The sequence below is a fragment of the Ascaphus truei genome, chromosome 1 (genome assembly GCF_040206685.1).
Source record: "Ascaphus truei isolate aAscTru1 chromosome 1, aAscTru1.hap1, whole genome shotgun sequence".
In the NCBI taxonomy this organism is placed as follows: domain Eukaryota; kingdom Metazoa; phylum Chordata; class Amphibia; order Anura; family Ascaphidae; genus Ascaphus; species Ascaphus truei.
Window position 1 is genome coordinate 313,806,172 of NC_134483.1, and position 121,896 is coordinate 313,928,067.

Genomic DNA, 121,896 nt, shown 5'->3' on the forward strand with positions numbered 1-121,896 from the left:
CATTGGAAGAAGGAGAGTCCAGTCAGCACCAGCCAAGCTCTGACCCTAAACCTGCTCGGAAGAAACGTGTGGAGAAGCCACGTAATCCTCGCTTCAATGACCAGGAAAATACAGCTCTTGTCACTGGCATTCTGGAGCACTATGACAGTATATATGGACATTTACTAGGTAAGTGTACCTTTACATTTATTATTCAAATACATGTGATCCTAGGTCATCTGAGTTTTGTTCATATGCAAATATGGGTTCAGAATATCTCTCTATGTTAATTAGTCTGGAAACACAGCTTTTTATCATGCCTTACAAGGACAACTAAACACAGGCGGTCAATTTGCCATAACTGCATACAATATGAATGCAACCTTGCTTACATGTATAGGTTTAGTAGTGAATGCTCATGTGCTTCACATATTACACATAAAATAGCATGTTTGCTATCTCTTGGAACAGCTAGCAGTGTAGGAAACTGGTGCTTCTATTATTATTCATTTACCTCATATATTTTATATGTTTTTCAAGGGCGGACAAGTTCAGCAAGCAGAAAAGAAATGTGGGACACAATAGTCATTGGTGTCAATGCGTGTGGGAATCATGTGAGGGACAAGCGGAATTGTCACAAGAGATTTGATGATATTAGGTCCAAATTGAAAAAGAAAATACAACACCAACGCGTGCATGCTACTGGCACTGGAGGTGGCCCGACACCACAACGTCTCATATTAAGTCCATTGGAGGAGCTGCTTCGGGCAAAATTACTTCCCGTCGTCGTGGAAGGCTTACCTGGTGACCGTGATATAGGAATTTATCCCTCACAATTTCCACCAGGTGAGAAATATTACTGTACTAGGCGTGTCGTTGCTTACAGTTATTTTGCATATTTACACTGCTTTTTATACTGTCTTCACAATATAAGCATACCTGCATCTATATATGTATATGTCTGATTCTGTATATATATATATCTCAAAATAGACATATATGTTGTAGTCCTACTAAAAGCAGTAACTAATATAGCACGTGCCATTGTGTGCTCATTTACATGTGAATTCCCAAAATGCATTGCTGCAGTGGAAGCAATTGATGGTGGGCGAAGATGGGGAACAACAGGGTAGTACACATGTGTAACACATGTTAATCAGAAATTATTACTAGCTACAGGTACAGAACATAAATATGTAGAATATTATTGTGTATTTTATTTAATTTACTCCGACAAACATGACATTACTGCCTATTTTAAGCATGCATGAAATATATTGCATGCAACGGCCTACAAACATCACTTGCACTAACACATCTATAGTTGTTTATGAAAAGGTCCATTTTTGCTTTAAGTCATATACAGACAGCATAATGAGGCACACGTATCATATTTTATGTCATTGTTTTCATAACTTAAAAACTGCACACGACTATTTAGCTCATCTACCATTGTGTTAAAGCAGCTGCAATTAATATCTCATCACAGCATACACTTCAACAGAGGGGGTGGGGTTCAGCACACACACTAATTACAGCCTCATTTTAGGGTCAACTTAGTTCACACCATTTTCACCTGTTTCAAGTAATTGAAAGGTGTGGCTGATTAGGCTTTTTGGGGAAGGGAATACCGTTCTTACAACCTGACTAGCACAACTGAAGTTAATCACACTCATTTGAAAGCTTCACTTTAGCTACTAAATGCCCCAACAACTCATTACTTATCAAAGCGTACGTCACACATTAGTTCACTCATATCTATAGTTGAACTACTACTATCAACGACACATTATCACACACTGCATGTGTTGTCTTGTTGAGTCACAGCCACATTCAGGTGTGCCACATCTTATATTAATGTACCACACATATCCTCTACCAAAAACAACACTTTTTGCAATATGACCACCTTCATGATAACCATTGTGAATGGTCATCTCATGATAGTTATGTACATTATGATACTGATATCACTACACAACATATGATTTTTATGTTCAAATTTTATCTATTTATCCTCACGCATTACTGCAGAAACATAGTATGTTTTATGTTAGGGAACTCAAAAGTTCTAAGTACACAGGCATGTACATTGTTATTACAACTATTTATGTTCACTTTCACACACACATTTTGGGTTAAGGAAATGATGCTGTTACGTACTCATAAATACAGAACATACAATAACTGTTTGTTCAATATTTACACATGTAAATGTAAAACTTATGTTATTGTTATATATAGTTGCCCCTGAAGGACATGTGTCACCTGAGAGGGAACAAGTGTCTTCACCTGGGTCAGCCAGCTCAACACACCTAGAAGGTGAGTGTATCAGTTGGTGGCCATATAATATGTGCTCTTCTATATGTTATGTTGTCATGTTCATTAATTGTTTTGCACATGTTCTTTAAATACGATTACTTAGTGTATGTGAAAATGAAGTGTAAGGCAACATGTATTGTGTTAGTGATGTTAACTATCATGTAGGAGTTGTGAGTTTACAGCAAGTTTTCATTCACTCATATTTCATACTGAGTCCAAACATTATTCTTAAGTCAAGGTAGTTTTTAATGTGAGGTTATAAAACGTATGGAAACATGTTAGTTGTTTCTTTTGACACAGTAGAATTACATAGTAACACAGCAGAGATTAACATGCCATTTAATAATGTGTACATTTATTTGTAGAACATGATGAAGAGGATTATGATGATGATGATGACGATGATGATGATGCCGCCGCCGCCGCCATAGACACACAAATACAAGCAAGTGACCATGAAGAGGTTCCAATTGAAACTGTTTTACCGCCAAAACGTCCAGCAAATACCACATATGATGCAATTGTAGCTTCTGAGGGAAAAATTGTGGAAGCAGAAAATCGTCGCCATTCTGACCTGATGACAGTGCTGGAAAGGATGATTGCACTGCAGGAAGAAACAGTTTCACAATTGGCACATCTCCACAGAGTCTTCATTGAAGTGCCTAAACAGTTGCAAAAAATCAACACCTCATTCGAAGCATTAGTTGTTCAGCAAACACAAGCTAATTACTGGAGAATGACTAATGTACCACAATTCAACACCTCACAGGCAGGATCTGTTCATGCAGGTCAGTTTTCACCACATTCATCTGATATTCATTCACCAGGCCCAAATGTTACCGGTCAAGTAGCAGACATTGCTGTGCAGGTTCCTGATCACATCCTACCGCTGCCATCTGTACAAATTCAGCAGCAGACACCTACAAAGGAGGCGACAAAAACAAAACAAGACACACATGAAACAGACCAACCATCACTTGTGCAGTGTCTACCAACTTGCTCACATGTGTCAGTGGGCACAAGCGCTGTCCGTGAACAGTCACTACCCAAAAGCCCTGTAGGTGAGTCACTGCCCAAAAGCCCTGTAGGTGAATCGCTGCCCAAAAGCCCTGTAGGTGAATCGCTGCCCAAAAGCCCTGTAGGTGAATCACTGCCCAAAAGCCCTGTAGGTGAGTCACTGGCCACAAGCCCTGTAGGTGAACAGTCACTACCCAAAAGCCCTGTAGGTGAGTCACTGCCCAAAAGCCCTGTAGGTGAATCACTGCCCAAAAGCCCTGTAGGTGAGTCACTGGCCACAAGCCCTGCCCGTGAAGTGCCAGAGGCCACTCAAAGTGGCTCTGTTGTGCCTAAAGTTGGTGGCAAAAGAAAAAGGAAAATTCAAGAGACAACAAGCAGGCCTGTTACTCGCTCGCAAAAGGAACAAAAAAAATAAATGTTATAATTCACAAAATATGTCTTTGGCCTTGTTTTGTTGACTTCAGATTATCTAATTACTATTGTATGTATGCTGAAGACTGTGTTGTTTCCAAACTTTCAAGTATGTTCTTGTACACGTGAAGTTTTGGAAATGTTAACACTCCTAATTAATGAATAGTGTTATAAATATTTATGTTTTAATCGTCTGTTCAGTAATGGTCCACCAGGAGCCAGTTGCTAAGTTTAGAGAAGCTGCCATTGACTTTGCAGCAAAACATTGCATTTGGGTGTGTTAATTGATGTAATCATTGCATGTGCATATTATTTTCATGCAATTATAAAAGCACCTATTTAACTGCAAACATCTTTCTTGTACGTGTACAGCAGGATTTTGTGTTAAATATTACTTACCTTTGGTGGCCATTGTAATGTTGTCCTTTAATCATTTATGTGTTCTTGTTTCAAGAACATCTCTGAATTGATACTAATATATATGTAGTATGTATTGATATATGCACACACACACACACAGACACACACTGTGTGTGTGTGTGTGTGTGTGTGTATATATAGTACTATCTAAACTGGTATAGATGTATTTACAAAAAACATACACTTCATGCTTCCTTGTGAAAACACACTATTTTAATAATACAGGCCTAATGTTTGACAACTATACTAAGTGTGAGCCTCTAACATTATTGGGTGCAAACAAATGTTTATTACTTAATTCACTCATGTTTATCACCATTTAAATAGGTTTCATACAAGGCCTACTTACTGCCATCAATATGTTGTGTGTACTCCTGCAATATATATAAAAAAAAGATACATTATATATATACAGCTAAACCCCGTTATAACGCGCCTCGTTATACCGCGATTCGGTTATAACGCGGTTTTCCCGTGGCTCCCGTTTTTTTTTTTTTAAAAAAAAAAAAAATTTAAAAAAAAAATTTTTTTTACATTTTTTTTTTGCACACTGCACACACTGCACACACTCACTGCACACACACTGCTCATTGCTCACACTGCCACACTGCACACACACTGCACACTGCACACACACTGCTCATTGCTCACACTGACACACTGCACACACACTGCACACTGCACACACACTGCACACTGCACACACACTGCTCATTGCTCACACTGCACACACTGACACACTGCACACACACTGCACACACACTGCACACACACTGCACACACACTGCACACTGCACACACACACTGCACACACACTGCACATTGCTCACACTGACACACTGCACACACTGCACTGCACACTGCACACTGCACACACACTGCTCATTGCTCACACTGCACACACTGACACACTGCACACACACTGCACACACACTGCACACTGCTCATTGCTCACACTGCACACACTGACACACTGCACACACACTGCACACTGCACACACACTGCTCATTGCTCACACTGCACACACTAAACACACACTGCACACACACTGCACACACACTGCACACTGCACACACACACTGCACATTGCTCACACTGACACACTGCACACACTGCACTGCACACTGCACACTGCACACACACTGCACACTGCACACACACTGCTCATTGCTCACACTGCACACACTGACACACTGCACACTGCACACACACTGCTCATTGCTCACACTGCACACACTGACACACTGCACACACACTGCACACACACTGCTCATTGGACACACTGCACACACACTGCACACACACTGCACACTGCTCATTGCTCACACTGCACACACTGACACACTGCACACACACTGCACACTGCACACACACTGCTCATTGCTCACACTGCACACACTAAACACACACTGCACACACACTGCACACACACTGCACACTGCACACACACACTGCACATTGCTCACACTGACACACTGCACACACTGCACTGCACACTGCACACTGCACACACACTGCACACACACTGCACACTGCTCATTGCTCACACTGCACACACTGACACACTGCACACTGCACACACACTGCTCATTGCTCACACTGCACACACTGACACACTGCACACACACTGCACACACACTGCTCATTGGACACACTGCACACACACTGCACACTGCACACACACTGCTCATTGGACACACTGCACACACACTGCACACACACTGCACACACACTGCTCATTGCTGACACTGCACACACACTGCTCATTGCTGACACTGCACACACTGACACACTGCACACACACTGCACACTGCACACACACTTACAGACACTCACACACACTCACACACACTTACACACACTTAGACACTCACAGACACTCACACACACTCACACACACTCACACACACTTACAGACACTCACACACACTCACACACACTTACAGACACTCACACACACTCACACACACTTACAGACACTCACACACACTTACACACACTCACAGACACTCACACACACTCACACACACTTACAGACACTCACACACACTCACACACACTTACACACACTTAGACACTCACACACACTTACAGACACTTACAGACACTCACACACACTCACACACACTTACAGACACTCACACACACTCACACACACTCACAGACACTCACACACACTCACAGACACTCACAGACACTCACAGACACTCACACACACTTACACACACTTACACACACACTCAGACACTTACACACACTCACAGACACTTACACACACTCACACCCACATACACACACCCATATACACACACACACTTTCTCTCCCATATATACATACACACACACTCTCTCTCACTCTACACAGACGGGGGGTGGGGTCGGAGCAGAAGAAAGGCCGCGACCAGCACCACCACCCGCTCCCCCCCCTCCTCCCGTGCAGGCAGCGGGAGCACCGGGGACAGCGGTGGGGAGAAGAAACCCCCCGCTACCACCTCCATGCAGGCAGCGGGATCTGAGGTAAGCGGCGACCTGAGGGACATCCCCGCTCCCATCTCATGCCCCGCGGCCTGTCCCGCGGTGACAGGGGGAAGCGGGGACAGGAGGGACATCCCCGCTCCCATCTCCTGCCCCGCGGCCTGTCCCGCGGTGACAGGGGGAAGCGGGGACAGGAGGGACATCCCCGCTCCCATCTCCTGCCCCGCGGCCTGTCCCGCGGTGACAGGGGGAAGCGGGGACAGGAGGGACATCCCCGCTCCCATCTCCTGCCCCGTGGGCTGTCCCGCGGTGACAGGGGGAAGCAGGGAGCGGAGGGACATGCCCGCTCCCATCTCCTGTCCCGCGGGATGAATATGCGCTAAAGCGCGGCGGCCATTTTTTTTCTCGCGACCCCGTTAGTAACGCGGTGGTCTCGGGGTGGACCCCGAGACCCGCGTTATAACAGGGTTTAGCTGTATATATATATATATACATATACATATATACACACACACACACACACTATACATATAGTACAATATACACTTTATATATATATATATATATTTTTATGAGAGAGATATATTTATATATATATAGATACACACGTATTTAAACTCATGCAGACAGGTAGTTAACCAGAATTTCAAATACACACAGAAATGTATGTGGGAAAAAAACATTTCATTTTGCAGGTGTGTGTATTTACTGATATGGCTGTCTAAGCACTATTTTCACACAGTGCTCTTTGTTATTTTTCTAGAAAACTCAATGTTACTGAAATAAGTGTAGGAATGTTTTCACAAACGAGATAAAAAAATGATACATGTTTTTCCCACATTCGCCTATCACTAACCACAAAACTTAAACCAATTAAAAGGACACATCCAATTGGCGTTTGAAATAAGGAGTAAAAGTAGTTACTTTTGTTGACCTTGAAAACAAAACACAGGAATTTGTTAGCCATTGAGCAGAATCATTTTGATGAGCAAAGAAGACAGAACTGCACACATCTTTTGTGCTACTCTGACATGGCTGATGAATTCGTTAACAATATGAATCCCCTCTTAGGTTATAAGTACATGGTTTCAGAAGCAATTTTAAACAGTCGCGGACACAAAGCAAGCACACGCCAAATCTATGATTTGATTCGAGCTAAATATCCTTATTACCAAGACCGTAGGCATGCGCGGAATTTTAATTCCTCAATAAGATTCACTTTATCAACTAATGACTTTTTTGAACGTGTGCAGGATAAGCTAGAACACACCTATGGTTTCTGGAAGATTGCAAAGGAAAAGCATTTTACCCTGAAAGAGGGCACATATATTGTTGTGAAAGGCATATTTATTCCTAATGCCAATAGCAATGGATCCGCTACTACTGTTCCGTGTGAATCGATACCTGCTGCAATATCTGCACCCTCCATTCCTGAAACCCACATTGTACAACAACAAAAGTACTATGATTATGTACCAAGCCTTTCAGCTGAAAATGCATTGGAATGGGAACCAGAAGAAATGAACCTACCTCCCGACCAATTGTTTGAAGAAAGCAGTGGCGATTCCTATGAGCGCTTCATGGAGGAGATGTGTGTCATACTGGATTCAGCGGGTGGGTCAAGCGTGGATGAAAATGCCTTGCATTTCTGGAGCGACCAGTTGCAGCCAGACGAACAGTTAATTCTAGAAGAATGGTAAATATAACAACCGTTATGCGTTGACTGTGCGTTTAAATGTTTTTTTTTTTTTTTTTTTTTTAACCACCATTTTCCCTTTCAATGCGTGGATACAGCGTAACATTGCAGACTGCATAACATGTAGCGATCACAAAGAAATTGTTGCCGAATACAATATAGTATAACCTGAAAGAGTAGTACACATTGCTGACGGAATAAATATACGTACTTTCCTATCCCTTTAACCATATTAGCAACATTTTAACATAACTCTAACACATACCTGTTTTGTTATCATGCAACATTTAAAAGCGGGTCCACCACGTATGACGTGGGACCCTTGTCATGGCCCAAGGCGTCCTTAAAAAGGATTACGGATGTAAGTCCCGCCCCCAAGCGACGTGCGCGCCTCAAAGCCTATTGGCTGTCATGTTTTGTTATAGTAACGGTAACTGCAGTGTGTCATGTGTGCGGCTCAGTGTTTGTAGGCGTCAACTGGGCGTTAGCTGAATGTTAATTGAGTGGGAGGAGTGTTAGCGTGCGTTTCACGCTGGTTTAACATGACGTCACACGTATTGCATTTGCGCATTGTGTTATCGGCCGTCCTTTCTGTCCAAACACGTCTGTTTAAAAAGAATACAGATGTACTCGTTTAGAACGAATGTAGTTTCGTATTCATTGTATTTGAAATAAAGATTTTATGTTTAATGGTATTTTCAAGATGTATTGAACGCACAACGTACGCTTTGTTTTGCGCATGCGCTAACAGTTAGTGCAGCCAAGCGTGAAGTGCGTGCGCACACTAAGATGTGCGCGCACATTTTTCAGTATACAGGCAACGTTCACATCATATACATAGTTATGCCTGCTACAAATTTAAAGAAACATTACATACTGATGTACACTTGTACTTCTAACATATAAGTGAGTGACGTGTGTATGTACACAATCATATAGAGCTGTGTAATGCGTTGTCACGGATACATATATAGTAAGGTGCCATATTTGACCATCATGTGTTTGCTGTATTTCAGAGATGTCGGGGAAGATACAATCGGATCAATGTATGATTTCAGAAGAGTCTACCTTTATATGAGATGATTGTGAGGAAGAGCCACCGACTACTATACTACATATGGAACTAATTTTATATTGCTTGCAGCGCTTATTAACAAACAATTAAAAATGTGATACCCTTATGCCTATATTGCATAAGTACTTAATTAACATAATGATGTTGCAAAATAGTGCCTCATGAATTTTTATTGAGTGTTCTTTAATGACTACTATCATTTTATGGCATGGTGTGTTTTATATATAACAACCATTCCCACTCTGCTAACACATTTGTGAATTCTATTGTGTAATGGAACGTATGACTGTCGAAACTATGTAACAATAATAATAATAATAATAATTATAATATGAGCATGTTCATGTATAGCGCTGCTAGTTGTACACAGCGCTTTACAGACACATTTTTCAGGCTGAGGTCCCTGGCCCGTGGAACTTACAATTTATTTTTTGCCGCCTGAGGCACAGGGAGATAAAGTGACTTGCCCAAGGTCACAAGGAGCCGACACCGGGAATTGAACCAGACTCCCCTGCTTCAAAATCTCAGTGCCAGTGTGTGTCTTTACTCACTGAGCCACTCCTTCTCCCAATGTAAAGGACACTTACAACCAACTAGCCATTTCTTGTTAAAAATCTCTTGTTACATGGGTATGTTGATAAAATGGTTTGGGACTGTAGCAAATAATGTTATTGGCCAGATGTTGTGGTCCCCTACAATGCATGATGTTCTGATTATGACATCAACATCATGTAATGAAGTACGTTTCTGTGTATATTTCATTAACCTAACTAACTATAGTTTACTGTGTTTATTAAACGTTATAAAAATACATAGTATAGTCAATATGATGATATAAGCTACCATAATAAAGCTGGTGTTATCATTTGTCGGTGTTATACATGGATCCTACACGAATTGATACAGACACAAACAGTTGTCTTACAAAGTGTGTCTATGCTAATGTGCACGTGATTGACGTTACAATTGTGACAATACTTGATAATTATCATCATGATAATGATGAAGTGACGTGATTTATATTGCAAAAATATTACCAACATTGTCATATTGGTAAATTATAAATGCTAAATGACAGTAACATTAGTGACAAATTTGTCTTCTCTGTTAACAGTTTAACACTTGGTACATGTAGGACACATCCACACACGTGTGACTTATACATACACATGTCACAAATGTAAATTAATGTTGACTATTAATTCTTAGCATTAAAAAACACCTACATTGCTAAATATAAGATGTAGTACGCATTGTTGTGATTACAGGCATTCATGCATGGAGTGTTATGATCAGTCAATTTCATCCGTCATGAATGAGCTCCCGTAAGTAAACAAATAAGTACAGTTATCCCCTTGTCTCCAAACACCTCTATATTACATTAATGGAATTTATAAGGAAACATACATAAAATGTGATGAAATGTGAGTAATCATTTTCTAATACAATGCACATGAAAGCTCAAGAGTAGCTAAATGCATATACATGATACAGAAAGTACATGTATGTTACATTTGTGTTAAAAGCAATATGTTGGGTTTTTACTTCAAATAATTATAGGAAGATTGAGGTAGGCACATCTTATGAAAGATGTCAGCAAATATACATACCATGATCAGTCATACTGGAGATATACCTATAATGCAAAGGAACAATATATAAATTGCAAACATTGACATGCCATCTTCAGTACCGTAAACAACACAGCAAAGTGTGTATTTGGTGTTAAATGTGCAACACCATGTATATTTCATGACATTCAAAATGTAAATCAGGCTGGTGTACACATCATATGGATGTACATGTTACACTGCACCAATAACATTGTATGTAAGCATACTAGAAGCATGAATGAGTATGGGCATAATATGTGTATTGTGTTAGCATAAGGAACAACACAATGCTAAAATATTAGTGCTTTGTTACCCCAGTTGTATTCACATACACACAACTAAAGTACAATTGAAGAGGGATTATATAACCTGTGCAACAATAACATACCGGTGCCACATCCCTTTGTGCACACAGCAGAGAGAAGAAAGGTGTGCAACCCATATTCATCTGTGTCCTACCAGAAGGGTATATAAAAAAACATTATTGTTAAGATAACATAATGTAAGTATAAAAGTAGAACTTGGCACATATATGTTTTTACTTACAAGAAAAAAATGAATTGATGAGATTCTGGCGTGTCTGGCCACCACTGGCTGTTTGTTCATTTTCAGCAGCTACATGGGTGGGATGCTCGTCTACCACAGGCTCAGCTAGGTCTGACTGTACATTGTGCCTCAGTGCAACATTGTGCAAAATGCAACAGGCAAGGATAATATCAGACACTTTTTGAGGCTTGTATAGAAGAGCCCCACCAGTTCTGTCCAGACACCTAAATCTGGTCTTGAGTAGGCCAAATGTCCTCTCTATAACAGATCTTGTAGATATATGGGCTGCATTGTACCTGTCCTCTGCTTCAGTTTGAGGGTTTAGCACCGGAGTCAAGAGCCACGGCCTAATTCCGTATCCTGAGTCACCTATAATGAATGGAGCACACATAAGCTGACATTAGTGATCAAATTGTACAATGCCAACATACCTAAATAAAAATGTGTTTTGTGTTATAACATGTAAATGTGTACTCACCCAGCAGCCAACCATGTTCAAAATGTCCCTCTTCGAACGCATGGAAGACTGAAGAGTTCCTCAGGATGGAGGAATCGTGACTGGAACCAGGGAATTTGGGTACCACATGCATTATCCTCATCGTCGCATCACATACCACCTGTACATTGAGTGAATGGTAGTGCTTACGATTGCGGTACACATGCTCACTCTGACTAGGTGCAATCAAAGCAACATGTGTGCAATCGATTGCACCCAGCACACATGGTATCCCTGCTATATTATAAAAGCCAGTCCTGACTTCCAGCCACTCTGTCGCCTCTGTAGGAAAATGAATATAATTCCTAGCGCGTCTATTGAGTGCATAGAGAAACTGGGTCAAGGCCCGCGAGAATGTAGATTGCGAGACCCCGCCCACTATGCCCACAGTTGTCTGGTATGACGCGGAAGCAAGATAATGTAATGAGCACAGCATTTTAACAAGCCCAGGGACTGCACGACCTCTGGCTGTGAAAAAATCTAAATCTCCCCTTATCTCCTGATAAAGAGCTAAGATTGCTGCTGAACTCAAACGATAGTGACTTACAATCTCCTCCTCACTCATCCCATCTAACAGGGTTCTCTCCCTGTACAGACGCGGACGAGGCACAACTTGTCTCCTCTGTCTTCTCCTCTGATCTCCTGTCCCTCTACCTGTCCCTCGGCCTGTCCCTGTCGTATCCGCGTGACTGTCCCTGTCACTGTCCCTCGGTGTGTCCCTCCCTTGCCCTATATGATTCTCTTCATCATCAAGCATGTCATAGAAAAGAATGTTCCTCCGTCTCCTAAACAATCTCAACATTTTGAAATGAGTAGCTGTGAATGATCAGGTAATGGGCGTCCTTTAAATAGGTATGTGATGATGTCAGGTGACATAGTAAAATGCAAGGTGTTACATTAACATAATAAAGTACTTCTGTGGCAAGCTGTGTGCAGTTCTTGTTATAAGTATTTGTTGTGTGTATTCTGCAGGGAATGATGATATTTGCCAATGATGTGACGTGAAGCTTTGTAGAAACATTGCTTGCAAATAAATAGTTGCATGTGCAATGCATGTAAAACTTCTGAACGCAACAGTCAGTCATGTAATTAGACAAAAAGGCTGAGATTGACGTGGGAAAAGTTTTGTGTAACATGTGTAATTAGCCATGTTATTGTGACATGTTGACAACAATGAATAGTCGTGTGCATATGCATGCATTTCTGTAAGGAGGATAGTTGCTAGAGAATGAGTTTACAAGGTGTCCCAATGATGAATTACTGTACATGTGTGTATAAGTTAGGTTGAAGTGCTTGTAATGCAACGGTTACAATGTAAACATGCAATGTGATTGATCGTCCAATAAGTGACGTCATGAAAATAGGGAGGACCAAACGTAGATGTAAACATGAGAATTTAGATGTACATGTACGTTTAAAGATGCGTGAAACATTACAAGCATTGTGTAATGTAAAGGAACATGAATATACTGTGTATGTGTGACATGTGTGACATGTGTAACATCATGTAAATAATTGTCGCTCAGTTCAATAAAATGTGTGATATGATGTGAGGTTCTCCTTTAAGAGTTGAGTATAGTATTTTCCCTTGGCACATCATCACATGATGAGTAATGTGACCCGCAAATGCTGCAAACATGTAAAAGTATAATGTTATGCAAATAATACACGTCAGCTGTGACACAATGCAGGGAATGCCCCCACACTGTAATGCAAATGACGTTTGTATTGTGAGCAATGAAACGTAAACAGTACTATACTGTTATACGTCCCCGCTCCATTGACTCCATTGATGTACAGAAGTTTTTTTTTTCTAAGTGCCGTTGCGGCAGCCTTAGCGATCGTTCTCCCCTCCAAACTGCCAACTTTAGTTGGCGGGAGAAATTGGCCATAACATCTCAATTTCGTAGTGCCGATCAGGCCCGATAAGCTGTTTTTTTTTGTTGAATCCAGCCGATTTAAAAAAGTGGCGATCAGTGGCGAAAACAGGCTTATCGGCAGGCGAATGGCCATAACAAAATAATCGGCTCCGAAACCTGGCGAAATCAAGCACTTATCGGCGCTTACTGAATCTCAAACCCAATTTTGCCTATAAAATGGCGATAATTCCCTTATCAACGCTTACTGCATGAGGCCCTAAATTCTATATGCCTGAAATGATGCTCTGAAAGATGTTTTCTATTGTCTCTCAATAAATTGAGAAAAGAATAGGACTATGCACTATTTGAGATATATGTATATATATATATATATATATATTGGAAGGTGGGACATTTATTTGCACCCATCTAATGAAGCAAATCTTCAGTGCCCATAATCTGATAGTTTAGAGAATTTAACTTAATGAAACTTCAGTACAAGCTCATTACCCTAAACTCTATGCTAAAAGTCTATGACCTAGCAGTCAAGAGCATTGCTATCGAGGGTCACTCATTTGTGAGCGAGTCTAACTTATTTCAATGCAATTCATTTTATTGTTATTATCACTGTTCACATAGACTTCATTGTGGTCTCAATATTTTTGGACAACAGACTTTCACTCATAAAGGTAATGGTCAGCTATAATGCCACATTCCTTCTGCAAGATGGGGCACATACTGTAGAGCTTGTGATTCAACTTACGTAGAAAGCAGTCCTTCTACCCCAGCAGGTTCAAGCAGGTATTCATCTACAAACTTTCCAGATAAGACACTTGGTAACTCCAAGTGTTGGGTGCTGTTGTGCAAATTCAGAACAAAAAGGGTAACATCTCCAGCTGTGTATTTTGGACTATAAAGGGGGAGAAAAAAGTTTCACTATTCACTTTAACATTTTGGATTTCATATATTCTTGCAATTAATTGCTCATTAATAGTAAAGATTAAAACTTTCACCTTGCACTGTCACCTTTTGACTGAATGCAGAGAGCAGGTAATACTTTGTAGTGAAGGTATTGTAACATATATATACACACATTTATTTCATCATAATTCTATTTTTTACATTATGGGTTATCTTGCCAGTGTAAAAAAAAAATACATGCAATAAAATCCTGATTTTTAGAAATGAATGTAATAGGAATGAATGAATGATTAAGAAATGCATTTATAATCACATTTTAATTCATAACAAATGTTTTTTTTCTTACCACAGAAACTTTCAAAAGAGAGTATAACGTGGATCTGAATTCTTGATTTAAATAATTGAAACATATACAGAATTCTTAAACTGTTATTATTATTATTATTATTAATAATAAATTAAGAGCTTGGGCTTCTGAGCTGTTATAGTGTAGAACAACATCTGTATATATCTTTTGGAACCCGTGGCCCAGAATGTGAACACATTTGCTATACAAAAATGAGTGACCACACAATACAGCATACAAAAGGCCTCACAGGGAATGTATACAAAGACTATCATTTCAGGGCTAAGAGAACATAATATGAGATAGCTTACTTGTTAATATTTGTGCAATGGACATAAACCCTCAGCTTCTTTTCACCAGCATCCTTGGGACCTTTAAAACTGGCTTTTAGTACAATGGATCCGACCAGCTTCTTAAATAGCAGAGACAGCCAGTAATCCTGTTCAACAAAAAGTGCACCACTTTTTATACTTCACTTACCATACTGTATGTAAAAACTCATTTTATAACATACTTTATTGTAAGGCAGGGAAAGGTATCTAATCCAGAGGTCACTCAATAGAAGGAGAGTAGGCAGAGAATGTAGCCCCCCAAAAGGTGAGCACTCGCAGGTCTGTAATGAGTGTGTGTGGTGCTAAGGACGGGTGCTGTATTCAGCAATGAGTAATGTACTGATTAGAGTGGCAACAAAGAGTCCAAGACAGAGTAGTGTAAGTTAAATACCTAAGATTAAATATATTAATAGATTGCTAAGGATTAAATGAATAAAATATTAGGGACACAGAACAATACAAACACATAAGGAGAATGAGGCTCTGTGGTGCTGTAGAGGCATTACAGGCCCCCAATACCACCGTGGGGATACTGGGCTGATGAAATAGACAGATTTTGTCCATTATGTCACACTGACAGAGACCCCTACGGCATTGAATATCATGTTGTTTCCTGATATATATATTATCTACTCTGGGCTATTTATTAGCCTGCGGGTATTTCTAAATGTGTACTAATTCCACCAATAATAACATTAGAATAACAGCAGAAACACACAATCTATTTGCTAGTTAGCTGCTGCATTACCTCCTGTGGCAGACATACCTCCAGGTGGCGTCTTCAGCTATTTATTTTTACTTGTTGTCATTTCCATATATTTATTATACTTCTACCTACAACCTGCCGGAGAGCAATCGCTGGTTACTAGTTATGTTGTGAAAAGAAACAACTATACTGATGCATTATGGTCGATTCTACACCAAAGGTGCCTAAACGTTTTGCCTTGGGCCCCCCTGCCGACACTACCCACCTGCGAGCACCCCCCTTACCTGGTTCTGAAGAGTCAAATGACGCAGTGGGGTCATGTGATGTCACGTCACCCCACGGCGTTATCTGATGCCACGTTGACATGGCAGCGTGTCGCCGAAGCCGACTAAATCACTGTATTATAGAGGCCTCGCGCGACCTCTGTGCCGCCGCCGCCCACCACCCCCCCCCCCCCCCCCGGAAAATTTAGTGCGCCCCCTGGTCTACACAACAGGTAGCTACATACATATAGAGAGATCTTCCTATATTTGTATGGAACTGCCTCCGGCTTTTACAACACTAGTGATCTAAGAGCTATAGATCGGCTCTTATTGTTGTTGTTGTTCCAACTGCTGCAGAAGTCCCCCACATCTATATATCCAACCTCAATACAGTTGCATGTATCTAACTACATTGTAGCAACTAAGAAAATATACATATTGAGGCATACCAATACCCAATTCAGGTTACTATATGCCCTACTCTTATCCCTACCTCACCACTGGGGATTTTATACTTCACTGTAAATAATTATGCACTGTTTATTGTTAGATATTGTTAATAAAATGTTATTATTATTTTTGGTCATTAACAGAGTTTTTGCCGTAGTGACTTTCAGGTCTGTGAATAGTATAACACTATTACTCTATCAGGTTACTCATATCCTGTGACTATTTGGTCTGTTGGTGTTCCTTTGCATACACTGTGGATGTGTGGAACTATTAGGGATCTTTGTGTGATCCCCCCCCCCCCTTGGGATCATTTCTGCAGACGTATACATATGTAGCAAGACTTAACGTTTTCGATGTTGCTGCCGCTTTCGGTCATATACTGTACCATGGTGTTCGCAGCACCGAAGGAGGAACGCTGCGATCGATCCCATTCAGAAGCATGGACATTTGCTTGTTCGGCCACGGTGCTGGGGACAGCAAGTCTGACTACATCTGATACTGTTCGATGTGGTGTTATCACTGTTGACAATAGCATGAGCTGCAAATCTATATACTGTAGTCATTATTGAGCCTGTAAGTCGGCTTTGGTTACTCACAGGTAAAGGTTCAAAATCTGAATCCACGAGATTGTAAGCTCCTGCTCCAAAGAGCGCCTGCCTCATCACAACATCAATTCCAAATTTGGCCGACACTCCCAGTTTGTCTAACCACCTAATTCAAGAAAATAAAATGAGAGCGAGAAAGGAGAGGTGGAAACAATGAGATGATTGCAGTAGGAGTCGGTTGTAGATATTTAGATCTACTATATATGTTGTGCTCACTCTGGGATCTATTCATCTTTTTGCTGTCAATCAACGCCCACAGTGCGGCAACGAGAAAGATGCACCTCTGCCAGTTAAGGAGTTAATATACGTACATGTACAGCTCTGGGGTCTATGCATCAAGGCACATTTGGAATAAAACAGGGGCATTTTCATTTTGCTTGTATGTATCAAAGCATTTTACTCCAATGTTGCCCTATCTTCCATAGCTTGCGATTTACTGTAGGGAGTGTAGAGAGGAGGAGTTGGGGAGCAGTTACATGGTGCACATATTATAATATATAAGATGCATCACATTCTGCGTCATTCTTTTTCCCTTTCCTTTTCTCCCCCCCAAAATCCTCTGCATCTGAGGTGGTGTAAGTCTAATAGTCTGCATCCGATGTAAGAAACTATTCTTACATATGCTGCAGCCCTGCTCCAAAACATAGAGCAGTGCGTCAAAATAACATTTTCTCCAGATTTCAAACATATACTGTAATTTACATCCAAGTCAAGTTTAAATGTAGTGTATAGTGAGTGGACTGATGTCAACCAACTTGCAGATGCAGAGCCATGGATTTTCTTTATAGATATAGGTTTTGCTAAGAATGGGTGGAATGTACAAGATAGGGGTTGTGTGTAGGTGTGCTGCAGTACTTAGAAGAAGAAGCAGTATTTAGCAGACAACCTTTGCAAAAAGATTAGAAGATAGATATAACAAGCAACACATTCCTTTGCTTACTTTCTTTTCTCTGTTTTTGCTCCTGAAGTTTTTTTTTATTTTTATTTTTACAGCCCTGTCACCTCCAGTTTAGCAGATATTGTATTCAATATTTCTGTGTTTGTTTTTATTCCTATATACATTGTAATCTACATATACATTGTAATCTACAGGTTCATAATAACCATTGCTTATTAACTCACAAGCAAAAATGTTACATGTGGCCATTTTAAAGTCCCAAAAATGCTACTGCAGGAAAGACAGAGGAAACACCGACCCCATGCTCAGGTGACTTTAGGACAAATTACTTAAAGGATATTGCTACATTATGCAAGGGTTTCTCCTGTATTGTAGGTGCACAATGTGTTTACTTGTAAATAACACAGTTTAGGTACACTACTCACATGAAGCCATCAAGGTATGTATTTGACAATCCAGGAGACCCACCACCATAGGTTGAACTGGTTTCTCCCAACCATACCAACTTCCCAGGCACTGTTTCATCAACTATCTGCAGAAAACAGTAACGCACAAAGCAATCTCACATTTTACATCTAATTAGATTGTAAAAAAAGGAACTTGGTTACCATGAAATCCTTAAACGTTTGAAATACATGCACTTGTCTGATGGCATTGCATTTAAAAGGCATCAACCAAGCATCCAATTGTACTGGTTTGTCTGGTACAGTACAGTTTTTGGACATACAGTACCAGGCTACAGTACAAGCGGTGTACCTGCTTGTACGGGTTTGTCCGTGACAAAGGGTCAATCAGAATCTTTGGCAACACTGATAGGCTGTCCATGTAGTGACTGTACACGGACAGCCTATCTGCTGCCATTACCTTCCCTGCCTGAAGCCTGGGGTAAGTGTCTGCTTATTTATTTGTAAATGTTTTAGGGGTCTTATAGGGGTGTTGGGGGTCTTATAAGGAGTGTTGGGGGTTCTTAAAGGGGTGGTGTGTATATGAGTATATGGTGTGTGGGGATGTAATAGATGGGTGTATACCTATTTTAATCTGGGATATGTTGGAGCAGGGCTGGCTGGTAGTTTTGTGGGGCTCGGTGCAGTGGGATTTTGGTGGAGCCTCTTATCTTCTCCAGAGCGGCATCTCCTCCTGCTATGTCGCATTGTCATGGCGACACATCATCAAATGCCGGCTCCAGAGAGGAGGTAAGAGGCACAGAGGTGCCACTCTCTCCCCCAGTAATCAGTTTAAATGTAGTGGGCAAGAGCGCGGGGCCTGTGTAAGCGCGGGGCTCGTTGCAGTGGCACAGATGGCACTGCCGGTCCTGTGTTGGCGGGTATGCATCAGTCACCATGTCACTGCCATTACTAGACACAGCGATTCCGGCTGCTCGTTTTTTTTCCTTTTTACTCCATGAGAACCAGTACAGTAATTATCTCCAGAGCTGAAAATAGCCTGGCTCATCTCCGGCACCCGCTGTTACTGAGATACTTACTGGTGAAGTTACCGGTTTTAAAGCTCCCTCCAGGTGAAATAAAATGTCACCTAAACCTTTCGGATCCCGCCCACTTAAATCGCTTTAAACAAACAGAAAGTAACAGCATAATTTCACCAGTAAGTAACTTGAGAGCCCCAGAGCTAAAAATATCGCGGCTCCGCTCTGGAGGCCCAAGGCCCGGTTCCAATGCTGAATAAAAGAAAGGGAGTTCATTGGGGCCTCGCTGTTTTTCACTAGGTGAAGGGACTGCTTTTGTGAAACGGTGCACCAATCCCACTTCCCACTCTCAGCTGCCTATGACATGTAAATCACACACAACATATTACATAGTAACCTCTCTGAAATAGGATCTGTGCCTGAAACATTCTATGCACAGTACTGTATACACCATCCAGCCCTTTGTAAGAAGAAAATATTAACAGCCATCATTATTAAAGGTCTTCAGAAAAATAAACGCTTTCATTTTCGGAAGATTGACATACGGGCCATACCTGGAGCACTGTCTGTATCTCGGAGATAAGCGTGTCTAAGATATCTGAACTGAGAAAATCCTCCTCAGAAGCAAACCGACCATCAACGTAATAGCTGCATATTTAAAGAAGAATATAAAGATTAATATGATCAGTTCTGCTTACCAGTGATACTGTATATCTGTGGAAAAAAAATGTTTGTTTTAAAGTGACAACAATCATAAATTGCATAAACTACAGAGCGGGCTATAGCCTCCACGGGTCATCAAAATGATATTATGTTGTATGTTTTTTGCCTGATTATTTTGCAGTGTGGAATACTTTGTAGACACTGTGTTCTGGATCCAAGGATGAAATGAGCCAGTCAAAGTTTTCACTTTAAAAATCCAAGATTATATCCTAGGCTTCGGTCTGCTGCATTACACCTCGTACAGATTAAATCCAGGAATGGCAAGTCAAAGCTAAACATCCACAGCAAGTATCAACTGTTTCATTGCCAAAGCATCTTGCAATACACTTGCACACTGACATATACTGGAAATCCCTTCCGCACACAACGAGATAAAAAGTTCATTGTTTATTTGGGGAAAATGTATTTAATCATTATCTACCTAAAAAATAACATGCTGCATTATTTAATGTATTATAGAAAACAATGCTAAGCCTGGAATGCTAATGGTGGAAATGCAGCGGTGTGTCACCCATACAAAACCCTGCTCTGCTTGTGCTTTGTCATTAAATCACAAATAATATGTGCCCTCTTGGCACGGCTAAGTAATGTAAGGGGTTTAATGGCCTTTAAGGGTTAACCTGGTGGGATCACTCTGGTATTGCCTCTCCCAATCATGTGATGTAGGATGATTGTGCAGAAGGTATTGCCACTCCCTTGTATATCTTGTAACCAGTGATGTCATCATAGGGAGATAGAAGGGTGTATATATAGCTCCACCCCATGTTCTAGAAGCAGGTTCCTCTGAGTTCTGCAGAGGGCCTCATTTTGAGTCCTGTAAATATGTTTAAGTGTATCGCTATTTATATTAAGATTGTCCTGTCCCTATTTATTGTTCTCAGTCAAGAAACATGCCTTACTGTATATAGTTAGCACCTATAGTAATTTCCCAAGAGGGGTCACATGCAGTTAGAAGAGTAAGCATGTGCTTAGTAGGGGTTCTCGGAGTAGTAGCTCCGAAGCACAATATGATCGGCCCCATCAGAAGGTTCTTAGTAAACTCTGATCCAATATCCATGGAGGAGGTATGCAGTACACAAAAGTGAGGTACTGATCCCAGAGAACAGAAGGTATTCCCACCATGGGCCCACTTGAGTTGGGGCATTATTGACGCCATGCAGGAGAGTGCCAATCTAACCAATACTAAGGGAAACAAGCATAAGTACATCCCCAGGGTAGGAGTGGGAGCTACCAGAGGAAGAAGCACATAGTAACTTTATGATTTCCCACCAGTTAATGTCTAACGTGAAGTATGTCCTTGTATGATGAGCCTTATAAACTGATGTTGAATAAATCTCTTGTTTGTACTCTAAAAGTTCCTGGCGCCCATCCTTATTCTATCTGCATATCCACGCGCAGCCTGCACTGACCCAGCACCCTGAACAGGTATGAGAGACTGAGCATTGCCATGTACAGTATATAGCTCAACTCACTGTAAATTCCTTTAGAGCCGGGCAATGAGGGTTACAAATGTTATAAACACAAGTCTAGAATCTTGTTGGAGGATGAAGGCTTGTATGAAATGTCATGACACCATGTGCAACCATGCGGAATAAAACAGGCAGAAAAAGTCAGACCACGTGATAATCACACGGAATAAAAGTTTTCATATGTTGTTTTAAAACAGCTACATTTATCAGGTAAATGAAGGAATTGTTATTTGTTAAAGGGGAACATTGTCATAGATCTGTTATACTCACTGATGCCAAGTAACTGAATTGATTGTTTTTCCTCCTGCTCTTAAGAAACTGCAAGCAGAAAAAGACAAGTGAAGAGGTGCACATACCATTTGGCATCATACAGACTATTGTGGACTCATTAACTTCAAAGCAATTATACCACAATTGTCAATTTCACAATTAGTCAAATAGATGGGCCCTTATTTACTAAGCTATGCTATGCATAAGACACATTCGAGCCCAATTACGCAAAAGGGCCATAATGTGTCTTCCTGTTTGGGGAGGTGTCACCACTAGGCACCACTTTCTTTTGACATTAGTCAATGAGACTCCTTTGAAGTCTTATTATGCCATTGATGTTGAGAATGTGGGATTTGCTTCTAATATGCTACTGTAGCACTTACCCCTAATAACACTCACACCACATAATTAAGGCTTAACAGACCTGTATATATCAAGGGTATGTACGTTTACAGGAAGCTTGACATTTCATTTTAGTTTGCCTTGAATTATGTACATAGCAAGCTCATTTAAACCATAATATATTAGTGTCAAATAACATAATATGCAGAAACATTTTAAAATGAAATGTCAATGTCATTATTTTTGTGGTAGCAGCAACTGGCCATTTTAAATTACCTTGTATGTGTCCTAATTATTTGCCTCTTGTGCTGTATGTTTGTATTGGGAAAAATGTATGCTCTATTTTTTCTCAAATAGAGAGGTTTCTAAATAAGATAACACTGACCTAGTCTGTGTCATCTGATAAATCCAAAAGCAATTCCACCAAGACCAATATGATTTCACCTGTTGAGCATCTTTTGTGACTGTTTTGTTGGCTGGCCAATGTCAGGACCAAAAAGTCCAGAGTTTCTGTAGCTGCTGTAGTTGCTGAGAAGGTTATGTAAACTTACAAAGTCTTTGCCAAGCTGGGAGCCATCAATATAAATCCCAGATTTCTTCCTAAAGCTGTTGGGTTCTGAGTACAAAAATGACAGTGAAAGAAGACAAAACGTGTTAATACATTACAATCGAACAGAAAACAAAGCGATCTAAACCACCAAGGAGGGGGAGAGATAGTGTAGCCCCCAATTATATGCACACTGAACACCTATATGGATGTAGATGGTAAGAGAATATGAACCCCTAAGTGGGATGGAGCTAAAATGATGTGTAGGAGAGAATCAGTGGTATACCCCAGTTATTAAAGTGTAAGTGATTTGACGAGGAAAACGAATTGTAATGCATATTTGTGCATCAAGGAAAGGAAAATCAACTTGTGAGAAACAATGGCTGCTGGAAATACTAAAAGTAGGAATGCTACTTGAAATTCAGATTAAGAGCCATGGCTGATGGTGAAATGGATCTGAAAGTCCTCAGAAAGATTCTTCTTACTGTAGGTCAGTGAATTTGTGCCAAAATAGAAGGATGGGCATGGAGTACCATATGGCACTGGTAGATGCCACGGGTCAAACTTGGACTATCCTTGGGCACTTTCTCAGTGTACAAACTGGTGCAAAAAGAGAAGAAAGACCAAAAAAAAACATAGACTGCACACACAACTTTAAAGAGAAGGGGCAATGTTCACTAGGTTACACTGGGGGTGATCTGACAAAAGGACTGCTGCCCTTAAACTTTATTGTACTGTTCTCTTTTGTTATTAAGTAAAGTACCACTTTAGCAAGTATTGCTTTTGTTTTGAGTGGTCCATACAATTCTTTCCTCATGAATACTACAACTGGTGTCCTGGGCATTACATGTTACTCATTCATGAAATACTTCAATGAAACTGTCAGCGATTACATGAACTGGTTCTATATACTCACAGTATACATACATGTTGCTATGTTAACCACTTCAAATCATTACCACAGTTGTCTGTTCCCCAATGTTCCACTAGCACTACAGCAACAACCTTGCTAATTTCTCATAACATCAGACAATCACAGCAACAAACCCGGCACGTTACTTCACTTACCATTGCCTAATTCCCAGGACAGGTTATACTTCTTTGAGGAACAGTAATCAATAAGTAACTGAGCATTTGAACTGTTCCATTCATTTTGTTCCTTCCGCAGTAAAGCATTCAGTCCAAAAATGAGATGTAATTCTGAACAATTTGCAAACCTATACAGCATGTCCACGGTACTTTCTGCAAAATATATGTGGTTCATAAAGTACATTACATGTGCCAATCAAGTACAGTTTTAGTAGGTCTTAGCTTCTTTGCAGATTTAAAAGCCTTTCAAAACATTAGGATATATCTAGGTCAGGCCTGCACAACATGCGGCCCGCCTGGCCTCTCTGTGCGGCCCGCGATGACTCCGGCCGGGCGCCAGTTAATTAAATAAATAAATTTAAAAAAAGTTTAAAAAAATGGCAGCGATTCATCCCCCCTCCTCCCTCCCTCCCCGCCCCCGGGTTTTGCGGTGCGCGGGGGCAGCAGCAGCACGAGGAGGATGCGGCAGCCGTGAGTATTTTTTTTTTCAATTGCAGGATGCCGGGGGGCGGGTTGGAGGTCAGAGCATGCCCGGGGTGGGCTGGTGGGGGGGGGGCGGTTTTGGTGGGGGGGTGGGTGTGAAAAACGGGCTGGGGGGGGGGGGGGGTGGATGTGAAAAACGGGCTGGGGGGGGTGGGTGTGAAAAACGGGCTGGGGGGGTGAGTGTGAAAAACGGGCTGGTGGGGGGTGAGTGTGAAAAATGGGCTGGTGGGGGGGTGGGCGTGAAAAATGAGCTGGTGGAGGGGTGGGTGTGAAAAACGGGCTCGTGGGGTGGTGGGTGTTAAAAATGGGCTGGTGGGGGGTGAGTGTGAAAAACGGGCTGGTGGGGGGGGTGGGTGTGAAAAACGGGCTGGTGGGGGGTGGGTATGAAAAACGGGCTGGTGGAGGGGTGGGTGTGAAAAACGGGCTCGTGGGGTGGTGGGTGTTAAAAATGGGCTGGTGGGGGGTGAGTGTGAAAAACGGGCTGGTGGGGGGGGTGGGTGTGAAAAACGGGCTGGTGGGGGGTGGGTATGAAAAACGGGCTGGTGGGGCGGTGGGTGTGAAAAACGGGCTGGTGGGGGGTGGGTGTGAAAAACGGGCTGGTGGGGGGGTGGGTGTGAAAAATGGGCTGGTTTCTGCTGCTGACATGTGAGGGGGGAGTGAGTGATGTGAGTTGCAGGAGGGGGAAAGAGTGTCATATTGAGGGGAGGGGGAGAGCGTGTCATATTGAGGGGAGGGGGAGAGCGTGTCATATTGAGGGGAGGGGGAGAGCGTGTCATATTGAGGGGAGGGGGAGAGCGTGTCATATTGAGGGGAGGGGGAGAGCGTGTCATATTGAGGGGAGGGGGAGGGCGTGTCATATTGAGGGGAGAGAGAGTGTCATATTGTAAAGAATCCGCTCCGCAGTTTACTGGTTGCCTTACCTTGCAGACCTGTGCAGTCCTGGAGCACCTCTCCTGATGTTTGCTGCAGCCTGGATTCACTCACCAAAGCAATACACACTCCCTCTGGTATCTATTGCAGCTGTGCAGCCTATCACTGCAACCTTGTCACGGTTGTGCTCGCCACAAACTCGGGTCGGACCGCGTGGCTGAGGTAGGGTTGTAAAAGCACCGACCTTAAACCTCGCAGGCTGATCCGGATTGCGCAGTTCATAGTCGTACGTAGCAGGGTCTGGATTGGAGAAGACAGCATCGTCGTTGTACAAGCCAGGGTCAGGATAGGAGACGTCAGAATAAACATTGTCCAAGCAGGAGTTCGGCAACAGGGAGTCAGGAGAACCCCGCTTCGGCTTATGAGCGCGGGGGGGTCTCTGCGCGTGCGGCGACCATGGCCCATGGTACTGGTCTCAGGAGGTGGAAGATAGACCAGATTTACACACCGCCTAGCTGCACGGTTAAACCAGTGCTACAGCGCAAGAGTCCTGAGCGGGCTAGGGAATCCTCTGTAGCAGCGCAGGAACCAGGACACGGCCTCTCTGGATTAGGGAAAGAGTAGGCCCCAGGAACCAGGAAACTGTAGATACACAGGGAGAGCTCCGCTTCAGTGTAGGAATCCAGGAGACTGAAGGACGCAGGGGTGAAACCTCCGCTTCAGTGCAGGAATCCAGGAGGCTGAAGGACGCAGGGGTGAAACCTCCGCTTCAGTGCAGGAATCCAGGAGGCTGAAGGACGCAAGGGAAAGCTCCGCTTCAGCACAAGGGGAACAGGAAGCTGAAGGACGCAAGGGAAACCTCCGCTTCAGCACAGGAGTACAAGCAAGAGCTTGTGGCAGAACAGTTGGTGACATCCGGTAAGGACTATGCTCGGCAAGGAGCATAATGGGAAGGCAATACTTAAAGGCCAGCAGGCCAATCCCCAGCGGGGGTGTGAAGGTATTGCTCCAATGAATGAATGCAAGTCTAGGTTGCATAATAGGCTGCACAGCTGCAGTAGATACCAGAGGGAGTGTGTATAGCTTTGGTGAGTGAATCCAGGCTGCAGCAAACATCAGGAGAGCTGTTCCAGAACTGCACCGGTCTGCAAGGTAAGGTAACCAGTAACCCGCGGAGCGGATTCCTGACAAACCTAGACTTGCATTCACTCATTGGAGCAGTACCTTCACACCCCCCTCCGGGGATTGGCCTGCTGGCCTTTAAGTACTGTCTTCCCATAATGCTCCCTGCCGAGCATAGTCCTAACTGGATGTCTACTGTTTTGCCACAAGCCCTCGCTTGTTCTCCTATGCTGATACCAGGTTCCGCCCTGTGTCCTTCAGCTTCCTTCAAGCCGCTTGTTCTCCTATGCTGATACCAGGTTCCGCCCTGCGTCCTTCAGCTCCCTTCAAGCCGCTTGTTCTCCTATGCTGTTACGGAGGTTCCGCCCTGCGTCCTTCAGCTTCTTTCAAGCTCCCGCTTGTTCTCCTGCGCTGAAGCAAAGGTATCCCCTATGTCTTCAGCTTCCTGCTTTCCTGCACTGAGGCAAAGGTATCCCCCGCGCCCTTCAGTCTCCTGATTCCTGCACTGTAGCGGAGGTTTCCCTGTGGATCTTCAGCTTCCTGGTTCCTGGGGCCTACTCTTTCCCTAATCTAGAGAGGCCGTGTCCTGGTTCCTGCGCTGTTACAGAGGATTCCCCAGCCGCTCAGGACTCTTGCGCTGTAGCACTGGTGCACCCGTGCAGCAAAGCGGTGTGCTATTCTGGTCTGCCTACCATCTCCTGTGACCAGTACCATGGGCCATGGTCGTCGCTCGCGCAGAGGCCAACCCCGCACTCCTAAGCTGAAGCGGGGCTCTCCTGACTACCTGTTGCCGAACTCTTGCCTGAACAATGTTTATCCTGATATCTCCTGTCCTGACCCTGGCTTGTACAACGACGACGCTGTCTTCTCCTTTCCTGATCCTGCTACGTTTGACAACGAACTGCGCAATCCGGATCAGCCTGCGCGGTCTCAGGTCGGTGCTTTTACAACCCCACCTCAGCCTCGCGGTCCGACCCTGGTTTGTGGCGAGCAGAACCCTGACAGTATGCTCGGCCGCACAAACTCGGACCGCCCTGTGGTGAGGGTTGGTAAGTTTCTGTCTGAAAGCCTGTCCCAGCCTGTAAACCAGTCCCAGTGTGAATACCAGTTTCTATGTGAGATAATACCCCTGATTGAAGATCTGATTGTGTTTGTAGGTTTAACCCCTTTGCAAAACAAATGCCGTAATGATCTCATGATGAAGGTTTACCGCCTCCGGGACTTAAAACAATCGCTGGCCGCTTGTATTTGCTTTCCTGGTTACCCTTTAACTTGGGAAAATGTGTACCCTTTAGAATTGGACGACGCCCAAAAGGAACTCTCTTCCCTGGCCTTGTCTTTAGACATTTATATAGCAAAAGAGGACCCTCTCCTCATGTTGGCTGATGCCCAAAAAACACTCCATATCCTTTCCATGACATTGGACATTTGCATAAAGGAACAGGATCCTCCCCTCGCCAGCTTCGCTGCCGCTTGGCTGTATCCCTGGTCTACCACGGATCCTTGCCCTGAGTGTATGGCCGGGTTCCCTGACACCAATTATATGTTTTCGTTAACCCCAGCCGATCAGTCCTGTGAGGTCCCCCTGGAGGATACATATGTTTCACTAGCCAACACTAAGGTTCTACTATCAGAGAATAAGTCCCTTTGTTCCCCTATTTCTAACTCCGAATCTGTCACTCCAGCTCTTGAGGGTTTTCCAGCTTTAAACTCTGCTAGGCAGTCCTGTGCGCTTTCCCCGTCAGAGAAAGAATCCCTAAGTTCTGTTCCCAGGGTTATTTCTGTATTAACCTCTGTGGGGCAGCTCTCTGAGTTTCCTTTGGTAAATCCCTGTTCTCTGTCAGTCATGGTCACGCCCCTAGCTTCAGAGGAGAGATTCCTGGAATCTCCTAATACAGAGAGAAGATTACCTATGTTTTACTCTCAGGCATTGTCTGCATTAACCCCTGTAAATTCTTGCTGCCTCCAAGTTAATGCCTTCGTTTTAGCCTCAGAGAATGAGTCCACAAGTCAGACAGCAGAGGTTGCATTGAGGGATTCCCATAACCGTACGGAGTCCCTAGATATTCTTTGCTATAAATCCCCTGCTTCAGCTCAAGTTTCCGCAGTTTCGTCTCCGAAAACTTCGGCTAAAGTTCTGGTTCCCGATAAATCTATTCAGGAGTCAGGTTTTTCCCTAAGCTTGGTAGCAGAGTTCCTTCTCCCGGGTATTTCACTGAACCAGCCTGTCGCCCACATAGCGGTGATCCCTGCTTCAGCGCATTGTTCCCATATTAGGGAGTCTGCAGTAATTTCTGGTTTCCCAGACATTCCTTACCAAATACCTACTTGAGAGACCAGTACAGTTTTAATTAACCCCCGGGTACTGTCTGAGTTCTCCTCCTCTTTAAGCTTAGGGTTAAAAGCATACAGTAGTCTGTATGTCCCTCCTGGGGTTCATATTGTGTTCCCAGGAATGTTTGCTGACGCACGGTTTTCGCCCAAAAGTGACGCTTTTTCATATAGACTAGTAAGAAACCCACACACTGTTTCTCCTTTCTCTGAATTGTGTCTTACTGGTTTTGAGACTTTGGGGGGTAGTGATTCTCCTTCAGATTCTGAATCTCTTCCTACGATGGTTATTCTGGCTGAGGGTTTCCCTGATTTCTCTCTCCAGGTTAATCTTCCAGAGATCAGTATATCTGGGGTCACTCCCTTTGTATTATCTGAGACCATCATGCATATTTTACAAATCCTGGGGTTTAAATCTGAGCTATTTAGCTGTCCTGCCTTTGCTGAAACCCAGTCCCTCAGTACTGTGTCTAAATATGTCCCAGCAAACATGGGGTTACTCTGGGAAGAAATTAAAGCTCCTCTCTTAAAGGGTATTTTTTCTCACATGTCCAGCAAATCTAGAACCTCAGTAATTGTTTCTAAGTCACTTATCAATACATCTGATTTTTTCTCTAATCAAACCCAGACACCCTCACTATCGGGTAGGAGTCCTGTGATCAGAGATTTTGCACTAGAAAACACACCTATTCATGTTTTTGTCAGGTTAGGTACCCCTGTGGTTAGGGCCATTACAGTTTTGGAAAAGACTCCTTGTACTCCTAAGGTGCCTGTCACTGAGGTACAGACTTCAGCTTCTGATGTTAACTTCCCTCCCGCCAATACCCTGGCTCTGCCTTTTTCTCAAGATACTGATATGAAAATCCCAAGGTCTATTCCTGATTCACTGACAATACTATCTTCCAATGAAGATTTCCCAGTATTGGGGAGCTCTACTGTTGTTTGCTTCTCTGCTCCTGCCAAACCATGGTTTTGTCCCTCGGAATTTTCGGTTGCCCCTGTTATTTCCTCTCAGTTGGAAATACTCTGTACATATCCCAAGATTTCGGTTCCTATGCCTGGGTTACTGCTTGCCTTGTCACCTTCCATACCAATACCAGGAGATGCTTCCAACCAGCCTATACCCTTACTAACCATTACCTGGGAGCCTTCTAGAGGAAAAATTCCTCGCAAATTCCAACATGCAGTGGTCAGCCAAGACTTTTTCTGTTACAAAGTTCCTCCTGGTGTATTCGATCAACTATCAGGGCCGCTGATCCTAGAGTCCGGTTCATTTATTAAAGACTGGGCTTCCTGTAGGGGTTCTCCTGCCGTTTCTGCTCTGGAACCCTCTGGTTCTTCACAGCCCTGGATTTCCAAGTCATTTTGCGAGGCGAGCCATGTACCAAAGATGTTTCTTCCATTAATCTCATATCCTAGAACTGTACTCACCAAAGAATTGCTCGTTTACAGATGCCCTTTCTACCTAAAGAATTTTAGGAACAACTCAATGTCCCCAAGACCCATGGATGGTCCTGTCTGGCCGCAGTTCTCACCGGGGGGTGGGGGTACACTAAGGACTAAACACGAGTCTCTGGACCACGACTCTAACCCCAACCCTAGACGGTTCAGCAACAATTCCCGGTCCCCCAACTCTATGTGTGCTCATGTTCGCCCGGAGGTCTCGCGTGAAGGGGGGGGTACTGTAAGGAATCCGCTCCGCAGTTTACTGGTTGCCTTACCTTGCAGACAAGTGCAGTCCTGGAGCACCTCTCCTGATGTTTGCTGCAGCCTTGATTCACTCACCAAAGCAATACACACTCCCTCTGGTATCTATTGCAGCTGTGCAGCCTATCACTGCAACCTAGACTTGCATTCACTCATTGGAGCAGTACCTTCACACCCCCCTCCGGGGATTGGCCCGCTGGCCTTTAAGTACTGTCTTCCCATAATGCTCCCTGCCGAGCATAGTCCTAACTGGATGTCTACTGTTTTGCCACAAGAAGCACATGCACACCGCTGGTAGGTGCTGGAGGGGGGTACTTATCTGCCGGTGCGCTGTATCCAGGGAGGTCCAGACATCCCAGAGGTACTTAAGCAAAGGAATGGAAGCAGGCACACGGTCTTTCTAAAGGTGCAGTTTATTGTGTCACCAAAGGTCCAACGTTTCGGCAAATAGATTGCCTTTATCAAGGAGAGGGCTGCCTACCATCTCCTGTGACCAGTACCATGGGCCATGGTCGTCGCTCGCGCAGAGGCCAACCCCGCGCTCCTAAGCTGAAGCGGGGCTCTCCTGACTACCTGTTGCCGAACTCTTGCCTGAACAATGTTTATCCTGATATCTCCTGTCCTGACCCTGGCTTGTACAACGACGACGCTGTCTTCTCCTTTCCTGATCCTGCTACGTTTGACAACGAACTGCGCAATCCGGATCAGCCTGCGCGGTCTCAGGTCGGTGCTTTTACAACCCCACCTCAGCCTCGCAGTCCGACCCTGGTTTGTGGCGAGCAGAACCCTGACACATATTGAGGGGAGGGAGAGTGTCATTGAGGGGAGGGAGAGTGTCATGAGGGGAGGGAGAGTGTCATGAGGGGAGGGAGAGTGTCATATTGAGGGGAGGGAGAGAGAGAGTGTCATATTGAGGGGAGGGAGAGAGAGAGTGTCATATTGAGGGGAGGGAGAGAGAGTGTCATATTGAGGGGAGGGAGAGAGAGAGTGTCATATTGAGGGGAGGGAGAGAGAGTGTGTCATATTGAGGGGAGGGAGAGAGAGAGTGTCATATTGAGGGGACGGAGAGTGTCATTGAGGGGAGGGAGAGAGTGTGTGTCATATTGAGGGGAGGGAGAGAGAGAGTGTGTCATATTGAGGGGAGGGAGAGAGAGAGAGTCATGTTGAGGGGAGGGAGAGAGAGAGAGTCATGTTGAGGGGAGGTAAAGAGAGAGTCATGTTGAGGGGAGGGGGAGAGAGTCATGTTGAGGGGAGGGGGAGAGAGTCATGTTGAGGGGAGGGGGAGAGAGTCATGTTGAGGGGAGGGGGAGAGAGTCATGTTGAGGGGGAGAGAGTCATATTGAGGGAAGAGAGACATGGGGGGATGCTGACTTGGGGGGGGGGATGCTGACATGGAATGGGCTGGGGGGATGTGGAGGGGGTATTGTGTGTTTGATGTGGAGGGGGGTATTGTGTGTTTGATGTGGAGGGGGGTATTGTGTGGGTGAGGGGGAGAGATGGGGTATGAGAGATAGATGGGGAGTATCGTAAAGGTTGATAGTGAGGGTTCTTGGGGGAGATATGAGGATGATGATGATGAGAGGTGCTGGAGGAGAGATGATGATGATGATGATGATGATGAGGATGATTTAACCCGTGCGGCCCAAATTTTTTTTCCTTGGAGCAGTTCAGCTCTTCTCACTTTACGAGTTGGGCAGGCCTGATGTAGAGTATCGCAAGACTATGCAAACTGGAGCATTGCTCCAAACGGCAGGTTCAAATTGGGGAATTAACATATATTGACTTACTTGTAATGGTTGTGTTTTTGTAGTCCTTCTGGAATGTCTCCTTGAGTATTATCTGTTCTTGTGAAGGCCACTGGGATCTTAGCATCTGCTCCACGTGAGAAGGAAGGTTTCTTAGGCCACACAGATTTGCTGCTGCAAAAAAATAAAATAAATAACGTAGGTCATCCAAAAGGAGGTTTTTTTAAATTGTATTAAATATTGTACTGTATTTTTTATTTATATATTGTCAGACAGTGTACATAGCGCCTTAGAGAGATAATATACAAACCATAATACAAGAAGGAATAATACAAATAAGTGCATAGTACATTAAATTATCAATTATTGAAATAGAGTTCCTGCCCCGCAGAGTTTACAGTCAATCTGGTTTATTGGGAGACATATAGAGATAAAAGTAGTACATGGAAGTGCAAATTTTATAGGGCAAGGTTAAGCGGATAATTGGAGCATATGACAAACATATTCGGATGTATGTATGTACAGATTCACTACATTGTGCAAGCAAAGCTCTTGAGATTTCAGCTCTAAAAACTGAAAAAGGATATAGAGGATCTTCACTCCCTAGTTCCATCGCACTTCAACCTCTGTGTACTGTATACTGTATACTCACACGTACAAAGATACACAGACAAACATATCGTGTCCTGCACAATGACTTTACAGTCATTGGGAGAGCAACAAACGGCTTGCTTACAGTGTTATCACCACATAATGTGTTTTGTGTGTGTGTTGGGAACCAAGTGCTAACATTTTCTTCTTCTAATTAACGTAATAATAATAAGAACAACAACAACAACTTTATTTCATATAGCGCTTTTCTCACACAGGGACTCAAAGCGCTTCCCAATTACAATATACAGTAGTGCGCGGTAGGCAGCACATGGACTTTTTACAGACATTGTCCTTGCCCTACATGCGTCTTCTAAGATTATAAACAAGAAGTAGCAAACGGTGCAATGGTGATTTTGCATACACTATAAACATGAAAATACAACATACTGAATGTACCTAACCAGGGGTAGATTGTACTTACTTTCCGGCCCGGGTGTTTCCTTGAAGAGCGACCTTCTCCATGCAGCGTCACAGCATTATGACATCACAGCATCATGTTGTCATGACAACGGGTTATGTGACATCATAGCATCATTACACTGAGATGCTGCTGGAGGAGGGCCGCTCCGGAGAAAGTAAGACCCCACTCTCACTCATCATCCCCCCACCCCACTCTCTCAAAAAAAATACACTTCCCTAGCGGTTCTGCTGGTCCGGCGACTCCCCAGCCCCCTCCTCCGGTGGAGCGGAAGTTGGATTCCGGCACCAACAGGAGGAAGGAGAGTATTGCAGCCGGTCAGGGAGCTGGGACGCTGCAACACCGACAGCCCTGATCGCCCGATGGGGCAATCCACCCATGTACCTTACCTTGGTTTGTTTGTAGGTCCCAGAATATCTTTTCCTCCAGTGATGCCTTTTGTAGAGGGTCAAATAAGAGGAAGTCTGACTTTGTTCCTCCAAATCTCAGGTAGGCAGGCGACAAACCTTTTGTTAAGGTGATTAGCTTTTGAGATCTAAAAGCAGAGTATGAATGAGGTAAGGTAGAGGGAAATGACTATGTTTTACTTTGATCAATGTTATATATTTTAATTTAATGAAACTAAAAAAAAAAAGTCCACACACCTGCTTTACCACACAAATCACACAGCATTAAAATGGATAGAAGCAAAAAGGGATGCATTATGAGTGCTTATTTTTGCACATCATTACCCAGAATCCCTGGCTGGTGTTCACCCAGGGATTCTGGGTAATGACATGCAAATAAGCACAAATAATGCATATTTTTGCTTCTATCCCTTTTAATGTGGATCCCCTGAAGCTTAAGCCTACTGTATTAAAAGGCTTTTAAAGTAAAGCATGGGTCAAAGAAGTGCATAGCCAACAAACCTAAGACCAGGGAACAATTTCAACATTTTTGGTCTCTTCAGTGTGAAGGTGGTTACGGACCTTGCATTGTTAAACTGGTCGTAACTCCATATTATTGTAACCCCCCTCTAAAGGGTTACTGGTATGGCTAGCATGTACCGGGCCCCAACCTGTGTTGTCATGGGATCATGACATCACAAAAAGTATATAAGTGGAAGGGAAAGTTCAAGAAGGTAGGTTCCAGGAGAACAAGAGTAGAGGAGCCTCTGGGAGAATCCTCTCCAGTGGCAGGGAAGTGGCAGTTCCCGCACCAACAAAAAAGGTATTGTGGTCATTTGTACAGGACCTGCTAGGAGTCCCAATGGGACAACATTACTAGTATAATACAGAGGGGTATCCCGAACAGAAGAAAGAGGGGGGCCCGGGTCTCAGAACAGTTAAGCAACTAAGAGATATACTTCCATCTGAGTGTCAAGAGTGGGCATTCATGGAAGAAAATAAAGCATTGATAACAATAAAGAAACAATTACAACGTTGTATAAAGTGTGGTGCGTGATCTCCGTGCCTGGGGACCGGAATAAAAGACAGTATGACAAAAGTTCCTGGCGCCCATTATTCCACAACCTTACCACCTCATTGCCCAGCCGCCTGAATCGAGCTCTCTAAGTCAAGGTAACCCATGCGGAGTAGCCATACATAACACATCGATGTAACCTTCCTAGAAGCCAGACAAGGAGGGTCTCACTATGTACACAAATAAGTTTGTGGTCTCAGATAGGTACACAAACCTGCTTTACCAGATAATCGTATAGCATAAAGTTATCCCACTTCACTGCTCATTTGCATGAGAATACCTGATTGCAGTGGAAGCAATGTATGGGGTGTGATCATGTGGTAATGCAGATTTGTGGACCTGTCTGAGACATGTGAATGTGCTCGTACAGTAAATGTTCTTTATCATTACTGAGTCACTCCCCTGTGAAAATACTGAAGAGCTTACAGTCAGTCTGGTTTATTGGGAGACTTTTAGAGATACATGTGAAAGTAGTTCATGGAAGTGCAAAGTTTATAGGGCAAGGTTAAGCGGATAATTGGAGCATATGACATGGAGTTCGTATTGACCAACGTATTCAGACATAGAATTAAACCAAGACCGCTTTAGACCAGTCCTTACATGCCTCATACGTGTCTCTGCTGGGAAATCTGGATTCGCTCTAAATCTTTAACCATTTAAAAAGAGTTGGCACAGATATTGCTTTTTTTGTTTTTTTGTTGCAAGAGACACATCTGACAGATAAGGAATATGTTAGATTGGGCAGAGAATGGGTTCAATGTTGTTATTTTGCTTCATACAGTGGCAAAAAACGATGGGTAGCAATTCTGGTATACAAAAAAGGAACACCACTTCCATGAATAAATTACGAGGCTGGTCTGGATGGTCGATGGTTTATTGTCCAAGGGAAATTATTTAATGAACCAGTAACCATGGTTAAGATCCTAATATAAAAATGTAAAAAGTTTATTTTTCCACCCGAGTGAGTAAAAGCTTCTATTGCTGGGGATCCTTTAATTCTGGGTGGCGATCTGAATTCAGAATTCATTAGAAAAAAAACGAGCAAATCAATAGATTGTGTTGATTCAGGGATTCCTTAAAATCCTAATATTATTTATTCTTGACCTGTTTTCCAAATAAACTAAATTGAATTTAAAACCAGCATTCTGTTTAGTAAGGACCTTGATTTGAGACTCTATATCCGGAGAATCTTCTGTATCTGAAACTTTTTGTTGTACCTCCGTAATATTGGATTGTTGACTTAGTAGCTCCTGTTTTATTTCAGTAAGACCATTTTTTAAATCGGAGACTCTTCGATCTAGCATAGAAGATAGTGAACCAAGGACTGTGTAATTACTTTGTCCATGTCATTTGATTCTTCCGGCTGTGGTTAGTCTGTCAGGTAATGTTGGTTGGTGTCTTGATTACTACTACCTAGGTGGTATTCAAGCAGTTAGCGTTGTCAAAGTCATCAGCAGGGCTCCAGTTTTATACATTTTAGAGCAAACTCCCCTCTCCCAACGTAAAGTATCTTTTGCAAGTCTCGCCGTATCCGCCACAGTGTGCTAGTGAAAGATTAGCAGTTTAACATTAACTACTGCAGGCTACTTTTCCCGATGATACGACCGGGCCCAAATGCGCACGCAGTCACATGTTAGGCATTCGTGATCGGAAAAAGAAAAATCAACATCGAACTCTGGGAAGGAAGTCCTCCTACAAGTTAATCTTTAAGAAGCAGGATCATAATACAGCCTGATATGTATATCGATGCAATTAATAATTTTAAGGATGAGTACAATTCTCTGCCCAAAAACATAAAATGCTGCCTTAAGGATGCAATGCTACACTTTTTTTTGTTAACCTAACTAGAGGGTTTAATGGAGCATAACTGGCATAATCTTACCTCCAGGATGGTTCAGACTAAAATAAATATTTCACTTCACTGGTCTGCCAGCTAATTCGCTGACTATGAGCTAATGTGTTAGAACGTGGGGATGAGGCACAAGACTGTTATGTCAGGAATAGCCCCGACATATTTTCCTAAGTCTTCTCTCCTAGTTCCTTTGTCTGTCAACCGGGCGTCCTGCTGTTTTCTGTCTGCTCTGGGTTTTCCTCGGTCTGACTCCTCTTGGGTGCTCCCGTCTTCTGTTTCTGCCTGTTTTATAGTTTCCTGTTTCCTGCACCTGTTTGCCTTTGCTTTGTTTGTGTCCAGACTCCTGCTTCTGCCCATGCCCTGTTTGAGTTCTGGTAACATTATTAAAGGCCCTTCCTATTGAACTAGTTTTCCCCCATCTGTTTCCTGCACCCATGCCCTGTTCTCCTGCCTTCCAGCTCCCAAATCCTGCCTGTGACCCAAACGATCCTTGCCTGCCACCTGCCACCTGCCACGAACCCTGCCCGTAACCCCGACAATCCTTGACTGCCGCCTGCCACCGACAGCCTGTGACCCTGACAATCCTTGCCTGCCGCATGCCACGAACCCTGCCTGTGACCCCAACAAATCTTTGCATTCCCTGCTGTTCTGGCCATCGAGGTCCTCTCTGCTCCTGGAGACCCGTGACATGTTATAAATTGGCTCACTGCCAAGTATGGCTGCTTTTATTTTCCAAAAAATTGCCAGCACCAGCAGTTTGACATTACCTGGACGGGATGAGTAAGACTTTGCTAAATATCACATGTAACATTTGGCAGTAACCTAGAAAATCATAAGCAATTAGCAAATAATTGCCTGGGATTTGATCTGCTAAGTACCTTGTAGTATGAGAATTAATATAACAAAAGCACAAATGTATCCAAAATGATGAGAGAACTCAAGAGATAAGTATTTAGTCATGAGACAAATTTAATGTCTGGCCTTCTTTCTAGAGGGCCCTTCTGTATCGTATCCCAGGCTATCTGTTCTACCTCCCCTAATGTGAGGTTAAGGACAGAGGACTCAATGCTTGTGAAGGGCCAGGTATTGTTCTGTAGGAGTGGCAAGAGAAGAAGTGCTAACAGACACGCTTGTTTGCAGCTTCTCCAGCATTGTTAATTAGCGAGTATAATAACTCAGAGTTTGCGTTTTGGGTTTGGCTACCCTGTTAAACATTGCTGGCAATCTTTGCCTTTACAGCATTTTGTTACCTTAACAGTGTATTCAACTTGATTGGTTTTGATCTTCTTTTTTTTCAATTTTCTTTTTAAGATCATTCCTGTATGTGTCTTCAATTGCTCACCCAGATAGCATGTTTTCATGAATTGTGATGAGTTTCTTCATCATGGCTCTGCGAGGATCGGGTGCAGGCTCTGCACCCATCAAGCTCCGGTCGCCTGATTGGCTCCTGCCTGATTCCTGTGCAGCCGTGCGTCTGATTGGATGACCCTGCTATTTAGGCTCAGCCTCTTCCACCAGGAAGTTGGCCGAGTATAAACCTTGTGATGTGTGCTAGTCACATTCACTATTGCCTCACCTTGTCCTGCATTGCCTTGTTCCGTCTACTAGCAAGCTTTCTCCAATCCTAGACCCCGGCATATCAACGACTACCCTGCGCTCTCCAATCCTCGACCTCGGCTTGCCTTCGACTATCCTACATTATCCTACCCTAACCCAGCTATCCACGACTACGAACCTGCACACCGAATGCGACCTCATGTCTCTAGGTCTGTGTTTTCTAATCCCCACCTCAGCCTCGCGGTCCTGTCCGGTTTGTGGCAAGCATCCATTGTGACAATAATAGGATTAATCAGCGCATTAATAAAGGCAGTATGCTCGGCTGCTTAATCCTAAATCGTATTGGGGGAGAAGGGGTTAATTTTATAAGCTGTTCCCATGTACCATTTTCACTTCTAAGCATTGTTGTCCCTTTTTTGCAGGCTAGACTCTACCTGCAGTGCTGAATAACAGGAGCCGTTCCATTAAGACTGCTAACGCAGGAATGGAGTGAGCAAGCACGCTGATTTTTGGTGTGCAGCCTCAGTGTAACCCCACAAGCACACACATATTAAAAATATAAACTTTGTCATAAGTGAAACATATATTTTTTATAAAGTGCCTTTCTGTTGCAGTTTTAAATGTACAGGCATGATGCTATTTTTTCTGCCTGCCTTTGTAATGCATTAAAGAACAATTGTTATGCATACCTGAGCTGGGGGGTATTTCCCTCTCCATCTTCAAAAGTCCCCTGGTGAGGCAACACCTGTGGGTCTAGGGACGTGTGGGGGATGAAAGACCCCAGAGTCTTAAAGTGTTACTTAATCAGGATGTTTTTGAGTAGCAGATCCTGTTACTCAAACTGGATTTTTCACACCTTGGGACCAAACTCCAGACATTGTGTCCCCAGAAACGAGAGGCCCCTTTTTACTCAGCAGTGCTACCAAGCTGCTCACTGAGCATGCTCAGAGCTACCCGGGCTGGCCCTAGGATTTTCCCACATTACAGGGCAGGCTCTGATAGGAGGAAGATAATTCCTTGCCAATGGGATGAGGCTAATGAAAAACTCCAAGGGTCCCTGTCCTTAAAGAGGCCTGTATCCCTCATTCCTGGGTGGTTGTTACCTGATTTCTTCAAGCGGATAAGATCTAAGTACAGTGGCAGCGATTCCAGAACGCAAGGGGTTAAAAACATCACAACACGGAAACTAGCCCTGCTTCAGGATTTCGTAAGCCCTGGGGATTCCAGAACGAACCCCAAAGAACCAGAACGAACATTTCATTTTACACGGACTTATGGGCCTGGCATCTTGCGCCCCTTTGCAAACGGACTGCAATTTAAAGGGACATTATTTCTGTGCTTTTCGTTCACTAGACAATTTATCCTGTTCCCTATCCCAGTAAGTGTAATTATTAAGTGTATTCTAAGGTTGTCGTGTGTTTATCTATTAAGGAAATAAATGTCAGTTTTTTTGCTTAATTTATATGCTCAATCTACGTAATTCCCCAAAATATAAAATTGTTGATAAGTTACGTCCATCGTGTCATCCGTTACACTACACAAGCACTCACAAAGTGCCGGTAGCTTAGGACAACTCACTTGAAAATCTCAAAAAAGTCACAACCAACCTCCAACTCCTTATGGCCAAAGTGTGTTCTCTCTCCCGCCCAACAGCACTGCCAGCTTGTTTACTTTCATAACAGCCTTATATAGCTTTCCATGCAGGCTAATATCGTCTCGCATTATTAACGCAGTTATTGGGAAAGTGTTAGGTATACCACAACAATTATCCCTGTTTTCATAATGTCTCAACATCATTCACACGTTTTATTTAACTTTTCCAATGTTCATGTATTCGGCCTTATTTATGCGATAACATGCATACGTTTTAATTTAACGGAATTCAAATATGAATTGTTTTAAGTGAGAATGATGACACTAGGCCATAATGTTACCATACAGTAACACACTTTTTCCCTGTTCTTAATGAAATACAGGGAAAATAGGCAATCTGGCTAACAATCCACTTTGCATTTTTTAAACCTGCTTCAGAATGAAAGTAAATATCAAATAAAAAAAATTCTCTGCATTTTCTGCAGTGTTGTGCATGTCTAATGTCTGTTTCAGAATCAATCTGCACAAAACTCCCCTGTACCATTTGCATTTTAAGAACTTTAAGGAGCAAAATAAATAGTAAGACAAGCTAAATATTTGTAGGAAATTGGAAAATACCAAGATTAATTCCAAAACCTTCAGATTAGTGCTACTGTACCTCTTATGTCAGCTGCTCATTAAAACAAAGCGATTGAAGTCATTTTGTACATGGCATGCTTAGGAAGCCAATACCTAAACAGCGTTCATAAAGGTTTCTCAATATCAAAGGACCTTATTTTATATTCTGTGTTTTGCAGAGGTTTTCCCAGTGCTGGGGAACAGTTCAGCTCCATTCAACTAATTCGGGTTAAAATATTTTATAGGGAAAACAGGCTCAGAGCATTTCAATAACCAGAGAGAGTGATCCCTTCAAAAGTATGTGGGTGAATAGTGTTTGATGGTGAGATTTGTTGCAGTAAGAATTGCAGGGAGGATACATTTAAGTGGTACAATTTGGGAGGAAGTAGTGTAGATTTGCTATGCGAATGTGTTTGTGTTCTTTACCATTACTGAAGTACACATCTCAGGCATTCTGGGTCATGACATGCAAATGAGCACAATGTGTGTATCGCTTTGTATCCTCTTTTTATAATACACATGAAAGAGACCTGCGTGACTTCAAATGGTCTGCACACTATACAGTATACCGTACTATAATTCAATCTATAAATAACTACCATTTTGGTCCATTAAAAGGTAACATGACCTACAAAAAAAATCTACACCTCTCCAGGACCAATCCAACCACTGGAACGTTAAAGTGCATTGTTATGAAACTATTGGAGTGTACTTTTTGATAGTGGGCAAATATAAAGAGGTGATAAAGCAGCAATCTGCACTGCATGACTTTTATTTACTTACCTTTGTGTACTGGGGGGTGAGGGGGGGGGGTCGCCCTGAGCTGAACTTCATTCCCACAACCTCTGGGCCCACCATAAAATATTACACGTTTAATCATTTCTGTGTGTGCAGAAAAAACTCCAAATATGGCAATGGAGAACCTAGACGTTTATCTCAGGAGGAACCCCTGGTACACAAGGGTATTTATCTAGGATGTTGCTGCTTTTAAAAATAAATAATTCTATTTCAAAATTCTACAGTGTACATCGGGTTGTTATTAATAATAATAATAATTTGTGTAGCATTAGATATTACTTACTGCATTTCCCCCCCACGCTTTATGCCCTTAGTAATGATTTTTAATGTATTAAGCTTCCTTGGGTTGCTATAGGAACTATTTAGGAAGCCACAGCACTTCCCCTTTTGAAATAGACGGTCATATTGCATGTCCCATCACAGGAGAACGGAGCGATTGGCAGCGTAGGTAATTTCTATAAACGCACGGAACTTCTGCATTTATTAAACCCCAAAAGAAGGTCCTTGTAACGCATTTAAAGGAAACGTTTACACTTTGATGTTGGTAACAACATCCTGATCATAGGTCCTATACTGTTGTTTAATTTAATCAAAAAAGAAAGCTTGCAACGACCCATTGCTACAGTCTTGCATTCACCTTTTAACTACTCAACTGCTTAGTGGACTCCTCGAATACTGAAAGTAGCAACAAAAGGTGTGACGTGACCACCCATCATCTGTAAACATGATGTACATCTATGATCATTAATCCTCATCTCCCAATGATAAAGACCATGCATGAGATAAAGGCAATTACAGCAACATTACACAACAATGTATGTAATCTAGAGACTTACCCAAGGAAAGCAATGTATTTAGGCTGCGAAGCTAGACTTGCATCAATTGTCACAGAGAGGAATCGTGGGTTTAATGGGGTTCTTCCACGATTCTTGAGCTCTAGTTTCAGCTCCACAGTGTTCTTCTGAGGCAGAGAGCTACTGTTGGGCATTAACAAAGCAACAGGCAGCAACACTAAGCAGATAGATAAACACATTACTTGGCTATATGGAGGAGTAATGAAAATGAATCCAAAAAGTCAATATTCTGCTAAAACAGAAATGTATTACAGAAAGCAGGCAAAATCCGGGAATCCGTTTCCTCCTCTCTGGTTCATGCTGAGAGGCAAATGCAGTTGTATATATATTAAAAAAAAAAAAAAAAAAACCCTTGCTTAACTCTGTTTGCTTTTTGCAAGAGTTGCAAATATTCGCACTCTGCTGCCTAATTGAGTCAAAGGCCAACCTCAACTTCCTTTCACGCTTGTTCTAAACAACAAACACTGTATGAGAAGAAAAGGATTCAGCTTTCTAAGTATGTAAAAGGTGGTAAAAGAAACACATTGAAAGCTCCTCAGGAAGTAGGCGCACATTATAGGTATCTCTTGAATCATCCTCCCCAGCAGTCATGTGACCCAAGGCAGGTAAGGGGAGGAGGCTTACATAGAACTAAACCACTACACCCTCATAACAAACATACTTGTGTAAATAATTACCCTTTAGTTCCTGCATCAGTATGGGATTGAGGCACTTCTATCCAAGCCAGCAGCTCTTATACATTCTTCCTAACATGCTACATACTGTACAGTACTTGCAACAGACTTCAGGTGACCCTTGTAATGTGAATCTAGTCCTGATATGTGCTCTGTTGGTAACTTTTCTATAAAGTAAGAAATAAAGACACATTTGAACCTTACAGTATGTGAATCACACAGGTGACTGACCTAGAAGCAGTTGGCAAGTATTGTATGTCATATGTTACATACATAGTTACACAAAAATGTGTTTTTGTAATATATGTCTGTGTGTTTTTTGTATTCCCATGAGAGTGTAAGAAATTACATTTTACTTGGAAAAATAAAAGATTTGTATTTATATTTTTATTTGTATAGTGCCAACAATGCATGCAGCAATTAAAAAAATGAACAACAGAATACAGGACGTTAAATTACAATAAGTGCAACAAATATAAAATCACATGATAAGGAAGAAAATCCCTGCCCTGCAGTTTATAATCTAACCCAGGGGTGGGCAATTATTTAGCTGGTGGGCCACTTCACCAGCTTTGGTAACCTACGCGGGTCTCACACTTAATATAGGTCCCCACCAGCCTCTCCCCTACATATGCTTCTTCTCACCTTCATCTCCCCCCTTTCTCACTCACTCTCCCCAGCTCTTTTTTTTCTCTACCCCTCCTCTTGTCCCTTACCCCTCTTTCTTTCCCCCCTCCACTCACTATCACCCCCTCCTTTCTCTCACTCCCCCCGTCAAGCCACCTCCTTTCTCTCTCACTCTTTTCCACCCCCTTCTCTCCTCCCCAGGCCCCCTTCCCCCCTCCCCCCCCAAGTCTTTATGCGATGGCAGAGGTAGCCCACCCAGGTGGTGATGGTGAAAGTTGGGTCCGACTTCCGTTAGAATTACCTGGGTGGACTACCTCTGCCGCCACGCAAGGCCCAGCACCACATATAGGGTGAGGAGAGAGGGGGGCCCGATATTGATTTGGTGGGCTGGATGTGGTCCATGGGGCCGTATTTTGCCCACCCTAGATCTAATAGGTATGCTGTGAGTCTAAGGCCTCGTCCAGGGTGGCGCTGAGTGGGCGGACGTGCTCACGCTCGCCACGATGAGACACATTGCGACAATGTGTGTGGCCAGCGTGAGCGGGCGGGCACGCCTGCTCGGCTCTTAGCTGCTTGCCGAGCAAGCAAATTTGAATTTGCTGCTCGCAAGCACGTCACGTGAGCAGTTCGCCCAATGAGGGCGAACCAGCTCTGTGACATCGTGGCCGCGCCCCCAGATGCACGCTCACCGTGCCAGCTACGAATCGCCAGCGCGCCCATTCCCTACCTGGCCGAGGCCTTAAAGAGACAGTAGGGGGAGGAGTAAGTGCAGTGGATGTCGGTGTATGACAGCAATGGTTGCTAAGCACCGCTGTAGGTGTGGGGAGTAGTTATGAGCGCAGGAAATTTAAATGCTTAATTCACAATGTGTCACCAGTTCCCCAGTTAGGTACAATAGATGCAGCTGATCTTCATTAAATATCAGATATAGATAACATAAAAAGTACCTTCTAAATAGGTACATTTGGAAGATACCAATGCTTTTAATGCTCCTGAGAACTTGAACCAGCACAAAAATATTAATTCCAATACACACACACACACGTTCAAGTGATCTTGGTGATAACTCCTTGCAATCTGTGAGACCGTACCCCTTAACGATTGGAACAGTTGAACTTCTCAATAATCAGGTCCAGAAGGTTAGATGAAGAAACAAAAGCCATATTGTCATATTAGAAAACGGTTTTAATCCAGCTATACATTTTTCTTATGGTACATGCTGTGATGTTTATGCAAGGCAGCACACAATACTAAAAGGTGTTATATTTGTGTATCAGCACTTTCACTTTAATTAAACTGATATGCAATTCTAAATGCGCCTTAGCAACTCGTTGTGGCCTAAATACAAGTATGTAAAACTTAATTGCATGCTTGCTAATGCAAGAAGCCTGACATAAAATGGGGGAGCTTGAATTAATAGCTACAAGGGAGCCGTATGATATCATCGGCATTACTGAAACATGGTGGGATGAAACTCAGGACGGGCATTTAATTTAGAGGGTTATTCCCTTTTTTCGGAAGGATTGAGCAAATAGAAGAGGAGGTGGAGTGTGCTTATATGTTAAACCGGATCTAAAACCTATTATAAGGGAAGAAGTTTATGAAGGGAATGATGAAAATGTAGAGAACTTGTGGATAGAAATTAGCAGCGGAGGTAAAAGTATAAAGAAAATGAACTTGATGGACGTATGTCTTTTTTCAACCTCATCTGCTATGTAATTATGTTTTACCGAACTAACTTTTTTTAATAGTAATAATTAAATAAGCCATGTTCCGGTGTTTTTCTAAAGCCCTATGTCAGACTGTACTGTACAGTACCAGTGCTGCCTACAGTATATTCCTATTCCAATATAGCTCTAACAGTGTACTCATCACTTAATAGCATAAAATACAAGTTATGTACATATGTCTCTCTCGTACTCTTTGTCTATTCAAGTTTAGATTTGATTGAGATCTGGCTACATTAAAAGAAGTGTTACTTTAACAAAATACTATGCTAATGTCGTATATATTTTTTAATGCGCCATGTTAATGTCGTATATATTTTTTAATGCGCCAGTCTTCTTGCAAGTTCATGTAAAAAACAACATAGTAATGTTTTACATGTTATATTTATACACACACACCACATATATATTGTAGAAATAGGTTATGTTATTATAAATAATAAATGTGATGTTGTAGTTACAAATCCCCCCTTTTTTTAAATCTGTACATTTGTTCAAATCCTACGTACTTTTCATACATATTGGACCATATTACACAACACAGATTAGTCATCACCCTTCAGTTTCCACATTTTACCAGTGTCTTGTTTCTTGCATATTGCATTTCCTCTTGCTCCATACTATCCTATGTACTAAACCATTCTTTCAAGAGCGTGTGCAGAAAAGGGTTTCAGAACTTTGCAGAGAAAAGCAACGCATCAAAGTTTCCCTCCAGGAAGGAACTGGGCACACACAGGTCTTCTTCAATGAAAAAAGGCTTCATTAATTATACAAGGATCAAGGGTTTGGTCCTCCTTTCAGACATTTAACCATTATGCCACAGATCCCTTTGCAACCAGTCATTGGCCGTTATAAAGGTCAGAAATTAATGGGACAGATTAAACAAGCGCCAGTATGGTTAGCGCAACCGATCTCGCGTTAACGCCCAAGTTATTGGGAGCGAACGCCAGATTGGGCGCGCTGACATACTGGGGCTTGATGAATCTGCCCCAACGGGACAAGGACAAAAGAGCACGCTACACCAATAATTTAAAAGTAGGTGTGATTTATTTATTTCATCCATAGGAATTTAGTGTTCAATAATTAAGTGCTAATAATAATAATACAAAAAAAATCTAATCTAGTTCATATAATTTTATTCAGTCGTCATTAAAGGATTTTCTGTCTTTAAGGTAAGTGCTGGGAGATCTGATGGAAGGCGCAGAAGTTCTTCCACCTCTTCTTGAAGAGCTTCTGCCTTTTCATTCAGTAGCATCTGTAGGAAACACAACAACAAGGGCAGCAACATAACAAAATAAGAAGTATATCTATGTATGCATGTGCAATATATATATATATATTATAAACACACACAGCATAATGTAGCTGTATGGACACAGTGGCACTATTCAGTCATTAAAAAAATGGGTTAACGTACCTTACGGTAAACTGTTTAATTTAGATATTTAGTAGCAAGTCAGAGGTCTACCTGTTTTCTTAACTACTGTAGTGCTCTTAAGTATTTGCTGTAATGCAATAAATGTTTTATGCTTAGTACTAACATGCCACCAGCTAAAGTACAAAATAGGCATTAAAATGCATTGCACGAGCTATCTTTAGGTCTACAATGCTTTTTTCACCCCCACTAGAGGGAGAAAGGGAAAGGATTATTATGATCAATATGAAATACCGTATTGGCTTAGTGATTATAACGCAATGTTTTAAAAAAAATAAAACTAAAAGCTGAAAAATCCATATTCGCCTTATAATCGGGCCCCTAACATTCCTGTATGTGCTACTAAGACAGCAGCCGTCTGTGCTCCATTCATTCCTGTGCGTGTTACCAACACAGCAGCCGTCTGTGCTCCACGTGCTCAAGGACATTGCAAGTTTTGGCTGATTGATCCTTGTGCAAAAAATGAGTCACCACGATGAGATAGGGAACAAGAAAGGGCCAAATTAACCAAGGACTGCAAAGGAGTTATGATGGCAATTTTAAAATGATGGTAGTACGTGCGGCAGAAAATACAAAGAACTGTGCAGCGGTTAAGGAATTTGGCATAACTGTGAATAATGTGAGGCGATGGCGGAAACAAAAGAATGAACTCTATGAAGAACTTGATGCACATGTTACTCAGTACATTAATGAGATGGCCAATAAAGGATTTCCCGTAACAAGAGAAGCTATCCAGTTCAAAGGACGTTAAATTGGAAAAGAGTTAAAGATACCAGGATCGGATTTTAAAGCCAGCTTCGGACGGTGTAGGAGAATGATGCTATGAAATGGGTCAACTCTGAGGTGACGTACAACTTCGGCACAGAGGCTGCCACAGGATTTCAGTGACAAACTCATTTCATTTCAAGACCATGTTACAGCCATAAGGAAAAAGCATGGTTATCCTGTAAGTTTCATGGGCAATGCAGATCAAACTCCCCAATAAAGGAGAGAAATCAGTAATGATTCAAATCTACTGTAAACGGGAAATGTAGAGTAACAGTTATGCTCGCAGTTGTAGCAGATACAAACTATGCCCAAAGAAAAGTTACCTTCTGGCCTGATAGTTTCAGTGCAAGAAAAGCAGTGGATGGATGAAAGACTTGTTTTGAAGTGGCTAAAAGGTGTTTGGGGAAGAAGACCAGGAATGCTATTCAGAATAAGATCAATGCTAGTATTGGATGCCATTTAGGGGACACCTAACCCCAGGTGTCAAAAAACAAATTGCAAAAATGTACACAGATTTGGTTGTCATCCCCGGAGCTAGGACCTGCCAATAAGAAGTTCTCAATGTGGTTGTTAAGAAACCATTCAAAGACAATTTAAGAAAGAAGTACACAGATTGGTTTTGATCTGGTGGCCACACTCCTCCACTGGTAAGATAAGAGAACCAACGTTCAGCCAGTTATGTGATTGGGTACTTCATGCTTGAGATTGGATTTTCACCCAGAGTATTGTTCAGGGCTTGTTCAGAAAGGTTGCATTTCCAATGTTATGGTTGGTTCTGAAGATGATCTTTTGTGGCAGCCACAGCACACATCCAAGACAGCACAGGAAGTGACTCAAACAAAGAAGAGAGTGGCGATGATGCTGCTACAGACGGGGAATTGTGAAATTGTACACATTTTCCGAAATGAAACTGTTGTATTGTTTATTACTTGTCTGCATTTGCACTGGAAAGTAAGAGTAGCCTACAGGGCATTATAAAATACATATGTGAAGTTTCAATAGGCCCAAAACATTTCTCTTTCCAGCAGCTTATGAAATTAGGTCCCATTCTAAATCGGACCAATATGGTACTTAGGCCCATGTTCACAAAAGGGTGGTAAGCTTTAGCACGTCTTAACTCGCATTCATTTAGGTGTGTGAATGCATAACAGCCTTTAGTGAATATGGACCATAGGTTCTTACTCAATATGTTGCTTGTAGCAATCTGCACCTTGCTCTGAAGTGATTCTTTCCTTTCGTGTGTATGCTCTAGTACAGGGGTGCGCAAACTTCTGTTGCTGCGCCCCCCTGCATCCACTCCCCCGGTGCTCGTGCCCTCCTTACCTATCTGTCGGCGTCAGTGGGGTCATGTGACGTGACGCCATGGCGACGGGCATCAATGCGGGTTCATGTGACGTCACATGACACTGCGGCATCATTTGACGCTGTGTTGCCTTGTCAACGTGTCAACTGAAGCCGGCTGAACCTCGGTAAGTTCAGTTGCAGAGGCCTCGCGCGATCCCCTGGCATTTAATTTAAATGGCTTGGGGAAGAGCGTGGGGTCTCTGCAAACACCGCCCCCCCCCCCCAAAGAAAATCCTGCGCCCCCCCAGTTTGTGCATCCCTGCTCTAGTACTGCAGGTATATTTGGCTAATTCATAGGCTTTTTGATCATTTTCTATCATAAAGGAATAGTTAGAAGGCGTGTGTTAATTTATATTTTCTAATGAGAATTGGGGGGGGAAAAGACAATGTTATGTACTTCTGCATGCTTAAATCTTCTAAAAAATTATCCTACAGAACTGCACATTTAATCATAAAATGTAACAATTATTCTAGATGAATAGACTAAACTGAACTGTGGCTCCAACAATATCACATGTAAAATACACATCAAGTTATCACCTTAGCGGAGAAAACCATCAGCTTTGCCTGACGTCTGGACAGATGTTCAATCGTCTTCACCATCACTTCTGGGTTAGCATTTGCCAGATGCGCTAGAGTGGTGTAACCAGCATTGTACAGCTGTTTAGCTCGAGACTATAAAACAAGACAATGAACATTATGAAAACATTCTGCCTGACCCACCATCTATTCATCTGTAATGTTTTGCTGACCTCTTACTCCAGATGTGACGGAAAAAAGCTCAAGGAACAAAGGATACATAAAATAAACAGTATCTTTTGTTATTGTGGCTCCAAATGTATCATGTTTACGTTATACCAGAACAGTTACATATTTGCACAAAGAATTATAAAGCAAGCCAAGGAGCATATATGCTTGAAAATATTATCAATGTGTAAATCCTTTTATACCGCAAGATCCTTGGAGCAGGAACCAGCTTGGTTATTGTATTAGAATATGTTAACTTTATAATATTTGTGAACGTTATACAGTATATATTATACTATTGCCTCCTTTTCCTATTTTGCTGTGGAATGATGGTTTAGCAGGCGATACTGCTCCAATGCATTGCCCCAATGCTGGCATGAAATTGGACAAAAATTGAAAGCAGCTCCATTTAAACAAATAATGCGCTGCATTTTAACACCACAAGCAATATTTTACGCGTTTTTGGATGCAATGCAAACATTAACAGGGGCAACAATGTTGGCTACATCTGTATGCTGAACATATTGATAACACACAGCAATGCTGCAAACCCAGATTGAAAGACATTTAGGGGCATATTTATTAAGCCATAAGTCTTACGTGTCATTCAAGTGTATCGGCCATAAGGTACGTCACAACACAAGATAGACGAGTAAATATGGCCAGTTATGTTACTTCAAAAGCAAATCAACACACACAGTACTTTTCCTACTAACCTCCAAAACACCAGCGACCTCCATAAGTGGTATAAGCTCTGACTTTACACAGTAACTCAGTCTTTTGGTAACTTCCTGGAGAAGAGTTTTGTACGCCCAGAATTCATCCAACTCCTGCAGAGAAAATGTGCATTGATTGCAGATATGGAATAAAACTGATAGTGACACTTTGCGTGCTGGAAAAGCTTTGCACATCCTCCAGCACAAAGATTCACATTACAGTGGAACAGTGTGACAACTGTAGGGGTAGGATACGAAAGTATTTTTACAGAGAAAACAACCCCAAAACTAGTACAAAAGGAATAACCTCCCTGCAGTGTCAGTGGAGGCATGCACAGGAAATGGGTTAAATGATGCTTGGTATATACAGATGGTAACCCTCAAAAACAAAAAAAGCTTGCAACCTGGGGTAAAGCAATGAAAAGTATATACTGGCTATGCATCTTAACCCTGGCTGTGCTTAAAGCTGTGACCATGCACCAAGCTTAAGCCTATAGGGAACCATGTTTAAAATGGTTTTGAAGCAAAAAGTGTCACTGTGTGCTCATTTGCATGTCATTTCCCAGAATCCCTTGCTGCAGTGGAAGTGCTGTGTGCTGGATGATAATGGTGAAAGGTGGGGTTGCAGACCTGCCTAAGACATGCAGATGAGCATACAGTTATATTTCCATTATATATATATATATATATATATATATATATATATATAAAACAAAACAATGGCACTGTACAATGCAGAATGAAACCCCCTTAATGATAATGATTAATGTTTAATTGGACGTTGAATATACCATTATTAACATTACACAATATATGTCCATGACCAGCAGATTTATACCTTGATGGCCATACATTATATATCAATGCAACAGTTACAATAATTGACCTTTAATTTTTTTTAATGTCCTCTTTCTGAGAATACATTCAACAGGGTGGATATAAAACCCAAGTAAAGTTGCAGTGCTTAGGAATGATTGCCAATGTCCCAGTTGCCCTCAGCTACCAACAGAGATATTCCACGTGTGTACCACTTAGAGTAAAGATGGACAGGGACACTTTAGCAGCATGTGCAGTGCAGTACTCATGGGCAGCAGTACCTGCAAATACCTAGTTCTCTCTTTGGCAACTGTTTACCTCGCAGAAATGTAGCACAGAGGAGGAGAATGAAGCAGAGGAGTTCAGCAGATTTTGAACGGATCCTCGAGGCATGTTGAATTTCTCAGACACGCACCATATATCGGTTTCTTTCAGCAAGGCGTACAGTACAAAGGAGAGGTAAAGCCTATTCACCACTCTGTCATCCGCACTCTAAAAACGTACAAAACATTGAAAACAAATTATTAGAATACTTTTTTAGTTTGTGGCTTAAAAATACTGGCTGGATTTCACCTGCCGGAACAAAATCATGACGCAGAGACGGTGTGCGACGCCGACGCAAGGATCCAGCGGCAGCATTTTTTAACGATTTCAACGTTTGGAGGGGGTGATCCTTAGAGGGTATTTAAGGGTCCTAAGTGAGAATGCTTCCCCAAGCCCTGACAACGGTCCCAGCTGTGACCGAAACTGAGAAATATGTATATTCTATAAAAAAATCCTTTTCTGCAACTTCATCAGTGCCCACTGCCTTCCTACCATTAAAAATACATGGTAACACTTAGCCCTGAGTACCACAGGGCCATGGTTCTCCGGCACTCGCGATCACATGATCGCTCCGTCACTGATGAGAAAATGGAAGGAGTAGCTACTGTCACGAGGCCCCTGGAGTGCCGGACGCCATGACATAGCTATGTCCATAGGGCACCCACAGGGCTAAACTAAGTTCACTCTGTCATTCCTCTCCTGATTTATAGTGTCATTGAGATGCAATCCCTTTTGCTGTGGGAAATGCCTATCTTTTTAGGACAGGATTTACACATACTGGTCCTTCTCCGCAACACTCATGTCATTTAAAAAGTAGAAAGTGAAGACAAAGAAAAACTAGCGTTAAAACAATACGTTGCATCCAGTATGCAGGCCCATAGGATGATATTATAAACAGGTACTTTATTATATTATTTGGACCCGAATTCCAATACGTTTTTAATAGAGTGGACATTGTACTACTGTTTACAGCACTGCACACATCAGCAGCACAATGAAACCCGCCACCAATCAGGTTATAAACTCATTTGTAGCCCTTGCAGCATTATGAGAGATAAAGTGACTTGAGGCTTTCCCACGGATTTGGCAGAGTTCTAGAGAAGGCCATATTCCTCACGTCAGAACAATTATTTTTCACATAACTAATAAGTACCTGTAGCTTCATTACATATACCGTGCCACATAACAGCAGAGACGGTTTTAAATTGCTTTCATTTTAGATTTGTTGCTATGTGAGACTGCGCCTTTAGCTAGCACTTTAATAGTCACACATAGTGTAATTACACAACTGCAACACTGATCTACTCACCTTTACAGCTTGACATGAAACCTTCCGCGCAAGGAAACTTTCTGGCACCCCCACGGTAGCGGCAACTTTCTGCTCTATTAAACTGAGCTGGTTAAACTGTAAAAGTTGAAAGCAACAGGCATTTAAATCAAGTACACAGGCTTCTCTATTAACATTATTTTAACAGGAGTAATGATATTAGTTGACAACTTTCCGGGATTCATTATACCCTGACAGAACTAGCCACGAACCAAGAACTTATTAATCTTTCACATCTTTCTTTGATATACATAAGTAATCTGTGTGCATTACATAGCTTTGTCCACATATTTGTGGAGAAATAATAATAATAACAAATGTATATGTAGGTTGTAAAATATTATTATTACTTAAGAACACATCATTTAGGTACAATGCTTCTGACTCACTTTGACCCTCAGTTACAGTTGCAGTTTTTTAATTCTTTACATGCAAGGCCACATTGGTCCTGTTTTGTGGGAGTCATTTTTGTATGACGCTTCCAACTCTCATTTGACATTTCATTTTTCAGCACAGTAACAATCCCCTAATCCACATATTTGAAATTTAGCACAATTAAGAAGCAACAGAAGTCAGCACTAAACCTCACCTGTCTGAAATAGATCATCCAGTCTGGACTGCATTGAGCAACCATGTCATATGGTGTCACCAGGTAGAGGAGATGAAGATAGCTATCCAGAACCAGTCCTTCCAGGCCCTTTTTCAAGTCATTGTACAACACATCACAGTAAGCCAAATCGATGGATCCTAAAACAGAATGATTCGTTTGTATTGGTAAAAAGAGATTGCATCAGTAATGCCTACCAATAATGAACGAGAATAGACAGGCATCATCAAATGCGACGGGTATTCACTATTCCTTTAATTTATAGGTAGTACAGCAAATATAATACAAGCACTGCAGTTTGAGAAGTGGCGATGTCCAGACCATTTGTTGCAACCACTACATTTTGAATGTGTTCAAGTTCATTTGGAGAGATTTTCCCAGTTAAACACACATATACATTTCAATGCTTAGCCCTGAAGACCAAAAAAAGTAGCCAAAACATAGATACATACATTGTCTGCCAAGTAAACTTTGTCTGGTGCCTGGCTTGGAGAGTAGCAGAATATCAGTCCATGCTATTAAGCAACTGTAATTGTTGGCATGATGCAATTTTTCTGTATGCTAGAAGAAAGCTTAACTCGGCTAGATAAACCCCCGCCAAGCTCACACTGCCAGCTACGGCCGCGCGTTTCCATGCACGCCTCCGCCGCACGCTCCTGCAGCCCAGTGATCTGTGCTCAAGCTGCAGGAGTTGGGTCGCGGCGGTGGGTGTGAAAAAAAATTGGCATATATACGCTCCAACACAACCGTATGGTGGGATATATGTTAATATCCCCTCCTGGTATATTGTGCAGACAGTTGCAGGTGGCCCCGGAATCCCCCCCCCCCCGGTTCCCCCCGTCCCCCTCCCCCCCGTCCCCCATCTCCTCCGATTTCACTGCCGAGTCTGAATTTCAGCAGCCTGTCTGGACATTGATTGGCTGCTGAAATTGACGTCACGCTGCTGCAGCCGGAGATCACAGTTTCAAAAGACTCCAGCTACTGCAGCAGCGTCGACGCCGTACTTTGCAGCCAATGGTAGTTTCAATACTGAACACTACCATTGGCCACCAGGAGTCTGTCACGAACGCGCGCACATAAGCGCGTGCACGTCGTGTAGCGCGCTGTGTGAGCGCGGCCTTAGTCCTGCTGTACACCTCAGTGGCAGCATGCTACATTCATTTCCAAAAAGGGGTTGTGAAGGTGACCTGCTGATTTCATTGTTCTTCTGCAGGAGTCCCTCCAGCAGCAAAGCTCTAAAATTGTATACAGCTGGTTAAATTCAGGTTTTATGTAATGATTTACTTTTTATAGCATCCACGGCAATAAAAAGAAGAACAATAGGCCAATAACAAAAATAGATGGTTAAAATGCCACAATCTCCTTCCATACAATACTTCAGATTCTCTCACCTTTGTAGGTTGCTTGACCTAGATTTGAGATCTCATATATATGTTGCTCTGTTTCACTGCACATTTTGAGGTGTATTAGGTCCTTGTCTAGAAGTTGCTCCAATGATTGCCTTGTTGTGTCCCACAGGCTCTTTTCCTTGCACAGATGAGTTTGTTGAACACTGAATAATGTGTGGCAAACAAAGTGATAGATTTCCTTAGCTGTCCTTGCAATCTAGAAAAATATAGAAAAAAAATTAAAGTGCCCCAGAGACGTCCAATAATTCTTTTTAAAATTGACAGCTATTGTATGTTTTTAGGTACCAAATTAAAAAGTTGCATGAACAGTGACTTTCTTAGGCCATGCGTATACCGGTGGTGCACGTGCGCACGACACCAGAACAAATTAATGTACTCCAATGCAGCTGCACATAGTTCGTGCGCGGTGTGAGCGACGAAGAGTGACTGTGCAAGCTTTTCCCAAGGAGATTTTTTATTTTGGCGCGCGGCGGCCACGTCACGCGAGCGTATCAGCCAATGAGGGCGTACTGCTCACGGCCACGCCTCCGATGCCTTCTGCCTGTAGTGAAGGTTTCGGGCGTGCGCATCGCCCTGGTGACGTCACGAGGGAGCGCGAGCGCAAGCGCACTGCCGGACCTAGTATAATCAAGGCCTTAGGAGATGTATTGAACATCTCTAAGGCCTGTAATATACTGCGCACGCGTCAATGAAAATTGCCTGTGTGAGGCTGACTTTGCTATAGTTGAGACACACGCGCGCCCGGCCGTGAGCGGTGGCGCGGCAGATCAGAGGAAATACAAGAAATTTCTATTTTCGCACGTCACCGCTTGCCCTATAGACACTAAACGCGCACGCCACGTGAAACACCATGCACGCACCTGCACCAGTGCGTACTATATTACAAGCCTAAGGCTTTTATTCCTTGAACAGTGCTAAACTTTAGCACACCTTAAGACTTTCATTTAAATAGGTGTTAAAGTTTGTTAATTAGTAAATCTACGAAACCCTCCTTCAATGTTAAAGTAGATTTTGTATCACGCTTCACACTTTGGTATAGGAGCCCGTTCCTGCCAATATTTAAAAATAATACTAAATTGTCAGAGCATACAATACAAAGGAATATTTGATATCTTCCTTATAATACAGCTTGTCAGTTTGGGGTTCATCAAGTTATTCTAAAGATTATTAACTTCATACATCCATCGTTATAATTATATATACGCACCCACAGCATTATTTAACTTTTTCGCATGCAGCTAATGCACTTACAATGGTGTCTGCTCCCACTGGCACGTTGTGTGTGTCCCGCTGCGTGACTGCAGCTGCTCCTGCAACAGAAGGTTATCGCTGTGGAGGGTCCAATACCGGAAGTATGGACTCCCTGCAGCGATGCAGCAACCGGCATGGTCCCCGGAGCCACAGCTTTTTGCCCTTTCAGCCACGGCTCCAGAGACCTGCATTCTGGCTACATCTATATATATATTAAAAAGACAATATGATATAAATACCTTCAGCCCAATCAGAGAAAGCAGTAGGCTTTGCAAGCCCTTTCCAAAGTCATACATGAGATTGCTGTAACAGTTCTCCAATGGTTTGCTGACTAATTCCTGCACCTGAAAGTACAGTGAATATAGTCTCGTTCAGTGTTTTACATGTGCATTGTGGCCCTAAGAAGTTTTGAAATAAAATGACATCAAAGGTATAAACACATGAGCCTTATTTGGCTAGAAGCAGTGGAGGTTTATGCATGAGCTATTTCTATGACATCAGTTTTTTTTCTATATCCCCACTGTCACAAAAATTGAGTGAAATTGAAGCCCTGATGAAGCTATCCAAAGTGAAACGCGTAGAGTCACTGTGGTATGTTTTGCTGTCTCCCATCTGCCCTCATGATTCAGCCCGGATCTTCCTCCACCCGGGACCGGTGGTGCATCAAAACGGAAGTGACACGACGGAGAGATTCCAGACGGAGGTGGCAGTGAGAGCTCCGCACTTGATGCACATCATATTTTATGTGCCTTGTTATTTATGACACTATGTAAGTGTTTAATTCATATTATGCTCATATAAAGTATATTTATCTATCTGTATTGCACTACAGCATGTTGGCTTTCTCCTGCACTGCCAACACAACGTCCATACTACAAAGGAATTGAGGATTACCACCTACCTGAGCTTGGATAGGACCCTTACCATCCACTGAATTATTTACCACAGTTTTGGATATGCCCATTTGATTTTGGGAAAATGTGAGTTCCCACCTCAAAGGCTTTTTCAATTCCCTCACTTATAATTTAAAGACATATTGCACTAGGATGTGTTTCTATTTCCTTACATGTATCACACGGACACTTGTGCTGCCCTACTTTTGAGATCATCCTGCTACAAAGGGAAGTCCACGGACAGTTCCTTAAGGGCTTTGAGCAGAATTTATATACATTTTTGTTGTTACACTATATGCACAATAAGTGTCACTTTATTCACAGATTGTATTTATTGTTTATCACAGTATATTCACTTTATTGCACATTAATCACTGTGATTTTCACATAGGAGCGCCCTTTACCATATTTGTTTTATAAAATTACCTGGGACAGAAAGTCCATTTGCCACATCAAGGCTCTTCGTGGGCCGACAGTTGAAGAGTTCTGGTGTACGTGTTAATGTTGTAATCTTTCTTGTATGTTCTGTTATTATCATACCCAGGGATCGACAAATGCACTCGCCCGGTCACCACGGGTGACTGCATTTTGGCCGCTGTCGACTGCTTACCTGCGGCGGCATCCCCCGACGTTTCCCGGTCTTCTTCTGCAAATTCATCTTTTCCCCCTGCAGCACCAGTTAAAATGGCCGTGCGGTGTCAAATTATGCCCCGTTGCCATGGCAATGAGACGCTATGTGATGTCGTGACGTTACGCGGAACCACGTTACGCAACGTCACGAGATCACCACGTCCCGTTGCCATGGCAACGCGGTGTCATTTTAACTGGAGCTGCAGGTGGAAAAGATGAACTTGCAGGGCAGAAGACAGAAGGCCACACCCCGCCGTCAGACCCCGCCGCAAGTGTCGTGAGGGGGGGCTGAGGGAGTGTTTTGGGGGGGGGGATTGACTTTTAGGGGAGGAGGGTGAGTGGGTTTTTGCCCAGATTGTCGGGCCGTGGTCATACTAATTGCACTCCATTGTGGAACATATTGGAGCTTTAAATATAAATAACACCATTCTTGTGTATGAACAACTGTTTAAGTAGTTTTTCTTTATAAAAAAAAAAATCTTTCCTTAACAACCTTCTGAAAAAGCGGCTTTCTACACTTTTAAGGGCACGTAAATGAACGTGTGAATGAGTTTGAGTGTTTCATAAAGGGAATGTCTTTATATGCACCAAGGGTTTCATAGGAAGCAATCAAGAGAACTGTGAGAACTTCATTACTCCTTGTCCTATAGTCTGTGAACTAAACAGTGCTGTCCAATGGCAAAGACAGCCAAAAATAAGACAATGATGTGGACAGCGGGGAGTCTAAAAGATGAGCTTTCACTAAAATGATATTACACATTTAGTGCCATATACACTATGTGGTGCTCAGCTGTAAGGAACTAACGATGGCTTCCTGCTTCCAGTTACATCAACTGAAGGGGAGAGATCTCCCTTCTGCTTAGTTTGCGGTCAGAGCGTGTGAACAATGCCTGGAAAACAAGCAAAACCCAATGACGTAGAGCGTACATCATAAAGGCCCTGTAGCCTATAGGGCACTGAAGGGGTTCGGTGACTGTAGTGTAGTGAAAAACAGTTAATTGCACTATTAAAAACCCAGGATGTGGACGCACCCTTATCAGTACTAGTATACACTACATAGCAGGTTCAAAACACTGCAGACCAGTGCCCCACTAAAAGAACTTAACGCATATTTTTAATGACAAACCTGGTATTATTTTTGCAACCAAATGCATCATTCCAAACATTACCATTTGCTTGTCTTTTTCCTGTATAATGAGGATGCTCTCTCCAGCACTGTCAATACCAGCTCGCCCAGCCCTGCCAATCATCTGTTTATATTGGGCTCTCTTGAGGAAATCTCTGGCAATGTAAGGAGCTCGTAAAATAACCCTACAGAGGAGACAACAATGCAGTGAAATTCAGGTATCCAGCTTCCCACCAAACCATCAAAATATGAACAAAAAAAGTCAATGGGAATTTTTGACTGATCGCTCCGCTTATTAAATAATCCCCTAAAACATCGATATGTTTGCGCAAACTCATGTTTCATGGTAATTGCTGCCACTTATCTTTCCGTTACACTTCAAAGAGATCAGTGACGTTTTGACAGCTCTGTACACTATAATTAAATCTATTATTGAGGTACAGTATCATTGTTATTATCACAACCTACAACAAATCTCTATTTCTCCGTGACCACTACTATTTTAGGATAGAAAACAGGACTGTTCTTTTAGTTTAAATTTAGCAAACATTAAAGAGTGAGTGTCATTTATGCACAACAAGAGATTTCTGTTTATACCATGCCGGTATGTAGAAAACACTTCTTTCATGTCATCAAAAAATGTGATTTTGGCAAGGTTATATCAATTTTCCTCACAAAAAAATATAAAAACCAAAAGCTAGCATTCTGGTTTTGGGTCAATGATAGAATACAAGATATACACAGGGGTTTTAGCAAGCTAACGTAAACAACAACAAAAAATCATCGATATTTCAGATTCCTTGGAAATAAACAGAGATTTAATTGAAGTGGTTCATTCTCTCTTAACGTAATCCCCGTTATAACTCTTTCTTCTGCAGCCCGTATTTGTGTAAATGTTGTTCTGGAAGTAGATTTACACATTGCTTTATTAATGTTTGCAACAGCCTTGCATTAAAGCAGCAAAACATGTGAAATCTTATATATTTTTTGTTTTTTTAAATATATCAGCTCTGTAGTTAGTGACTGTTTCTTTCAAACAAATAATAAAAATATTCAACTCATAATGCCATTATTAATTAGTTTTAAAGCATCCTTTGATTACTATAGCAGGCTTTTGGACAAGCAGTGCAAGATTTTTGCAACACTTTCCTGTTTCGGATAATTTGTTGCCAATATTCTCAGCAGTTTAAACTGCAACAATAGATGTTACCTTAGTAATACAGTATAAGGATACATTGTAGCTGCCGATTTACACTGACTTACTGAAGGATTGATTGAAACTGAAAGGCAAACGTTATGTTAGTCACACAGTCAGGAGTTTTACAGATTTATAACAGGAGCATCCAACAATTGCCAGCCTAGGTAACAATGTACCCTTTTGTTTTGTTTTTATATGTGAAGCATGTGACAATATATTATACATTGTCACATGCTTCACATATAAAAACAAAAAGTTGGAAAGTAGCATTGCTGCTTTAAGTCGGGAAAGAAGATCCCAAACTCACCAGGTTAACAGTATAACAGCAGAGACAGGACAGAGGCATTGCTACCCCGCGTATGACTGACCTTCGTGCTGGCAGATTGACTCCAGCTGCAAGAGTGGAGGTGCAAGCCAGGAGGCAAAGGACTCCGGCTGAATAAGCCTCCTCAACAAGCTTCCTCTCGTCGCTGGTCAGCCCGCTGTTGTGGTACGCAATGCCAAAGGGAATTGTGCGTTTTAAAACCGAGCACAATGTGCCATTCCCTGTATTCTTCAGGTCTTGAAGCAAGCGTTTTTTTTCTACTTCTCTGTGACTTACGTATGTTCTTTGACAAGAAAAGAAAATAAGAAAGACACGAGTTCCAGAAACGATTGTAACAAGAATGGGACGTAACAATGGCAAACTGGGAAATCGACACCCTGCTCTTTAAAGCTGCAGTTCAAGCTGCCGTTTTTAAAAAATATATATATTTTTTTTCCTCATTAATATGCGCATCAATACAATCTGCACACTGACAAGTGATTAGCTAAGCTGCAGATCGATCCGTTCTCCTGTAATCGATCGCTTGCTCCGGGTTATTTAATTCAGTTCTTGCACAGCATTGTGGGCAATGTAGTCCTGGGATATGATTGACTGGACAGTTACTAGATACAATTGGTGCACTGCTAGGGAGAGGGCGGGGCTCAAGACCCAGAGCCTATCAGAAGGAGAAGGGGCTGTCACTTTGGAAATGCTTCCTACATTAGGCTGCGCTTATAGTGCCGGCGATGGCGACGTCGCAACAAAACAAATGCATTGCCGCCATCGCATGCGCTTATAGTAAGCTTAACACGATGGAACGACTGTTTGGTCTCGATCGCTGGAAGTCAGCTCTATTTGTTTTTTCCAGCGACCATAGTCTGACCGTCGCGTCGCTGGCACTACAAGCGTAGCCTTAGAAACATTAAAAATGTCTTTAAAACAATCTTCTTCTTTTTTTAATGCTACAAGTATTTTCTCATAGTACAGAACTGATTTATTAAAAAGAAAACACACATGTAAGGATAATACTTGAACTGCTGCTTTAGATTAATTCCCCATGGTGCTGCTAGTGGACACAAAGAAGAGAGCTGGGAGGCTACGAAAGCTCTGTACACGGTCATTTCACATACGAAGAATGCGCAAGTAGATATCCCCGCCTATAACAAATCTACACTCCCCTAGGACAGATATGGATCCTAGAACTTTAAAATGCATTTAGTAAAAAAATTAAAAAAAACAGATCACAACAGAAAAGTGCGGCAGAAACTTAATGCTGAAAAGTGGTGGGCAATTGTCCAAACAAAATGGAAGCAGCATACTATGAATGCAGGCAAGAGAATTTCTGCAACTGATTTACAGATATTTGAAAAAATAAAAGCAACATGAAGTCTAAAAAAAATTGTAACCACCGGTATAACATGAAATGTAAGGTTACATTTTTAAATGAAACGTTTCCATTTTTTTTTTCTGGTTGAAATTTAAAATAACTTACTTGTTCAAGTATTTACAAATCATTTCTGCTACATTCTCACAGGTTTTTTTGGTGGGGCAGAAGACAAGGCAGGAATGGTTTGGGATGACCTCTGTCACCAAGGCAATAAGATGGTCAGGGTCTATCCTCAGCATATTACTGGAATACTAAAATAAAATAAATATTGGAGGGCAGGTAGGATCAATGGAAATTAAATCATACTGCACTCCACAATACCCGTTCATTCCACCAATAAGCTTTTTGATTCCAACTACAAGACACTTGATTTGAGTACAAAATTGTGTAATTTGATGGTTTTTTTATTTGTACGGATGCTCTAACTCAATTATAGAAGATAGTGTTATGTTAGTCCAATATAAGGTATCTGATGCATAATTCAAAAGGGCCATGTGCCTTTGATTGGTCCATATTTGACTGCAATGGCATAGGGCGCTCTATATGATTTTTGGGAATGCTTCACTAAAAATCAGTGTTTTTCAAACCTTTCCTTGTGACTCAGAGGATCTGTGACCAAACCAGATTCCCTAGGCAACCATCTAACATTCTATTAATACGCAAAACAATAGAAAAAGTGCTTTCACCTGGATGAAAGTGCATGGGTTGGTCCAAGAGTCTGGTGTGGCAGTGGGTCTCAAGGAGGTTTGAAAAACACTGGACTAGATCATATACTGTACATATAAAAGATCTGTTTTTGATACACAAAGTAGATGTTTGCCATAGTAATCTCCACTGCGGGACACACATTTTTATGCCATTTGCTATTTATTATTGTTGGTGCAGCCTTTACCTTGTAGCTGAGAAGTCGTGAAAACGTGAAGCCATCCTCTGCTTTGCGGTCAACTTCATAAATACGGTCTCGGATTTTAACAAATTCCTTGAGTTCCACCTACATTTGTGAAGAAATACAGGGGTGTTCTGAATATCAAAAATTGCACATAAACACATTGTTGGCAGTTTCACCCGTCTTCGGTCAATGCCAATCTTTGTCTGCAAGTTGCAAAAAACCCTTCATCTGCAAAAACTTATTTGGTGCTAAAACGTTGACTTTTAATAAAAACACGAATCTATATTTTTCATTATTTTCTGATTTGCTTGGATCTTATATTCTATTTTAAAAGCATTTGTTATGGTTTATGGCGGCCTGATGCCTATTTATGAACCCTGATATAACTGGACTTCCACTGGGGTATTTTTATTTTACATGTGGTATAGAAGTCTAATTTTGGGAGCACAGAGACCCACTACAGTTGAAGCTTAACCTCTAGCTTCCTTCCTTACTCAATGCTCTGAAATTTGTTGGGGATTACAAACATTTTAATCTTAGCTTGTGCACATTGTGTTTCAAAGAGTCCACTGATATGCTTAGTTACAATAAGATTAATTTCTCTTCTGTGTGTAAGCTCTGAAAAGGTCTATCCCAGATTTTATCTCCTTACACGTGCACACCCATAACTGCATCATGAAGAGAATAATAGCGAATTTTACAGTTATTGGATGCCCATAATCTGCACTTCAATGCCCTATGGACTGGAGGCTCTTATTATATACGGGATACATCCTGCCTTTTTGAGCACTTTTTTACACTGCACAGGAACACTGTATGGAAGGAACGAACCCTCCCTTTCTCTTGATGTCACAAAAATGATGTCGCGATCACGTGATCTGCCGGATAGGCCGTAACCACTGAGGTGGCAGAGCCTTCCGGTACTGAAGGTGTTAAGAACATATACATTTTGTACAGTGTATTAAAAAAACAGAAAGATCTATGCGGTAAGTCACACCTGTGAGTACATACTATAATTTTATCTATGAAAAACTTTTCATGTTGATCACAGGTATCACAATCCACCACCTACATTTTATACAAAATCCAATTTTCTTGTTGTGAAAATCATTTGTAAATAATTACCCCCTTGAGGCTGTGTAGTAGGCTGTTCTAATGAAAAGCCAGGAAGGTCTTATTGCACGTAATATACAGTATAGGGCATTTGGTTACTGCTCAAATCGCCTTTTGAATTCGAAACAAAAACATAACATTATATTATGATTTTTAATTGCTTTCGGATCCTGCTTCTTGGTTAGATTTTTTTTTTTTACTGTTCAGTCTAAATACAAATTATTCTTATTATGCACAGGTAGTATCCAGTTTAAATGCGGAAGGCTAAGTATCCATGTAACATACCAAATACCACTCCTCAAGAATTTTCTATTAAAGACGGGTCTTGAATAGTTCAGTCACTAAAGAAAATGTTACCAATGTTTTACATAATTCAGAAATACTCACAGGTCTGAAGTTATTGGTGTAATACTCCGCCTTAAGAAACTGCTGCAGATCACCCACATTGTTCAAAGTTGCACTCATTCCAATTATTTGTGTGCTTTCTGTAAAACAGAAACAAGTAGCCATGAGGTAAATAGGGCGCAGCCATATTGTTGTGCTATTAATAGCGGCTGTCTTGCACGTGAACAAAACAAAACATTTAATGTAGAATTACAAAGGTCAAATATTAGGCCAGAAACGTTGATTCTACATTAAACCTTGTTCCCTTTTTGCATCAAGTCTAGTGGAGTGCAGATGCACTCACTTTTTTCCAATGATATCCTCACAAGTTGTGGAAGACCATGCACCCGTGACAGCTGTACATGCAATTGTGAGTGCTCCTATTTTCTTGTGATGCATATTGTACATGTGAACTATGCCAGCCAATTTCAAAGAAGCTATGCTATTGTACTAGGTCCCGTCACAAAGATTAACCAACAAGGAAGTTAGATTTTTTTTCCTATTCCGTAATCCCTAACACCGTTTCTACTGTAATTGGTGTTGTGTTTATGATTATACAGAATTAAAGGCACTTTTGTATGGTCGCAGGAGCACATGCAACCATTGAGGAATGAGCAATCATCAAAACGTCAACTTTCAAACTGGAATGCAAATGTAATATTTAAACATACATTTTGTTTTTTTGCCATTCACAAGTGGTATCATTGGCAGGTTCAACCCCCTTTAATTGGAAGGGAGATAAAGATAGGACCTGATGCATGTATATGTAATTATTGTGAAGGAGTGGAAAGTTGGGATTGCACGAGTGACCCAGTCATTCACAATGCATTCTTTAATTTTAACGTTTTTTCCACTTGCATGCATGCAGCTCCCAAAATCAGCGAATAAATCACGGATAAAGGCAGCTCAAAGATGTGCAATGGTCTGCTATGGGCACAAAGGGAAATTAACTACCGCAGGGCACTTTTGTCCCTGGTTAATACTACAGGTGTTTTTCAGTCTTTATGAAACCCAATGTGTATTAGGCATTGTCATGCAGTGTTGTGTACAGCTACATACACTATGTAAATAATGACAATTACTCACGAGCATAAACATTTTCTTACCACTGGTGTAGAGAATTTTAGCCAGGGTCATTTCTAAAATCGCTCCTCGACTACCTTCACCAAGCATGTGCAACTATTAGCAGGAAGAAAAGAAAAAGATCTGTGAACTTTCCCTACAATCTCTTCAGTGGAAACACATTGAAAATAATGTATAATGCTATACACCACGTTAGTAAAATTCTCTAAAAGGACGATCTAATATTCACAGAAGCATCCTAGATTTACATAAATGTTCACTTTAAAACCTTATGCGAACCACATTCTCAAAATCTAAAAAGAATGGTCGATAGAATCTTTAATTAAGGCTTATATTCTAGTATACATGTCTTACTAAATGCATTACCTCATCGACTACGACAAGACCCAAATCCCTAATTCGGCCAGTTTCTATCAAGGAATTGATGAGGCTGTGCCCCTTTTCAATTGTGGCAATGTACAGTGACTTTCCTTTTCTCCTTCTGATAGGAGGGAACCGGCCTTTGCTGCCAGCGTATTCTTCTATTAAGAAGTCCAACTCCACTCCGAAACTGGACAGGCCTCGGACCTAAAAAGAAATAAAAAATATTTGTGGAAGAAATGGATGTTAACATTTTAAAATGTCAAAATGCGACTTCAGGACATTTACTCAATATATTTTGAATCAATATGTATGTAATACAAATACATTTGAGAATGAGATTACATTTTTAACCATTAATGTGAATGTAGCCACAAGTGGTATTTTTATTTGTTTAAACAGTAAGAATCCACATGAAACATTTGATCATAAAACACTAATTGTACTTGTTGCAACGTGAAATTGTTTACTTTTAAAGGTGAAATGTTATTGCCTTAAATAACAAGTTTTATCCTAATGTTGTTTTAACATTAGGTATTTTATCAATAATTCAGCTTTTGAAATTCACAATATTTTAGTGAGATTTTCGATCGGTTCGGAAGGGGTAATCGAGAATGTGATTAGAGTAATTTCTTGTAATTGCCTTTCATGTATTTTTAATTATGGTTGCAATTTGTTTTTTCTTTTTAATCACCTGGCCATTTCCATTCTTGTACAGCCCCATGTAGATGGTGTTTCTGACGCCCAAACCAGTCGGACTTCTGTTACTGTTTACAGGCATACCCCGCTTTAAGTACACTCACTTTAAGTACACTCGCGAGTAAGTACATATCGCCCAATAGGCAAACGGCAGCTCACGCATGCGCCGGTCATCATGTCCTGAACAGCAATACTGTCTCCCTACCTGTACCGAAGCTGTGCGCAAGCGGGAAGGCTATAGAGCCTGTTACACATGCGTTATTTACATCAGTTATGCACGTATATAACGATTGCAGTACAGGACATGCATCGATAAGTGGAAAAAGGTAGTGCTTCACTTTAAGTACATTTTCGCTTTACATACATGCTCCGGTCCCATTGCGTACGTTAATGCGGGGTATGCCTGTATTGCTTTAAATCCTCTATAACATATATTTTTGATATTTTTTACCTCCCTCTGAGCTCCTGTGTGTGGAGTTCCTACTTCTGGGTGGATGTTTATACAGATTACAGGAGATAGAAGACTGAGCTATGTAACCAAGCGTGATGTGGTCTAAACATTTTTTCCAAGTCCATCTTATACATCCAATGTTGATGAAGAATAATTGAGAGTGCAAAACTTTCTTTTCCTCTCTAAATGTTGTCTAACTGTTATGCATCCCTCTACAATTAACATTAACTGTGGGCTATTCTAGTAAGAGACTTTGGGGACTTTCTCTAAGCAAACTGGGAGATGTTCACACACATCTCTACTTATAAATTACATATAAATCGATAGCCTCAGTGAATCTTTTGCAGTATAGGACTAAAATAAGCATACCCACCTTTTCCTGTACAATGGCTACATATGGTAAGATCATGAGTACATCTCTTCGTCTGCACAGAAGTTCCTGAAGGATTATAATTTCAGCAACAAGGGTTTTCCCACCGCTGGTTGGTAGTGAATAAATTAAGTTCTTCCTTTCTTTTAATGATTCTAAGGTCAAGCATGTATGTTGCCAGTCTGTAGATTATAAAGACAAAATATATATATATATATTATTGTATCTTGTACTTTTCTTTTTCCTTGGCACTTATTTTGCAAAATAAACAGAAAAAAAAAATGGTTATTGTTATTGGTTGAACTGTGGTGAAAAGTTAAAATGCAAACATAAGTAACAAGGGATTTTTTTTTATATATAATGGAATACGTCACAGATAGTAAAACCATAGGGGGTAGTGCAGCTCTGATGAAAAAGACTTTCCCCAATCGTCGTAACAGAACAGAAGATCTGGGTACGGAGCGCAGTATGGAACAACTAACAAACTGGAATTTATAGATCACAGGACTTTGTTAAACTGAAGACGACTAAAACAACAACTCAGGTCTTTATTCTACACAGTGCTATAGCACCGATCTGGCGTTATCGCACAGAAAGACCAACTGAGGTCAGAGGCTTTTTGTGTGAGATCAGCGCTGTCCCGCTTTATAGAATACAGGCCTCAGTATCAACTCGGCTCCAAAATTGTCTTGCCACATGGCACCTAAAAGGTCTACCTCTCACAATATATTCCCCGGTATAGAATATATTACTGCAAAATGTAACCTACAGTAACATAGCTTATAACTTTACAGTGAAAACATTTTACAACGCCATACGAACTGAAATATAAAACAAATGTATCCATCAGGAAGAAGTCACATGACACAGATTTACCGGAAGCATCCATCATCTTGCACTTGCTATGTTTACCCCCGTCACTGGAAAGATCAGGAAAACTGCCATTTTATGGCCATATCAGTTGTGCTTCAGCTGCTGTCATTGAAGTAAACTGCAGTAGTTCAAGTACATGTCATATGGTTCAATCAATCTAGTCATTTTGGGTAATGTGCTTTGCAACCTACAATTTATTTTGGAACTTTCCCATGAATTCTGTTGCCACAACTCTTTCAAACTACATGCTGCAAAATTGATGGAATATCAACATCCTTGACAGAATAGACAATTCTGTAAGTCAACATTTCATCATAACACCAAATGTTGCAAATTATAATTACATCTCTATCCAAAGAAATGTCGAATTTAAAAAAATAACAAACCAAAAAAAACCTCTGCTTTTGTGGCACAGATTACAACATGAAATAGCATATAATGGTGGTAAGTGGAATAACTAGTATTATATAGTACATAATACAAACAAGCAAGCTTCAAGGGTACTGTGGTTTCTTTCTGCCGTAACAGCCCAAGTATGAAAAGAAAACAAATTACCATAGAGTTTTGTAATTCCTCTAAACTGACCAATTAGGTCACTGACCCTGCTGGGTAAACCATAAAATGGCCCCATGTCCAAATCAGAGGACCTTTCCACAGCCTTCATGGCAACATCAATTTCCTCTGAGAGGACAGCTTCCTTGAGCTTCTTAGTCCTAGAGACCAGTGGCGTCTGAGCCGTAGCATTTCCAGCTAATGTGCTTTTGAGACGATCCTTTAGGCTCTGCCTTCTTCCTGGCTCATAGTTCAACAGAGAAGCATTAGAAGGGTCTCCGTCCCCATGGGGCAATACACCCAGTGTTTGTGCAAGATGCTCGTCTGTGGAGGCCTCGATTGTAGCAGCAGCAACAGCAGTCTGATTTGCATCTTCACAGCAAAGTAACTGGGAACATGGAAAATCATCTAAAACATCCTCAAATAGACCTTTCACTTTATTTGTGGCCCTGGGTGAATGGTAATCCTCCTCGGATCGTTGTGTCAGAAGCCCTTCTGCACCAATGGATATATCACTCTTGTTTTTTGCATCATTGAAATTAAGAGCTTCCAGTTTTCGTTTTGGACTTGAAGTTTGCGAAGCGTTAGCAGACGCTAGCTCTTCCAAGTCATCCACCTGAGCTAGCAAGGACGGGTCCTCCGCAAAGCTGTCATATTCACCAAACAGATCTTCATCACTGCCACTGCACTGTATGGGGAGAAAACTCAATCAGAACTGGGCTGCATGTCAAACACGGTCACAGTGGTTTGCCATTATGTGGGCAACATCTCTGATAGATTTATCTGCTATTTTATTCAATGAGCCATTTGTGGATATGTGACTTTTGCAGATGTTAAGTGTCTGAAACAAGGACTCACATTGATAGCCTATATCTATAAACATCAAATGAACAAAAGGTTTTTCTAGGTGATATATCAGTCTCCATGTGGTGTATCAACAACAAAAATGGCAGCCCCCCCCACCCCTCTGGTTTTGCAGCTGGGAGACTTTGATTCATCATCCCCAAGTTTCCCCTTTCATTTGGATTATATTATTATTACCAGTAATACGATTATGTACTGTACTGTAGTATAAATATTACCATTATATTCTCGCTTTACAGGGTTTCAGTTCCTTTACGTGAAAATAAATCTAATGATTACACAACTATGCTGGGCTGGGAACGCCTCATATTGAGGAATGCTACCTCTCTGAATAGTGACGAGACAGGATCATCTTCCTTAGAGACCCAGGAACAGTCCACAACCCGGGAGTCAGTGGTGATCTTCATGTCTTCGTCCTCTCTGCTACCCGACTTCTTCTTGTCAGGCGTGAGGAGGCTGCGGCCTGTGGGGAGGCCTCTCTTTCGCACAGGAATCCGTCTCTTGACCCGGAGAACGCTGGCTTCCATCACCTGAGTGAAGACATTGAAGTGCTGACCCCCAGATCCCACTGCAAAAAACAGCCCCTTGAAGGGTCAGCTTCAATGTAATTTTATTGCAGCGCAAGTGTGTTGCTCAGATGGAAGAGACAGCTTAATGGCAACCTCTTATCTGTAGGTCAGAAATGTTTATGTTTCATTCATGTAATATGCCATCTTTGGCTCACCAACACTATATACAACTATGCCTTCTTTGCAAAGTCAATGCGATCCTATGCAGTTTATTATTTACAAATCTATGTCAAGACAATGTGTGGTAACTTAACAACGGACGTGAGGGCGACTGTCTTCTCTCGGATCTGCGTCATCATAATTTGCAGCATCAAACGGAGATGTGCTGATCCAGTTGATGGGCGATTATCTCATACAGGTTAATATCTGGGTCCTCATCTCCGTCTCCATTAGAAGTGACCTGACCCACACGCAGAAGCTTCCTCAGTCCTTCCAAACACAAGTGTCTCTAAACATCATCTGTCAACAAACCAGTACCAATTGTCTTAAAAAAAAATAATAATAATTTCAGGTCAGGGATGTTCACAGCATTCATTCTGCAGCGGTGTCTGGAGGTGGACGAGGGAGAGACGAAATCTTCTTCACCAAGTAATGCATATCTAGATCTGCTGCAACGTCTTCACGCTACGATTGGTTCTTACTGCTTCCTAGGATGCAGATGTAACTCCTCTTCATGCAAGTCTGGAAAGCAAGGGAAAAATATAATCTTATAAAAGAATATTTACACTCCTACATGGCCCTTTAAAAATGTCACAAATAGTTCTAATGGTAATAAAAAGCCACAACAGATTGTCATTCTCTGTATTGTTGCCTCCAACCATGGGATTAAAAGTAGCAGAAAAAGTAAAGTGAAACAAGTTAAGAACTCACAAATTACTAGCAGTGCTGGAAGGGTAAAGTTGGTAGGATATGACGAATCTCGTCATGTGCTCTTTAATAATTAATTATTGCTCAGATGCCCTCCTTTTCCAAGACTGTCAGGAAATGAAATCCATCTGCACTAAGCATACACATTTGCTTTTTAAACACTAATAAAACAGAGTGTCACCAATTTGGGGGGTTATTTTTTTTTATATCAAGTTTCGCGTCATTTTTCCCCTTTAGATTGCACTTTACTAGGTAAATTTGCTGAGCAAGAGTCTATCTTAAATTTTCTGCTTTAACGACTCGTTAAACAATGAAATGTCTCTAGATTATAAAGGACTGGATTAGCCACCATGGGTTTTGCACGTTATGATGTCAAATACAATTTAGACGTTTGCAACATCAGTAGCATGGAGAGGGATAATTCGAGAAGCAACAGTGTGTGATGATCTCGATATCTACTGGCTCATTACATACTGAAAGTGTATATGCAATGCTTTCAGGCACACATATGCAGGCGGTGCCTTTTATTGTATATTGGTGCATGTAAATCCCGTCACTGACTCAGCCACGTCCAGAACACTCCATACCATAGTTTGTATAAAACCAGCAAATGAAAAATCACTTGTGAGTACATTGACATATCTCTGACAGGTCTGCAACCTTGTTTTTCCACATTATCTCTTAGCATACAATGCTTCCACTGCAGCAAGGGATTCAGGGAAATGACATGCAAATGAGCACACAACACTAGGGCATTTAAATCCCTTCCCAGCCTGTTCTCTGAGAGACGCGAGGAAAACTGTTAAAACATGGCATCTAGTAGCGTGCATTGTATTTTGTTTGTTTAAGTTAGAATATCCACATTGTATATATAGCCAAGTAGGATAATAGCAGTGGGTCCACTTATTTAATATTTCTGAGTATATGGCACATCCAGTTGTGCAAGGCACTCACTTATTATCAGTTACCACTAAACGCTAATTTGCTACATTCTCTGAAATCGCTAAATTGACTTAACGGGGAGACTGTAAGCTGAGCCCATACACCATGTTTGGCGATACTTTGCTGAAAACTTACGATTTTGGTGACATTATTGGCCATTTGTGACTTGGACAAATGTTTCGCAAGGAAATTAATTTGGGGAAGAAAACGCTTACACATGTAGCAACGTAATTTTAGATAGTTTTGTACATATCTGTAGCACTGATACTGTAGTGTACACACTGCTGTGCACAGGGAGAGCTGCACTAATAAGCAACAGTTGCTCCTTGACACCTTATTTCCTGCTGCCTGAAATGGAGACCGACTGAAGACTGGAAGCGGTGTCCCCCACCTCCAAACCAGCACATTAAGGCTGGGCCCCGCTGACGCTGAGCGCGCTCATGCTTGAGAGCGGTGAAGTCACTAACTCTCCAAGCATGAGCGGCGGGTGTCCTGTCTATTTTGCAAGCGCGCGCGTGGGGGCATGTTGAGCGCGCTTCAAACGCTCTTTTTTTTTGTCTCCCCAAGTGCCAAGCTTGGGAGAGCGCACGCGCACCGCGTGAGCGGGACAATTTAAATTGCAGGAACTAAACTTGACAAGCGCCGCGTGTTCAGCGCTAGCGTGGACGCAGCCTAAGGCCGAGTCCACGGTCCCTGCTGGCGTGCTGAGGCGCGCTGTGGCGCAGGGAAAGCGGGTGCTTTCCCTGGCCTTGCGGTTGCTTACCGCAAGCGCTCTCAGCAGCCGTCAGGGGGCGGTCCGGGGGCGGGCGCGTCACTGGCCGGGGGCGGGCCAGTGACGTCACGGAGCTGGTTCGCCCTCATTGGGCGAGCCGCTCACGTGACCGGCCTGTCTCGCCGGCAAGCGGGGGAATTTTAAATTCCCCCAAGACCTGCGCTTCCGCAAGCGCGCGGAAGCGCAGGTGAGCCCCTACTAAAGCCGCTCTAATTGCGGCTGTAGGGGCTCAGTGCTGAGCGGGAGCGCGCCTCAGCGCGCTTCCGCCAGCAAGCACGTAACATGGCCGAGGCCTTACTCGTAGCCAGCTCCTGCAATGTATTCATGTGTTTGTTTGCACAAAGTATCGAATGATTAGATTTGTGCACTTTTGTGGTTGTGTTACCACATTATAGCATCACCAGAGGGTACGTGTAAAGCGCAGTGCGGCAGCGTCCCTATAGCTTGCACAGCTCTGATCTTACTCCCTGCACCTCACACCTGCAGTGTGTCCAGCGAGGCGGCGGCGTGACGGCTTCATATACACCCACGTGACCCTGAGCGTTCCAACTCACTCTGCTCTGTCCCAAAACGGACACTTTTCAAACGCGTTCCATTATCCACCGCTCTCGGAAGATGCCAACGGTGGGCAAGTAGGACGCTTTAGCAGCCAATGAAAAGCCGCGCTCACAGATGGTTCCCGTCTTCCGATTGGCTGTAAGGTAGCAGCCGTTGATAGCGGAAGGGACGTCACTGCCATGGTCACGCCTGGCATGAAGGCCACCAAGGGGATGGTTTATTGCCCTTCGGCGGCCTGCTAGTTCAGTCTGCACCTGAACGGTATCCAGATCGTGAACATTGCATCAGCAGTTTGCGGTGCTGGTCCCCAGGGTTAAAAATAATTAAGGGGCGTGAGCTCCAGCTGGGGAAGATGCAAAATAAAGAGGCTAGAAAAGCTTTGATTTAGGCAAAACGCCCACACCTAGTGACAAGGGAGAAATAGATGTAGGGCTAATAAATACATGTATACATGTGTGTGTGTGTGTGTGTGTGTGTGTGTGTGTGTGTATATATATATCAAATTAAATCCTGCAATATGGTAAACTGTCTGATCATGAAATAATGTACTAAATTATGAATAATATGACAACATTTTATCTAAATCCCAACCATTAATAATTGTGTTATCCACCCCTTGCAGTTTCCTCAGTCCCTTCTTTCATTTTGCTCTTCTCCTTCCCCCTCTTTATTTGACTTTTTTCTCTACCCCTCACTTTCTCCTGTTCGTCTCCCTCTCCTTCCTGTTATCTCCTCTCCCACTCTGTTTATATTCCCTTCCCTCTCTATCTCTGTTTGTATTCCCTTCCCTCTCTGTTTATTTCTTTCTCTTTTTCGGTTTGTATTTTCCTTCCCTCTCTCTGTTTATTTCCCTCTCTTTGTTTGTATTCCCTTCTCTCTGTTTATTTCCTTCCCTCTCTCTGCCTCCCAGGAACTGCAGATCAGTGTGTGCAGTTGTGAGCCGGCCCAGTGTGAGGGTGTGTGCGTGACTGTGATATCATTTCCTCCTCCCTCTGCAGGTCACACAGTGCAGGATTTGCTGCTGCAGGATGTCCCTGCTCAGGGTGGTGCTGTGTGCTGCGGCCATCAGGCCGCTCACCCCCAAACTGTGCCCCCTCTCACCCTCCAGCATACACATCACAGGGGAACCCCACACAGGTAGGATGCGAAGTATACACATACATAAATAAATACACAAGCTACTACATAGAGCAGGGGTTTTCTGTTATTGTAAAAAGGGGTCAGGTAATAAAGTGTGTATGTGTGTGTATATATATATACACACACACACACACACACACACACACACCTATATAAATACACACGGAGAATAAATATGTACACAGAGCCCTCATCCAGCACTGGTTGAAGTTGCTTACAAAAAAACAGTAGTGGTACTAATTCTGTTTAATAAATGCGTCTTTTGATTTTTTTTTTTTTTAAACACTAGGACCCTATCTTTACTATATATATTTTTAAAGATAAGCAATGTTTTTGCTATGGAAATAGGAAGTAGGGGAATGGTATGTTTTGTAAATAGAACAATTAGCTGTACTCAGCACCCTCTAGTACAGGGGTGCGCAAACGGGGGGCAGGGGACAACAACATTTTCGGCTTTGTATGTTTTCATTATGTTAGCTGAAAGGCGAGTTTCAGTGTAAACAATGGCACTTAAACTGTTTCAGAAACTGCAATAAAATGATTAGGAGCAGATGATCCGCTGGTCATAGGGACTTATAGCACTGACCTGGAGCTGCCATATGGCCCATTGAAGCCAATAAGGCTTGCTGTGCAATACTGTCGAATATAGAATAAAGCCAATCTCTTCATGGGCTGGATATGGGAAATTGAACATTGAGAGACCATCCAGGGGGCCAAGTAACGGTGATTTGGGGACTCCTTACAGAAATCAGATCACATTATAATGGAAAAGTCTTTACTCCGGAGAGTGAGATGCCATTGAAATCAACGGATCGTTGAGTTTAAAAAGTGACTCTTATTGAAAATAAGAGAGACGTAAAAGGCACCGATCACAAACACTGAATTTTGTGCCCTTTGTGTGTATTTTTATAGGGCTCTTGGAGGGGAATAGTTGACAAAAAACAGTGAAAGAGAGTTTAGATTAAATCCGTAACATGCTTAATTTTAATAAGTTAGAGGCGAGACAGGTAAATAACGGGCTGTTCAGACTTGTGTAACTGGGAGCAGGATAAATAAGACATGCTCAGCTTAACCCTTACACTAACCCTAATGTGCCAGCCTAACCTCTACCCTAACCAGCACTTAGAGTCCTAATAATTAGGGAGAAATCAATGCTGGCTAAATAAGGGATGGGAAGGAAGCAAAAGAGCTGACTGTCTGGTAACTAGAGACCTTGGGGCTTATTCTATAGCTGCTGAAGCGACAGCTCGAGCTGTTTTCGGCTGAAATTCCCCATTCCCCTTGAGGGAATTTCAAGTGATTGGTCGCTGCGACATATGCATAAACCCCGTTTTGTTTTAATAAAACATCAGTCCTATATTTCAACATACAGTATAGTAGGTTTGTGCTGAAGTGAGAGCAATTGAGCGTGCGACACTGTTTTGGATGCATGTCCTGTCATTTGTAGAATAAATTGGTTATTAAATACCTGTTTTAAATGATATACGTCTATGCTTTTTTTTTTCGGGGGCAACATTTTGCAAAATTAGTAAATCTGACAATTGTCCTTGAAATTATTTGCAAAGAGCTTTCTATCAATATATAACATGAATTATATATGTACTATTTGTGTGTGTGTGTTTTTCTGTAGTAATACAGCAAAGAAACCACAGCTCGCACCATGTGCAAGAAGATATGGTAAGAAATATTAAATCTGTGTTCGGTTTCCTGTATTCCTTTGTTAAAGCAGCAGTTCAAGCAATATCCTATGTGTTTTTTTTGTTTTTTTAAATAAATCAGTTCTGTACTATGAGAAAATACTCGTAGCATTCAAAAAAAAAAAGTTGTGTGTGTGCTGATAACGCGCATTTTCAGTGAAACTTCTTTGTCTTTTGTCACTGTTTTGTCACAGAAATTGTAATGGTGATGTTTTTAATTAATCAAAACAATTTCAGTGCCAAAACGCAAAGAAGTTTGACTTAAAAAGTGTGTTTTAGCTATTTGCACTTCTATATTTACAGTAATTGAATTCCTTGTCTGTGTCAATCAGTCAGTCAGTGTGTGTGTGTGTGTGTGTGTGTTCCTCCTGCTGCTGGAAGCTGGCAAAATTCAGTGGCAGTGAATGTTGCTGATGGCCTCTTCTGGAAGCTAAAGAAGTTTCAATTCATAAATGTTTTAAAGACATTGTTAATGTTTCTAATGTAGGAAGCATTTCCAAAGTGACAGCCCCTTCCCCTTCTGATAGGCTCTGGCTCTTGAGCCCCGACCTCTCTCTAGCAGTGCACCAATTGTATCTAGTAACTGCCCAGTCACATAATATTGCTGGACTACATTGCCCACAATGCTGTGCAAGAACAGAATTAAATAACCCGGAGCAAGCAATCGATTACAGGAGAACGAATCGATCTGCAGCTTAGCTAATCACTTGTCAGTGTGCAGATTGTATTCATGCACATACTGAATGGGAAAAAAAAATATATATATATATATTTTAAAAAAAAACTGCAGCTTTAAGTGAAACTGTTTTGTCACAGAAATTGTATTTTTTAATGGTGATGTTTTTAATTAAAAATCAAAACACAATTTCAGTGATAAAACGACGCAAAGAAGTTTGACTTGGAACGCGCGTGCTCGGCCCCCTCCCCTTGTTTTAGCTATTTGCACTTCTATATGTATAGTAACTGGGAATTCCTCGTCTGTGTCTGTGTCTGTCTGTGTGTCTCTGTGTGTGTGTGTGTCTCTCGGTGTGTGTGTGTGGCTCCGTCTCCCAAGTGTTGGTGCTGCACCGGACGCCTCTGCGCATGACGGATGCGCCGGAGGCCAGAGGATCCTTCTGCGCACGCACCAAGGCCCGTTTCTGCATCATGACATCACTTCCATCACTCGTTTTTGTGACAATGAATTACATTTTCCCCATATTACCCACAGGGTTTTACTCATTTACCCACAGACATTTTACCGACGTGGCTTTCTCTGTAGGTGCCAGCAAAGAAGTTTCACTTCAAAAATGAGAGGTAATACTGGACATGTATGTGTCCAGTATTATCTTTCTGGACATAGTGACCTGATCGGCTTGGAGAACTGCGGGATTTCCCCGAGCAGGTTATAACGTTGCTGACTGACAAATTCAGCCAGTGGTAGGAGTTCTGCCCAATCATTCTGGTGTTCGTTAATATAGCATCTCAGGTATTGCTCCAAGGATTGGTTGGGGCACTGAGTGTGCCCATTGGATTGTGGGTGATAGATGAAAAGTGAAGGTCAATCCCCAATCGCCTGCAAAATGCCTTCCAAAATTTCGAGATGAACTTGCATCCCCAGTTTGAGACAATCTGTAAGGGCAGTCCATGCAGACGAAATACCTCCTTGGTAAAGATGTCTGCCAGTTCAGAAGAAGAGAGAAGCTTCTTTAGAGGTATAAAATGAGCTTGTTTCGTGAAACGGTCAAAAATAACAAGAATTGTCGTCATACTCTGAGAGGGGGGAAGTTCTACGATAAAGTCCATAGGTGCGTCCAAGGGCTGGAGGGTATTGGCAGAGGCTGTAGAAGCCCACAAGGAAGTGTTCAGGGAACCTTAGTTCGGGCACATACACTGCAGGCTGAGACAAAGTCCTGTACCTCAGTTTTTAATTTTGGCCACCAAAAAGTCCTCTCAAGAAGTTCACGTTTGCCGAAACCCTGGGTGGCCTGCAAGTTTAGCTTTGTTTCCCCATCGTAGGACTTCCTGCCGGAGTGAAGGAGGAATGAAAAGTTTGGATGGAGGAATCGCTATTCCAGCGGGCACCTTGTTCGGGGCTTTCTGAATACGATGGAGGATCACTTGTTAGATACCCCCGCTACAGTTAGTGATGTAGGAAATGGTGCTTAGAGGGGCAGGAATAATAGTAAAACTGAAAGTGGACAGAACCCCTATGTACTGCACCGACACACTTTATTCGAGCAAATACCCAGTATGTACCTGGCAGATACCTGGAATGCGCCGCTCCTCACCTCTGACAAGCCCCGTTGTGTTTGCCTTCCCAGCCTTGGTTCATGCCTGGCTGACGGGCGGCTGATCTGTTAAATGATAATGATTAGGATTTAATAGGCTGCAATGCTTCGCGTGTCTACCAGATGGCATAAATTCATGAATTGTAATGCAGTATATATATATATATATACTGTGCAGTATTGCAGCCAGAGGGAATAAAATGCTTCAATCCCTGCCTGGAAAATACCTCAATGCACTCGGGCAGAAAACAGTCACAAACCTTAATACACCCGGGTATACCCGAATTCGTGGGACTAGCCGAGCTCGAATAAAGTGTGTCGCCAGTGTAGCACTCTGTTCCTATGTGAGATGGTGGGTTAAATTAAAACATATTTATTGATAAACTCGTTAAAACAATGGGGTTTAAAACATTTATTAAATAGTACCAAGTGTTCTGTAGACTCTTGGGGTAGTTTACTCCAAAAAAGTATTATATGGATATTAAAGACCAGCGTTAGTGAATTCACTGGCCCTAGTAATCCTCATTTGCAGTGGTTATCTAGGGATTGGTTTGGAGTGGAAATTAAAGTAGTGACCATATATGTAGTGCCACAGTATTGAGTACTTGTTGGTGCACTTTTATCAGGAACCTTCTACTGTGCTGCTAAGATGTGCAGCCAGTATTGTGATATGGTTGTGTGTTACAATCATAGGTAGCTGTGCACCAAAACGTGATCACTCGCGTCAATTAAAGAGTAATTGTACGTGAGTGCTGGAGAATAAAATATTATATCGTGTAACCCTGGGATCTGAAGCATGCAGATCTAGAGTTTGCACTAGTACTCGAAGGGTTAATACTGATATAGCATAGGCACTGCAGAAACACCTATATTTGTTAGATAAGGAGTGTCTACTAAGTATTACACCTTTTATAGGATCAAATGCAGGTTAATAATATAGAGCCTTATCCTAGATGGTCTTATACTACTCCATATATGGTATGGAACTGGCACTCCAGATGTTAATAGCTGGATTGGACACTAGTTGCTTGTAGAATTAGTATAATCCTATAACTTAATGTTGTGGTAGGATGTTAGCAATATATAGTAGTCTCTGGGTACTGGCCAGTCCAGAACAGCAGCAACTTTGGCAGGATCCATTTCTAGGCCCTGGGCAGAGATGATGTATCCGAGAAAAGAAAGGCGGATTTCCCGAATTTAACAATTTCATTAATAAAGAACTAGAGCACTGCGGGTGCATTGCCTTGTACCGGAGAGCTCACCACAAACAAGGCTTGACCGCGAGGCCGAGGTGGGGATTTGATATAACACCAACCCACAGCTGCGTAGGCGAGTCTGGAGTGTAGATTGGTCGAGGTAGCCGGGTCGGGGTAGGAGAGGTCTGAATGGTCAGTAATACTTGCCGAGGTCGGTGTTGGAGAGTAGCAGATCGTAGGAGGTACTTAGCCGTGGTCTGGATTGGAGAGAGGCGGATCGTCGTGATACTTTGCCGAGGTCAGTAGTGGAGAGGTGCGGATGGTCGTACGTAGCCGAGGTCAGGAGAACAGAAGAGCGGAGTCCGGAAGAGTAGCCAAGGTCAGGAACAAGGAGCAGGACAAGACTGTGGAGGCAAGACAGCAGTGAACACTTCACTAGCAGGAAGGTTTATGCTCAGCCAATTTGCCAGTGTGACAGCTGAGCATATAAAGGGAGATTGTCCAATGAGGTTGGAGCATACTCAGGATTATGCCTCGCTGTGGTTGGCTGGAGAGATAGCACAGGTGTATACACAGGCAGAGGAATCAGCAACAGGTGTAGTTAAGGCAGAGGAGCAAGAAAGGTTGTGCGTATGTGTGCGAGGGCCGCGCATAGCGGGTGCGCGCTGCGTGACGGTGGCGTCACCCCGCGAGTGTAGCCTGGAGGCGGGGACGGCATTTAGTGCAATGTGATCCGCCTGTGCCCCTAGATGGAATGCTGGTATTCGCCGGCAGGCGAGATGTGCTGCAGGAGAAGCGGAACACCCGGTCACGGGTTGGGGTATGCGAGGAGCGCGCCGAGGATCACGGATCCTTACATGCCTAGGCCGAAAGGCATCACCAAGTATTCGCTTGTGGCCATCGCTTGTGTTGAAAGCGGTTTTTCAGTCGTCACCCTGATTTATCCTTATAAGGTTATAGGCTCCTCTTAAATCGAGCTTGGTAAAAACTGTTGACGATGAAGAGTTCGGTGATAAGAGGAAGAGGATACGGTTCTTGACCATAATTTTATCCAAACCCCGGTAATCAATACAAGGTCTCAATGACCCGTCCTTCTTTGCCACAAAGAAAAAACCTGCACCAGGAGGAGAACAGGATTTGCGAATGAATCCTCGCTTCAGGTTTTCATCAGTGTATGTCCTCATTGTCTTGGTTTCCGGTTCGGAAAGAGGATATGTATGTCCACGAGGAGGAGTCATCCCAGGAAGGAGGTTGATCACAAAATAAAACGGTTGATGCACAGGCAATTCTTCAGCCTGTCCCTTGTCGAAGACCCGCTTCAGGTCAGAGTAACAGGCCGGGAGACCGGGTAAGTCCTCCAGAGCAGGCAGTAGAAGAGAACCCACCGGTCAACAGGGTGAGAGACATTTGCCATGGCAGGCAGACCCCCAAGTTATCTGTCCTGAAATCCAGTCAATCTGGGCATTGTGGATACGTAGCCAGGGAAGCCCTAGAATCACATCAATGGCTGGGGAATTGATGACATCTAGCTGGACGAGTTCGTGGTGCAAAACACGAACCGTAGCCCTGATTTGAACCGTCTCTTGTGATATGACCCCCGATCCCAATGATCTACCATCAATGGAAGAGATACCTAGGGGTTCAGCCTTCCTCTGGAGAGGAATCTTGATCCATTGAGCAAAAGCCTTATCCACAAATATACCAGTGGCTCTGGGGTCCACGAAGGCAGCCTTGGTTATCACTGAATGGTTAGGCAGATGGGGACCATCAAACAACAAGGAGATGGGGAGGAGATGCAGATACCCAGAGGAAACTCACCTACTTGCTCTGGGCATGGGAGTTTCCCGACTTCTTAGGACAGGTTCGTACCATGTGGCTTTTCTCGCTGCAGTAGAGGCACAACTCCAAGGATCGCTGGTGCTGCTTCTCCCGTTCTGTCAAACGCAAATTCCCAAATTGCATGGGTTCCTTTGGTTCTCCTGGCGTTTCATTGGAAGAAGCCTGAATAGGTGGAGTTAGCAGAAGAGACCGGAAACTGTTAGAACAATCCTGCTCCTGTTGTCTCTCCCTCATGCAACGGTCCAGGGACATGCAACGGGCAATCAGTCCTTCCATATCTGCGGGTAGGTCCCTGTACGTCAATTTGTCCTTCAGCTTTTCCCCAATGCCCTAACGGAAAGCAGCCTTCAAAGCCCCCTCGTTCCAATCGGTCTCTGCTGCCAGGGTCCTAAACTCAATACCATATTGTCGTATAGTGCGAGAGCCTTGTTTTAACTGTAGTAGTGCAAATTCAGCGGAAGCCGCACGGCCAGGTGTAGCAAAGATTTTCTGGAAGGTCTGCATGAAGGCGATGGAATCGTCCAACAAGGGGGAATCCTTTTCATAAAGAGGTGACGCCCAAGCTAAGGCTTCATCCGTGAGGAGCGAGAAGAAATGTGCCACTCGAGCGGTGGGTAGAGAAGGTTGATGGTTGTGTTTCGAACTGCACCTGGCACTGGTTCAAGAATCCTCTGCAAGCTGAGGGAAGCCCTACATAGCAGACAGGAGTCAGGATCCAGGGCTCCTTTAGGACCACAGATACTGGTGAAGCGTCACGAGTTAAAGGTGCGAGCATTGATAGGATTACCCTGGGTGTACTGAGGTGACTGCACAGGTTCTGCAGCGTAGCGGAGATTGAATCCAGTTTCTGATCCAGCATAGTTAGATGGGTGGCATGGGTTCCCAGAAGCAGGCCCTGAAGGGAAACAGCGTTCGCTACCTCTGCAGGGGCCATTGCATGGCTCGTCTAACGTTGCTGACTGCAAACTGGTTATGGACCCGCAGGGCAGAGGTACGGTGTAATACACCAACCTTGGCCTGGGATTAGAGACATGGGATGAAAGGGTAGTCAGGTCCGGGTTCCCTGGTCGAGGCAGGCAAAGGGTAGTCAGGTCCAGTTCCAAGGTTGCGGCAGGCAAAGGGTAGTCATGTCCGGTTCCGAGGTAAAGACAGGCAGCAGGCAAAACAAAGGCAAGGGGGAGCACAGACAAGACAAGGTAACCAGTACTTTGCACGAGCAAAGACTAGTAGCAACTGCCTGCCTTTATAAAGGCCAGAGGCAGCAGATGGCAATGACAACCAAAGAGAGGCTGATTTCCTGTCAGGGGAGTAAGGGTAGGATTTGCCAAGAAGCAAGAAGGCTGTTGTGGCATTAGACCAGGTGATATCACTTCCTGTCAGCATTCATCCTGAATGTTCAGACAGATCCCTTATAGCAGGGCTGTTGCTAGGAGGCTGGGCCGTTTCCTCCATCCTGATTAGCTGCATTACCAAGCAGTAACCAATCGGGAGGAGGTGTCAGGAGCCTTTTGGTGGGGCCAAGGAGAGGAGGAAACAGCATGGAGCGCAGAGAGGTGTGTGTGTGTTCACCATTGTGTCCAGTATTTTTGAAAAAATGTTTTTCTTACACATCTGTTCATCCTTTTCTTATGTTTCATGATATCTCTCACAATACAGAATGTATTGGTCTAAGATACTATGCTATAGAAGTCTTTTTGGCTAACTCCTAAAATAACTTTTAATTCAGCCCACATGCTGGAGACAATTATGTTTTGTCACGGGAGACCAGCGCTTTTAACACCAAAATACCCGGATCCTTTGATTGAGCAAAGCAAGAGATAAAATAAATTGTAATTTATTTACAGAATGAACACACACGATTATTTGCAAAAAACGCTTGAAATACACTTACTGGGACGGGGCAAAACGAAATCTTTAGTCTTTAGGCACAATTTCCCAGGAGCGGAAGTTGTACGCAAACAAAGCCGAAAACATTCTTTGGATAGGGCCACCTCTCGCAACTCCTATTTCTCCTCCGCAGCTGCTTACTTCGTTCTGTCGCCGTAGCATTGGTTCTGGATTCCTTCGTTCTTACGAACTCTTGACTTGGGTTACAATGTTGCAAAGTTTAAAATCCAGGCTAGATGAATCTGACTCCCGATCGGCTGCGGGGATTTTTATGCAGTACAAATTCCCATCTGTAACCTCTGCAGCCAATCTCGTTCATGGGAATAATATCCCCACCTATCCCACCGTTGCCCATACCTGGCAAAACCTGGCAGAGGGCTTCTTAGTGTGCTACGGGCATGCGCGAACCTCGCACCATTTTTCCTTTGCACGGTTACAGGAAAACACTGCTATTGAAATACATTTTACAATAGAAATAACATGATTCTCGCCACCTTATACCTGTGGGGAGACACACAGACATTTTTATTAAAAGCAGTGTTACTGCCATAACTGGGTTGAAGAGCTGACAATCACAATTCCCCAATATGGCTCAGTGTTACCCAGCCAGGCATACCACCTTTATTTACTGGCCACCCCTTCACGTCACATGTTTATACCCTTTGCTATAGAACAGGGGATGGGTGGGTAGTTCCAGTCCTCAAGGGCCACTAAGGGTCAGGGTTTCTGGATATCCCTGCTTCAGCACAGATGACTCAATCAGTGGGTAATCTTCGAAGACCTGACCTGTTGGTGGCACTTTAGGACTGGAGTTGCCCACCTCTGCTATAGAACCAATTTTCAGAATTCCCTGAACTGTGAGAATTTCTCCTAATGTCTCGCAATGGTTCGTATTCAATATTTCGTGAATCGGTTTTCCCGGAGACAGCTTTCTTTAAATAACATGGGGCAATGAAAAGACCGCTTCACAGCATATTGAATAGGGGTGTGTGTGTCTGAGATGGTTAGGTTTTCAGGGCAAGGTGTTACCTTATTCCCATATTTACATGGGGCTCTTGACATTGTCCCTTTCCTTTTGTACTTGGTGTCACAAGAATAACAAAAAAAGCGGATCCTCTGGAAGACATCTGCGCGTGGCACAGTCTTTGTACAAGAGTTAATGTAGCAGTTTAAGTCATGGAGAAAATGTATTTTTGCAGCAGTTTGAAAATCCTGCATGGATTTTGAGTGTATGAGCCTTTGAGATGAATTTTCACGACTTAAAGATCACAAAAGTTTTTTCTTCAAACGTAATGGGCCACCTTTAGTAAGCAGTGCTGTGCCAGACGACACCTTACAGCCCTTTCTGCTTGAGTTGGCTGCCAGGTGACTTCTACGCTAGATGGTGTCTTATAGAATAGCGACGCTTAATAGATACAGTATGGGCTGTGGTCTTTAAAATCCCTTGAACAATAAAGTCCCTGCACCCAAAGAAGAGAGTTTTGTGACCTTGAAAGGTTATGCATAAATGGATCAACAAAGTATTGAAATGTTAATGGCAGTATTATAAACTACCAGGCTCAATTTTAATTTCACATGTTTGTTTGTGTGTGTGTCTTTTAGTTTGAATTGGGTTTCCCTGCTGCGTAATGCACAGTATAATCATTGGGCTCTCTGCATCATCCCATCATGGAAAAAAATAGCTAGCTTTTATTTCGTATAAACTTTCATTGAGACGGGTCAAATAATTGTCATGCTACAGAGATCTAGTTTGAGATTCTTCTGTTTTGTATGGCATGTTATGTTACCTTGGCTGCAGCGAATACAATGATATTTCTGTCTTCTCTTGTAATTGCAGCCTCAGAACATTGATAATCCTTACAAAGAGCCCCCCAAGAAGTGCATCTTATGTGGAGTGTCCGTAGATTACAAGAATACACAGGTGCGGTTTTACAGGCCATAATGGCATGGGAGTGCATTGAGACATTGGGGATGTGTGATCATGTGTAGAATTAATTTAACCATTTGTATACTTTTTAGTGCTTTCATGGTTTTGAAGCTGCTGACCAAGCAATATCCTACATGGGTTTTTTTTAATGAGAAAATACCGGTAGCATTTATTTTTTATTTTTTAAAACACTGACTTTTTACATCTATTATTGTTTCTATAGCAACCATTTACAAAGTTACATCCCCTTCCTCTTCTAAAAGAAGCGCTGGCACAACCCTTTTTGAGCCCTGTCCTCTCTCTAGCAGTGCACCAATTGTATTTAGTGACTGCCTGGTCACATGATCTTCCCCACAGAACTTTGCATCTTTGGTCCTCTTCTGCTTCACTGACAGCTATTTAGTGAACCCCTGTGCCGAATCTTCACAGATCGATCGTCAACTTACAGTACCTAATTACTTATCATTGTGTGGATTGTATTGATGCACATATTAAAGGGGAATAAAAAATAATAAAACAGCAGCATGGACTGCTGCTTTAAACTCAAATCCAAGAGATGTCTTAATTTAAGTAAAAATATAGTTCTACACACCTGGTCTAAAATCCTATTTATGGAACAAATTCCCCAACAGCTTTCTATTTTGGAAAGAAATATTAAGTTAAAAAGAATTGTTGACTGGGACCTTTTAAAGAGGGTTATTATTGTTATTTATAATTGACTCACTATCATATTTGAAATTGCTGCAGGTTTAGTATATATTATGTTGCTTAGTGAGTTTGCATTTCTAACCAGTAAGTACTTAAATAATCTAAAATGCAGAATGTAATTAAATGTCATCAGAGTTTAAAAGATAGAAATCTTTGGAACCTGCTGTTTTTCTGCTAGGAGATACAAAACGTATGTTTGCTTAAAATATAACAGTTTTTAATCTCAGTAGATAGGTAAAAACATATAGAAGCACACAGGGTTAAAATGTAATGCACTCAAAGGAGAGTCTTAAATGGTGGCTTATCTGTGCAAGAATCTAGGAATTTAATCCACAGATCCTGCTGGCTTTGTTGGCTCTTGTGGCTTGAAAGAAAGATCTGGAGCTTTTGATGAGGAGGGACACCGACACTATCCGGTTTCACCAGTGTTAGAACTCCTTGTGGGGATGTTTCAGGGGCACTTCTGCAGAGGGAGTCCTTTGCGGTGATCCTTGGAGAGAGCACATCCTGAAGTACGGCTCCGACCAATTATGTCATCAAGCTGCGCCACATATGAGACCAGGCTGTGTAGTGAGGCACTGACACTGGATGACAAAGGACTCCCTTTACTCTGCAGAAGCATCTCTGAAAGATCCCCACAACCAGCTCCAACACAGGTGAATAGTGAAGAGGGACGTCAAAGGATCCAGGTTTTCCCTTCAAGCTCCAGAGAAGTGCCATTGAGATGACACAGGAGTTCCCTCACATAAGAAGCTGCCACTTAGGCAACAGGAGACACTTTTAACTCCTTTTTGGACTGAATACTATTCTTTATTGGACATTTTAAGTACACACTCCACTGAAGTGCATTCTATTCATACCATTATATATACAGTTAGGTCCGGAAATAATTGGACACTGATACAAGTTTTGTTATCTCGGCTGTGTACCAAAATTAATTCAAGTTACAGTTATGGGCTTGAAGTGCAGTCTATCAGCTTTAATTTGAGGGTATTCACATCCAAAATGGGGGAAGGGTTTAGGAATTACATCTCTTTAATATGTAGCCCCTCTTTTTCAAGGGACCAAAAGTAATTGGACAATTGACTCAATTGACTCAAAAGCTGTTTCATGGACAGGTGTGGGCTATTCCTTCGTTATTTCATCATCAATTAAGCAGGTAAAAGGTCTGGAGTTGATTCCAGGTGTGGCATTCGCATTTGGAAGCTGTTGCTGTGAACCCACAACATGCGTTCAAAGGAGCTCTCAATGCAAGTGAAACAGGGCATCCTTAGGCTGGTACATTCTGAGAAAAAAAGAACGCACTGGTGAGCTCTGCAACATAAAAAGGCCTGGACGACCACGGAAGACAACAGTGGTGGATGATCGTAGGATCCTTTCCATGGTAAAGAAAAACCCCTTCACAACATCCAGCCAAGTGAAGAACACTCTCCAGGAGGTAGGCATATGATTATCCGAGTCTACCATAAAGAGAAGCAAATACAGAGGGTTCACCACAAGGTGCAAACCATTCATAAGCCTCAAGAATAGAAAGGCCAGATTAGACTTTGCCAAACAATATCTAAAAAGCCAGCCCAGTTCTGGAACAACATTCTTTGGACAGATGAAACTAAGATCAACCTGTACCAGAATGATGGGAAGAAAAAGGTATGGAGAAGGCTTGGAACGGCTCATGATCCAAAGCATACCACATCATCTGTAAAACACGGTGGAGGCAGTGTGATGGCATGGGCATGCATGTCTTACAATGGCACTGGGTCACTAGTGTTTATTGATGATGTGACAGAAGCAGCCGGATGAATTCTGAAGTGTATAGGGATATATTGTCTGCTCAGATTCAGCCAAATTCAGTGAAGTTGATTGGACGGCGCTTCACTTTACAGATGGACAATGACCCAAAACATACTGCGAAAGCAACCCAGGAGTTTTTTAAGGCAAAGAAGTGGAATATTCTGCAATGGCCGAGTCACTCACCTGATCTCAACCCAATCGAGCATGCATTTCACTTGCTGAAGACAAAACTTAAGGCAGAAAGACCCACGAACAAACAACAACTGAAGACAGCTGCAGTAAAGGCCTGGCAAAGCATCACAAAGGAGGAAACCCAGCGTTTGGTGATGTCCATGCGTTCCAGACTTCAAGCAGTCATTGCCTGCAAAGGATTCTCGACAAAGTATTAAAAATGAACATTTTATTTATGATTGTGTTAATTTGTCCAATTACATTTGAGCCCCTGAAATAAGGGGACTGTGTATGAAAATGGTTGCAATTCCTAAACGTTTCATACAATATTTTTGTTCAACCCATTGAATTAAAGCTGAAAGTCTGCACTTCTATTGCATCTCGGTTGTTTAATTTCAAATCCATTGTGGTGGCATACAGAGCCAAAATTGTGTCAGTGTCCAATTATTTCTGGACCCAACTATATATATATATATATATATATATATATATATATATATATATATATATATATATATCTATATCGTCCCCATGATGAGATTTTATGCCCCTCCTACTGCAGGGTATGACAAATTTCTGCCACCTTCCACCTAAGTTCCCCAGTCATTTTGTCCTACCTGTCTTCAGGGTAGATGTCCCTCTCAGATACTCCACAGGCCACTCACACAGACACTTTCTGGATTCCATCTCCCAGCGTCTCCTGGAGCCGCACTGCTTACAGCTGCTAGCCAGGGGAAGGCAGGACATCTGTAGACCACGGCAAGCCATCTGGATCCCAATCAGGAACTGATGTATCTACCGTCAGGCAGGAAGAAGTCATACATATAGCGCTGGTCCCATCCGGAAATTCGGGTCGTCATGACTGTGTAAAGCTCGCGCTGCCCACAAACAAGACAAGACACCGGCACTGAGGTGGGAAGGTATAACACCACACACCCGCAGCAGCAGAGGCGTGCCTGGAAGGTGGATAGTTTAGCGTTGCCGGGTCTGGGTTGGAGAGTGTAGGAGATGCGGTATACTTGCCAAGTCCTAGGGTTGAAGAGGACAGGATCGTAAGGGTCCGTAAGCCGTGGTCTGGGATTGTAGAGAGCAGCGGAGTCCGTATGCCGTGTTCCATGGTAGGAGAGATCGCCGTAGTCGAGGGTATGCCAAAGTCCAAAATCCAGAAGAGTTCACAAACAAGCCGAGTCGGTACACAAGAGGTTAACTGCAAACGAAACAGAGCACTGCACAACAGAAGTGAGCTTCACAAGGCTATATAGGATTATGCTGAGCAAAGCATGGGTGGAAGCAGGAAGTACTTAAAGGCAGGACAGACCAATGGGGACACAGGGCGGTGCGGAGCAGGGATAGGCTGCAGGCAACAAGGCATGGAGGAGAGGTTTGTCACGCAGCTGGGGATCGTCGCACGCCATCGCGTGTGCGCGCCGCGTTGGAGAGACGCGTGCGGGAGGTGAGACCAGGTTCCGTGCGGCAGCTAGAAGAGCTGCGGGTGCACGCACGCTCTGTAATGAGAGCGGGGGGGCGTGCATGGGCAGGAAAATCCAAGTTGATTTTTGCTGTTAAAATTTGTTGGAGGCGGAGTTACCTCCTGCTGACTTGTTCAGCCAATTAAGGTATTTCTTTGCACCTGGTCTCCTGGGAACAGCATAAAAGGTACAGTTGGACCAGTTCAGTCCTGTATTAGCCAGTATACTCTGCTGCTGTTGTTGCTGCTTTCTTGCCTCTTATGTCTGCCCCTATTATTTACCCTGAGCATAGGATGGAATCTAGAGCCTCTGAGCAGGTGGCTACCAAGCCTAAGAAGGCTACAGCTAAAACTAAGCATTGTGCCTTATGTGAAGGAAAGTTACCTAGTAATTTATGCTAAAAAGGCTGTCTCTGAGTGGATTAAGAATATTGCATGTGAGGAAGCGTCTTCTCAGGTGAATGAGTTTTTCTCATCATAGAAGACCTTACTCATGGAGACTTTTGAGGCTGCCAGAGGGAAGCTAAGAGGGTATGTCCTCCAGGGTATTCTGATGTACAGGGCACCATTTACTCTGGCAAGTCTTCGTACTAGGAAGAGTGAGAAATCAAGGATATGCTGGAAAAATGTCATGGGAAAGCTATAGACATGCTTATTAAGGGAATGAGACAAACTATGGGCTTTGCAGATGTCAGGCAGCATCTTCATACCGTGGATCGTGCATTTTTTGGCCCACGAATAGCAAGTGTGTTTCATGTACATCAAGTTGTCAAGCATATCATTGGTAATGGGTGGCAACATGCAGATAAAAGTTTTTCTACCACAAAATGCTTTGAGAAGATGTATCTATTTTCTGATCAGGAAAATAGCAGTGGGATAGTCCACTCAAGTGAATCCGGCCGAATTGCAAGGTGAACAATAATGCTTTTGAAGGCTTTGTCCTTCCAGGATCCTATGGATAGAGGAATGGAGGGTGCACTCAAGAAACAGTACTCCACTATTTGAGCAGCCTTTAAGCCCATGGTACTGTTTAGCGTGTATGAACTGTACAATGAAGATATAGTTGACTCAGATAGAGGAACAACTAGAAACTAGAAACAAGATGTTTGAAGACAGAGGGTACTTAAAGATTGTGTTATTGTGAAAGAGGCAGTGTATTTCATGTGCAATGCTTAATTTGCCATCAGACTTATGGCCAGGTCCATCTGTCTCAACTAGAGGATCTGCCTTTTACAGATGACACACTATTTGGAGTGGCACTGGATGCCATAGTTTCTCAGGTTTTCAGGAGGAAGAAGGATTTTTCTACCTCCCGGAGAAGAAGTCAAGAAGTTCCTGAGGTTTTCGTCCAGATTAGCATTTCTTTCAGGACGACAGACCTGGAAGAGCATATCCTGGGCGTAAATAACAGTCTGGTTGACCACTGCAGACTGGTGGAAGGAACAAGTCTGAAAATAATCAGGTCCCGTTCTCTGAGATTGTCACCAGTAGGAGGAAGAATCTCTCTTTTCAGTGATCAGAGGACCAACATCACTATGGATGTTTGGGTATTACAGTTCATCAAGAGCGGCTATGTGTTAGAATTTGACAACATTTTGCAACATTTTTTATTTCTAGACTTCCCAGGCAACAAGACGAGGCTAGCTTTGGTGAGAACTGTTCAAAAGATGTACAAAGACCAATCATACAGCTGGTTTCCTGAGACCAGGAAAGGAAGGGAATTTATTCCAGTCTTCTTATGGTCCCCAAGGTCTCAGGTGGATTATATATTATCCTAGATCTGAAGTTCATCAACCAATTTTTGAAGGTCAGGCCCTTCAAAATGGAATCCCTAAAGTCCATACTTCATACTCTTCAGCCGTAGATATCATAGCATTAGTCCATTTTTAAAAGACACGTACCTGCATATCCCTATTAGACCATCCTATCAGAAATATTTGAGATTCTGCATAATGAAAAGGCATCATCAGTTTGTTGCGCATCCTTTCAGGCTAGCCACCACTCCAAGGACATTGACCAAAGTTCCAGCGGCTGTTCTTGCCCATCTCAGGAAATTGGGCATTTACATTCTTCCATATCTGGACGATCTTTTAATTCGAGCTCATTCTTTTCCAGAAGCAAGATTTCATGTGGAAACAGTTTTACGGAAGCTACCACGTTTTGAATGGCTTATAAATATGGAGAAGAGCTCACTGTTCCCTTAAATGAGATTGAGGTTCCATGGAATACAATTAGATTCAAGAGTGGGGAAGGTGGTCTTACACTGGGAAAAGGCTCTAAATATTGCCATGGCAGCAAGAGAACTGTGTCTAAGTCATCCAGTTTCTGCAGGTCAGTGTACAAGGATGCTGGATTTCTTCACCTTGACCAAGTGTTACGGTTGTGCTCGCACACAAACCGAGGCCGGACTGCGGGGCTGAGGTGGGGTTATATATTCACCGACCTTAGACCGCGCAGACTGGTCTGGGGTGCGAAGTTCATAGTCAAACAGGACGGGTTCAGGGCTGGAGAGAACAGCGTAGTCGTTGGACGAGCCAGAGTCGGGGTAAGAGATAGTCGTAGTCCAAGTAGGGAGTCGGCAACAGGAAATCAAGCTGGTCCTTCTGCTTCAGCGTAATCGCTGCAGGTCAGGAACAGGGTTTGCGCGAGTGGCGTCCACGGCCCATGGCGCCGGTCTAGGAGAGGGAAGACTGACCGGAGTGGGCACACCGCCAGGCAGTACTGGTAACCCCGTGCTTCAGCGCAAAAGTTCAATCAGGACTCTGCAAAGGGAGAGAGAGAAGCAGGCCACGGCATCCAAACAATACCTCTGCTGGGGGTGAATGCAGCAGGTAGTAGAATCCAGGCAGGCAAAACACAGGCCTCTGTGAACCAGGAACTCAGGCCTCAGCGTAGCAGCAGCAGGCCTGGTGGAAACTGGAACGAGTACAACAAACTAGAACAATAACAAGAGAGATAAGTAACGAGGGATAACAAGCCAGCGGCTTGTGGCAAAACACAGGTAACATCCAAGAAGGATTATGCTCGACAGAGAGGGATTGTGGGAATGCAGTATTTAAAAGTCAGTGGGACAATCTCAAAGGGGGAGTGTAAGAGCATTCTTCCAATGAGAGAGCACAGGCTGGAGCTGCAGTAAATAGCTTGCACAGCTGCTGTAGATACCAGGGGGAGTGTTCCAGGACTGCCCAGGTCTGCAAGGCAAAGGTAACCAGTAAACTCAGTTGTGGATTCCTTACACCAAGGAAGCAGTATCATGGGAGCAATTTCATATCAAGGCGATTCAAGCAATTTTTTTAAATGATTGACACAAGAATCTTCAAAATCCTCAGCATGTTAACCTATCTTATCTCATTCGAGAGTCTGAGATGATGAGTCTCTCGAATCTCAAGAAAAGCAGAGCTCTAGAGATTGGAACATGGAACATTGTTGACTGATGCCAGCTCGCAAGGATGGGATGCCCTTCTGCGAGAATCCTTTGCAGTGAAAAGCTCTCTCCCAATAAAGTTATTTTCAGGGCAATATGGTAACCCAGTTCTCTCTTCATGGAACAGCTCTCTGAGTTGTCTCAGAAAATGCCACTGCAGTGGCTTAACTGAACAAACAGGGCTGTACAAGAAGTTCACAGGCATTGAGGGAAGTGTCAAAGATTCTGTCCTGGGCAGATCATAAAAGATTGTTTAAGTCATCATAGGAGCCACTCAAAAGAGTGTTCTCTGAAAACAGATTTTTGCAGAATGGATATGACAACGGTCTTAGCCATAATTGTATTAAGGTTCAAGTTGCAGCCTTTTTTTCTCTCTCCCCTCCCCCCTCCCCCTTTCAAAATCCCTTTAGCTAATGAAAATTATGTTTTTAATTTTCTCAAAGCAGCAAAAAAACTCTGGCATCGAATTCGTCTACTAGTACCTGCCTGGGACTGAAACATTATTTTCTGCTCCATTTAACCCTTGCTTCCACTTTCAGATAAATGTCTTAGTCTCAAAGCAGTATTCCTTACAGCTATTACCTCAGCCAGAAGAATTGGGTAGCTGCAGGCCTCATCTTGTAAAGTACCATATTTTAGGATCCACTAGGATAAGATCTTTATGTGGCCAGTACCCCAGTTTGCCCTAAGGTAGTCTCTGCCTTTCATATGACCCAGGACATAATTGTCCTTTTGTTTTTTCCAAAACCCAAAGGAAGAATGGAGTATTTCCATTGCTTAGATGTAAAGTATTGAGAACCTTATCTCATTGTTGTTAAATCAAAGGATTATAGGAAAACAGACATATTGTACTGTTCTTTTGCCCCTTAAATTAACCGCCTACCTGCTAAAAACCCTTAAATTAACCCCCTACCTTAACCGCTAATACCCCTTAAATAAACCCCCTAATATTAAAATTAATACTTAAAGCAGGAGTGGCTAACTCCAGTCCTCAAGGGCCACCTGCAGGTTAGGTTTTAAGGATATCCCTGCTTCAGCACAGGTGTCAGTGGCTCAGTCAACCATCATGCCCTAAAGCAGCGGTGCGCAAACTGGAGGGGCGCTAGATTTTCTGGGGGGGGGGGGGCACGGCAGTTAGAGGTCACGCACTCTCCCCCAGTATGGGTGTCGCGCGAGGCCTCTATAATACACTTACCTTCCCGCGTTGCGTTGTCCTGGTAACCCGGCGTCAAATGATGCCACGTTACCATGGTGACGTCACTTGGGGGCGGGGGGGGGCGAGGCACCTAGGAGTGCAGCCAGGGGTGCGTACGGGGAAAAGTTTTCGCACCCCTGCCCTGAAGGGACAAGTATTACATATTTAATGAAAACAAATGAGCAGCAAATGAGTCCCAATAACATCATTGTATCTTTGTCTTCAACAGCTGTTGTCTCAGTTTGTTTCACCTCACACTGGTCGCATCTATGGCAGACACATAACAGGTATTTGTGCAATTTATTTGTGTTTATTATTATTATTATTATTTGAGTTTGGGCCTACATGAAAACAAGCACAGGGATGAGGTTTCTAATGTGCAGTAAAATGCTTCAAAAAGCCGTCAGGGGGGCGCAGGGAAAAAATAATATGCTCCCCTGACCTAATGTATATAACAAAAGACAAAAAGCCCCAATGCTACATCCAATATGGCAACTTATATAGTGAAAAACTGATGTCTTTCTTCTCATAAGGTACACCTTGATAAAGAGCGCACGCTCGAAACATGTCGGTAGGGGCCTGAGGGCTCTATTTTTTCTGTTAACCATGCTCTGACCATAATAAACCTCTCATTTTGGGAAACACTCTCTAGCATATTTTTTTTGTGTAGCTGTGCTCCAATTCTCCTTCTGGATATCTTCTCATAAGTAAGGACCCCTACTTATGAGAAGAAAGACAGGTCAGTATTTAACGATATAATTTGTCATATTGGATGTTGCATTGGGGCTTTTTGTCTTTTGTGGCTTTGATTAAAGCATCAAAAATATATTCACACTGAATGACTGGCCTTTAATTTAAACTAAGTATTGTTTGTATCAACCAACCTCACGTCTATTTCCAATAGAATTTCTTTATTTTATTTATTAAGTATGTCCTGGGCACAGAGTTATAACATTACATGGTTACATTAAAAGAACAGAGGTTATACAGTCAATTCACAGACATTTCATGGACAGATAGATAGAGTTGGAAAATTGGGTACAGGGGATAAAGGGCAGGCGAGTTTCAGATTGAAGTAGAGAAGCTTTAACATCACCAAACGGCTCACACCCTTTAGCTACTCGTCGGCTCAGACCAAGGCTGTCCGCGTTTGGAGCGACGCAGATGTACATTGAAGGGGTTCAGATTGAATGCAGATGCGAATATAAAGTTCTTTGTGTCCTCTTGGCTCATTAACATTCCAGTGGGTGGGGTTGACGTTCCACAAAGTACAAGCAAATGTTAACCCTTAGCACACTGGTCCTGTGCAGAGGGGAGCCCCATCAGGTGCCCGCCTTTGGGGCGACGCAGATGTACACTGAAGGGGTTCAGATTGAAATAGCATGGTTTACCTCTATAAGGAGACCTGGTAAAGTATTTTTACAAAAGTATGGGTGATATGTGGCCAGCTTTCAAAAGTTGTAGAAATATGTTAATAAAGTCCTCTCCGCTGCTTATATTGCTAAACACTGCTAAACTCCTCAGGGAGTTGTGCCCCCAAAATAATTGGGGAGCCCTCAACGATGCAGAGCAGCTCATCACACTGTCCTCTTTTCTAAGCTAAGCACAAACTTAACTGATACTGCACTTTATATTAGCAGGCAATATTTACATTGTGAGTGGGGTGCTTGAAATGTTTGACTGGGATGTGTACAAATACATTTTCAGGGGCAAGGAAACATGCTTCTTGCTCCACCAACCATGATCTGTTGTTTTAAATGCCTTATAAACCAAGTTTAAATGATTGAATTCAAGTGTTGAATTATAGTGTTTTTCCCCCTTTAGGCTTATGTTGGAAGAAACAAAAAGAAATCTCAAAATCCATTAAACGAGCCCATATTATGGGTAAGATTATAGAATATGTACCCAAAAGTTATAATTTGTTGTTTATATAATTTATGCATAGACCTGTACATGGTAAAACATGAACTTTTTTTTAATTTTATTTTTTACAGGATTTATGCCAGTTACTTACAAGGACCCGGCGTTTCTCAAAGACCCCAAAATCAGTGACATCTGAAACATGGACTATATTATGTTTTCTTAATAAATATTGTTTTGCCATAAAACAGTTTGTGTTCCTGCATCATTTTAGAAAGGATTGTTCAACAGGACTGAACCGTGCCACAGTTCTTTAGCAGTAGCATGCACTTTAACAGTCGGCAATGGAAAACACAATCTACTGCTTTGCCCCAGTAATTGCACTAGATATGGGGTGCGCAAAAACATTCTGGGGGGGGAGGGGACATGGTTCTTTACAGAGGCTCCGAACTCTTCCCCACAACATTTAAATGAAATGCCAGGGGAGCGTGCAAGGCCTCTGTATATCCCTTACCTTTTTTCCGGCGGCTTCTGGTGACGCAAATGACGCCGCAGGGTCAAAGGGCAACATGACCACATAACGCAGTGATGTCAGATGACGCCGGGGGAAAGCAGGCAGGGAGACGCAGACACATGTTTGCGCACCCCTGTACTAGATGATCTGCATTCCGACAGCGCTTTCCATATTTGTATTAGTCCTGGAAGTTAATTTCTGTGGGAGCACACTCCAGACATCCAGCCCCAGGCCACACCTGGAAACATTCCCTTTATGGAGTGCACGCCATGTAAATATGTTGTGCTCTACTCAACAGGTGCAGGGCATTGAATGGGGAATTAGATGGGAAATAGAAAAAAGGGAAGTCCGTGTGGCAAAACAAACAAGAAGTGGGCAGATTAGAGGTAAGCCAAGCCACAAACGCAAGAATTGTGAAGTGACACAGGTAGGCAGAATCGGAGAGGGAAAGTAGACACATTAGGTAGGTGGGCAAGAAAACACAAGGAGTTATTTGCCGTTTTGTAATGGTGAAGTTTTTTGAAGTTCCATAGTGGGCCACTAGGTTTTTCCAGCAAGCTTCGATCTTGAAAGGCAATTTATTTTGTTTACATGGTGAACATGTTAGATGTTTTAGTATGGGTGATAGTTAGGGCCATGTTAGGCTGTGCTTAGTGCTGGCGAAAGCGACGCGTCAAAAAAAAAAGCATTGCTGTCGTTGCGTGCGCTTGTAGTAAGCGCAACGCGACGGTTTGCTCGCGATCGCTGGAAGTCATCTCAATTTGATTTTTCCAGTGACTGCAGCCGGACGTCACCGTCGCCGGCACTATAAGCGTAGCGTTATACTGTCATTTGGCGTTGAAAGGGCCACTACTTAGAATGAAGCAATACATTGCTCAACTTTTTTTAAATAGATGAAGCAATAAAAATGTTGTTAAAAGTTAAATCCATTTGTTATTTTTTTATAGTGGATCAATATAAACAAAATACGTGCTGCAATTAAAAGGAGTTAAGGATGAAATTTTTTATAGATCGATACTGAAACACCAAGTTCTGTAACAGAGGTAATGAAAAAATCATGACCGACAGAAGTGTTTTAAAACAGAGTACTGTACTGTACTAGCTTTCTCTACATCAAGACAGAGAACAGGCAAGTTGATTTCAGATTACACTTCTATTGCAATTAAAATATAACATTAAATCTACTTCTGTACACAATATATATAATCACATTTTGTCTACCACAATTGTTTGTTATTTTTAAGATTGGTTTTAAAAACAGCGCTTTGTCTCCCCTCTATAGAGCAATTGTTTTGAACTACGGTTTCCAATTTATCATTTTTTTCCCCAACAAGTGAAAAACTTCCCGTGCTCATTTACAATCCTCAGATTAAAAGGTCTGCTAAGAAATATGAAACATAATGTAGCAATACAGGATTTTAAATAACTTCTTTTTTTACTTGCGTGTATTTGGACATAACACATAGAGATAGATAAAATGAAGTTTTTTATTGTAGTCCAAAAATCAAGTAAACGTTTCGGCCCACTATGGGATCTTTGGATTCCTGCCTAGGAGAAAAAAAAATATGGGCACTGGGGTGAGCCTCATCTAGCAGCCGATATAAACCAAACACTGGAAGCTGCAATCGGATGACACCCCAGGCTTCTTTGGTTATGCTTGCAAGTACTGAATAGGGTGGACTGCTGCTTTTAACAGTCTGTTAAATAATTGCAGTGCAATCATTTGATTGGGTTTAGGCTGCTTGTCTGGTATATACATTCTCAAGAAGCTCATTGTGTCTTTATTGCTTGTCTTTGGCTGAATAGCAAGATGCACAGTGTATTTTATCTCAATTACAGATCATTCCAAAAATACAGATGCAGCGGCCGTTATTCGAACACTTCACGCGTTGTATACCTTGGAATACCCATGTCATGGCGCGGGATTTCTTCCAACCGTACCGCCCCTTCCCGCCTTAAGACGCGAGTGCAGAAAAAGGCATTTTAGTGTTAAACAGTGTTATACACTGAAATTGACACAGTAGCACAGTACTGTACACATTGCAATTCATTCATTTCATTGCACACAAAGAAACAGAATCCATGAAATTCAAGCAAAGCAACCGCGATAAACCCGGGTGTCTGGGGCGATTGGCCGCGTGGAGTACAGCAGCGCACACAAACGGCTCCGTGATTTGTTCGAATAACGGCCGCTGCATCTGTAACATAATTCTCACTATTGTAATACCATGTCTGTTACCTTACGGAGCAGTAATGTTACATTTTTGCTTTGTAACTCCTGCTTCAATGTAGCCACTAAATGAAGGGCAAGTCATCTCTAGACTATTTAGGAACAACCAGAACTGAAATAATATAACATCTTGGAACTTGTCATTTTTAAATCTGTATTTTATTCTCCAAAAATACACATTTTGAACTTATTTATTTGTTTCACCTCACCAGATGTAACTTGCACTAAATGAAATAATTCTGCCACGTTCTTATCTCCATTAGACATACTGTAGGACAAGGAAATTCTGTAAGACTATGAAATGAATCAATGTGTTATGTCCAAGCTGGCAGATGCATTTAAAATGTTGGTGACTGTGGACGTGCACAGTTCATCTTTTCTGAACTATCATCATCGGTCTCAGTGCCACTTAGGAACAACAGTTTGTCTGTGTCACTGCTTTCGCCCTCTCCACTAGCGCGGTTTATCTTCTGAAGCTGCAGCAGCCGGGTCTTCTTCGGTGCTTTGGTTCCATCCTGAATAGCCATCACCTTCCGTTTTCTGCCCTGCCTTGTCCGGGATTCTGGAAAGTCGCTTTGTTTGATCATTAAGGTGAGTTCATCAACCAAACCGAGGTTATGGTCGATGTTGCAGCAGTGCGAGATCTGCCTACCGCTCATAGAAAGCCGGCACGCTTGTAGCAGAGCAGAATGAGGGAAGAATTTGCGGAAGGCCTGGCACAGGAGAACGTTTTCCTGTGTGTCATCATCTGGAACTTTCTTCTCTAAATGAGAGAACAATTAGAAAAAGTGCGACAATGAATACACGAAATGCGCAACGAATACATGCAGTTGCAAGTTTGTCTTTCCGTCCATGCCACAAGTCTACGTTTTAGCAGCAAACAATAAAGAGATGTTTTGAAGATTTTTTTTGGGGGGGGGGGGGGATGCTCTGTCTATTTCACATATTTTCAAACTTTTGAATATTTCCTGAGCCCTTCGGAATTTTCTATTCTTTTATGAGATATGTCAATTTATGTTTTGACTATCTGGCTTCATAAACCACTGCAAAATAACAAATACCATTCTCAGGAATTACCAGATGTCTGAATATGCTTTCTCTTTTCAGCTATTTCCTTCTTCAGTTTTTTTACTTCTTCTAGCAGTTGCTCCACTGATTGCTCACTTCCCACCACCTCACTGCAAGTCTTCTGCAAATGGATAAAAGGGAAGACCAAACATAATGAACTGTTGTCACTGCTCATAGAAACTTGTTTCTTTTTTACATACAAGCAGAAAAGCTGTAATTTGTTTCATAGTGTCTTGAAATATTCCTTTATCTTACATGTAATATTTTTATATTGTGTTGAGTTAGGCTGTATAGTCCTTGAATGTACACTTTTTATGTATGCTGTTATTTAAAACGCATTACACTGTCAGTCCCAATGTATCTTGCATTGTGGAAGTTGTGCTTTCAAACCACGATGTCATGAATGAAAATTCAAGTTCCTTAAAAGAAAAGAAAAGCCCAAACTGCTACCTGCAACCCGGACGCATACAGTATTACAAATCAAGCAATACAACGGGAAACATTTACTTTTACAGTACAAATATGCAAGAGAAAAAGCCTGAATCAAACCGGTTAAAATCACCAGTAGCCTCATCTGTATGTCATCCTTTAACCCAATTATTAAAATCCCATTGAAGACTTATAATAATAATAATTTCAGATACTTTCAATCTGGATTTGTGATTCAGAATAAAATATATCCTTCATTTAAGTTGTCAAAATTAAGTTGAAGGGTCTATTTTGCATTTCAAAACATTCGCAATACAATGGCCTGTGCTGTACCTTCAGTTCCTCTTGAAGAGTTGTATACATATCATTGATTTTATTAACTTCCTTCAACGTGTCATCTTTGTTAAAGAACTCCAACCTATTCGAACAAAATAATGATTATTTCAGACCTTTACATGATCACAATAATCTTTTTTTGCTGCAGAGAATATGATGGGTCTGAGCTGGTAAACCGGTTTCAAGTACATATGAAGAAGGGACTGGTTTGGAACAGCAAGTTTGCATAATGCAAAGACTCATCACATATGTTAAGGGGGCTGTCTGATCCTTGTTATCAAGGACAGAAAGTTTGTCTTGGGTATATAATTCACCACAAATTGATTGTCGCAAGGGAAGGCTGTAAGAATAATGTAATTTGCAAAACCAGGACTGAATGAGACTGTCTCTGATCAATCATCTCAGTATAAATGTTTTTATGATTATACATAAATTACTGCGCCAGGAAACTGGGGAAAATATTACATTGCTAGATTTTTTTTCTCACAGTGTTGAATTATGTCAACATTCTCAATTACGGAAAATGGCTTAGTTTGGGGTTTTGTAAAGTGTATTTTATAACTCACACACTTTGCAAAAGATACACACATCCCACTGGTTACAATGCCATGGCGTTAACACAATGGTGAACCACCCTGTATACTTGATAGGTTGTGATACATTTAATGGAATAACATGAATATTGTAGTACAGCAGCTTTTCAAGAATACAGAGTCACTTATTACCTCTGCCCAAGAGAGGTGGGATTGTCTTAAAATCACACGTCCTGCATCCTCCTCTTACCTATGCTTTCTCACCGCTTGGTTAAACCCAACAGAAACACATGATCCAGACACAGTTTTATATCCTTGCTGCTCTGACATGCCCAGGTTGGCGACTACCAGTGGCACTCTCTGGAAAAGACTGAAGGACACACACACACACACACACCTGATTAGGGTTGAATAAGACATCAGAACATTCATAGCTTGTTGCAGATTTGTGCAGATGAAAGTGTATAGATATTGTAGTGTGCGATACCTTTTATGGCTGCGGTCCCAGTGCGTTCTACAGCGCACGCCGAGGTGTGCGCTATGCACACAAGCCTATCCCAATCTATCCGGGTCAAGTACAAGCGTCGGCGCGCATTTAGCAGCCGCGCTGTACTGCAGGTTTTCTCACATACAAAAAAATTGTATGTGGAACTTGCGACGGAGGCGTGGCCACGCCCCCGCCAGCGGTTCAGCCAATGAGGGCGAACCAGCCGCGTGAGGTCATGGTCACGCCCCGCAAAACACCACGCCCCCTCCCGTCGCAATCTACCTCTCTCCCTGGAGATCGCGGTTAGCGCTGTCCACGTGCTGCCCCCCCCCGCGTGCCACAGTGATGACTGGGACCGCAACCTCATGGTCACATTTTCTAGCACCCCCTATGGCTACAAGGACTATGCAGGTTTTTCATGAGGCAAAAGAGTATAAAGATACTATCTATTTGCCCTCCAATCAGCCTAAACAGAAAGCATGGATGCATTTGTAGTGATGTAGCCAGATACTGGATACTGTTTACAAGTATGTTTGCTTTTCCAAGTTCATGGCACACTTTATTGCCAAATTCTCCACTATTTTGTTCCTATTTTTTTTTTTACAATATAAATAGATGTCAAAGTATTTGTGTAGTTTTCGCAAACACAAATAATTTTGCATTCCTTCGGTTTAAAGAAGCAATCCATGCAATATTCAGCATGTGTGTTTTCTAAAAAAAAATCAGTTCTATAGTATTAGAAGTATTATCTTTTTTTATGATTATTCAACTCAATGCCATTTTAATGAGTTTTAATGTACTGAGCATCCCTTGATTTCTATAGCAGGCTTCCCCACCAGTACAAAATCTTTGTAACACTTTCCGGTTTGTTATCATTTGTTGCCAATATTCCCAGCAGTTTGAGCTGCAAACTGTAAGAATAGATAATGTTACCGTAGTAATATAAGACTACATTGTAGCTACTGAATTACACTGACTGAAGGATTGATTTGAAACTGAAAGGCAGCCATTTAGTGAACCCCGAGAAGCAGGCTGATTGATCACGGGAGAACGAATAAACCGGCAGTTTAGGTAATTAGTTTTCAATAAACGTAATCAAAGGCTGCATATATTAAAATAACATTTTTTATTTTTTAAGATGCTTGAATTGCCTTTTTAAACACTAGCATTTCGGAATTGATGCCACATTGTTTCCTCAGTTAAATACAAGCCTCTCACAAATGCATTTGAACAGCTTAAAAAATATTGTTAAAAATGTTACTGTTCTCACACCTGCAACTTCAACATATGCTGCTAAGGGGACTGCACTTGTGTTTGGAAACTTAAGAGTAGCAGCAAGTTACTTGCCCGTCTTGTGGTTTATGTAAAGCGTACTCCATGCGATGTGTAGACTTAATCTCAGTTGTTGAATTTGACGTCAGTAACAAGAAGACAAGCCCTGGGTTTGAAAGGTACTCCTGCAGGCTCCTGTGGAGAAGCCGCTCTCTGAACGTCATGACCTGATCTGTGTTGTGTCTAAATTTGTACCAACCAATCACATTCTGTAACCAGATGGTATTAAAAACAGAAAGAAAAAGGTACATTAGAACTAAGGAAGACATTACACGTTTTCAGATTAAAAATAAAATAAAAAATCAAGTAAAAGTTTCAACTAAATCACCTGTGGGTACTTTAAACAACACTGTAAAGTAGAGACTATATAATACTTTTAATACTCTTCTTATAAAGCTTTTATTTGTAATAAATAACTGAAAGGTGATCTACAGTAAACAATGTATGGGCAACTACACCAATTCTGAGAGCTAAACAAACCAGCCTTTTGTATGGATATTAAGAGTGAATCTGGAGTGGTGTAAATACAAAGTGACGTGGATGTTTGTCCTTTTCTTTTTCTTTATATTGTGTTTATTACAGTGATTTAAGAAACACTGTAGAAAAAAGAAGTAAATATGAACCCATTTGCTGACGAAATGAGCTTCGACAAATTAGTTAATTATGCAATGTGCAGAACAACATTAACCATTTTGCAAAGCCTTTGAGAGAACAGATGTGAGCGCACATTAAGCTCCAGTATGTTTTACCTAAATATTTCAAATTATGTAGTTGCTTAATCAGTAGAGATGTGTAAAATTGACCATGGATTCTTTTTCGCGCATCCTTTAACAATTAGCAAAGGTCTTGACTGAGGGGTCGTACGTTTTGACAGACTCGGTATCATACATGTGTACTGCAGAACCTGTTTGCTCTTTATAAATAAATGATAATAGTAATGATGATACAGAAGTTTGAATGTATAATACAACTATACTCTTCCACCAAATACACATTTCTTTTATTGTTGATTTTCTGTGGCTAATACGAAAAGTGAACTTCTGTAAGCAGTTTGAGCTCTACTGAAGCCAAACACGGAGATACACCAATGGACACACCTGCTCTGTGAATGGACATTCCTTTTTAGTTAATAGTGTTAGTTACCAAAAACCTGCCCAAAAAAGCATATCTTGGTGAATCTGTCATATTGGCTAACATTGCAGCTTTCATTGATTTGGAAACGTGTTAACATTTTCATGTCATTATATGGTTCAAGTTCATGTTAAGGAATCAAAATTTCCAATGATGACCGTGACCTTGTGGTTTACACGTTTCAGCACAGTGTTCTCAGTGTATCGATCGTTCCACAATATTGCACAAACATCACATTCCCTTGCTGCAATCTCCCAGTGCAAAGTACTGAAATACCGCTGGTAAATTTGGGCATCCCGACAATATTAAATTTCAGGTGCCCAATGGTAAATTGTAAAAGTTTGAAGAATAACAAATCTGAACAGGCGCATTTATCAGTGTGTGATTGCAAAAGCAGCTGTATACTGTGCTTCACTGCAGCAAATAACATGTTTAGAGGACAGCAAGTAAATAGATTAATACTAATAAGTTAATACTGTAGATACATTTGTACCGTACCACACCTACAATAGGTTTATTCTACAATATGTGAAGAGGACATAAAAGGGAGAGAGTTCATTTAAAATACATTGCTTTTCCATAAAAATAAAAAAAACTAGTGAAAGTGCAGTCTTGAAAAAAATATTGTTGACTAGTATCCTTCATAACACAGATGTATGTATGTATGTCTTTATATAGCGCCATTAATGTACATAGCGCTTCACAGTAGTAATATGTGACACTCATATAAATAACAAATAATATAAATAACAGGTCATGGGAATAAGTGCTTCAGACATAAAAGTAACATTTAGGAAGAGGAGTCCCTGCTCCGAGGAGCTTACAATCTAATTGTTAAGTAGGAAGAACGTACAGAGGCAGTGGGAGGGCATTCTGTTAAGTGTGTCTGCAAGGGGCCAAGCTTTATGCATCATGTGTATAGTATTAGCCACGGTGCTACTCATATGCTTCTTTAAGCAGTTGTGTCTTAAGGTGGGTCTTAAAGGTGGATAGAGAGGGAGCTAGTCAGGTATTGAGGGGAAGGGCATTCCAGAGGTGCGGGCAGTCAGTGAGAAAGGTTTAAGGCGGGAGAGGGCTTTAGATACAAAGGGGGTAGAGAGAAGACATCCTTGTGAAGAAAGCAAGAGTCGGGATGGTTCATAGCGAGAAATTAGGGCTGAGATGTAAGGAGGGGCAGAAGAGTGTCAAGCTTTAAAAGTGAGGAGGAGAATTGAGTGCGAGATGTGGGATATGATTGGAAGCCAGGAGAATGATTTCAGCAGGGGAGAAGCTGAGACAGATTTAGGAAAGAGTAGAGTGATTCTGGCAGCAGCGTTTAGGATAGATTGTAGGGGAGACAGGTGAGGCAGGAAGGCCGGACAACAGTAATCAAGACCGGAGATAATGAGGGCAGAGTCAGAGTTTTAGCAATCGAGCAACACAGGAAAGGGCGTATCTTTGTTATATTGTGGAGAAAAAAGCGACAAGTTTTAGAAACGTTCTGAATGTGAGAGGAGAATGTGAGAGAGGAGTCAAGTGTGACCCCTAGGCATCGTGCTTGGGCTACTGAGTGAATGATCGTATTTCCAATAGTTATGTGGAAGGAGGTACTGTACAGAGCCCTGGGGTACCCCCACAGAGAGATCGATAGAGGAGGAGGAGGTGTTAGCAGAAGAGAAACTGAAAGTATGATGGGAGAGGTAAGAGGAGATCCAGGATAGAGCTTTGTTCCGAATACCAAGAGTATGGAGAATGTGAAGGAGAAGAGGGTGGTCCACGGTGTCAAATGCTGCAGAGAGGTCAAGTACTGTAATATGAGCAGAGTGTAATGACCTCTGTATTTGGCAGCATGGAGGTCGTCAGTTATTTTAGTGAGGGCTGTTTCCGTGGAGTGAGCAGTGCGGAAGCCAGATTGTAGAGGGTCTAGGAGAGAATAGGTGTTGAGAAAATGGAGCAAGCGAGAGAATACAAGACGTTCAAGGAGTTTAGAGGCAAAAGGCAGGAGGGAGACAGGTCGATAGTTAGAAAGACAGGTAGGGTCAAGCTTGCTGTTTTTGAGTAATGGTATAACTATTGCATGCTTGAAGGAGGATGGAAAGGTACCAGAGTAGAGGGAGGAGTTAAAAATGTGTGTGAGCGTAGGGATTATGTCTTTAAAAAAAATATTACATTTATACAATTTTCTAAATTTACTTATTCAGAAAATTCAGGTATCCATTGGATAGGCTAAAAAGTGTATCTGGCAGCAGTGAAATTCTCACTGACAGCTTACTACAAGAAATCACCAAGAATTCACTTACTTTTTTATGGCCTGTGAATAGCTTTTTCAATTCTGGTTTATTCAGGTCACCGAGTGCACTGTAAAAACTAGTGAAGACAGTCATTAGTGAAGTAAGGAGAGTAATTGCCTTCACTAAGAATTCAAAATTACAGACGTACAGTATTTTGATCTACAGATGTAGCCAGACTCCAGTGTCTCTGGCACCAGGAACGCCATAGTGGCTGCCCGGCCGGCCCCAGACGATTAACACTGCATAGGGTCCGATCTGCGGCGATCGCAGCTTGCGCGATCTGCGGAGCCACGGCTCTGGAGACAATGAGTCTGGCTACGTCAGTAGCTTGACATGTAACTGAACAAAGACCACTGAACGAAGGCCTAGATGTGCTAAGCGCTGTTAAATCAGGGTACATTATTATTATCGTTTATTTGTGAAGCGCCACCATAGTCCACAGCGCGGTACAATGAGGTACAGAGTTATGTATATTACAAAATGCAGTTACATACAGGTGAGGACGAACATACACAAACCGATACAAAGAGGTAATGACGGTCCTGCTCGCGAGAACTTACAGTCTAGAGGAAATGAGACTATGTGAAAACAAGGTAAAGTGGCTGCTCATTGTGGGATGAGTAGACCTCAGGTTGGAATATGGCCCAGCCAGACAGCTGACGATTCCATTAAAGTTGGGGGATGGGGGAGGGGGGTTACATAGGATGGAGATTGGTCCAGTCACACAGCTGGAGTTGGATGTTAGAGGTATGCCAGATAGGCTTCCTTGAAAAGGCGAGTTTTTAAATATCTGAGAGCTGGGGGAACATAACATGACGTTACCTTAAACAGGAATGGATGTTATGTTTCCCAAGTTAACGTCGTATCCACAAAGCTAACTATATGAAAAAACAACAGCATTACTATTTCATTAGAAAGGGGTTCATGAGATGTTGTTGAAGGATAACGTTTTGTTATCTTCCAGTAACGTTACTCCTAGGCAGACCCTGAAATAGGGCTTATTCTTGAGGTAGAAAGAGAACTAAATAACGCTACGCTATCTAAATAATTCCTAACTCTGGCTTTGCACCTATCCAGACACTTGAATAACACCAAGTTTAGCTACAATTTAAATATTGTAACATTAATTCCCCACGTTAATCCTAATAGAGTTTAGAAAACAGGGTATGATATAACGCTAATTTCTAAGTCATTATTACAAACGTCTGTTATAGTTAACACAATGCTCTTTATAATACAGCATTAACTATTAAGGTGACATTAACATAGATTAATGTCACATGAAGTAGCTTAACAGGGCTTAGTGGATCTAGGCCTAAATCTTTAGCGTCGTACCAAATTATTTCATTATGGTTTATAATGAGAAAGGCAAATTGGAAGACGGTTGTTGAAATAATACTGTTGAAATGGACATACTGTTGAAATGGACTGGGGGGGGGGGGTGTCTCTGGAGATGAGGTATTAGCAGTATTCAGATTCCATTTAGTCTGTTTTGTTATGTCTCATAATTATTTTTTCATGCTGTGTTCCTGAATTAATTTTTGTGGGAAAAAATGTATTTGTTGCGACTTTGAGTATCGCTAGCAGTAGACTCTCAAGGCCACTCCTCTGGCTCAACGCCCAGAACTACCAATTCTTCAGTTATACAGAATAATGAGATAAAATATATCTTATCATACCTTATTGTTGTACTGAGCTGGTTTAACCCAGTTTTTAATTATTTTAGTGACCTATAAGATGATATAGGTTTAGAATAGGGAGTAGTCATTATATGCTGCGTAATAACCTATGTTAGACAAAGGAAATTATAAGTGTATATAAAGCCTGCTTGGGACCTCCCCTGGCAGAGTCTCTGATTGATTTTTGTGTATGATCATACTCTAAGCTGCACGTCAATAAACTACTCATCTAAGAACCCATGTTTGCTCTTATCTATGTGAATTTGCAAACAACGACATGGTGATCGTGATTTGCTACCTTATTGCAAGACTGGTTTAGTTACTAATGTTTTGGTGTTCTTAAATAACACCTACTCAAAAGCAAAATTATTCTTTATTTCATCACTTTAAAAAAAAAAAAAAAAGATCCTTTTTAATGAGTTGGTGCATGAAATATAATTTCAGGCCATGGCAAATTTGTATTTTGTAGAATATTTAAGGTAAGGTACTTCTCATAGGTTAACAAACAATAGATGGCGCTCTAATACTAGAATTAAACAAGGTGAAATAGTATAATATACAAAAGTGCAATGTGATAATAAATAAAAATCAACAAGTGCAAGTAGGGGTACAAATAAAACACTCAAACCCTTAGATGGACTGTTTCAAGGTCCAGAAACAGTATGTACAGGAAATCAGGGGAGCAGTTGCACCTTGAAATAAAAACAAAATCTACATCTACACTCTTGAGTGTGACCCTGAGACTGAGAGAGAGAGAACGTTGAGCCCGTGACGTCATCTCCAACCGGCCGGAATTCCGGAAGTGACGTGACGGCTGTTCGAGACGCAGTCTGGGTGGCGTGCAGCAGCAGCAGTGAAAGGCGATGAGAAGTGATCTGAAGATTACATACTCCCTATGCTGTATATCCTTTTGGATCCTGTAAGCCTCCAATTCTTTTATTTGTGGATAAAGTGTTTGTTTTATCCCTGTGTTTTTGTCTCTACTTGAGATCTCAGATCCTCCTATGGTTTTACCATTCTGTCTGGCTGGTTATACGTGCTATAGCCTCCTTATCTAGTTTTCTAAGTTTTCTTAGAAACCACTTCACTGTGTTAACATTATTACACCATGTAGATTTTGTTTTTATTTCAAGGTGCAACTGCTCCCCTGATTTCCTGTACATACTTCTCATAGGTTGTTAAAGCTTCTAATATGCAAGTAGATACAAACCTGGAAAGTTGATAACAAGGTACATGTTCCTGGATATCTGAGGAAAAAAATATGCACAATAAGTATTAATATACTAAAAGCACAAGATGAATTATAGTGTACACAAGTTACAGTAGGTGTTAAAATTCAGTTTGGATTGACCACTGCTACAACATGCCAAAATATTGACATATCTATTTTAAGGGAACATTGCGAGTTTTCCTTAGTCATCATAAAAGTTTGGAAATGCAGTTACGAGTCTCTAACCGATAACCCAGCTCCCTTGTGTTCATCATAAAATGACAAATATTATTGCGCCATTGGATCCTGTGAAGGACATTCTACATTTCCAAAATGTCATCCTATGATTTGTATGGAATATTATATGATGTAAAATACATCTGTGATATAATGCATGATTAAATGATAATCCTTGTAATAAAAATGACGTGGAACATTAAGCATTTTAATTAATCTGGTACTTCAAAGGTTAACATTGGTTAGAAATTATGTTAAAAATACAACAATTGTTTTCATGACAGGTCAAGACCCTTCCTGTGTCTGTGCTGATCTACAAAGAGGGCTTAATTGGGGGGGCTATAACTGATGGCCCACTAAAAGTGAATTATGTACAGTTTAGAAGGCTGTGGACGATAGCTGGATCCTGGTCCTTCAGCCTCAAAGAAATCCTTACATTCTTGAAATATCACCTGTGCATCACAGAGAGAGAGGTGGCAAACAGGTCACCACTTAGCTTGAGGGCTATATTAAAAATAGGATATCATGGGATGACATCTATTCTGAAGAATAACATATATATATTTGTAATCGTTGTAAGAAGACAGATGCAATAAGTCCAAACATAAGGTTGAGGTGGCGGCAAGGGACAGATATCCATTTGCCGCTCAAATTTAGCAAGTTGGTCAAAACTAGTATTGTTGCATTCAGCAAACTCGCCTGAATCTATTGATATGACTCACGTGTGTCTAAGTATTCAGAAAATGAAGTTATGAGTGTGTTTCTATATTCAGTCAGACCCAGTGGATTAACTCCATGGCTGATTGATGACAGGGGTGGGTTTATGTGGTTCTCAATGAAGGGAAGTTAGAATTCAACAAGGTGAGTTTTGGGATCAGACCTGTGAGTTCTAATCTATCATACGTCAGTAACCTCCCCGGGAAAAAAATATGACATTTGGTAATGTACTGTACAGGTGGGTCCTCACTATGCAATGGTCCGTGATCCGTCAAACGCATTAACAGACGCCAGATAATGCATTCCTGTGAACGCATTATCCCACGTCGGAACGGATTATCTGACGCTCACCGCCATGAATTAACATTGCATCAGCAATCCGACGGTCCAGTATCCGACAGCGGTTTGTGGTACAAATTCCGGTGGACAACCGAGGCCCGTCTATATAGGGATTTCTGTTTGTTTTATCCATTTATTGTAACTATGTTCTTGTAGTAATTTTTTTTCTGTAATCTAAGCACAGTCTTTTTATATATTAAAGTCACTTTAATAAGTGATGCTTTGGGCTCTGATTGAACTGGTTGCACGCTTTATAGAGAGTAAAGTACATTTTTGGACACATTTTACAACAACAGATTTGTTTCTGTGTCAAGTGCATAATTTTTCCATTAATAAACAAGGACCTTAGACTCCGCAATTTACATATTTGATATTTCTTGGGTGGCAGAAACAGGAATTATTGCAATCGAGTAAGCTGTAAATATTGAGGCAAAAGGTGAATTGGCTAGAGTAGCCGTGTATATTAACCCTGATTGCATATATAAGTGATGTGCTCAGATGGTATATTGGGACTGAGTGGGGGAGATATTCTTCATTTGACTGACCTTTGCGGAAGGTGAAAATGTGGTCAGCTAGATAGCTGTGTATTAACCCTTGTCCCATATGCAGATCACATGCCCAAAAGGTGTGCCGTACGTGACAAGACCCAAAAAAGAGGCAAAGCTATGTCAAATGCAAATGAGGGGCGCCTACAAATTTCCCTTAAAAGTAGTTTTATATGCGTTTTTCTCTTTTGCATTAAATTATAAGGTCTCGGATTCAAATCTATTCAAATCGAAAAACCTTTGCAGATTTATGCCCAGAGTCACTAAAGTGTTAATATGTAGCACACCTTTGAATGGGAGTTAATGAATGCAAAATCTTACCCTTTAGTGAATTATGCCCTTAGATCAGCCTAAAGTCAATTCAAACAAGTAAGCAGAGCTGTACTTCTTTGTGCCATTCAATAAATATGGGTCTACATTTGGACAAATAAAAAGTAGAAGGGTAGCAACCAAGTTGGAGGATAAATCAGTCTGTGTGTGTACATACTGTGTACATACTGTATAAATACATACTTCTTATTTTCCATTGCAGAGCAACTGGTTATCTACGTGTGTACTCCGAGCATTAAAAGTAATCTGCTTTTTATGTAATAAAATGCCAAGATAATATGTATTGTGAGATTATTATTTTTTAATATGCTCTAGGATTTAATGATATTCTGGTCTGTCCCCGCCCCCCACATTCCCTTGTATTTAGTCATGACAACATCAGACTAACCCCCCCCCACCACTTCCTGGAATCACCACCCAATCACTCCCCTTTATTTGGTTATGATAACATCAGACTAAACCCCCTCATCTCCTATCATTCCCTCTTATCACACCCCTCTCCCAACACCCCCCCATCATCATTAACCCCATTTATTTATTCATGATGTCAGACTAAACCCCTCCATCACCCCACTTTACTTGGTCATGAATACATCAGACTAAATACCCCCCTCTCCTGTCACTTCCCCCTCATCTCCTCCCCTCCACTGTCACTCGGTTATGATGATGTCAAACTGAAGTAAATGTTTTTTTTTGTTTTATAATATTAGGAAAATAAGAGAATATTCACCCCAAAATAGTAATCCCAAATGCGACCCTGCCCCTTGTTAGAATCACATCTTCTCTCTACCTCATTGGTCTTCAGGATCTTATTGAGGTAACCAACCTGATGCTGGCACAACACCTCCTCTGCTCCATGCTACTCAATGACTAATACCTCCTCCTGGCAGGGTCCAACATTTATAGCTAACCAACACTGCACTATGAGCTCACATGACCTCACAATGCTGTGGTCAACTGCCTATCTAGTGCAAGCCTTGTGTTAATGGACAAGATTAGTTTGTATTTATTAATACAGTAAACTGAACTACATCAGTGTTTCAGAGACATACATTTATTCTGTATGTCATCTCATCCACCTTTCTAAGAATGCCACTATACTGTATCATTAACAGATAAGATTCTATACACATTTTTTCAAATTAGAACAATTGTAGCTTAGATTGATTTGACAATTGATTAATGAGACTAGAGGTGCAAAAATACTGTGAAGCGGGAGGATGTGCTAAGATTCCCGACAAAGCTCCGGCGACACGTGTTGAATCGTTTGCTTGCCCTGGCAGTCGAGAGGTTCCAGCCCAGCTTCTTCGGCCCGCACACCAGACATCACCAGAAGTGACATCAAAATACGGAAGAGGTGAGCGAGCAGGCAAGGACCGGCAAAGAGATACCTGGGACCTCCCTATGTTCCAATGCGCATTGTTGTTGTGAAGAATGTGAGTGCACATTTATATACTTTTTCCATTCTCTAATACACATTGTAGACATACTACACTACCTTGAGTCTCTTTTGATTTTGAGTTACATTGGAAGGAAGCGGCTGCATCTATTGGTCACCCACTAGTGAACTATATCTATGCTCCCATCAGAGAGAGATTGGATCTCTGATATGCCACATTTAAAGGGGAGTTTGATAGTGGAATACTTACCCTTATATTAGTTCAGAATTAGCACTTAACTGGCTTCACTATTATACACATTTTTTCATTTTATATATCGACACTGTGAAAATCCTGCGCTCCCCTTATCTTGAAGACATCGCTACCTCATATGGATAAAATAGAGAATAGCAGCGCACAGCCAAAAAAACAAACATCTTTATTTAATGATAAAACATCACCCAAAGGAGGTGTGAGACCCTCCTACGCATTTTGCACATCCTCCGTGCTTTATCAAGGAGCTCATAAAGCACTGAGGGCGTGCAAAATGCGTAGGAGGGTCTCACACCCTGTGGGTGATATTTTATCATTAAATAAAGATTTTTGTCATACTTTTTCAAACCTGGCTCTTTTTTGGCTGTGCGCTGCTGTTCTCTTTTTATTCATCTGAACTTGCTCACTTACAGCTGATCACGCCCACAAGAACAGGAATAGGCTCTACGAGTGGGTAAGGATACTTATTTCAAAGCAATCTACAGAAGAATAAAATGAACAAAGAGGTAATATGAGCAATTTTTGTCTATTGAAGACTATTATTACATGATGCACTCCCAATGAGGCAACAGCATTGAGAACAATCCTCATTTACTGTTTCCTTCAGGGAAGTCACCATCAATCAATGCAGGACATCTCACTTACCATACCTATTACCCACTCCATGCAAGAGCACATCTATTTTCTGATTAATTTATTCTTTATTATTGACTTACTTAGTCTTATTACTATTTTGAGCACCCATAAACCACTTTTGCGCTACCTCATATGGACCTTAGGTCAAAAAGGGTTGTTTGAGCTGCTTTTTAATTACAGGCACACCCCGCACTAACGTACGCAATGGGACCGGAGCATGTATGTAAAGCGAAAATGTACTTAAAGTGAAGCACTGCCTTTTCCCCACTTATCGATGCCTGTACTGTACTGCAATCGTCATATACGTGCATAACTGATGTAAATAACACATTTGTAACAATCTCTATAGTCTCCCCGCTTGCGCACAGCTTCGATACAGGAAGGGAGCTGGTACTGCTGTTCAGGACGTGCTGACAGGCGCATGCGCTAGCTGCCGTTTGCCTATTGAGCGATATGTACTTACTCGCGAGTGTACCTAAAGTGAGTGTCCTTAAACTGGGGTATGCCTGTATATCACACAGCATATTTTCATCACATTGGTGGTGATCTAAAAATCCTTTCATTTTGCTTCACAGTTACATTGATTTGTGTGTTTAATATATATCTGTTGATTTCACTTTTACATGCTTTTTGAGTATTACAAGCGTGTTCACTTTGCATTTAGCACTTAATATGAACTAGCACTTCAAATTCACTGAGTTCCATTAAATAGTGCTGTTACGGGAGACCAGACCATTTACACCTTTTAATCCGGATCATACATTGATGAAAACAAGATAATGAAATAAATTGTAGTTTATTCACTTAAAATAGGCACACACACAATGATACATAAAATACAGGCAAAAAACACACTTACATGGGAATGGGGTACAAAGCTAGACTCTCCTAGGTGCAGGGAACCCGTAAATATGGATTTTCCCTTGATAACAGTTGCAAAAAGCAGAACAGAAAATATTCCAGGCAGCTTTCTGCTGAAGCAGCCCTTTTCTTTCTTGCTGCAGACTGCAAAACCTTAGAATCCGGAGAGTGTTTGGAAACTTTAAAATCTTGAGAGAACTGACTATCTGAGGCGTGCACAGGATTATAATACCTCTCGCTTTCATTCACAGAATTCTATCTCCCTATCAGGAGCGTGAGAATATTGTGAGTAACCAATCTGTGACAAACCAGTATCAAAAACAGGGTTACCTACAAATGTGAATGAACCCAGGGGCAGGTGCAATGTGGCACCTCTGCCTCTAGTTCCCTCCATGCCCCCCGCGGTGATAGGCTCTGGCCAGTCTGGGGAAGAGAAAATGGAAATGCAAAGAGCGTTCCTTGGTCTTCAGGATGTGGGTGCTTCACCTAGCCATCCTGCCCAACTGCTCTTCACACCTCTGGCAGCATCTGGGCCTTTCAAGCCCCGACCTCTGAGCAGACAGAGTGGCACCAACTTGGTGGCCACCTGGCTCACATACCCCCGGTTCTTAAAGTCCCAGCTTATTACAATGCACAAGCATATGTTTAAAATACACAGTTTAATAAAATATACACGTTAAAAATATCCTAAGTCTGTGGGTTATGGGAAATAGAATAAGAAGCTGCACGTTATTTCTTACTAGCCATATTCCCCACACTCTATACAATAAACTTAGGACTGGACTTTTAAAAGTCCCCTCACAACCTTGTAGATGATTGGAGTACCCCCAGACTCCTATACCGGTTCTGGGTGACCTGGGCATTTATTAGGTATCCCCATTAACCTAGGGACCCCTTCACTGATTCAGGGACAACTCATATCCCTATGCCCAGTTTACCTTTCTGGGCTGTGCTAAAGCATGGTTAAAGCCCCTTAGAACTCCTTTACAGGTTCTGGGTGACCTGGGCATTCACTGGGCATCCCAATTAACCTAGGGACCCCTTGACTGTTTCAGGGACACCTCACATCCCTATGCCCCAATTACCATTCTGAGCTGTGATGAAGCAGGGTCCCCTAGTGGGGAGTCGCATAATTACAGGCAATGCATATACAACAGTTACACCCAAGAGTTGACACTGTAGGACCCCAAAACATGGATCAGAGGTAACCAAACGGGCTTAACCTTTATTAGTGAGCCTGGTTACCTCTTCACTGTCACAAGCGCCCAGTTACAACCCTTCTAGTTTGCACTGCTATGAGATGGCAAGTAAAGTGGATGGCACTGATCTAAGTGACTTCCCGACATGGATTAGGTTTAATGCTTGTGCACTCAGGGAAGAATTTAATCAAGGTAGTGATCTACTCTCTTGCCGGCACTAAGAAGGTACCTGCTTACTTAAACACAATGCTGCTGTACATGTTGGATTGAATATACCCACAGACAGCACTCACTTTCATCACTGAATGAATGCCTCGTGATGGAGGGGCCACCTCTATGAGCTGCATCGCTTCCAGAGCATATGAACACCCACATCGCCCATACAGGAGTGGTATGCAGACTGAGTTGCTGCCAGTACCAGCTAACAAAGCAGGTGGCATGTAAGGTGACCTACTGGTGCTGACACCATGCTGCAAGATGGGCGTTAACCAGTGAGCTGGTCTTTGATCCCATGACATATCGGCTGCTGCTGTGGGTGCCCCCAGAGTATGAGCCGGGCGAGGCAAAAAACCAAGGAGATGGACTGTCCCAACTATACAACCATTGGTACGGCAATACCCAGAGCAATGTGCAAACCGGGTAATTAGCGATACCAAGGAACGCGGAAACTGACGGCAGGACAAAGGTGAATTCGGGACTCTGAAAGTTCTAAATATATGAGTGGTACTTGGAACAGTACTGGACTTTTGTTTCTGTGGCTCCTTCCATAGAACTCAGTACTTAGGATTCACTGCCAACAGTTTGTCATTTTGTTTCAAACAACATTTAATATTGTTGAAAGTTATCTTTGTTCAACAATTAGCACCAGCCTTCTAGATAGGACTGTATTCATACAGTGATACGATGTATATTTATGTCGTTTTTACTCTGCATGTAGGGTTGGGGGATCACGCAGACGTCACTGGGAATGTGTTTGTTTACAAGGGGTTGCTTGTCAACCAGGTCTGAGTGCCATAGCCCGAGAGTTACGCATTTTTTTTCTGTGTTTCGCTTCCGGGTTTTTTTTTACTGTATTTAAGTTCACATGGTCCCCATGACTGTAGACCGTCCTATGAAGGTCCCATAGAGGACTGAAAGGTTGGATGTTGTGTTATGGACAAAACATCTTTTTGATCCCGATTACTGCTATCTTTTTCATTAAATTAGACTTTGCGTGAAGTATCTCTCTCTCCCCCCCTATCTCGGTCTCCATATACAGTTCTTGATTTGTGAGGCAGATGCGAATACTTTGGACTTGTAGCAACATACAGCAAACGTAATTGCAAGCGAAAGGAAAATTCACCTCTTTTAAACATGACCCAAAAGCGTAGTCTCTATGAAACGGATGCTAATGTTTAGGCAGGGAGTCCAATTCCAAAGTGGTACTGAAACTTCAAATAATGTCATTTTACAGATGCCATGATAACGTTTAAAAAGACAAAGCACACCCTAGTGGTTTGACAAGAAACATACCTATTGTATAAACCACTTCCACATCATCCATCTGGGAGTCCGTGATGCTATTCTTGGCCTCCCCCTTCACGTCTCCAAGAAGAAATCCTTCCTTTGCGCCCAAAGAAAATAAGTATCAAAGTCATTTTATACACATGATTTAACCATTACTGCAATGTATTCAACAATGCTATTGCACACCATTACCTCTTTAAATCTAGGTGGATTTTTTTTTTGTATTACCGGTATATACTTTACAGCTGTATTTGTAGAGGAGAAGGGGCAAAAAAAAAAAATAGGAAAATGTACTACTGGAGGTTAAACCAAGTCACCAAGGATTTGTGAACATAATTTTCTTATACAAATGACTCCTGTTGCATACTGTATGTATCACTTTTATTTTGACAAAAGCATTATACACGCACTGTTCATAATTCCATGAATCCATTCTATTTACACATACTGTAAGTATGACTTCAAAATGTAGATATGTAGGAAGAATGTCCACAATCCCTTGTGTTCTAGAACTGGCTGAAGGTTCTGAGCTTTAACCAATGTGAGTTGGAGAAACTCAGCTCTGAACACTCAATGCTCAGATTCAGCTCTGAACACTCAATGCTCAGACTCAGCTGAGACAAGTGAAGCTACAATAAACTCAAAAAGAACGCAAAGTACAACTCGATAAATGTAATACATATGATGAAGGGCCTTTGTATAAATTATTTAATTATTCACTCATCCTCACTAACCCACTTGTGGCTCCAGCTCTCTCCACGAACTAAAGTAAGTGTGTGTCAAATTTTTTTTGCCTTCACACTACAGTAGGTCCACTGTTAAATACCCTATGAATATTCAATGAGTATGTCCCAAGTATTCTTCCCTCTCCTTAAACAAAAAAAGTGGATTGGCAATATATTTATGATACAAGTCATAACCTAGGCCAGTGTTTATCAAGCAGAGATCTGCGCACGTCGCTGAAGGGTTCTGTGCAATTTTCCGATCATATGAAAGTTTGAGAAAACACAGAGGAATTTACAATGCATTTAATGTCAGACGCGCTATTAAGAGAGGGTTGGGGTTCCTTACAATGCATCTGATCTCAGACGCGCTATTAGAGAGGGTTGGGGTTCCCTACAAATAATCTTATCTCAGACGCGCTATTATAGAGGGTTGGTGTTCCTTACAAAATATCTGATCTCAGACGCGCTATTACAGAGGGTTGGGGTTCCTTACAATGCATCTGATCTCAGACGCGCTATTAGAGAGGGTTGGGGTTCCTTACAATGCATCTGATCTCAGATGCGCTATTAGAGAGGGTTGGGGTTCCACAGAATTCACAATATAAATTATAGGGCTCCTTAACCAAAAAAAAGGTTGAAAATCACTGACCTAGACTTTAGGAGTAGTTTAGTGAGTAAAGGCACAAACTGAAAACAATGACATTCAGTTTGAAGCAGAGTAGCAGAGCTCCAATCCCAGTGGCCTCTCCTTGTGACCTTGGGCCAGTCACATTATATCACTGTGACTCAGGCAACAACATTAGATAGTAAGTGCATGCAAAAAGTGTTTAACTACAGCTCTGTGTACCCTGTTGACGCTATATAAGAATGCCCTTTTAAAAAAAAAAAAATATTATTAACCTTTCTTTATATTTGATGATGACATAACATTTCCTGTGCCTCAGTATTCTGATATTAACTTAGAACAAGAGGTCACTGATTATAACTCAGACCTTCCAGGTTTTGGCAGTCAAGCATTGAAATTGGTTGGCAAAGTTGTGCTAAGCACTCAAGGAGGTAAATTAAATATGAGGTGTCAAATTAGCTAAATATTCACCCTTGTGTTCCTGTTTATAAAAACTGTAATTGCAGGCTCAGCTCTAAAAGACCATGCACCTCCTTTTGGTTTGCTTTGTCCCTTTCTACTTACCCCTGTCCTATCTATTCCCCCTTCACATTCCTCTCATGTTGCCTTTTCATCTCCTTTCTCCCCTGCCTCATGTGCATGCTTTTCCTCCCTGCCTCATGTCTCAGTAACACACATAAGCAGCATGCTGTCCCTGGTGAGTGAAGTTGGCCCCCTGCGCTTCCTCCTCACATCATGCACACAGATACGTTGGGGGCTGGGGGAGCTGCATGACAGGGGAGTCACAATGCAGTGATATGGTCACTGAGCTCTGCTGTGTGTCCCCCTATGACTTGTGCTGTCATTGTGCGTCTCCCAGCTTGTGCTGTGAATATGTGTCCCCCGGCGTGTGCTGTGAATGTGTCACCTCTGTTTGTGCTGTCATTGTGTGTTCCTGCTTGTGCTGTCATTGTGTGTTCCTGCTTGTGCTGTCATTGGTGGTGTGTCCCTGCTTGTGCTGTCATTGGTGGTGTGTGTCCCCTGCTTGTGCTGTCATGGTGTGTGTCCCTGCTTGTGCTGTCATGGTGTGTGTCCCTGCTTGTGCTGTCATGGTGTGTGTCCCTGGCTTGTGCTGTCATGGTGTGTGTCCCCTGCTTGTGCTGTCATGGTGTGTGTCCCCTGCTTGTGCTGTCATGGTGTGTGTGTCCCCTTGCTTGTGCTGTCATGGTGTGTGTCCCCCTGCTTGTGCTGTCATGGTGTGTGTCCCCCTGCTTGTGCTGTCATGGTGTGTGTCCCCTGCTTGTGCTGTCATGGTGTGTGTCCCCCTGCTTGTGCTGTCATGGTGTGTGTCCCCTGCTTGTGCTGTCATGGTGTGTGTCCCCCTGCTTGTGCTGTCATGGTGTGTGTGTGTCCTGCTTGTGCTGTCATGGTGTGTGTGTCCCTGCTTGTGCTGTCATGGTGTGTGTGTCCCTGCTTGTGCTGTCATGGTGTGTGTGTCCCCTGCTTGTGCTGTCATGGTGTGTGTCCCCCTGCTTGTGCTGTCATGGTGTGTGTGTGTGTCCTGCTTGTGCTGTCATGGTGTGTGTCCCCCTGCTTGTGCTGTCATGGTGTGTGTCCCCCTGCTTGTGCTGTCATGGTGTGTGTGTCCCCCTGCTTGTGCTGTCATGGTGTGTCCCCCCCTGCTTGTGCTGTCATGGTGTGTCCCCCCCTGCTTGTGCTGTCATGGTGTGTCCCCCCCTGCTTGTGCTGTCATGGTGTGTGTCCCCCTGCTTGTGCTGTCATGGTGTGTGTGTCCCTGCTTGTGCTGTCATGGTGTGTGTCCCCCTGCTTGTGCTGTCATGGTGTGTGTGTGTCCCTGTTTGTGCTGTCATGTTGTGTGTGTGTCCCTGCTTGTGCTGTCATGGTGTGTGTGTCCCTGCTTGTGCTGTTACTCACAGTGTGTGTGTCCCTGCTTGTGCTGTTACTCACAGTGTGTGTGTCCCTGCTTGTGCTGTTACTCACAGTGTGTGTGTCCCTGCTTGTGCTGTTACTCACAGTGTGTGTGTCCCTGCTTGTGCTGTTACTCACAGTGTCTGATCCGGAGTTCAGATGCTGGAAAGTGAGGGCGCCAAAAACAAACCCAGAGATGAGTGCAGTGGTGCTTTCTCCCTCCATGCTGCACAACTACACACACAACCGCACAAACACAACACGTACACAGTGCAAAGGGACTGCCAGGTCCACTGAACACTACACACTGTGCTCTTCACGGGGCTGCAGGGAGACAGGCAACTATAAAAAGACACACAGGGGAGTGGCAGACATAACACACCAGCCACTAATGCACAACACAATTACAACACTCTCTTGCCGCGGCTGAAAGAAAACGAATCAACTACACAAACCACACACTAGGCAGCCATTGCAACACATAAATAAGTACAATTAAAACCCACAGCTCTGGTCTTCTTGGACTACAAGAAAACACAATAACTATATTAACACACACACACAACGCAGAGGGGAAACAAACACTGCAAGCCAGGCGGCATACAGGAAGCGGTGAGATCTACACACACAGCAGGGCAGGAGCTGGGAACACTAATGGCAGCAGCAGCAGCAGAGACAGAGAGGGGGAGGGAGGAGCTGCATGAGAAGACACACAGGGACCTCTGCTGGACAAATAACACACTAATGTTCTGCCAGGGGTGCCCAGTACCATTCCTCCCTGACAATTTGGCGCTGTGTAATTGTGTTTCACTTAAAGCATTTTAAGTGGGAAAAATGATCTCAAAATAGTCTAAAAGAAGTACTTCAGGTTGTAGGATTTCTTACATTCATGCAGTCCCATAAAACCTATCATACAGTGTGCAATCAGACCGTGGAACTACAGACGCCACCAATATTTTGTGGGTACAAATTTAGTGGTAAACAGTGTTGTTCCTCTAGTCGTGCTGGATGGAGATACTTCCAAACAATCCCTATGGAAATCCCGTAACAGCTTACCACACACTTTCTGTGTAATAGATACAGCTGGGATTACAGGAGCCCAAAACATGTAGTGTACCTGCTACCCTCGAGACCAGGGGTGCGCAAACTGGGGGGCGCGAGGTTTTCTGTGGGGAGCGCGGGGTTTACAGAGGCCCACGCGCTTCCCGAAGGCATTTACATTAAATGCTGGGGAAGTGGCGAAGGCCTCTGTAAACTGCACTTACCTTGGCTCAGACGGCTTCTGGAGACGCATCGCCATGGCAACGCGGCGTCAGGGGTCATGGTACGTAGCGTTGCCATGACAACGTGACATCATGACACCAGAGCCAAGGTAATGAGGGGGCGTGAGGAGGTGGGGACAGCTGGGAGGGGGGCGCAGGAATAAAAGATTGCACTCCCCTGCTCAAGACGAGGGGGGTGCAAATTGGCGGGGCGCCGCGCTTACAGAGGCAGCCCGCTCTTCCACACAACATTTAAATAGAGTGCCGGTGGAGAGTGCGGGGCCTCTGTAACTGCCTTTTACCTGTTCCCTCGCTTCTCCTGACAATGCGATATCGCGTTGCCATGACAACATTACATTGCGACGTCACAGGGAGATGCCGAGAGCAGAGGGGGTGGAGGGGCGAGCAGCTGGAGAATGTGACTTTAAAAGTTTGCGCACCCCTGCTCTAGACTGTAAGCTCTCCTGAGCAGGACCCCATTACCTCTTTGTATCTGTTTGTCCTCACCTGTATGCAACTGTTCATGTAACATACATAACTCTGTACCTA

At 42.4% G+C, this 121,896-nt stretch overlaps 4 protein-coding genes across 16 annotated transcripts in view; 1 reads left to right on the forward strand and 3 right to left on the reverse strand.

Annotated features, from left to right (window-relative positions):
- The window catches only part of HPSE (heparanase), a 45,537-nt gene extending 2,609 nt beyond the window's left edge, over nucleotides 1–42,928 (reverse strand). The window contains exons 1-12 of one of the 3 annotated variants that reach the window (XM_075605562.1): nucleotides 42,340–42,928; nucleotides 34,014–34,159; nucleotides 32,595–32,726; nucleotides 24,274–24,447; nucleotides 23,103–23,274; nucleotides 22,317–22,364; nucleotides 20,409–20,502; nucleotides 18,857–18,963; nucleotides 17,525–17,639; nucleotides 15,489–15,616; nucleotides 14,674–14,820; nucleotides 12,040–12,172 (exon numbers count right to left, since the gene is read on the reverse strand). In XM_075605562.1, the coding sequence (XP_075461677.1) occupies nucleotides 12,151–12,172; nucleotides 14,674–14,820; nucleotides 15,489–15,616; nucleotides 17,525–17,639; nucleotides 18,857–18,963; nucleotides 20,409–20,502; nucleotides 22,317–22,364; nucleotides 23,103–23,274; nucleotides 24,274–24,447; nucleotides 32,595–32,726; nucleotides 34,014–34,159; nucleotides 42,340–42,536 (1,482 nt within the window). In that variant the 5' untranslated portion in view covers nucleotides 42,537–42,928 and the 3' untranslated portion in view covers nucleotides 12,040–12,150. Of the gene's footprint in view, nucleotides 1–12,039; nucleotides 12,173–14,673; nucleotides 14,821–15,488; nucleotides 15,617–17,524; nucleotides 17,640–18,856; nucleotides 18,964–20,408; nucleotides 20,503–22,316; nucleotides 22,365–23,102; nucleotides 23,275–24,273; nucleotides 24,448–32,594; nucleotides 32,727–34,013; nucleotides 34,160–42,339 lie in introns of those variants that run through there. The other 2 variants (XM_075605554.1, XM_075605543.1) reach the window with 2 other exon arrangements.
- A 3,485-nt stretch (nucleotides 42,929–46,413) lies between these two features.
- On the reverse strand, nucleotides 46,414–73,440 carry HELQ (helicase, POLQ like). 7 transcript variants are annotated; one of them, XM_075605576.1, is made up of 19 exons: nucleotides 73,010–73,440; nucleotides 69,629–70,555; nucleotides 68,445–69,129; nucleotides 67,020–67,198; nucleotides 65,503–65,703; nucleotides 65,160–65,232; nucleotides 64,057–64,154; nucleotides 62,560–62,658; nucleotides 61,773–61,918; nucleotides 60,345–60,584; nucleotides 58,822–58,963; nucleotides 56,369–56,473; nucleotides 54,861–55,074; nucleotides 53,452–53,609; nucleotides 52,845–52,940; nucleotides 51,530–51,703; nucleotides 50,396–50,509; nucleotides 49,473–49,607; nucleotides 46,414–46,640 (listed from the first exon to the last, which is right to left on the reverse strand). In XM_075605576.1, the coding sequence occupies exons 2-19, from the start codon at nucleotides 69,830–69,832 to the stop codon at nucleotides 46,521–46,523; spliced, it is 3,183 nt and encodes a 1,060-aa protein (XP_075461691.1). In that variant the 5' UTR covers nucleotides 69,833–70,555; nucleotides 73,010–73,440; the 3' UTR covers nucleotides 46,414–46,520. The 7 variants fall into 7 exon arrangements, with proteins under 7 accessions (XP_075461691.1, XP_075461698.1, XP_075461705.1 ...); XM_075605583.1 differs by having other exon boundaries at nucleotides 72,936–73,440; XM_075605590.1 differs by having other exon boundaries at nucleotides 72,920–73,440.
- Nucleotides 73,167–95,834, forward strand: MRPS18C (mitochondrial ribosomal protein S18C). Of its 3 annotated transcripts, none has more exons than XM_075605668.1 (7): nucleotides 73,167–73,274; nucleotides 74,012–74,150; nucleotides 75,784–75,830; nucleotides 84,880–84,963; nucleotides 93,956–94,013; nucleotides 95,551–95,610; nucleotides 95,721–95,834. In XM_075605668.1, the coding sequence occupies exons 2-7, from the start codon at nucleotides 74,042–74,044 to the stop codon at nucleotides 95,783–95,785; spliced, it is 423 nt and encodes a 140-aa protein (XP_075461783.1). In that variant the 5' UTR covers nucleotides 73,167–73,274; nucleotides 74,012–74,041; the 3' UTR covers nucleotides 95,786–95,834. The 3 variants fall into 3 exon arrangements, with proteins under 3 accessions (XP_075461783.1, XP_075461799.1, XP_075461789.1); XM_075605684.1 differs by having other exon boundaries at nucleotides 73,182–73,310; XM_075605674.1 differs by lacking the exon at nucleotides 73,167–73,274 and adding an exon at nucleotides 73,320–73,439.
- A 2,633-nt stretch (nucleotides 95,835–98,467) lies between these two features.
- On the reverse strand, nucleotides 98,468–120,765 carry ABRAXAS1 (abraxas 1, BRCA1 A complex subunit). 3 transcript variants are annotated; one of them, XM_075605635.1, is made up of 9 exons: nucleotides 120,191–120,765; nucleotides 116,834–116,924; nucleotides 108,806–108,842; nucleotides 105,926–105,992; nucleotides 102,531–102,724; nucleotides 100,947–101,066; nucleotides 100,161–100,245; nucleotides 99,408–99,519; nucleotides 98,468–99,093 (listed from the first exon to the last, which is right to left on the reverse strand). In XM_075605635.1, the coding sequence occupies exons 1-9, from the start codon at nucleotides 120,308–120,310 to the stop codon at nucleotides 98,669–98,671; spliced, it is 1,251 nt and encodes a 416-aa protein (XP_075461750.1). In that variant the 5' UTR covers nucleotides 120,311–120,765; the 3' UTR covers nucleotides 98,468–98,668. The 3 variants fall into 3 exon arrangements, with proteins under 3 accessions (XP_075461750.1, XP_075461769.1, XP_075461760.1); XM_075605654.1 differs by having other exon boundaries at nucleotides 116,834–116,920; nucleotides 120,224–120,764; XM_075605645.1 differs by having other exon boundaries at nucleotides 120,224–120,764.
- Between the last annotated feature and the right edge of the window lie 1,131 nt (nucleotides 120,766–121,896).

Bases quoted from the DNA above. Each gene is read 5' to 3' on its own strand.
- ABRAXAS1 (XM_075605635.1), bottom strand. From the start codon at position 120,310: ATGGAGGGAGAAAGCACCACTGCACTCATCTCTGGGTTTGTTTTTGGC. The intron at 101,067-102,530 runs GCAAGTAACTTG...TGTGTCCTTCAG, and splicing joins TTACATAAACCACAAGACGG to TCTTTTCCAGAGAGTGCCAC. The intron at 100,246-100,946 runs GTAAGAGGAGGA...TTGTTCGAATAG, and splicing joins CAAGCGGTGAGAAAGCATAG to GTTGGAGTTCTTTAACAAAG.
- HELQ (XM_075605576.1), bottom strand. From the start codon at position 69,832: ATGGAAGCCAGCGTTCTCCGGGTCAAGAGACGGATTCCTGTGCGAAAG. The intron at 65,233-65,502 runs GTAATGCATTTA...TCCTGCTAATAG, and splicing joins GTCTTGTCGTAGTCGATGAG to TTGCACATGCTTGGTGAAGG. The intron at 56,474-58,821 runs GTAATGTTTGGA...CTGTACTTTCAG, and splicing joins AGGAAAAAGACAAGCAAATG to GTGCAGGAATTAGTCAGCAA.
- MRPS18C (XM_075605668.1), top strand. From the start codon at position 74,042: ATGTCCCTGCTCAGGGTGGTGCTGTGTGCTGCGGCCATCAGGCCGCTC. The intron at 74,151-75,783 runs GTAGGATGCGAA...GTTTTTCTGTAG, and splicing joins CACAGGGGAACCCCACACAG to TAATACAGCAAAGAAACCAC. The intron at 94,014-95,550 runs GTATTTGTGCAA...TTCCCCCTTTAG, and splicing joins CTATGGCAGACACATAACAG to GCTTATGTTGGAAGAAACAA.